Below are 144,179 nucleotides of genomic sequence, written 5' to 3'. Positions count from 1 at the left end.
CCTGCCAGTAGGCAGGGGAGAAGATGAGCACGGCGGCCAAGCCGACCACCTCCTGCCTGCCTGCTCGCTGCTGGAGGCCTCCAGGAGCGCCAGCGCGACGCCTGTGCCTTCTTATCCTCCTCCCCGCGGCTCTATCCTCTCCCCTAGGCCTCTCGATCCCCTTCGCCTCTCGGATCTCTCTCTCCCCGAAGCTCCGGTCGCCGTCGATCCGTCGTCTCCCGGTCCTCCCCGACCCTGCCGGCAGCCTCACAAGATCCATCGTGAGCTCCTCTTCATGTTCCCCCTCTTACCGAGGCCTCCCCCCTCCTTTAACCACGTTAGCCGCCGGAGCCCGAAGGACCTCCTCGCCGGCCATGTCATTGCCGTCGTTCTGGTACTCAGCTCGCGAGGCCGAGCTCAGGAATGAGCTCCTCGAGCTCTGTAGATGGCGTAGGGCCTCTCTCCCAGCTCGCTAGCCCCCTGCATCGGCACTTCCGTCGATTCCCGAGCCGCAGCCGCCACTGACTTCATCGCCGGCAAGGATTCCGGTGACCAACGGGTCCAGCTCCACCCCCTTTAGATGCGGCGTTTCACTAGCTGCCTGTAGCTCTATTCTGCGCCCAAAACCGACGGTCGTAGCGCTGTTTGGCTCTCTCCAGCGAGCCCTCCGCCGCGCTCGTCGTCGCCGCCGGCCATATTTCGGTGGGGGTCGACGTGGCCAACCTAATCCAGCAGTTTAGCTGCTTAATCTCTCGCTGACAGTGGGCCCAAGGCCAAGTCAACTCAGTTAAGGGGCTGGTCAGCGCGGGATTAACCCCAGAGAGGCTGACCAGTGGGTCCCCCCTGTCAGGTTTGACCTGAACAGGTCGGTTGACCTGCTGATGTCAGGCTGACGCAATAAAGGGATTTTCCAGTATAAGAATAATTCCAAAAATGTTTAAAACTTCAAAAATTCATAGAAATTAATCTGTAACTCCAATGAAAATAATTTATATATGAAAAAGTATCAGAAAAATTCAAGGAATCTAAATATGCTATTTTCAATCATGTTTGGAAAAGTTACAGAACCTAAACATGTAGATTAATGAATAAGTCAATTCTTATAAATACTTTATGAATGGAATATGGATAATATTTAAATTTCTTTATGAATGACATGATCAAACACTGTTCTAATTACAAACCAGCAACTTAACATGTCATACCATGAATGTTAACATCAAGTTGATCTGAGCATCAGGTCGAATCAATTAAAATGGTATCCGAGAATACCTCGTTTGAAGTGATATTTGAATTTGATTCAAATCAACTTCAAACCTAATATATGCTATCTATATTAGTTTGTCACCTTGCATTCTCATGCCATGCTCATGCATCATCTTGATTGCATATATTTGTTATTGATTGTTGTCATTCCTTTCGGTAGGCTCCGCTCCCCCGGATTCCACCGAATATCCGTCTGACGGATATTGTCACTCCTTTGAGCAACAAGGCAAGCAACCAGTTTGATCATCCCGATAAATCCCATGTTCTTGCTCCTGCACTTACTTATTGCATTAGGATCAAATGCTTCAACTGCTTTTGCCACGTCAGTTGAACCCACTTCCTTTGCATGACCTAACCTTGTCACAGTAAATAGCCGAACCTTGCAACCTAGCATACCTGGTAGTTGCTTGAGCCATGATGTGCCTTATCCTGCTATGCATGCTATGCTTAGAGTTGTGTATGGTCTGTCATCTGGGAGATGAACAGAATTGTGAGAATGTGTTCGGTAAGCAAAGGTTGTGTGTTGAACCTGATTTGGTAAAGGTACCGGTGAAAGGCTGTGTAGGAGTACATGGCGGGTTGTTTCATTGGATCCGTCCTTAGGAACTGAGTTCCGTGTATGTAATCCAAGACTAGATACTACCACACGTTGGGATACTTAATTGACCCTCTAGACTTATTAATCGCTTAGTACTCGGTCCAGGAGTTGCAAGTAGTTTCTGGTGTTTATAGTCATGCTGGAGGCCGTGCATAGTGCTGACCTGAGAGTTGGGCTATGATGCGGTAGGCAGTGGCACGGTGTACCAAGTGGCACCCGGATGGTGGGCTTGGGAACCCTGAGCACATCGTTTGAGGCCGTGGCGGAAACCTCGGCCGGACTTCCTGTCGGGACCCCGATCCTAAGTCATAGGAATCCAGCCTGTAACACATCGCATCTCTTTGCGGTCTCACGCACGGCTAACTCCACGGCTGCAGCTTTACATTAGCCAGGACCGTTTGCGTCTTTTGACTCACGTATGCAATAGTGTCGCTAGCATTCCAATGTCAAAGAACCCGGATCGACAAGTCTAGTCACAAACCAAAGTGGCAGTACCGCACAAGGACATGCATACATGACCCAACAAAGCAGGTGTCGGTCACCAATGAGTGTAGATGAGTCGTAGCAAGCTACAAGGACTCCATTACATCGCGTGACATTTCCCCAAAGGGGACAGACACAGTAGCTAAGAAGGACACATGCCGGTCAACCAATGTGTCCGGAGCAGTAGCGAACTACCAAGGCTCGTTGGATCACAAAGGGGCATTTCCTTGTAAGGAGTGCTACTAAAGTTCACGACTAGGTAATCGAACCCCATACATATCAAGTACGACACACGTACGCATGGCATACCAATATGTATAGATACATCGATGGCATCACAACATAACCATAAACATACAAGCTTTATTTAAGAGGCTCGGAAGAGCCACACACATAATATTACACATTAAGGGTCTCACGACCCATAATAGCAGTCATTCAGTTACAATCCAGCGGAAGAGTTTAAAAACTGTCTGAGTATAGACAGGTGCAACTAGAAGGCACATGGCCTGACTATACTACAGACCCAACGTAGGGCCAGATCGTAGCTGGGACACCAGCTACTCGTCGTCGTCGATGTCTATGAAGAACCCTCCGTTAGGGTCATTAGCAACCTCTGCAACATTTATTAAGCAAACATGAGTACGGAGGTACTCAGCAAGACTTTAGGATAACTAACTACTCATGCAATGTATCAATAAGGTATTGTAGGGTTTCATGCGGAAAGCCAGCATTTGACTCGTGGCTAGACAACTTGCATTTTTAAATAATTTTGACAACTTGATTTCTCGCACACGAGTCCACTAACACCACAACAATACACCATCGTGGAATCATTCTGTATCCATACGGAAATACCGTCCACGACACTCACGCTTATCTTGACAATTTTATGAGTAGCCATTGAAGTTATCTATGAACAACATATGTCTCCAAGTAGTCCACATCCGCGGACGCGGCTATTCGAATAGATCATAACCCTACAGGGGTGTACTTCGTCACACACGCTCTCGCCACTTATCGCCATGTGCACGTCATGCACCTTGGCAACCTTCAAGCGGAAGCCTAGCGAGGGAGTCGGCCACGACCGTTAACCACACTAGTACCTAGTCCAGGTTTATCGCCTATCTGAGGGTAACCCGCATGGAAGTCCGGCCGAGGTTTCCGCCACGGCCCCAAACGATGTGCGCAGGGTTCCCAAGCCCACCATCTGGGTGCCACTTGGTACACCGTGCCAGTGCCTACCGCATCATAGCCCACCACTCAGGTCAGCACTATGCACGGCCTCCAGCATGACTATAAACACCAGAAACTACTTGCAACTCCTGGACCGAGTACTAAGCGATTAATAAGTCTAGAGGGTCAATTAAGTATCCCAACGTGTGGTAGTATCTAGTCTTGGATTACATACACGGAACTCAGTTCCTAAGGACGGTTCCAATGAAACAACCCGCCATGTACTCCTACACAGCCTTTCACCGGTACCTTTACCAAATCAGGTTCAACACACAACCTTTGCTTACCGAACACATTCTCACAATTCTGTTCATCTCCCAGATGACAGACCATACACAACTCTTAGCATAGCATGCATAGCAGGATAAGGCACATCATGGCTGAAGAAACTACCAGGTATGCTAGGTTGCAAGGTTCGACTATTTACTGTGACAAGGTTAGGTCATGCAAAGGAAGTGGGTTCAACTAACGTGGCAAAAGCAGTTAAAGCATTTGATCCTAATGCAATAAGTAAGTGCAGGAGCAAGAACATGGGATTTATCGGGATGATCAAAATGGTTGCTTGCCTTGTTGCTCAGAGGAGTGACAATATCCGTCAGACGGATATTCGGTGGAATCCGGGGGAGCGGAGCCTACCGAAAGGAATGACAACAATCAATAACAAACATATGCAATCAAGATGATGCATGAGCATGGCATGAGAATGCAAGGTGATATACTATTATAACTAACATGTATTAGGTTTGAAGTTGATTTGAATCACATTCAAATATCACTTCAAACGAGGTATTCTCGGATACCGTTTTAATAGATTCGACCTGATGCTCAGATCAACTTGATGTTAACATTCATGGGATGACATCTTAAGTTGCTGGTTTGTAATTAGAACAGTGTTTGATCATGTCATTCATAAAGAAATTTAAATATTATCCATATTCCATTTATAAAGTATTTATAAGAATTGACTTATTCATTAATCTACATGTTTGGGTTCTGTAACTTTTTCAAACATGATTGAAAATAGCATATTCAGATTCCTTGAATTTTTCTGATACTTTTTCGTATATAAATTATTTTCATTGGAGTTACAGATTAATTTCTATGAATTTTTTAAGTTTTAAACATTTCTAGAATTATTCTTATACTGGAAAATCCCTTTATTGCGTCAGCCTGACATCAGCAGGTCAACCGACCTGTTCAGGTCAAACCAGACAGGGGGGACCCACTGGTCAGCCTCTCTAGGGTTAATCCCGCACTGACCAGCCCCTTAACTGAGTTGGCTTGGCCTTGGGCCCACTGTCAGCGAGAGATTAAGCAGCTAAACTGCTGGATTAGGTTGGCCACGTCGGCCCCCACCGGAATATGGCCGGTGGCGACCACGGGCGCGGCGGAGGGCTCGCCGGAGAGAGCCAAACAGCGCTACGGCTGTCGGTTTTGGGCGCAGAATAGAGCTACAAGCAGCTAGTGAAACGCTGCATCTAAAGGGGGTGGAGCTGGACCCGATGGTCACCGAAATCCTTGCCGGCGATGAGGTCAGCGGCGGCTGCGGCTTGGGCATCAACGGAAGTGCCGATGCAGGGGGCTAGCGAGCTGGGAGAGAGGCCCTACGCCATCTACAGAGCTCGAGGAGCTCATTCCTGAGCTCGGCCTCGCGAGCTGAGTACCACAACGACGGCAATGACATGGCCGGCGACGAGGTCCTTCGGGCTTCGGCGGCTAACGTGGTTAAAGGAGGGGGAAGGCCTCGGGAAGAGGGGGAACAGGAAGAGGAGCTCACGGCCGATCTTGTGAGGCTGCCGGCAGGGTCGGGGAGTACCGGGAGACGACGGATCGATGGCGACCGGAGCTTCGGGGAGAGAGAGATCCGAGAGGGGAAGGGGATCGAGAGGCCTAGGGGAGAGGATAGAGCCGCGGGGAGGAGGATAAGAAGGCACAGGCGTCGCGCTGGCGCTCCTGGAGGCCTCCAGCAGCGAGCAGGCAGGCAGGAGGTGGCCGGCTCGGCCGCCCTGCTCATCTTCTCCCCTGCCTACTCGCAGGAGGAGGAAGATGACCGGGGAGCCCCTGGTGGGCCGGGCCGGCGACAAATAAAGGTAAACCCTTCCTTTCTCTTATTTCTTTTCTATTTTGTTTCTGTTTTGCTAACTATTGTTTTGCTATTTATTTCAGCTCCAAAATAGTTTGTAAAAACTAATTTGAACACCCCAGAATATTTGTTGGAAAGTATCCAATCATTCCTAAAGTTTTCAACATTTTTGAAAACTTAAAGTTTCTTATTTCAAATTTAAAACTTGAGGACAGTAGTTTTTTGCATTGATTTGAAATGCTTAAAGTGTCAAGAAAAAGGTTTTCTTCATTGCTTACATACTTTCATGATTTATCAGAAAGATTGAACTTTTCTTGAGGCCATTTTGGGTTCATTGATTTCAACTAGTTTGAATTTTCCTTCATTTGAGAAGTGGCTAGGGTTTTAGCATTTTCCTTCATCACTTGCTTTATTCTTGTTGAAAATTTCCTAGATGCAATGCAAAGAAAACATGAGCACAAAGCTAACTTCCTTAAGATGTCAGGGATGTGACACTTTCGTACGGGTTACTCTCAGATAGGCGATAAACCTGGACTAGGTACTAGTGTGGTTAATAGTCGTGGCCGACTCCCTCGCCGGGCTTCCGCTTGAAGGTTGCCGAGGTGCATGACGTGCACATGGTGATAAGTGGCGAGAGCGTGTGTGATGAAGTACACCCCTGCAAGGTTATGATCTATTCGAATAGCCGCATTCGCGGATATGGACTACTTGGAGACATATGTTGTTCATAGATAACTTCAATGGCTACTCATAAAATTGTCAAGATAAGCGTGAGTGTCGTGGACGGCATTTCCATATGAAGACGGAATGATTCCACGATGGTGTATTGTTGTGGTGTTAGTGGACTCGTGTGCGAGAAATCAAGTTTTCAAAATTATTTTAAAATGCAAGTTAGCTAGCCAAGAGTCAAATGCTGGCTTTCCGCATGAAACCCCACAATACCTTATTGATACTTTGCATGAGTAGATAGTTATCCTAAAGTCTTGCTGAGTACCTTCGTACTCATGTTTGCTTAATAAATGTTGCAGAGGTTGCTAATGACCCTAATGGAGGGTTCTTCGTAGACATCGATGACGACGAGTAGCTGGTGTCCCAGCTACGATCTGGCCCTACGTTGGGTCTGCAGTATAGTCAGGCCATGTGCTTTCTAGTTGCACGTGTCTGTACTCAGACAGTTTTTAAACTCTTCCGCTGGCTTGTAACTGAATGACTGCTATTATGGGTCGTGAGACCCTTACTGTGTAATATTATGTGTGTGGCTCTTCCGAGCCTCTTAAATAAAGTTTGTATGTTTATGGTTATGTTGTGATGCCATCGATGTATCTATACATATCGGTATGCCATGCGTACGTGTGTCGTACTTGATATGTATGGGGTTCGATTACCTTGTCGTGAATTTTAGTAGCACTCCTTACAGGGAAATGCGCCTTTGTGATCCAACGAGCCATGGTAGCTCGCTACTGCTTCGGACACATTGGTTGACCGACATGTGTCCTTCTTAGCTGCTGTGTCTGTCCCCTTTGGGGAAATGTCACGCGATGTAATGGAGTTCTTGTAGCTTGCTACGACTCGTCTACACTCGTTGGTGACCGACACCTACTTTGTTGGGTCATGTATGCCTGTCCTTGTGCGGTACTTCCACTTTGGTTTATGACTAGACTTGTCGATCCGGTTCTTTGACATTGGAATGCTAGCAACACTATTGCATACGTGAGTGAAAAGACGCAAACGGTCCCGACTAAGGTAAGGCTGCAGCCGTGGAGATAACCGTGCGTGAGACCGCAAAGGGATGCGATGTGTTACAGGCTGGATTCCTATGGCTTAGGATCGGGGTCCCGACAAAACCCTCAATGAAACGCAGAATGCTGTGAAGCTTAACCATCATTATCTTCATGAGGTTTTTGATCTTACCTCGGCTACACTTGCTCATCTGAAGACTCCGGCAGAACTTGAAGAATTGGAATTTGAGCGAGACGTTGACTGGTCGTGGCCACCCAAGAAGAAATTCAGGCCAATTCCAGTTCCAGACCTTGAGGACAGTTCTTTTTCTTCATTCCGCACTGCTAAATCTGATGAAGAACAACAAAACACTGCCACTGGTCCAAGGAAGAAGACTGCTCCCAAGAATCCTCGCGCGTCTTCATCAACTGCCAAGGAGTGAAGTCTTCACGGGCGGTAGTCCTCAGTTTGTCCCTTTTTTCACTTGATGACAAAGGGGGAGAAACTTGAGAGTTAGTCTTCACGAGGGATATTTTGGGGCTTATGAACTATATTTAAGTTACAAACTCTTGGCTCTTCTGAAGTGTTTATGTAATGAGTTGTAACTTAAGCCCGATGGTACTCTGACGTTTTGAACGTTTTTCTTCGCATGCTTATTCCTCAAAATTTTAATGCACGCATGCTGGAATTCGTCAAATACCATTTGTCATCATGCATCCTCAATTTCTTCATACTATATGTAGTATGCATGCATGATTTACAAGACTCAGGGGGATATCTCCATGATATAAATCATCAACGTGCATTTGTTATGAAAAGCAAAATCCTCAAGATATGCACATCTTCAGGGGGAGTCTCTTTGAATCTTGATTTCAAATTCCTCAAATGAGTATTTACACTTCATACTTTTATCCCTCTTGAAGACTTAACCTAATTGTCATCAACCACCAAAAAGGGGGAGATTGTAAGTGCATCTAGTGCCCCTTAGTGATTTTGGTGATTTGAAGACTTATAGGTTAAGTATCTAATGTGTTCATAACTGTACACATGATCTATAAGTCGCTGAGGAGTTTGAAATATTCGATGAATATCGACCCCTAAAAATGTATATCTTCGGTTGAAGAAATTGGTCTGATGCTGAAGATTTGAATCGCGAAGAACCTGCGATGAAATTGATATTCCTCATGAAGATATTGAAATTGAGGAATTCGGTGTGTCGTGAAGAAAATCATTCTGAAGACTTTGAAGCATGAAGATTTACTCTTTCTGTTTTGTTTTCTTCACACTTGAGTAACAGGAACACCGTACTATTAAAGGGGGTCGAGGTAACGCATTGGAATGAATTTCCTCATGATGCTCAACCCAAGCCTAATCCTACCAAAAGCCTCAAGTGAGGAATATGAGTGACATGAGGACTCTCACAGTTGAGGGTCCCGACCGTTTTGATAGCCACGCCACATCATTGGTCTTATCCACACCAACGGTCATATTAGTTAAGGGCATTAATGTCAAATCATTTCAGGATGCTCCCAGGCTATAAATAGCCACCCCCACAACCATTAGCTGGTTGGCTGTTCCATTAGAAACTGACACTTGTCATAAGAGCAACCCAAATTGCTCAGTCTTCGAGAGTAATTCATCAGTGAGGAAATACCCCAAAAACCAAACCACAAACCGAGAACCAAGTGATTGAGCATCACTGAAGAAGTTGTTCCTGTGTGGGACTGAAGCCTTTTACCTTTGAGGACTGTGCATCCTCCATACGGTTATGCGTCATGGTCTAGAGCAATCCAGCAGTCAATTGTGGATCACCAGGTGACCAAGTTTGTGAGGGTTTGGAAGTCTGCCCTGAAGACTTACCACGAGTGTTGGGGGAGGACTGTGTGTTCTTAGCCTAAGGAGAATACGGTATGGACTGTGATTCTCGGGACTGTGTGTCTTTTGGTTTCAATACCAAGCCGCTCCAAACCAGATGCACAACTGTCACATCAGTTGGAACTGGGTCATCAACTACTGTCTTCGCTCTGAAACGGGTTCTAATTCCTCAACTCTTCATATTCATCAGATTATGTGTTGATGATTTTCACTGTCACAGTTTGAAGAATTTGCTGAAGACTTTCCCTGAAATTCCTCAACCCCAAATTCTTCGCGCAAGTTAATCCTCATCTGTTTTCTGCGTGCCTGCTTACTGTGCAATCAGTTTTTACATTCTTCATCTTGAAAAACTGCTGTAGTGAAACTTTGCATTCCCGATCCTTTACTGTTTCCACTGTAAGTTAGTCATCAGTGAGGAATTTCCTCAAAAGGAATTTCCTCAGTGATGAAATTCTAAAAATCTCCTATTCACCCCCCCTCTAGTCGATATAACGCACTTTCACTTTGGTACTTTGCATTGCCCGTTGTCACCTCAACATTTGGCGCATACTTTGCTGGTGTATCCAAACCCCATGATATGATACACTGTATCACACATAAGCCTCATTATATGTTCCTCAAAATAGTCACCATACTATCATGACATTTTTATAGCCATTTCCAGATATATTGCCATGCAACTTCCACCGTTGCAATTCATATGACTTGAGCATCCACAATCATTTTGGTTTGCATGAGCACATAGATGACATGCTATTCGTGGCAAATCCTCCGTTCATTATTGTATACATGTTATGCTAGCATTATTGCACATCCTGGTACACCGCAAGAGGCATTGATATGTAATCATATAGTTTCTCAGTTTTATCAAGCTGTAAGTAAAAAAAAAGTGTGTTAATCATCATTATCGTTATTAGAGTGATGCCTCTACCCATGAGTATAAAAGAAGAGATCAAAAAGTGCCCACAAAAAAGAGGCCAAAAAGAGCGAAAAAACAAAAAAAGGAGAAAAAGAGACAGGGGCAACATTACTATCCCTCTCCACACTTGTGCTTCAAAGTAGCACCATTTTATTCAAATAGAGAGTCCTCATGTTTAGCCACTTTCATATACTAGTTGGAATCAATATATAACTTGTCTTGCATATTCCATTGACGGGCTTCCTCAAATGCCCGCGTTCTTCATAAGCAAGAAAGTTAGATGCACACCCACTTAGTTTCACTAGATAGCTTTCATGCACTTATAGCTCTAGTGCATCAAAAAGTTGCATGGCAATCCTTACTCTTTGCACTGATATCGATTGAAAGCATCTCCATAGCCTAATGATCCGCCTAGTTGGTGTGAGACTCTCTCAAACTTTTGTCTTCCCTTATCAATCTCTACCACCATTCTATTCCACCCAAAGTGTTGAAAGTCCATGGCTCACGCTCGTGTATTGAGTAAATTTGTAAAAGCTAAAGTGTGTTAAAAGGCACGAGTAAAGTGCTTTGTTAGGCACTGGGGTGACCATGATTTATGTTTTTCTTTAGGGAGGTGGAGTTATGATATTGCTCATAGATTAAATGTGTAGGTGATAGCATTCTTTCGTGTTGTTATTTTGAAAGGCAATGATTATTTGATGGTATTCATCTATATTATTGTTTCAATATTTATTAAGTCATTGTTTCTCAACATTTATACATAAAATATTAGACGATTGACATGTTCGGTAGGATTCAACATCAAAAATTCTATTTTTATCATTCACCTACTCGAGGACGAGCGGAGAATTAAGCTTGGTAATGTTGATACGTCTCCAACGTATCTATAAATTTTCATTGTTTCATGCTATTATTTTATCAATCTTGTATGCTTTATATACCATTTTATATCATGTTTGGAAACTAACCTAGTAACCCAGTGCCTAGTACCACATGATGTTTTTTTTGCATGTTTTTGGCTTTTCAGAAAATATATACCAAACGGTGTCCAAATGCCATGAAACTTTTTGATGATTTTTTCCATACCAAAACAAGACGTGAAAGCTTTTTAGGGAGTCGAGACGTTGCACAAGGCAGTCAAAAGGGCAAGGGGTGTACCCTAGGGTAGGGCACGACCCCACCCTTATGGCCACATTGTTGGTGTGTTCCACCACCTCTATGGCTTATAAATTTTCTAATATTCCGAAAACCCTACGGGAGCTCCAAAAACATTTTTTTCGCAGCCCCAAGTCTCTGCTCCTCCGCGAAGCCATCTGGAGGCCTTTTCTGGTACTCTGTCGGGTGGGGAATACATCACGAAGTCCATCTTCATCGACCTTGCTTCTTCTCCAATGATGCGTGAGTAGTTTTAATAGGACCTACGGGTCCATAGCATGTAGCAAGTTGGCTCTCTCTCTCCCTCCCTCCATCCCTCTATCTCCATCCCTCCCTCTCCAACCCTCTCCCTCCCTCTCTCCCTCTCTCTCCCTCTCTCTCCCTCCCTCTTTCTCTCCCTCCATCTCTCTCCCTCTCTCTCTAACACACACACACACATTGGCGGAGAAACGAGCTATAGTCCCTGTTGGGAAAGTCATTTAGTCCCGGTTCACCAACTGGGACTAATAAATAGAGACTAAAGCCCCTAGTCCCAGTTGTCCACGACCAAGGACTAAAAGTCCCACCACGTGGCAGCTAGCGCGTGTCGGGGGCTGGGGACCTTTTCTACCGTTTGGTGACACCAACCGGGGCTAGGGGTTTAGGCTTTTCGGGTTTATGGTTTATTTTTTATTTTCATTTTGTGTTTTCCATTTAATTAATTTTCATTTCATACATATTTTACGCTACTACATATTGTACATGTTATGCATATATAATAGAATTTCTCGTACGATCAATCTTATATATATCATAGAATTTCTCGTACGATCAATCTTATATATATATATATACAATTTGGTATATACAATTTCTCCTACAATTTGGAGATCATTACATGCATGCACTAGGTGTAATGCTATTCTCTGTCGGGAGATACGACTTGCTCAACCAAAAATCACGCAATTTACTCTTGAAGTGTTTGTATGTGGTCCTTTGGTAGGAGCCTATCCCGAATCTCCATCATATTTAAAGAAGGAGACCAATATGAATATATTAGTTGTGTGTATATATATGAGATCATGATAAAAAAATTGTGAATAGTGTTTACGTACCCAAAGATGTCTATCATCTCTGCGTCAATCGGTCGTAAAACAAATGTTCTGGCAAATGTAGTATGCACATAAATTAGTCCCTTGTTCGTACTTCATGCACTTTATGAGAATAGAATTCAGTCAGATAATAATCAAGCATGATAATGGTATTGAAACTAGAATTAAAGAGATGCGCGGACGTAGCTAGTACTACTTAATTACCTTGGACCGTCGCCATTTGAGATGTGGTTTCCATGCACCAACAACCTCTTTGATGAACTTTTTCCAAACCCTACGCAGCAAAGAAAATGAATAAAGGAGTTATTAATTACTTGATATCAAGAAATGAACTAAAGAGGCCGACATAGTGCGATGATGATTGAGATTACCTATCGAGCATCAAAACCAGGCTGCTCTATTATGTAGGGTCTTTACCTGGCGAGTCCAGTGTTTCAACAGTTCCCTCGTCAACTCTAATGATTAGCAAGATCTAGTGGAAACTGCGTACACGTTTATATAAGCGGGCATGCATAACACATCAACTACACTTAACATTGAGTAAGCAAAATTGAATTTGTAGTACAAGACAGTAACACTCACTGGAAGTTGTAAGGAAATAGTATTTCAGTTCTGGTATTGAGATCCTTAAAAAATATTAGCAAGTTATGCTGTGAGTCTTTGGCGTGGTTTGTTAACATAACTTCATTAACATGATTTAGGTCAATGAACCAATGCCATACACTCCATCTCTTTTGCATTCAAAAATCTTTAGTCTACATAATATCACACAAAAGAAGATAGTGAGGATAATTTCAGGAAATGAACCAGCTGAGCTAGAGACTTAAATTACATAAAGAAATCACTTACACAGAATAGCAACTAAAGATAGTTTTTTGACAGCGTCTTGATTGAATAACTGAATAACTTCTAAAAACTAAATACATATCTCATTTGCATGGAAGAAATGCTCTTGCTGGACTTTCACCATGAGCCATTGTCGCCCCACCTTTACTTCTGTCACATACCTGTCATGCAATCTACGCATTTGTGTTGAATCAAGGGGGACCTGCTCAGGCCTGACCAAAGGGTTCCTGGGGACATATGTCCATGAAAATTTTGTAGCCATGGGGCCTTCCTTGATGCCTTGGAGTTTCTCAACACTAAGACCTAATTCTTTAGCAAGAGCGTCGGTTGTAGCCTTATCAGTACTCACCTTGAGCGAGGGGATTAATTGCACTGCTTGTTCTCCGAGCCGGGGAATAGTTTTCCCGCTTTTATTACTACTTGTAAGGCTCAATTGTTAATGTTTCTTTGCTTGATATGACTTGCTAATAGGCCATTCATAGTCATCTCGTCGCCTTGGCGGTGGGGCTCTCTCTAGCCAATGCATAAAGCATTGTGCGATTTTCTCAGGTATTTTCCCCTTTGGCATAGGGGGCGGTTTCGATCCAAAATGGGCCTTCACTTCAGAAGTCACTTGGGTGTTGATTTCCTCATCGGTCTTCTCGTAAGCCAACTTCTTTTTGGCAGGAGGCTCAAGTTTATTCTTTAGTGCTCGCTTGTGCTTTGGAGTCTGCGGACGTGGTAGAGATCAATAATATTGCAGACTCGCGCTGGGCTCCATCTCAGGGTGGGGTGGAGTCTGTTGACGCGGCGGAGATCGATATGCTGAACTTGCTCTGCGCTGTGTCTCGAGGTGGGGCGATGGAGTCAGATGACGCAGTGGACTTGGAGGAGGAGCTGATGGTCTTGGCACCGAGTTTGGAAAGACGATGCATTCCTTTCTCCATAAAATGACACAATGTGTGACCTCTCCCATACTCTCCTCCCCTTCACCTCCATGAATTTCAAGCTCTAGTGACTCATATCCTGGCAGAACATCATCCACCCCGACTTTAGCATAGCCAGCTAGAATCGGATTGCCATGATTGGTTGCTCCAGATGCACTCAGTAAAGCAAAGCCTCCCATTCCTTCATGGATATGTTCTTCATTTTCTGATGTTGCTCACAACTTGTCCTCTCTTTGATATCATCCACGGGGTAGCGAGGCAGGAGTGCATCATCGGCCAGGACCCCGCTGGAACCCACACTGCTTTTCCGCATACATGGGACGAGAGTATCATCCAATGATGGATCTGCTAATTCCTATCGTGGTGATGCCCTTTGCTGGCTAATTGTGTCTAGTTGCTCATGTTGCCGCTTTACTATGCAATATAACTCCTTGTTACTTATTTCTACCCTTTTAATCCGGTCTGCATCCTGCTTATTCTTTCTCGCACGGCTTCTGTAAGTGTTGTTCCACTCCGCAAACCCCTCAACTCACGGAACAACGCCTTTGCCTCGTGTTCGTCCTGGGTGTTCAGGATTCCCGAGGGTGCGTGTAAGCACGTCGTTCTCTCTATCGGGATGGAACGCCCCAGTTGCAGCCTCTTCTATTGCTTGAATTAAAGCGTCTGAGGCATCTTTAAGATTTTCATGTTCAATAATCTCCCGTGTCTCTGTGTCCAACTTTCCCCCATGCACATGAAACCAATTCCTGGACCTGTGGACCAACCCACTGTTTTTGGGAGTGACCGCTGCATCAATCATCTTGGCCTCAAATTCTTCCCACTTAGGCAGGGTAGTCTTGTAGCCAGCTGGCCCCAGAACATTGTGAAACTTTTTTTTATCATTTATCTTATTTTTTCTCGACCATTCCTTAGCTTCTTTCGATTCCTTGAACTCCACAAATAAGTCCCAGTGATCTTTTACCTTCTCTAGTGCTCTAGTGAATTCTGGAGTCTTCTTTCCTACATTGACGTACACGGCCCATAATCTTTTCTTCCACATCTGGAATTGTGTGGCCATCTTCTTAAGAGAAAACTGCTTGACTCTCGACCGTTCGCGATCTGTGAAACGCTCTGGTAGATTGAAATGTGACATGAGCGTATCCCAATTTTTTTTATATTTCATCGACAAAGCTAACTCCTCGATCTTACCTTGGATTATTCCACTCTTGAACGGTGATCAGGATGTTGTCCCTAACAACAACTCTGCATTGAGCTATAAATTTGCGCGCATTGTTTGCAGGAGCAATCAGTTTTCCATCTGCTCTACCTTGATCGATGTTGTACTTTATGCCATCGGGCAACTTTTTGGCGTGGCCTCGTACCCGTGAAGAAAATTTGCTCGATCCAGAGGGCTAAAAGAAGAAAGATTCATTAATATGTACATACAAATAAATTAATACACGTAATGATCACCAGAGGCCTTATATATATATATATATATATATATATGGTGTGTCTATTCTAATAACACCCCTTAAGACCTTATTCTAATGGAACCAAACCCCACAGCCCACATCCCTTCGTCATCCTCCCCACGCCCCCACAGCCCACATCCCTCCATCATCCTCCCTGACCGGGATGCATCCCGCGACCCATTCAACCCACCCCTGACCCGACTACCCTCCCTCCTACCACCTTCCTTGCCCCTCCCTGCCAGAACCACCCTGCTTCCAGCCTAGACAGAGCCACCCCACTGCGGGCCATCACGCCCAGCCTGCCTCGTGCTATCCCCGCCACCTCTTCACTCTCCCCTACGCCGGATCCAATGCAGCCATAGCTCTCCAACCAGCACCACCCTCTCCTAGAGTGGATCTGGGCACCCCTACCAGGCCACGAGGCCACGAATGGTGCCGAATCTAGCCTCCACCGCCACCCCGAGAATGGCCGGCAACGGATCTAGGTGCCACTTTCACCCGTCGTGCCGCCCCCTCGCCAGCGCCTTCCTTCTCGACCACTGGATCGACAGTGGCCGCCGCCCCACAAACTCCATCTCGTTCCCCGAAGCGGCCGTGGCTCCCATCGCCCCTCCTACTCGCCGGCGCATCCAATGGCTATGGGTTGTTCTCCATAACGCGTGTAGCAACCGGATCTGTGGATCCCCCTCCGTGTGTGTTCCCCCTTCTATCGCAACCAAGCACGACAAGGGGCTCCCCTCCACAACATGCATCTCGACAAATGGTGTCGGATCCTTCCACCTCGACGGTGTTTGATCCCCATGCATTGGTCGCCGTCGACTGGAGAGTCGCATGCGAGCACCAAGGGCTACACACCATCACCGGGATCCAGGGACTCGTCACCACAACAAAGCTCCCGTGTCGGTTGGTACGTCCATTTTGCATCATGCTTTTATATCGATATTTATTGCATTACGGGCTGTTAATACACATTATGGTACAATACTTATGCCTTTTCTCTCTTATTTTACAAGGTTTACATGAAGAGGGAGAATGCTGGCAGCTGGAATGCTGGACTGGAAAAGGAGCAAATTTGAGAGACCTATTCTGCACAGCTCCAAAAGTCCTAAAAAGTTACGAAGAATTGTTTCGGAATATATAACAAATATTGGGTGAAAGAAATACTAGAGGGGACCCACCAAGAGGTAACAAGCCACGGGGCGCGACCTACCCCCCTGGCTGCGTCCTATAGGCTTGTGGGCCCCCTAGCAGGCCGCCGATGCCCATCTTCTTCTATATGAAGGGTTTTGACCTGAAAAAAAATCATATCAGAGCTTTCTGGGCGAGGCGCCGCCATCTTGAGGCAGAACTTCGACATAACCCGGAGAAACTTCCCTCCCGAAGGGGGAAATCGAAGCCATCGCCATCACCAACGATCCTCTTATAAAGAGGGGGTCAATATCCATCAACATCTTCATCAACACCATCTCCTCTCCAAACCCTAGTTCATCTCTATTAGTGTTGGTTACTCCTTGTAGTTGATGCTAGTTGGTTTATTTTGTGGAATATTATATGTTCAGATCCTTAATGATTATTCATACTCCTCTGTTTATGAACATAAATATGCTTCGTGAGTAGTTATGATTATTCCTGAGGACATGGGATAAGTCTTGTTATAAGTAATCATGTGAATTTGGTATTCGTTCGATATTTTGATAAGATGTATGTTGTCTCTCCTCTAGTGGTGTCATGTGAACATCGACTACATGACACTTCACCACTATTTGGGCCTAGGGGAAGGCATTGGGAAGTAATAAGTAGATGATGGGTTGCTAGAGTGACACAAGCTTAAGCCCGAGTTTATGCGTTGCTTCGTAAGGGGCTGATTTGGATCCATATGTTTCATGCTATGGTTAGATTTATATTAATTCTTCTTTCGTAGTTGCGGATGCTTGCGAGAGAGGTTAATCTTAAGTGGGATGTTCATCCAAGTAAGGGCAGCACCCAAGCACCGATCCACCCACATACCAAATTATCAAAGTAATGAACGCGAATCATATGAGCATGATGAAAACTAGATTGACATAAATTCCCATGTGTCATCGGGAGCGCTTTTACTTATATAAGAGTTTGTCGAGGCTTGTCCTTTGCTAGAACAAGGATTGGGCCACCTTGCTGCACCATTGTTACATTTGTTACTTGCTACCCGTTACGAATTACCTTATCACAGACCTATCTATTACCAATAATTTCAGTGCTTGCAGAGAATACCTTACTGAAAACCTCTTGTCATTTCCTTCTGCTCCTCGTTGGGTTCGACACTCTGACTTATCGAAAGGACTACAATAGATCCCCTACACTTGTGGGTCAGCATCATTTGCAGGGAGAAGGATGAACTCCACCGCCGGACCCTGCAGTACGGCTCATGCGTCGGTGCAGTCCGGCGGGGTAGCACGTGCAATGCTCACATGCCACAGCAGCGTAGGACCACCCCGAGGGACATAAAAAAATTAGTGTCCAGTTTGTATTCGTGTGTGGATTTTTAGGATCTAGCTCATATAAGCCTCAGGGTGAGCCACATGGCGTGGTCGGAGATCAACAATAGCGTCACGGTGTGGATTTGAACGTGCAGCTCACTAGCTCATTGCACGCGGTTCTTTCCACCCGTGCAAGCATTACACGACCACTACTGCATTCAACTAGTGCAGCTCGGTTCTCGTTTCCTTGCATTTCACAGGTGTATTCGGCAATGAAGGTAACAAAAGCTCCATAGTTTCATCCTCGACGGTCGCCCCACAGCTAAGGACACGCGGTTACTGGCCGCCCACCCCTCCCCACACTCATGCAGTTTGTGTCATGCATGGGTGTAGCTGATCCACGGGTTGAGTGTTTTTTCTCAAAAAAATTGTGTGGTGATGGAGTTGTAATTGTGTGGATTACTCGGTATGTGCATTCTCGCCATGTTAATGTTTGGAGTTAAGTGTAGTGCCTAGTACACAGGAGTTTACTTTGTAAAAAAATTGCAGTACTGTGGGGAGTTCACTTTGTAAAATAATTGCACGAGGAATCATTTTTTAATTATTTTTGGAGGAAATCATTTTGCAAATTTGTATGGACACAATTTACAATTTGGTACTAAACGATGCAGTTCATTGAGAAACGTTTGGTGGTGCCTTTTACGAAATGATGTTGTTCTCTAGGTTGATTCTCGTTCATAAGTATAAGTTAGAGAAAGGACAAAAGAAATCATGCGTTTCACTTGATTGTTTGATCAAGTGCAGTTTTCAGTATGAAGTAGTGCGCTCGACCGTCTGATGTTGTTCAGCTCGTAACTGTACAGAATGACAAAAAATGAGGTTCACTTCTCTATAGCATCGTGGTTCACTTATGCTTGATGTTAAGTGCACTCCAGTTTCTCGTCTTGAAAAACTCACGTCTGACAAATGAAAATGATGCAGTTCTCTTGACTGTCGAATGCATTGTGATTTTTCGTGGGAAGCAGTGCAGCTATGTGTTTGCTGCGGTTCCCTCATCGATTTGGACGTCGCGAAAAACAGAGTGTCCACATTTTGGTAAAATCAAAACTACTCTTAAACCTTAAGGAAGTAGAGAGAGTGTTCTACATGAAAAAGTTGTGCATCATCGATATATTTCCAACGCTGTATCAATTGCATCATTCTGGCGAGCGTTTTGGAACAAATAACGAAAATACACTCGCTCCCACTCGTAGGTAGTGGCACCATTTTCAAAAATCTTTTAAAACCGTATGGCAGCTCAAAAAATGATCAACATATTAAACTCACACCTATTACACAACTTTTCAACACCATATCACACTCCTCATTCCGACGAACAATTATAAAACTACAGCAAAAGCCATACCAAAAAAATTGAAAATTTTAAAAAACAGAATTCCGTTTTGAGTAAATTTGAAACTACTCTTAAAACATAATTAATTAGAGAGAGTAATCTACATGAAAAAGATGTCTCTCAATGATATATTTTCAACGCCGTATCATTTTGTTCATTCCGACAAGCGGTTGAGAAAAATCACAAAATACGCTCGCTGCCACCCGTCACGCTTTGTTAATTGAAAAACAATTCCTTCGACATCATCGTTTGTGTGCCCTTCGTCTCTTGGTTCTTCCTCAAATATTCCCTCACCGGACACGTTCACATATTGTGAGTCATCATCTAGTTCATTCTCTAGGTTTTGGGAGGAGTGTATCATGTCGAAGATGACATCCTCTTGATCATTGTCGTCTCTGCCGCTGTCGACCACAACTTAACTAATCCAAAATAAATATAAAATAACTTACTATTCAAATTAGAATGCTTTCAACAAGCAAAAACTGAATCATAGTAGTCAACCCCGAATAGGTTCGATGTGAGGGGCGAGGGCTGGCGAGGTTGATTATTTTTTAGCAAGATCATCATATAATATCACTAATACATCTCGAATAATCCAGTTAATGCATCATCGAATATTATCACTCATCTCGAATATTATCATCTAATATCAATAATACAACTCGAATATTACCGAATAATCTAGTGGACTTGCGGTTCTTGATCAAAGTGGTCACTGATAACCCACAAGTATAGGGGATCACAATAGTTTTCGGGGGTAGAGTATTGAACCCAAATTTATTGATTCGACTCAAGGGGAAGCCAAAGAATATTCTCAAGTATTAGCAGTTGAGTTGTCAATTCAACCACACCTGAAAGATTTAGTATCTGCAGCAAAGTATCAGTAGCAAGGTAGTATGATAGCAACAGTAGCAACAGTAACCAGTAGCAGCAAAGTAACAGTAGCAAGAGTGACAACAGTAGCAGCAAAGTAACGTAGCAAGGACCAATAGTAAAAGACTCGTAGGCATTGGATCGGTGATGGATGATTATGCCAGATGTTATTCATCATGCAACAGTTATAACACGGAGAGATAAGTAACTAGCTCCAGTTCGTCACTCTAATGTAGGCATGTGTTCCGTATGTAGTCATACGTGCTTAGGGAAAAGAACTTGCATGACAGCTATTGTCCATCCCTCCCGTGGCAGCGGGGTCCTAATGGAAACTACGGGATATTAAGGTTCTCCTTTTAATAAAGAACCGGACCAACGCATTAAAACTTGGTGAATACATGAACTCCTCATACTATGGTCATCTCTGGGAGTGGCTCCAGCTATTGTCACTCCGGGGTTGCCTGGTCATAACACATAGTATAGGTGACTACAACTTGCAAGATAGGATCAAGAACACACATATATTGGCGACAACATAATAGGTTCAGATCTGAAATCATGGCACTCGGGCCCTAGTGACAAGCATTAAGCATGTCAAAGTAGTAGCAACATCAATCTCAGAACATAGTGGATACTAGGGATCAATCCTCGTCAAAACTAACTCGATTACATGATAGATCTCATCCAACCCATCACCGTCCAGCAAGTCTACGATGAGATTACTCACGAACGGTGAAGAGCATCATGGAATTGGCGATGAAGGAAGGTTGATGATGACGATGGCGACGATTTCCCCTCTCCGGAGCCCAAAACGGACTCCAGATTTGCCCTCCAGATGAAGAACAGGAGGTGGCGGTGCCTCCGTATCGTAAAACGCGATGAACTCTTCTCCTTGATTTTTTTCGGGCGAGACGGACTAAATAGAGCTGAGATTGGAGGCAATGGACTTTTGTGGGCCCCACAATCCTGCCAGGCGCGGCCAGGGGGGCCCCGTGCCTGGTGGGCTTGTGGGCTCCATGCTCCACATCCTCCACTGATTCTTGCGCAAGTATTTTTTATATATTCCACAAAAATTCTCCGTAAATTTTCAGGTCATTCTGAGAACTTATATTTCTGCGCAAAAATAACACCATAGCAATTCTGCTGAAAACAGTGTTAGTCCGGGTTAGTTCCATTCAAATCATGCAAATTAAAGTCCAAAACAAGGGCAAAAGAGTTCGGAAAAGTAGATACGACGAAGACGTATCAACTCCCCCAAGCTTAAAGCCTTGCTTGTCCTCAAGCAATTCAGTTGACAAACCGAAAGAGACAAAAGAAAAACTTTTACAAACTCTGCTTGATCTTGTTGTTCCAACTATGTCTAACTCATAACCAGAATTTCAACAAGATCACAAGCTAACCACATAAGCAAATGACATCTAGGTTTCACGATAAACTCATATCAATGGCATAATCAACTAGCGAGCAAATAATAATAAGTCTCAAATGTCAACACTTCAATCAAAACAATCATGAAGTAGTACGAACAGATGGTATCTCGGTAGCTCTTTCTAAGACCGCAAAACATAAATGCAGAGCACCTTCAAAGACCAAGGGTTGACTAAACATTGTAATTCATGGCAAAGAAGATCCAGTCATAGTCATACTCAATCACAGATAGAAGCAAAGCATAAAATGACAGAGGTGCTCTCTAATTGGTGCTTTTATAAGAGCAGGATGACTCAGCAGGATCATAAATAGACAGGCCCTTCGCAGAGGGAAGCATTGATTTGCAGAGGTGCCAGAGCTCAAGATTTGAAAACAGAGATAATAATTTTGGGTGGCATGCTTTCATTGTCAACGCAATGATTAAGAGTTCTCACCATCTTCCACGCTACACATGGTATAGGCGGTTCCCAAACAGAAAAGTAAAGGTTTGACTCCCCCACCACCGATCAATCACACTCCACGACTAGCCGAATCGTCGGGTGCCGTCTGATGACCCACAAGTACAGGGGATCAATCATAGTCCTTTCGATAAGTAAGAGTGTCGAACCCAACGAGGAGAAGAAGGCTCTGATAAACGGTTTTCAGCAAGGTAATAACTGCAAGCACTGAAAGTAGCGGTAACAAGTGATGGTGTCGTAAGGTGAAACGTAGCAAGCGAAAAGTAACAAGTGACAAGTAGTAGCAAAGGTGCAGCAAAGTGGCCCACTCCCTTTTGTAGCAAGGGACAAGCCTGAGCAAAGTCTTATAAGAGGAAAAACGCTCCTGTGGACACACGGGAATTTTTGTCATGCTAGTTTCATCAAGTTCATATGATTCACGTTCGTTACTTTGATAGTTTTATATGTGGGTGGACCGGCGCTTGGGTACTGCCCTTACTTGGACAAGCATCCCACTTATGATTAACCCCTCTCACAAGCATCCGAAACTACGAAAGAAGAATTAAGACAACGTCTAACCATAGCATTAAACTAGTGGATCCAAATCAGCACCTTACGAAGCAACGCATATACTGGGGTTTAAGCTTCTGTCACTCTAGCAACCCATCATCTACTTACTACTCCCCAATGCCTTCCTCTAGGCCCAAATATGGTGAAGTGTTATGTAGTCGACGTTCACATAACACCACTACAACATATCAAAATACCGAACGAATACCAAATTCACATGACTATTATTAGCATGACTTATCCCATGTCTTCAGGAACAAAAGTAACTACTCACAAAGCATAATCATAATCATGATCAGAGGTGTAATGAATAGCATCAATGATCTGAATATAAACCCTTCCACCAAGTAATCCAACTAGCATCAAATACAAAGAGTAATCAACACTACCAGCAACTTTCATATACCAATCGGAGTCGCGAGACGGAGATTGGTTACAAGAGATGAAGTAGGGTTTGGAGAAGAGATGGTGCTGATGAAGATGTTGATGGAGATGACTCCGCTCCGACAAGAGGAGTGTTGGTGATGACGAAGGCGGCGATTTCCCCCTCCGCGCGGGAAGTTTCCCCGGTAGGATCGTCCTGCCGGAGCCCTAGATTGGTTCTGCTCAAGTTCCGCCTCGTGGCGACGGCGAATCCATGAAAAAGCGCCACCTTGAATTTTTCTTGGACGAAACCCTTCATATAGCAAAAGAGGGGGGCCAGTGGGCCACCAGGGTGCCCACAAGCCCTGTTGCCGTGGCCAGGGGGGTAGGCCGCGGCAACCAGGCTTGTGGGCCCCTGGCTGCTCCCCTCTGACACTTCTTTCACCCAGTATTTTTTATATATTCCCAAAAAAATCCACGTTGATTTTCAGGGCATTTGGAGTTGTGCAGTATAGAGTACTCAGACTTGCTCCTTTTCCAGTCCAGAATTCCAGTTGCCGGTATACTCCCTCTTCAAATAAACCTTGCAAAAAAGAGGGAAAAGACATAAGTATGGTTCCACAAAGTATAATTATAGTCCATAAAGCGATAAATATCAATATGAAAGCATGATGCAAAATGGACGTATCAACTCCCCCAAGCTTAGACCTCGCTTGTCCTCAAGCGAAAACCAAGACCCAAAACATGTCCACATGTTTAGGGATGAAGGTGTCGATAAAACAAAATACGGACATGAGGGCATCATGATCACACATAGGACAACACTACATCATAGAGATTCTTTTGGGAAAGTAACAATTCCTTCACAAAGCAAAGTATGAAACAAAAACCTTACCGGGAAGTAGCCAACAACAGTCCATAGTCATTGAAGCAATTGCAATTTATCATATTATCACAAAGAGTCAAATAAGAGCTTGTAAGGCAAATCCACATACTCAATCATCTCTTTTGTTTTCCACAATTGTTACAACACACGTGGTACTCATGATATCAAAGTTTCAGTTGGACACAGAGAAAGATAGGGGCTTATAATTTTGCCTCCCAACCATTTACCTCAAGGGTAAAGTCAACAATAATAAAGCATAAGTACTCAGCTCCAAGTTGATAAATGAATATAGATCTTTCGCAAGCATATGACGTTCACCAAGAAAAAAGGCTAAATAAGGAATTGGTGAAGATCACCATGACTCTTACAAAGGCAAAAAGTAAAGGTACAAGATAGGCCCTTTCGCAGAGGGAAGCAGAGGTTTTCATGCGCTTTTGAGGTTTGGATGCGTGTCCTCTTAGTGCGGAGGAATGTCACTTTATATTGCCTCCTGTGATAAAAAACTTTATTATGCAGTCTGTTGCTTTTATGTCGTCCTCATCACATGTTCGTAGAAAGCTTATTTTCCACACACTAATAGTCATACATATTAGAGAGAAATTTTTATTGCTTGCACTGATGACAACTTACTTGAGGGTTCTTATTCAATCCATAGGCAGGTATGGTGGACACTCATGGCAAAACTAGGTTGAAGGTTTATGGATGCACAAGTAGCATCTCTACTTGGTGCGGGAGTTTTGGCTAATATGAGGTGGAAGCAATCGTCACATGCTAAGGGATCTCTAATCATATAACATTGTTTGGAACCAAGCAAACACAATTCATTATGTTGTCTTCCTTGTCCAACATCTACTTCTAGGCACGTAATAGTTTGGTGAGTGCTCACAATTATAGAAGGTGTCTAAGATGATATATTTATATGTGAACCTCTCTTTCCTTATTACTTCTCATTAATTGCAACAATGACTAAGGTCTATGTTGGTCTACTCTCAACAAGTTTCAATCATCATACTTATTATATGTGAAGCTATCAATTTCCATAAGATCATCTCCTGATCTTTCATGCTATCGTTCTTTTCAAACTTTTGATCATGGCACAAAACAAAGCCCTTGACTAAGATACTCTTTATTATATAGCTCGGAAGCTCGAATACAACGGGGGAGACACAAGGAAAAAGACTCAAACTAAAACACTAAAGACTTATTCCACTAAGAGAAGAAATAAAAACTGAAAAGGAAAGAACTAAAACAAAGGTAAAAGCAAAAGATATAAAGGTGATATGATACCAGGGCAACTCCCCCAAGCTTGGCATAAGCTAAGGGAGTTTCCCATACCAATGCTTAGTTGTCTTCCTTTGGTGGTGATGGTGGTGGAGTTGTAACATGAGTTTGATCCTCCATCTTTGATTCCAAGAGAGCTATCAATCTTTGATTTATACCTTTGAGATCTGCGACATGGTTTTCCAGCAAAACAACTTCACGAGAAAGGGAAATATTGCGAGCACGAGTTGTTTCAGAAAACCTCAAGAGTTCAATCAAGGATGGAGAGAACACGTGGAGGAAGGGTTGGAGAAAATCTACTCCTTCAACGTCTTCAATGTTGAACATAGGTTGAACTTCCTCCCTAGCTTGGGTTTTCTCCTTAGCTTTGTCCCTGGCTTCCGTGACTTCTACTCTTTTCAGATCAGCACCTACTTATTCATGGACTTGAGGGAGATTATTCTCCCCAACAGATTCCCGAGACATCTTTGCTCTAAATCTGAGGCAGACAACAGGCTCGAAACGAAAACACAGGAAAACCGCATGATACGGAGATCAAAACCCTCGGGCGTATATATAATGATTTTTTCTGGACCAGAAGGAGTGCTCCGCAAGAAAACGGAGTCCGGGAGGCACACGAGGTGCCCACAAGCCCTGTTGCCGCGGCCAGGGGGGAGGCCGCGGCAACCAAGCTTGTGGCCGCCTCGTGCGCTCTCCGAGCTGCTTTTTATTTTTCTAATTTTCTATAAATTCCAAAACAGAGAAAAATTCCTATTGGAAAAGTTTCGAAGTCCAATTACTTACCGAAACACATACCTCTTCGTTTTCAGGGTCTGAAACAGGCTGATAAACATCCCTTATGTACTCCTCTGGAGTTATGATATTGATGATATTGGTCTCAACATTTATGGGAGTACCAGAGATGAAATGCTTGATTCTTTGCCCATTTACCACTCTAGGAAAATTACCTTCCGTGCTATTGATTTTGATGGCACCTGAACGATATACTTCCTCGACAACGTCGGGACCTTCCCATTTAGAGAGAAGCTTGCACGGGAAGAATCTTAAACGAGAATTGTAGAGCAGGACATAGTCACCTACATTGAACTCTCGTTTTTGTATTCTTTTATCGTCCGATCTCTTAACCTTTTCCTTGAACAACTTGGCATTCTCATATGCCTGGGCCCTCCATTCATCTAATGAGCTGATATCAAACAACCGCTTCTCACCGGCAAGTTTGAAATCGAAGTTGAGCTCTTTGATTGCGCAATAAGCTTTGTGTTCCAGCTCAAGAGGTAAATGACAGGCCTTACTGTAAACCATTTTATATGGCAACATGCCCATGGGATTCTTATAAGCAGTCCTATAAGCCCATAGTGCATCGTCAAGTTTGCTAGACCAATTCTTTCGAGATCTATTGACGGTCTTTTGTAAGATCAATTTGATCTCCCTATTACTCAACTCCACTTGACCACTAGACTGAGGATGATAGGGAGATGCAACTCTATGGTTGACATCATACTTAGCGAGCATCTTGCGGAAAACACCATGAATGAAGTGTGAACCGCCATCAGTCATCAGATATCTAGGGACTCCAAATCTTGGGAAAATGACTTCTTTAAGCATCTTAATAGAGGTGTGGGGTTATCAGCATTTCTAGTGGGGATAGCTTCTACCCACTTAGTGACATAATCCACTGCAACTAAGATGTGAGTATACCCATTGGAACTCGGGAAAGGTCCCATATAATCAAAGCCCCAGACATCAAATGGTTCAATGACAAGTGAATAGTTCATAGGCATTTCCTGACGCTTACTGATATTCCCTATTCTTTGGCATTCGTCACAAGAAAAGACAAACTTACGGGCATCCATGAAGAGAGTGGGCCAATAGAAATCTGATTGCAATACCTTATGAGCAGTTCTGTCTCCAGCATGGTGTCCTCCATAGGCTTCAGAATGACACTTCTGCAGGATCTATCCCTGTTCATGTTCAGGCACACAACATCTAATACCACCATCCACTCCTTCCTTATAAAGGTGAGGATAAATAGTGTCTCAAATCAAAGAAGAATTTCTTCTTTTGCCGGTAGCTTAAACTGGGTGGTATGTATTTGGCCACGATATAGTTTGCGTAATCAGCATACCACGGTGCACTATGTGAAGTGCGGATGACATTCAACTGCTCATCAGGAAAGCTGTCATCAATAGGTCTTGGGTCATCAAGGATATTCTCTAGCCTAGACAAGTTATCTGCTACAGGGTTATCAGCACCCTTTCGGTCATCAACGTGCAAATCAAATTCCTGTAGCAGGAGAACCCATTTGATTAGCCTAGGCTTAGCGTCCTTCTTCTCCATAAGGTACTTAATAGCAGCATGATCAGAGTGAATAGTGACTTTGGAGTCAACTATATAAGATCTGAACTTTTCACATGCAAACACGACTGCTAAAAACTCCTTCTCCGTAGTGGCATAGTTTCTTTGGGCAATGTCTAGAGTTTTACTAGCGTAGTGAATGCCATTCAACTTCTTGTCAACTCTTTGTCCTAGAACAGCACCAACATCATAATCACTAGCATCACACATGATTTCAAAGGGCAAGTTCCAATCAGGTGGTTGAACAATAGGTGCGGTTATCAAGGCCTTCTTAAGTATTTCGAAAGCTTCCTTACAATCCTCAACGAAAACAAAAGGAACATCCTTCTGCAAGAGGTTGGTAAGAGGCCTAGAAATCTTAGAGAAGTCTTAAATGAACCTTCTATAGAAACCAACATGACCTAGGAAACTTCGTATACCTCTGATATCTATGGGGCAAGGCATTTTCTCAATTGCATCTACCTTAGCCTTATCAACTTCAATGCCTTTCTCAGAGATTTTGTGTCCTAAGACGATGCCTTCATTAACCATGAAGTGGCACTTCTCCTAGTTCAAGATGAGGTTGGTATCTTTGCATCTCTATAAGACTCGATCAAGGTTGTTGAGGAAATCGTCAAAGGAAGAATCGTAAACGGAGAAATCATCCATGAAAACCTCAACAATCTTTTCACAAAAGTCAGAGAATATAGCCATCATACATCTTTGAAAGGTGGCAGGTGCATTGCACAAGCCAAAAGGAATACGTCTATAAGCAAAGGTACCAAAGGGGCAGGTGAAAGTGGTTTTCTCCTGATCAGATTGTGCAACAGGTATCTGCGAGAAACCTGAATAACCGTCTAGAAAGCAGAAGTGTGTGTGTTTAGATAGCCTTTCTAGCATCTAGTCGATAAATGGCAAAGGGTAATGGTCTTTCCTGGTTGCCTTGTTCAGTTTCAGGAAGTCTATCACCATCCTATAGCCAGTAATAATCCTCCGTGGGATTAGTTCATTCTTATCATTAGGAACGGCGGTGATGCCTCCCTTCTTAGGTACGCAATGTACTGGACTTACCCAATCACTATGAGAATGATTCCTGCTTCCAGAAGCTTTAATATTTCTTTTCTCACGACCTCTTTCATCCTCGGATTTAATCTCCGTTGATGATCAGCAACTGGCTTAGAATCAGGATCGGTGTTAATCTTGTGCTGACATAGAGTGGGACTAATACCCTTAAGATCATCAAGAGTATATCCAATAGCAGCACGGTGCTTCCTCAAAGTTTTTAATAACTTCTTCTCTTCGTGATTCGAGAGGTGAGCACTAATAATAACAGGATATATCTCCTTCTCATCAAGGTAGGCATACTTAAGAGTATCAGGTAGCTGTTTTAGCTGGAACACAGGATCACCCTTCAGTGGGGGAGGATCCCCAAGCAGTTCAATAGGCAGATTATTCTTGAGAATAGGATATTGTTCTAAAACAATTTTATCTATCTCATCTCTTTCATCTATATGCATATCATTTTCATGCTCAAGCAGATATTGCTCTAAAGGATCCGTAGGAGGTACGACAATAGAGGCAAGAGCAATGATTTCATCCCTACGAGACGACTCTTTTTCATGGGGTTGTCTTCCAAACTTGGAGAAGTTAAATTCATGAGACACACCCTCAAAACTAACAGTGACAAACTGTTTAATGCAATCAATGTGAGCATTGACGGTGTTGAGAAAGGGTCTACCAAATATGATGGGACAAAAGCTATCTTGTGAAGTAGCAAGGATGAGGAAATCAGTAGGATACTTCGTCTTACCACACAGGACTTCTACGTCTCTCACAATTCCCAGAGGGCAGATAGTGTCTCTATTAGCTAGCGTAATAGTGACATCAATGGGTTCTAACTCAGCAGGTGCAATCTCATCTTTGATTTCATCATATAGGGACCGGGGTATTGCACTAACACTAGCACCCATATCACATAAACCATGATAACGGTGATATCCTATCTTGACAGAAACAACGGACAGTCCAACTACAGGTCCGCATTTGTCTTTCGCGTGAGATTTTGCAATTCTAGCGGAGTCCTCACAGAATTTGATAACATGCCCGTCTATGTCTTCGGCTAAGAGATCTTTGATAATAGCAACACTAGGTTCAACTCTAATTTCCTCACGGGGTGCAGTGGTCTAATGTAACCCCTACGTATCACAGTTGGAGCTTTAGAATAATCCTTTTTCCTAGCAGGGTAAGGTGGTTTCTCAGCGTAGGCACAAGGAACAATAGAATCACTAAAGGCAATGACTTTATCTTGAACTTGATTGGGTTTAACTATGTTGACTTCTACAGGAGGATGATACTTAAACCACTTCTCTTTGGGAATATCAACATGAGCAGCAAAAGATTCACATAGAGAAGCTACTATCTCAGAGTCAAGTCCATACTTAGCGCTAAAATCTATAGAAGTGTTTGTTTCAACAAAAGATTTGACACAATTAAACTGGAAATTCATACCTGACTCCTTACCTTCTTCAAGCTCCCAATCTTCAGAGTTACGTTTGATTCTTTCCAATAAATTCTACTTGTGGTCAATATCCTTCTTCATAAAAGAACCGGTGCAAAAAGTGTCAAGCATGGTACGATCTTCATGAGCCTGCGCCTGGTGGGCTTGTGGGCTCCACGCTCCACATCCTCCGCTGATTCTTGCGCCAGTATTTTTTATATATTCCACAAAAATTCTCCGTAAATTTTCAGGTCATTCCGAGAACTTTTATTTCTGCGCAAAAACAACACCATGGCAATTCTGCTGAAAACAGCGTTAGTCCAGGTTAGTTCCATTCAAATCATGCAAATTAGAGTCCAAAACAAGGGCAAAAGAGTTCGGAATAGTAGATACGACGGAGACGTATCAATCACCCAAAGAGTTGTTGATGTACTCAGCCACGAGCGATGGATACCCAAAGAGAAGGAACAATCATAGGATCATAACTCGTGTGAGATCCGCGAAGAACCTGACAAGTATTGGAGAACCTGGCATCCAACACAACCATGTAGCAACGGACGTGCTCGTCCTCCTCCCTAACATGGCGACATACCACCTCCTCCGGGGTCGGCTGCCTCCTCATCGATAGTGGCCCACGTGACCGCCACAAAAGAAGCTCCAAGTCGATGATGAGACCCGGATTCCTCACCAAGTTGCATGCCCGGAAGGTAGCACCTCCCTGTTCTAGCCCGACGGAGCCCAGTCCTGTACATGGCGCCTCTTAAACCAGTTATCGCCTCCGAGTCGACGACGAGGATGCGGGCCAGGCATCATCCACGTCAAGCAAAATTGTTATGAAAACAAAACTCCTATGCAATAATTATCATTTTATTATGCTACTCATGATTAATAAGCTTTTACAATCCTAAAAATACTTAGATTAAACCTACTGATAAAACAATATAATACAAAACAATAGCAAAAAGGTTCACTAAAAATCTATTTTAAACTAAAGTTATTGACAAAATAGTGATTCAAACAAATTTCATTGATTTCAAATTGAAACTACTCAAATTTGAAAACTACGGAAACTAACAGAAACTTTATAAAACTTGTGACCTTATGCAAAAAGAATTGCCTAAAAAATATTCTAGGGGACGACGGCGAGGTCAACGACGATGGTAGCTCAGGCTCGAGGCTAGGGACTAAGGGAGTCCGGGATTAAGGGGTCCTCGGACGGTCGGCCCATTTTTTACAAACCACCCTAACGGGTCACATTATTGAAGACTGGACTGCACGACGACCTCGTGGACAATGAGGAAAGTTCCCAAGAATGGTGTGTCGTCCAAATTGAGTAGGCTAGATCGGCGCATCTATCCCCGACTGGAGGTCAGTTGTATGTTACCCTAGGGACCCCTGGTATCTATAAAAACGAGAGGGTTTCATCTGCATAGGAAGATTGACTTATCTAGGGTTTTAGCTCATACGATCTCGAGGTAGATCAACTCTATAATCCCCATACACCATCAATATAATCAAACACGACGTAGGGTTTGACCTCCTCAAGAGGGCCCGAACCTGGGTAAACACCATCTCCTTCATCCCCTCCAACCCATTAACCCAAGGTCCTCAGTTCAGGAACCCCTGTCCGAGATCCGCTGGTTTTGACTCCGACATTGGTGCTTTCATTGAGAGTTCCACTGTAGGATCGCTGAAAGGATTGATGGCCCATTTAATCATAAGCGACCGAATGAGCAACGGGGACATCTTCTCCCCCTGGTAGGTTCTCATGTTCGGCAGCTTCACGCTGTGCGACGACCCGACCGGCCGCCTCGGCCAGATCGGAGGCTTCGTCCCCGATCAGTGGATAAGGTTCGGGAACCTTGAGTTCTCCGCCGACTTCGGGGGTGATCTTTTCCCCACTAAGATAACGATTTCGTCCTGTGAGCTCCAAAATATCGAAGCCTTGACTTCAGTTCTCTTGCTCGGCCAAGACCTTGGTCCCTTCTTTGTCAGAGAACTAGCTTTGAGCCCGGATCCGACCTCAGCGCCCGGGAAATAGCAAACGGTTATTGCCGAAGAAGTGTCCCTCGTGGAAGCTACCGAGGTCAACTCCAAAAACCATCAAGATATCGATCAGGACAACCTCTTGATGTTAAATGAGACGCTCGACCAGATCCAGTCATTGAAAATCATAGACAGCCTGAACCCGACCTATAGTCAGACCGGTCCAAATGCGGATTATGAGGACTCTTATGGCCCATCCACCACTCACTTGGTAGCGACCGTCGAAGACTTAACAAACATGTAGGATTACACCTACGAGGAGGTTGAAGACATGGATTATGATGCCGATGACCCCGCCCTTGTAAATACCGGGTTATGGACTGCCACCTCCACCTACGATGTCTATATGGTGGACACACCCAACAACAATGGCAATCATACCCTCGTACCACAAAATGGTGACAAGTCCAGGGAGAAACCATCAAAATGTTGAAGACATCGTAATAGTGCCAAGGAAAACAAGGGAAGGGGGACCATACAGGGCACCGAGGAGAACACAACCCCGGAGGATCCCAGTAACCTCGATGCTCCCGAGCAGCCATCGAAGGATCCAAAGAAGCCCGAGGCCAGTACGATCCCGACGATTCAGACGATGACAACTACCTCCCTCCTGACAACGCGGAGGTTAGCTTGGAGGCCGAAGACTTCACAGTTCCCGAGGATTGTGCGGGCCAGGAATGGTTCAGGCATGAGCTCATAGCTATCTTCAACAACCTTCATGCGAAGCAACAGCGGCTCCAAAGACATCATCAAAAATAGATGGACAAAAGTATTGCTAGCCGAAGAAGGATATGGGAATGAGTGTCCGACTCAAAACAAAAGCTACCCAGGCTGGCGCATGCTGCCTTAGCTCGATGATGAGACCCTAGAGCGCGTCTCCCCCAGGCGCACATAGCACGACCAGCCCAATTGACCACCTCAAGGGCGCGACAAGACGACCGGAGAAGCCGCGTATAGACCCCGAGCCTCCTCGTAGGAAATCAAATGAACATGTGCAGCCTAGGGGTAGACATGACCTACGACACGACTTGGACAATAGAACAGGTCGCAACACATCCATCTATGGATCCAGAAGGTACTCTCCCACTTGATGGGATGGAGACCGATCTCGGTTTACCCACAACAACAAAGATTGGGAATCATACCGGACACAACCAATAACCGATCTCTGGCACAATATAGCCTGGGTCAGAGGCGCCGCCCACCCACTCTGCTATACATATGAGGTCACCCATCACCAATTCTTGGAAACGTTTAAACCCGTGAAGATAGAACAATACGAGGGGACTACGAATCCCGCCGTGTGGATAGAAGATTTCCTTCTCCACCTCCATATGGCTAGAGGATATGACCTCGATGCCATCAAGTACCTGCCCCTAAAGCTGAAAGGACTAGCAAGGCACTAGCTAAACAACTTACCGAAAATGCTATCGAAAGTTGGGAAGAGCTTGAAGAATCCTTCCCATCTAATTTTCAAGAACCTACGTTCGACCACCGGACTCCTCCGACCTGAGCAACATCATACAAAAGGCGGGAGAATCGGCCAGAGAATTCTGGAATAGGTTTCTAACCAAGAAGAACCACATCATGGACTGTCCAGGTGCTGAGGCAATAGCCTCCTTCACGCATAATATCCGGGACGAATAGCTGGCTCACCAGCTCGGCCAGGATAGGCCGAGAACAATGTCCTCTCTTACTTCTCTCATGATCCGCTTTTGTGCGGGAGAGGACAATTGGCTAGATCGGCGCGACCACAATGCGGATGATCCCGGTACCTCCGAAGTTCGGGATGGGAACGACAAGCCAAGGCGAAGCAAGACCGAACGCCGCCATCGTGATGGTGACAGTGATGACACAACCATAAATGCCAGCTTCCGCAGCTCCATACTTGGACAGCGGAAGAAGCCCTTCAAGGGGAATAGGGATGGACCAACTCCATTAGATAAAAATTATGTAAAGGCCTTACCAGATCCATGGCACCCAAGACAAGCCCGCCACCCACACCAACTGTAACTGTTGGGGTGTTTAAATAGGCTGGCAAACTAGCATCCGAGGTAAAAGGCAAGGGCCCACAAAGCAAGGACGATGAACAACCACGCGGTACGAATACAACGAGCCAAAAACAGTTCCCCTCTAGAGGTGAAAACTATGAATATAATATATGTTACTCACATACCAAAGAAGGAAAGCAAGTGAGTCCTTCGGGAGGTATTCACCATAGAGCCCATAGCACCGAACCCATGGTCGGCTTGCCCGATCACCTTTGATCGTAGGGATCATCCAACCGATATCCGTCATGGAGGGTCGACCGCCCTTGTCCTTGTAGGGACCCCGACTTATGAGTCGAGATTGCCGAATGAGCATGCTCACTAAACCCAGATATCAATGCTCACTGAACACACATATACTGAATAATAAGAGTCTTACATCCAAGTACCGAATTATTACATTACGGGACCGAATGGTCAAGTTCACAAGGTAGGGCCTATAAGGCCAAATCACACTGATACAGCTAGTAGCAGAAATCATAGGGCTAAGCGGGTGCCATCAGCCTGCACCAACAGGCATTTTGACTGGGAAGCGCCCTAGTTCGCAGGGGCGTCTCTGAAGACGTACTCATCTCCAAACTCCGGTCCTTCCATGTCCGGTCAATAATATAACCAGTGGCAAGCCAATGAGTACTTTTGAATGTACTCGCAAACAACCCATGATATGAACAATGCAAGTGAAGGATAACAATAACATGCTTCTTTGGTGGATATATCTTGGTGGTAAGTAGACATTATCACGGGTATGCATCATAAGTTAAGAACTACTTTTGAAGAACATGTTATAGATATCAATATATCTGTCGAGGGCTGAACCATCCGGGTTCACCCTATATGCCAAGTCACCGAACTTGGTCATATCATTACTTTCATAATAACACCATATAACACATACGCGCACACACTTGGTTTATGCGGAAACAACTAGACGTAGTTTAAGCAGGATTACCTAATTGTCCTTGACCATGGACATGGCTACTCGAATAGTTTTACACTCTGCAGAGGTAGTACGCTGGACCCAGGAGATCCGGGAAACTTCTGTGTCATCCATGACTCGCGGTATATAACATACCCGAGGTAAGTACCCGATCAATGCCTTTCCCATGACGATACTGGCCAAAGAGGTCCACTCGATTGGTACCCATGCCACATGTTGTACGTCTTACGAGCATCAACTCTGAATAGTATCGACCATGCGGGGACCAACGGTGTGCCTGGAACACGTAAAAATGGCATAGTCTCCCTACCTGGCACGACCCCATCACGAGAGTGACCACACATCACTCCCGGCACTAGTAATGTGGCTCTTTGCGAGCACCGACCAGAGTAATCAACACAACCCCATCCCATAAGGGGTAACGTTGTCGTACATGTAAGGTTGGGACGTTCGACACATCATAAATCTAATCCCATTTCTGAAACCATACTCACACAAATACCTGATGCATAGGGGTTGTCGGGGAAGAAGTTGGACACCTCAGGGGAGGCTGGAAATGTCCGAGGGCGTCGCCTCCACCTTGGAGTTCTCTGTAGCGCGCCCAGAGCACAGTTTTGGCATGCCACGGCATGCTGGCGCGCTCTGAGGTGCTTTGGATGTGTCTAGCATGTCCTGGGCATTGGCTAGGATGAGGCTAGCTGTTGAAGTCCCATGGGAGCTTCAGCTGGTCAAGGGAGACAAGAGAAACAAGTGCTGTCAGCTTTGAGCTGAAGCTTAGAATGGATATTTTGGCATTTCTACTTTGAACCAGAGAGGGGCCAGTTGACTGGGGACGGGCATTAATACTGGCCACCTAATCTGAGAGTTTGGGGCAAAGGGGTTGGGTTTAGCTATGGTTAGAGGGGCTTTTACCCATCTGTCAGAAGGTGCGCGACAGTGGTTTGGGGTGGTTGCACCCGACCACTTGTTCTGCAACTTACCCATCTGTCAGAAGGTGCGCGACAGTGGTCTGGTGCTAAAACATGGGGTTTCACCAAGTTTGAGCTCCATCGGACAATTTTAGCTTTGTAAACTTGAAAACTTCACCATTTGACCAGATTTGTTCCTTCCAAAGAGAGTGTGGTCAAACTAAGTCCCACAAATCCCATTTTTGGTGTGGAACCCTCATTTGAGGTATTAGGCACACTGCAAAGTTTCAACATCATTGGACAAACTTTGCTATGGAGAGTTGCTCTAACTTCAATCTGGACAGATGGGGTTTTGCAGTTTTTTGGGGTCCTTAATAACCTTGGATCAAGGTGAAACTTTATGTGGACACCAAATATGGCTTGGGGATACCAGTGGAATTTTCTAGGAATTTATTGAGAATATTTCCTTTGGAAATATTTCGAAAGGTCAAAACGGACAGAAATGGTTTTCAGGGTTTTACTCAAATATTAATAATGTAAATAGGGGTTAAAAATCTTATGTATGGAAAATATATGTCCTTCTGATCATCTCCAAATTTGATCAGATTTTTCTAAGGCAGAAAATTATTTTTCCATATAGGAATACCATTTCTGGCCTCAGAAATGGACATGCAATTAAATTATAAAAATGATTCACAAAATAATTATTTTGTGGTTTTGGTGTACCAAAATAGTACTAGAATCAAATCACCCACTCTGGGTAAGAACAGTCCTTGCCATCAAGGGCATGTAGTGCAACTCAAAGTAGGGTTTTACCTTGATCAGAAATCGGAAAAGGGTTTTGGAAACAATTCAATATTGTGAAATGTGTTTTTTATCATCACATGATCAAGCACACAAGCATACAATGAAAATCATGGCACTCACAACAATAATTTTGAAAAAGTTTTAATAAGCTCAGATTTTTGCATACAGAGAAACATGGAAGTGAAAACAGGGTGTCACAGACCTATCCCCCTTACAAGAATCTCGTCCCCGAGATTCCTAAGCTAGGTGCTAAAAAGGTTCGGAAAACTTAGATCGGAGATAGTCTTCACGCTCCCATGTTGCTTCTGCTTCGATGTGGTTGCTCCACTAAACCTTGAAATACTTGATGCTGCGGCTTCTGGTGCAACGCTCTGCTTCATCCAGGATGCGGATCGGCTTCTCTCGGTAGGTGAGCTCTGGCTGAAGGTCGATGGCCTGATGGTCAATGTCCTTGTAAAGATCGGGACGGTTTGGTGCTTGAATACACTTCCAAAGTTGCGACACGTGGAAGACGTTGTACACATCCGAAAGTTCCGGAGGTAGCTCCAACTGGTAAGCAAGCTCTCCACGCCTTGCCGTGATCTTAAAAGGTCCAATGAACCTTCGAGCAAGTTTCCCTTTAACATGGAAACGCTTGGTTCCCTTAAGAGGGGTGACACAGAGGTACACCTGGTCTCCGGGAATGAACTCCTCATCTCTGCGGTGAGAATCCACATAGCTCTTTTGTCGTGACTTGGCTTCTTTTAGGTTTTCTCGGACAAGCTGCACCTTCTCTTCTGCCTTGTGCAAAACTTGTGGCCCGAGAATCAACCCTTCACCGGTTTCGGACGAATTGAGCGGGGTGCGGCACTTTTGTCCGTAGAACACTTCAAATGGGGCCATCTGGAGATTGGACTGGTAGCTGTTGTTGTATGAGAACTCAACGAACGACATACAATCTTCCCATTTGGCACCATGGGCCAAAACACAAGCGCGGAGCATATCTTTGAGTATCTAGTTTACTCTCTCCGTTTGTCCGCCCGTTTTCGGGTGGAAAGTGGTGCTGAAGGAGAGCTTGGTTCTGAGGGATTCTTGGAACTTATTCCAAAATCTTGAGGTGAACTGCGTGCCTCGGTCAGATACAATCTCTTTGGGAACTCCGTGAAGGCTCACAATACGCTCAATATAGAGACTAGCCAACTTATTTCCATTATAAGTGGTGTTGACTGGAATGAAATGGGCCACCTTGGTCAGATGGTCGACAATGACCCATATGGAGTCATGGCCTCTGCTAGACCTTGGTAAGCCGAAAACGAAGTCCACGCCTACCTTGTCCCACTTCCATTCTAGCACTTGGAGAGGTTGTAGCTATCCAGCAGGTCGCTGATGCTCAGCCTTGACTCGCTGGCACACGTCGCACTTGTCAACGTAAGACGCTATTTCCCTCTTCATGCCATGCCACCAGAATCTTTCTCGGAGATCTTGATACATATTGGTACCACCGGGGTGAATAGAGTAGGGTGTATCATGTGCTTCCTGCAGGATCAAATCCTTGAGTTCAGCCTTGTTGGGAACTCATAATCGTTTCCCAAAACACACTACTCATTGTTCATCCAGTGAGAATTCTGGGGCCTTGCCTTCTTGAATCTTCTTCTTGATTCCTTCAATGCTCTTGTGCCCCTTCTGGGCCTCCTTGATATCATCAACTAGTGTTGGTTTGACTTGGAGGTTAGCTAGGAATCCTGATTCCACTAGCTCCAATCCGAAGTTCTCCATTTCTTCATATAAGGCGGGTTGCCTTTCCTTGAGCATGATGTTCAAGGTGCTGGTCTTCCTGCTTAAGGCATCAACCACTACATTGGCCTTACCCAGGTGATATTGAATGCTGAGGTCGTAATCTTTGATTAACTCCAACCATCTTCGTTGCCTCATATTCAATTCCCTTTGGGTGAAGATATACTTTAGACTTTCGTGGTTGGTGTATATTTCACATTGCTTCCCCAGAAGGTAATGTCGCCATGTCTTTAGGGCATGCACTACTGCGGCCAACTCGAGATCATGGGTGGCATAATTCTCCTTATGGGGGCGCAGTTATTGTGACAGATATGCCACAACTCTGCAGTCTTGCATTAGAACTCCATCGAGCCCGGTTCTTGAGGCATCACAATATATCACAAACTCCTTGTTGATATCTGGAGTGGCCAATACCAAGGCGGTAGTTAATCTCTTCTTCAACTCCTAGAAGCTTGCTTCACACTCCGGCGTCCATTCGAACTTGTTGCCCTTTTTCAGGAGCTGAGTCATGGGTCGAGCGGTGCGGGAGAATCCTTCTACAAACTTGCGTAATATCCCGCGAGTCCGAGGAATCTCCTGACTTCCTTCACATCAATTGGCAACTCCCAATTGGTTATCGTAGTAATCTTGGAGGGATCAACTTCCAATCCACTTGCTATCATGGTATGACCCAAGAATCCAACTTCATTCAGCCAGAATTGGCACTTGCTGAATTTGGTATAAAGTTGGTGTTCTCGAAGTTTTTCCAACACTAACCTCGAGTGTTTCTCATGCTCTTCTTCATACTTGGAAAAGATTAATATGTCATCAATAAATACGACGACCTACTTGTCCAAGTATTCCATGAAGACCTTGTTCATGAGGTACATGAAGTAAGCTGGGGCATTAGTCAACCCGAAAGACATGACAGTGCTTTCGTAAAGACCGTACCAGGTCACGAACGTAGTCTTGGGTATGTCTTCAGTTCGGATCTTCAGTTGGTAATATCCAGATCGGAGATCGATCTTGGAGAATACCTTAGGTCCATTTAACTAATCAAACAAGTCTTCAATCTTGGGGAGTGGATACTTGTTCTTGATCGTGACCTCATTGAGAGAACGGTAATCGACACAGAGTCTGATAGTCCCATGCTTCTTCGACACGAACAGAACAAGTGATCCCCAAGGTGACACACTCGGACGAATGAACCCTTTCCTGAGTTGCTCATCCAGCTGCTTCTTCAGCTCCGCTAGCTCTTTGGATCCCATCCTGTAAGGCTTCTTATAGATAGGCCTTGACTCGGGCATGAGATCAATGATAAACTCAATGTCTCGGTTAGGAGGCATCCCTGGTAGCTCATCAGGAAAGACGTGCGGGTACTCACAGACTATTGGCACTCGATAGAGCTCTACCTCTGACAAGATGTTAACCTGCGGTACTCGAGTGGTTACTGGCTCAAAGACATACTTGACTTTGACACCTTGGTCGCTTGTCATGGTAATAGCCCTGTTGCCACAATCCAAGATGCTCTCATGTTTGGCCAACCAATCCATGCCGAGAATTACTTCTAGGCCTTGTGACTTAATAACAATGAGATCCGCTGAGAAGCTTATCCCATTGATAACAATCCCGACCTTCCTACATCCTAGGTTGGTCCTTAACACTACTCCCGGGGTTTGAATTGCCATTTGCCTGTTAAGCAGAGTAGGCTTTAAACCACACTTTTCCGCAAATCTTTGTGTACCAAAAGAATGCGAAGCACCACAATCAAACAATACTGTTCCTGGGGTGGAGTTGACGAGGAACGTACCCAGAATGCAGTCCTGTTCTTCCTGTGCCTCTTCTGCAGAGATATGATTGACCCGCCCCTGCTGTGGTACTGCTGATTGCGGGGAGCTTGGTTCTTGCCTGGTGCTCCTTGGCCTTGGTTTGGCGCAATGGGGCACGGTGCGTCGGGCTTCTTGTTGGTACACTGCTTGGAATAGTGCACCGTCTGTCCACATCCAAAACAGCTAACTTGTGCTGGAAGATTGGTCTTGACTCCGCTGTTGTTCGGTGGGTTGAATGTTGGCTTGGTGTTGGCTTGCTGCTGAGGCTGGTAGTTCTGGCGAAATGTTGGAGACCTGTACTGCTGTTGTTGATAGTTGGGTCTTGCTGGAGCTGACTGCCATGGACGTGGCTTCGGGTTACTAGGTCCTCCACTACCCACTAGCTTGCGCTTACAGGTGTCGTCCATAGAACGACACTTATCCTCTAACATAAGGGCCTTATTAACCAGATTGCTGAAGGTCCGGCATTCACAAACAACCAACTGATACTGGAGTGACTGTTGTAGTCCTTCCATAAAAAATTCCACTTTAGCGGCCTCAGTCTTGACATCTTCTGGTGCATATCTTTACAGGAGGTTGAACTTCTGCAAAAACTCCTTGATGGATCCACTGCCTTGCCTTAAGGCTCGGAATGCCCGCTTCTTAATGGTCATCATTCCAGGAGGAATGTGAGTAGCGCAAAACCCTTCTTTGAACATAGCCCATGTGATGACTTTCCCTGCTCGCATGATCTGAAATCCATCCCACCAAGCTCTGGCTGTGCCTCTGCGATAGTGAGAAGCATAGAGGACTTTCTCATGATCATTAGTGCATTTGACCAGCGCGAGGAGGTCTTCGATAGTACGGATCCAATCATCGACATCCAATGGTTCAGTCGTCTCCGTGAATATGGGTGGCGTAGTTCACATGAACTCAGAGAGACTAGAGCGACCATTGCCATTCCCGTTCTGCGGCAGGTTGTTCACCAAGACTTGAGCCAGCTGCTGGATAGCGGCATTGTTGGCTTGACGTTACATGCAGGCATTAGGTGTAATTCTATTCTCTGTCGGGAGATACGACTTGCTCAACCAAAAATCACGCAATTTCCTCTTGAAGTGCTTGTATGTGGTCCTTTGGGAGGAGCCTATCCCGAATCTCCGTCATATTTAAAGAATGAGACCAATATAAATATATTAGTTGTGTGTATATATATATGAGATCATGATAAAAAAAATTGTGAATAATGTTTACGTACCCAAAGATGTCTATCATGTCTGCGTCATTCGGTCGTAAAACAAATGTTCTCGCAAATGTAGTATGCACATAAATTAGTCCCTTGTTTCTACTTCATGCACTTTATGAGAATAGAATTCAATCAGATAATAATCAAGCATGATAATAGTATTGAAACTAGAATTAAAGAGATGCGCAGACGTAGCTAGTACTACTTAATTACCTTGGACCGTTGCCATTTGAGATGTGGTTTCCATGCACCAACAACCTCTTTGATGAACTTTTTCCAAACCCTACCCAACAAAGAAAATGAATAAAGGAGTTCTGAATTACTTGATATCAGGAAATGAACTAAAGAGGCCGACATAGTGCGATGATGATTTAAATTACCTATCGAGCATCAAAACCAGGCTGCTCTATTCTGCAGGGTCTTTACCTTGCGAGTCCAGTGTTTCAACAGTTCCCTCGTGAACTCCAATGATTAGCAAGATCCAGTGGAAACTGCGCACACGTTTATATAAGCGGGCATGCATAACTCATCAACTACACTTAACATTGAGTAAGCAAAATCGAGTTTGTAGTACAAGACAGTAACACTCATTGGAAGTTGTAAGGCAATAGTATTTCAGTTCTGGTATTGAGATCCTTCAAAAACATTAGCAAGTTATGCTCTGTGTCTTTGGCATGGTTTGTTAACATAACTTCATTAACATGATTTGGGTCATTGAACCCAATGCCATACACTCCATCTCTTTTGCATTCAAAAATCTTCAGTCTACATAATATCACAGAAAAGAAGATAGTGAGAATAATTTCAGGAAATGAACCAGCTGAGCTAGAGACTTAAATTACATAAAGAAATCACTTACACACAATGGCAACTAACGATAGTTTTTTGACAACATATTGATTGAATAAGTGAATAACTTCTAAAAACTAAATACATATCTCATTTGCATGGAAGAAATGCTCTTGCTCGACTTTCACCATGAGCCATTGTCGCCCCACCATTACTTCTCTCACATACCTGTCATGCAATCTACGCATTTGTTGATTCAGGGGGGACCTGCTCAGGCCTGACGAGAGGGTTCCTGGGGACATATGTCCATGCAAATTTTGTAGCCATGGGGGATTCCTCGATGCCTTGGAGTTTCTCAACACTGAGACCTAATTCTTTAGCAAGAGCGTCGGTTGCCGCCTTATCAGTACTCACCTTGAGCGAGGGTATTAATTGCACTGCTTGTTCCCCGAGTTGCGGAATAGTTTTCTCGCTTTTATTACTACTTGTAAGGCTCAACTGCTAATGTTTCTTTGCTTGATATGACTTGCTAATAGAGCGTTCATAGTCATCTCTTCGCCTTGGCGGCGGGGCTCGCTCTAGATGATGCATAAAGCACTGTACGATTTTCTCAGGTATTTTCTCCTTTGACAGAGGGGGCGGTTTCGATTCAAAATGGGCCTTCACTTCTGAAGTCACTTGGGTGTTGATTTCCTCATCGGTCTTCTCATAAGCCAACTTCTTTTTGGCAGGAGGCTCAAGTTTATTCTTTGGTGCTCGCTTGTGCTTTGGAGTCTGCGGATGCGGTAGAGATCAATAATATTGCAGACTCGTGCTGGGCTCCAACTCAGGGTGGGGTGGAGTCTGCTGACGCGGCGTAGATCGATATGGTGGACTCGCTCTGTGCTGTGTCTCGAGGAGCGGCGATGGAGTCAGATGACGCAGTGGACTTGGAGGAGGAGTGATACGTCTCCATCGTATCTATGTTTCCAAACTCTTTTGCCCTTGTTTTGGACTCTAATTTTGATGATTTGAATGGAACTAACCCGGACTAATGTTGTTTTCAGCAGAATTCCCATGGTGTTGTTTTTGCGCAGAAATAACAGTTCTCAGAATGACCTGGAAACTTACGAGGATTTTTTGTGGAATATATAAAAAATATTGGCGCAAGAATCAACCGGGGACGTGGAGCGAGGAGTGATACGTCCATTTTGCATCATGTTTTCATGTTGATATTCATCGCTTCTTTGGCTGTTATTTCACTTCACGGTACTATTCTTATGCCTTTTCTCTCTTATTTTGCAAGGTTTACATGAAGAGGGAGAATGCCGGCAACTGGAATTCTGGCCTGAAAGTGGAGCAAACTTGAGATACCTATTCTGCGCAACTCCAAACGCCATAAAAATCAACGAGGAATTTTTTCCCGATTTATCAAAAATACTGGGTCGAAGAAGTGCCAGACGGGCACCAGGGGGTGCCCACAAGCCTGCACGGCGCGGCCACCCCCCAGGTCGCGTCATGAGGGCTTGTGGGCAGCCCACTGGCCCACTGGCCCCCTCTTTTGCTATATGAAGGGTTTCGTCCAGAAAAAAATGAGGGAGGAGCTTACTCGTGGTTTCGCCGCCGCCATGAGGCGGAACTTGAGCAGAACCAATCTAGAGCTCCGGCAGGACGATCCTGCCGGGGAAACTTCCCTCCTGGAGGGGGAAATCGTCGCCATCGTCATCACCAACACTCCTCTCATCGGAGGGGTCTCGTCACCATCAACATCTTCATCAGCACCATCTCATCTCCAAACCCTAGTTCATCTCTTGTAACCAATCTCCGTCTCGCGACTCCGATTGGTACTTGTAAGGTTGCTAGTAGTGTTGATTACTCTTTGTAGTTGATGCTAGTTGGATTATTTGGTGGAAGAGTTTATGTTCAGATCCTTGATGCTACTCATTACCTCTCTGATCATGATTATGATTATGCTTTGTGAGTAGTTACTTTTGTTCCTGAGGACATGGGATAAGACATGCTTATAGTAGTCATGTGAATTTGGTATTCGTTCGGTAATTTGATGTGTTGTATGTTGTTTCTCCTCTAGTGGTGTTATGTGAACGTCGACTAAATAACACTTCACCATTATTTGGGCCTAGAGGAAGGCATTGGGAAGTAGTAAGTAGATGATGGGTTGCTAGAGTGACAGAAGCTTAAACCCTAATTTATGCGTTACTTCGTAAGGGGCTGATTTGGATCCACTAGTTTAATGCTATGGTTAGACTTTGTCTTAATTCTTCTTTCGTAGTTGCAGATGCTTGCGAGAGGGGTTAATCATAAGTGGGATACTTATCCAAGTAAGGGCAGTACCCAAGCGCCGGTCCACCCACATACCAAACTATCAAAGTAACGAACGTGAATCATATGAACAAGATGAAACTAGCATGACAGAAATTCCTGTGTGTCCTCGGGAGTGTTTTTCCTTCTATAAGACTTTGTCCAGGCTTGTCCCTTGCTACAAAAGGGATTGGGCCACTTTGCTGCACCGTTTCTACTTTTTTTACTTGTTGCTCGCTACGAATCATCTCACCACACAATCACTTGTTACCGACAAATTTAGTGACTGCAGATTTTACCTTGCTGAAAACCACTTGTCAGATCCTTCTTCTCCTCGTTGGGTTCGACACTCTTACTTATCGAAAGGACTATGATTGATCCCCTATACTTGTGGGTCATCAAGAATCTTATTTGGCGCCGTTGCCGGGGAGTGAAGCGCCTTTGGTAAGTGGAACTTGGTAAGGAAACATTCATATAGTGGGCTGAAATTTGTTGTCACTTGTCACTATGGATACTAATCCTTTGAGGGGCTTGTTCGGGGTGTCTTCACCTCGAACGGAAGCACAAATAGTTGCTCCTCAACCAGCTGCACCTACTGAAAATATTTGCTTTGAATTTCCTTCGGATATGCTTGAGAAACTGCTGCCTAATCCTTTTACAGGAGATGGAACATCACATCCAGACTTGCATCTGATCTATGTAGATGAAGTTTGTGGTTTATTTAGGCTTGCAAGTGTGCCCGAGGATGAGGTCAAGAAGAAGGTCTTTCCTTTATCTTTGAAAGATAAGGCGTTGACATGGTATAGGCTATGTGATGATACTGGATCATGGGAGTACAATCGGTTGAAATTGGAATTTCATCAAAAGTTTTATCCTATGCATTTAGTACATCGTGATCGGAATTATATTTATAATTTTTTGCCTCGTGACAGAGAAAGCACCGCTCAAGCTTGGGTGAGGCTTAAATAAATGAGGCATTTCATGCCCCAATCATGAGCTCTCGAGAGAAATTATCATGCAGAACTTCTATGCTCTGCTTTCTCATGATGATCGCACCATGCTTGACACTTCTTGTAACGGTTCTTTTATGAAGAGAGATATTGACTTCAAATGGAATTTATTGGAGAGAATTAAACGCAACTCTGAATATTGGGAGCTTGAAGAAGGTAAGGAGTCAGGTATGAATTTCACGTTTCATTGTGTTAAATCCTTTGTTGAGACAAATACTTTTTGTGACTTTAGCGCTAAGTATGGACTTGACTCTGAGATAGTAGGTTCATTGTGTGAATCCTTTGCTGCCCATATTAATCTCCCCAAAGAGAAGTGGTTTAAATATCATCCTCCTTTAGAAGTCAATGTAGTTAATCCCACTCCATTTGAAGAGAAAGTCATTGCCTATAATGATCCTGTGGTTCCCAGTGCTTACATTGAGAAACCACCTTTCCCTGTTAGGATAAAGGATCATTCTAAAGCTTCAACTGTGATACGTAGAGGCTATATTAGAACACCTACACCCCCTGACAAAATTAGAGTTGAACCTAGCATTGCTATAATCAAAGATCTTCTGTGTGAAGAAGTTGAGGGACATAATACTCACTTCTGTGAAGATGCTGCTAGAATTGCTAAACCTCACGCTAATGACAAAAATAGGCCTGTTGTTGGCATGCCTGTGGTTTTTGTTAAGATAGGAGATCATTGTTATGATGGTTTATGTGACGTGGGTGCTAGTGTTAGTGCAATACCTCAATCCTTATACGATGAAATCAAAGATGAGATTGCACCTGTTGAGATAGAGCCTATTGATGTCACTATTCAGCTTGCCAATAGAGATACTATCTACCCTGTGGGAATTGTTAGGGATGTTGATGTCTTGTGTGGTAAAACGAAGTATCCTGCTGATTTCCTCGTTCTTGGTACCGCACAAGATAGCTTTTGTCCCATCATATTTGGTAGACCTTTTCTCAATACTGTCAATGCTCATATTGACTATGAGAAGCAAATTGTCACTGTTAGCTTTGAAGGTGTGTCACATGAGTTCAATTTCTCTAAGTTTGGCAGACAACCTCATGAAAAGGAGTTGCCTAGTAGGGATGAAACTATTGCCTTAGCTTCTATTGCCATTCCTCCTACTGATCCCTTAGAGCAATACTTCCTTGACCATGAAAATAATATGCATATGGATGTAAGGGATGGAATAGATAGAGTTGTCTTAGAACAATATCATATCCTTAAGAATAACTTGCCTGTTGAACTGCTTGGGGATCCACCCCCACCAAAGGGTCATCCTGTGTTCGAGCTTAAATAGTTGCCTGATACTCTTAAGTATGCCTATCTTGATGAAAAGGAGATATATCCTGTTATTATTAGTGCTAGCCTCTCGGAGCAAGAAGAAAAGAAGTTACTAAAATCTTTAAGGAAGCATCGTGCTGCTATCGGATATACTCTTGATGATCTCAAGGGCATTAGTCCCACAGCACAAGATCAAAACTGATCCTGATTTCAAACTAGTTGTTGATCATGAAAGGATATTAAATCCTAGGATGAAAGAGGTAGTAAGAAAAGAAATAGTAAAGCTCCTGGAAGCAGGTATCATCTATCCTGTTGCTCATAGCGATTGGGTGAGTCCGGTGCATTCTGTCCCTAAGAAGGGAGGCATTACCGTTGTCCCTAATGATAAGGATGAATTGATCCCACAGAGGATTATTACTGGCTATAGGATGGTGGTCAATTTTAGGAAACTGAATAAAGCCACTAGGAAAGATCATTACCCTCTGCCTTTTATCGACCAAATGCTAGAAAGGCTATCTAAACACACACACTTCTTCTTTCTAGACAGTTATTCTAGTTTCTCCCAAATACCAGTTGCACAATCCGATCACGAGAAAACCACTTTCACCTATCCTTTTGGTACCTTTGCCTATAGACGTATGCCTTTTGGCTTATGTAATGCACCTGCCACCTTTCAAAGATGTATGATGGCTATATTCTCTGACTTTTGTGAAAAGATTGTTCAGGTTTTCATGGATGACTTTTCCGTTTACGAGTCTTCCTTCGATGATTGCCTCAGAAACCTTGATTGAGTCTTACAGAGATGTAAAGACACCAATCTTGTCTTGAATTGGGAGAAGTGCCACTTTATGGTTAATGAAGGCATCGTCTTAGGTCATAAAATTTCTGAAAGAGGTATTGAAGTCGATAAGGCTAAGGTTGATGCAATCGAGAAAATGCCATACCCCACAGATATTAAAGGTATAAGAAGTTACCTTGGTCATGCTGGTTTCTATAGAAGGTTCATTAAAGACTTCTCTAAGATTTCTAGGCCTCTTACCAATCTCTTGCAATATGATATTCCTTTTTTATTTGACGATGATTGTGAAGAAGCCTTCGAAATACTTAAGAGGGCTTTGATAACTGCACCTATTGTTCAACCACCTGATTGGAACTTACCTTTTGAAATCATGTGTGATGCTAGTGATTATGCTGTTGGTGCTGTTCTAGGGCAAAGAGTTGATAAGAAGCTGAATGTTATTTACTACGCTAGTAAAACTCTAGACAGTGCCCAGAGAAACTATGCTACTATGGAGAAGGAATTTTTAGCAGTCGTGTTTGCAAGTGAAAAGTTCAGGTCTTACATAGTTGATTCCAAAGTCACCATTCACACTGATCATGCTGATATCAAGTACCTCATGGAGACGAAGGAGACTAAACCTAGACTTATCAGATGGGTTCTCTTGCTACAGGAATTTGATTTGCACGTTGTCGACAGAAAGGGTGCTGATAACCCCGTAGTAGATAACTTGTCCAGGTTGGAGAACGTTCTTGATGACCTACAACCTATTGATGATAGCTTTCCCGATGAGCAACTGAATGTCATCAATGCTTCACGTAGTGCACCGTGGTATGCTGATTATGCAAACTATATCGTTGCCAAATATATACCACCTAGTTTCACGTACCAGCAAAATAAGAAATTCTTCTTTGACTTGAGACATTACTTTTGGGATGATCCTCACCTTTATAAGGAAGGAGTAGATGGTGTTATTACACGTTGTGTACCTGAACATGAACAGGGACATATCCTACAGAAGAGTCACTCCGAGGCCTAAGGAGGACACCATGCGGGAGATAGAACTGCATCTAAGGTATTGCGATCAGGTTTCTATTGGCCCACTCTCTTCAAGGATGCCCGTAAGTTTGTCTTGTCTTGTGACGAATGTCAAAGAATAGGTAATATTAGCAAACATCAGAAAATGCCTATGAACTATTCACTTGTCATTGAACCATTTGATGTCTGGGGCTTTGATTATATGGGACCTTTTCCAAAATCCAATGAGTATACTCACATCTTAGTTGTTGTTGATTACGTCACTAAGTGGGTAGAAGCTATCTCCACTAGTAGTGCTGATCACAACACCTCCGTCAAGATGCTGAAAGAAGTTATCTTCCCTAGATTTGGAGTCCCTAGATATCTAATGACCGACGGTGGTTCACACTTCATTCATGGTGCTTTCCGTAAAACGCTTGCTAAGTACGATGTCAACCATAGAATTGCGTCTCCCTATCACCCTCAGTCCAGTGGTCAAGTAGAGCTAAGTAATAGAGAGATTAAACTGATTCTGCAAAAGACTGTCAACAGGTCTAGAAAGAATTGGTCTAAGAAGCTCGATGATGCATTGTGGGCTTATAGAACTACCTATAAGAATCACATGGGCATGTCTCTGTACAAAATGGTGTATGGGAAAGAATGTCACTTACCTCTTGAGTTAGAGCATAAAGCTTATTGGGCAATCAAAGAGCTCAATTTTGATTTCAAACTTGCCGGTGAGAAGAGGTTATTTGATATTAGCTCGCTTGATGAGTGGAGAACTCAGGCATATGAGAATGCTAAGCTGTTCCAAGAGAAGGTTAAGAGGTGGCATGATAAGAGGATACAAAAGCGTGACTTCAATGTAGGTGATTATGTCTTGCTATATAACTCTCGTTTAAGATTCTTTTGCAGACAAGATTCTCTCTAAATGGGAAGGTCCCTATGTTGTTGAGGAAGCATATCATTCAGGTGCTCTCAAGATCAACAACATGGAAGGTAATTGTCCGAGAATTGTAAATGGGCAGAGAATCAAGCATTATATCTCAGGTACTCCCATAAATGTTGAAAGCAATATCATCAATACCATAAGTCCGGAGGAATACCTAAGGGACATTTATCAGCCTGTTTCAGACTCCCAAAACGAAGAGGTATGTGATTCGGTAAGAAAACAGAGTCCAAAACTTTTCCAGTAGGAAATTTTCTCCGTTTTAGAATATTTGAAAAATTACAAAAATTGGAAGTAGTCCGGAAAAGTGCGCGAGGAGGCGACAAGCCTGCACGGCGCGGGCCCTCCCCCTGGCTGCGCCGTGAGGGCTTGTGGCCACCTCATGCGCCTCCCGGACTCCATTTTCGTGCAGGCTACTCCTTCTGGTCTAGAAAAAATCATTATATATACTTCCGTTTGGTCTGACCCCTGCATCACGCAGATTTCCTGTGTTTCTCGTTTCGAGCTTGTTTCTGTTGCAGATCTAGATCGCCATGACTTCCCCAAAAGCTCCGAAGGACAAGATCTTCGAGAAGATCATCGATCCCTACCTCACGGGAGTGCTGCAACACCCTCAATCTATCGAGATGCGTGAGGGGATGTTGCACATCCGTGATGTTGAGGGGCCTAAGAAGACCGGAAGCATGGAGACGAGGCTCGAAGCAATGGAGCAACAAGTCTTCAATTGCCAAGGGATGGTGGAGCGTGGACTCAACGCCAACCACATGATGATCACGGAGTTCACCAACAAGCACAAGATTGATGCCAATGACATTGGGAAGTACCTCCCCAGGCTCTATGATAGGGTTGATCAACTCCAGGGCCAGATCTATGACATGCAGAACCAAAACTGTGAGTATGAGTATAGATTTAAATCAATACGGTTGGCTGCAGATTTGAGGATTCCGGAGACTCGTTCATCTTTCCATGATGGAGCACCTATGCCTTGGAAGACAGAGGATCAAACTCATGTTGCAACAACTCCACCGTCATCACCAAAGGAAGACAACTGAGCATTGGTATGGGCAATCCCCTTGGCTTGTGCCAAGCTTGGGGGAGTTGCCCCGGTATCGTATCACCATCACATCTTTTGCCCTTACCTTTGTTTTAGTTTTCCTTTTCAGTTTTCTCTTTCTCTAGTAGATTAAAAGTCTTAGTGTTTTAGTTTTGAGTTTTGCTTTGTGTCACCCCCGATGTATTCGAGCTCGTGAGCCATATAATAAAGAGTGTCTTAGTTGAAGGGCTTTGCCTCTTGCCATGATCAAAAGAGTGAGAATAGAACAAAATAATGAAAGATCATGTAATGATCTTATGGGAAGTGATGGCTTCACATATAAAAAGAATGAGGATTGAAACTTGTTGAGGGTAGGCAAACGTAGACCTTGTTCATGGTTGCAATTAATTGGAACTGATAAAGAAGGAGAGGTTCACATATAAATATATCATCTCTGACACCATCTATGATTGTGAACACTCACTAAACTATTACATGCCTAGAAGTAGATGTTGGACAAGGAAGACAACATAATGAATTGTGTTTGCTTGGCTCTGAACAATGTTATATGATTAGAGATCCCTTAGCATGTGACGATTGCTTCCACCTCATATTAGCCAAAACCTCCCGCACCAAGTAGAGATACTACTTGTGCATCCATAAACCTTCAAACCAGTTTTGCCATGAGTGTCCATCATACCTACCTATGGATTGAATAAGATCCCTCAAGTAAGTTGTCATCGGTGCAAGCAATAAAAAATGTTCTCTAATATGTATGATCGATTAGTGTGTGGAAAATAAGCTTTATACGAACCTGTGATGAGGAAGACATAAAAGAGACAAACTGCATAATAAAGTTCTTTATCACAGGGGGCAATACAAAGTGACGTTTCTCCGCACTAAGAGGACACGCATCCAAACCTTAAAAGGGCATGGCAACCTCTGCTTCCCTCTGCGAAGGCCTATCTTGTACCTTTACTTTTTACCCTTGAAAGAGTCCTGGTGATCTTCACCAATTCCTTATTTCGCCTTTATCTTGGCTAACGTAATATGCATGGGAAAGATATATATTCATATGTCAACTTGGAGGCAAGTATTCATGAATTATTATTGTTGACAATACCCTTGAGGTAAGCAGTTGGGAGGCAAAACTATAAGCACCTATCTTTTTCTGTGTCCAGGTGAAACTCCGATCTCATGAGTACCACGTGAGTTGTAGCAATTGTAGAGAACGAAAGAATGATTGAGTATGTGGATTTGCTTTACAAGCTCTTATTTGACTCTTTTTGATGTTGTGATAAATTGCAATTGCTTCAATGACTAAAGGCTATCGGTTGTTACTTCTCGGTAAGGTTCTTGATCCATGCTTTACTTTGTGAAGGAATTCTCACTTTAGCATGAGAGATTATATGTTGGTATTGCTGTTCTCATCATGATCATGATGCATGCATGCTCGTATCTTGTTTTGTCGACACCTCTCTCCCTAAACATGTGCACATATTTATTGAGCTAGGCTCTCGCTTGAGGACAAGCGAGGTCTAAGCTTGGGGGAGTTGATACGTCCATTTTGCATCATGTTTTCGTGTTGATATTTATCGCTTCTTTGGCTGTTATTTCACTTCATGGTACTATTCTTATGCCTTTTCTCTCTTATTTTGCAAGGTTTACATGAAGAGGGAGAATGCCGGCAACTGGAATTATGGCCTGAAAGTGGAGGAAAGTTGAGATACCTATTCTGCGCAACTCCAAACGCCGTAAAAATCAACGAGGAATTTTTTCCCGATTTATCAAAAATACGGGGCCGAAGAAGTGCCAGAGGGGCACCAGGGGGTGCCCACAAGCCTGCACGGCGCGGCCACTGGCCCACTGGCCCCCCTCTTTTGCTATATGAAGGGTTTCGTCCAGAAAAAAATGAGGGAGGAGCTTTTTCGTGGTTTCGCCGCCGCCACGAGGCGGAACTTGAGCAGAACCAATCTAGAGCTCCGGCATGACGATCCTCCCAGGGAAACTTCCCTCCCGGAGGGGGAAATCGTCGCCATCGTCATCACCAACACTCCTCTCATCGGAGGGGACTCGTCACCATCAACATCTTCATCAGCACCATCTCATCTGCAAACCCTAGTTCATCTCTTGTAACCAATCTCCGTCTCGCAACTCCGATTGGTACTTGTAAGGTTGCTAGCAGTGTTGATTACTCTTTGTAGTTGATGCTAGTTGGATTATTTGGTGGAAGAGTTTATGTTCAGATCCTTGATGCTACTCATTACCTCTCTGATCATGATTATGATTATGCTTTGTGAGTAGTTACTTTTGTTTCTAAGGATATGGGATAAGTCATACTAATAGTAGTCATGTGAATTTGGTATTCGTTCGGTAATTTGATGTGTTGTATGTTGTTTTTCCTCTAGTGGTGTTATGTGAACGTCCACTACATAAGACTTCACCATTATTTGGGCCTAGAAGAAGGCATTGGGAAGTAGTAAGTAGATGATGGGTTAACCCTAGTTTATGCATTACTTCGTAAGGGGCTGATTTGGATCCACTAGTTCAATGCTATGGCTAGACTTTGTCTTAATTCTTCTTTCGTAGTTGCGGATGCTTGCGAGAGGGGTTAATCATAAGTGGGATGCTTGTCCAAGTAAGGGCAGTACCCAAGCGCCGGTCCACCCACATATCAAACTATCAAAGTAACGAACGCGAGTCATATGAACATGATGAAACTAGCATGACAGAAACTCCCGTGTGTCCTAGGGAGCATTTTTCCTCCTATAAGACTTTATCCAGGCTTGTCCCTTGCTACGAAAGGGATTGGGCCACTTTGCTGCACCGTTGCTACTTTTGTTACTTGTTGCTCGCTACGAATCATCTCACCACACAATCACTTGTTACCGACAATTTCAGTGCGTGCATATTTTACCTTGCTGAAAACCACTTGTCAGATCCTTCTGCTCCTCGTTGGGTTCGACACTCTTACTTATCGAAAGGACTACGATTGATCCCCTATAATTGTGGGTCATCAAGGAGCCCACAAGCCCAAGAGGTGCGGGCCCCCCTGGCCACGCCTTGCAGGCTTGTGGGACCGTTGGTGCTCCGCCGCCTCTAACTCCATCTCTATTTAGCCCCTTTCGCCTAGAAAAAAATCGAGGAGAAGAGTTCATCGCATTTTACGATACGGAGGCGCCGCCACCACCCGTTCTTCCTCTGGAGGGCAGATCTGGAGTCCGTTCTGGGCTCCGGAGAGGGGAGATCGTCGCCATCGTCATCACCAACATTCCTTCATCGCCAATTCCATGATGCTCTTCACCGTTCGTGAGTAATTTCATCGTAGGCTTGCTGGACGGTGATGGGTTGGATGAGATCTATCATGTAATCGAGTTAGTTTTGATGGGGATTGATCCCTAGTATCCACTATGTTCTGAGACTGATGTTGCTACTACTTTGCCATGCTTAATGCTTGTCACTAGGGCCCGAGTACCATGATTTCAGATCTGAACCTATTTTATGTTCTCGTCAATATATGTGTGTTCTTGATCCTATCTTGCAAGTTGTAGTCACCTACCATGTGTTATGACCCGGCAACCCCGGAGTGACAATAGCCGGAACCACTCCCAGAGATGACCATAGTATGAGGAGTTCATGTTTTCACTAAGTGCTAATGCTTTGTTCCGGTTATCTATTGAAAGGAGAACCTTAATACCCCGTAGTTTCCATTAGGACCCCGCTGCCACGGGAGGGATGGACAATAGATGTCATGCAAGTTCTTTTCATAAGCACGTATGACTATATACGGAATGCATGCCTACATTACATTGACGAACTAGAGCTAGTTACATATCTCCCCATGTTATAACTGTTGCATGATGGATGTCATCCGTCATAATTATCCATCACCGATCCAATGCCTACGAGTCTTTTCCTACTAGTCCTTGCTATGTTACTTTGCCGCTACTGTTGTCACTGCTGCTACTGTTACCGTTGCTACTGTTGCTATCACACTACTCTGTTACTAAAACTTTGCTGCAGATACTTAGTCTTTCAGGTGTGGTTGATTGACAACTCAACTGCTAATACTCGAGAATATTCTTTTGCTTCCCCTTGTGTCGAATCAACAAATTTGGGTTGAATACTCTACCCTCAAAAACTGATGTGATCCCCTATACTTGTGGGTTATCAAGACTATTTTCTGGCGCCGTTGCCGGGGAGGCACAACTCTATTCTCTGAGTCACTTGGGATTTATGTCTGTTGATCACTATGGGGAATCCGAGGGATCCAAAAACTAAAGTATTGCCCTCAACTACGAGGATAGTTAAGGAACTGCCATCTAGCTCGGCACTTGATTCACCTTCAGTTATGAGTAAGTTTGCGACACCACCACCTGCTCGAAATTCTGATATGTCGCATGTGCTTGATGATGCTACTTCTGCTATCCATGATGCTTGTGATGATGCTTTTCTTGATACTGCTTTGCCACTAGGGGCATTCCTTGATGCACAAAGTGCTAGAGTTGCTGCTGAATGCGATGATACTTCTGAAACTACTGAGATTATTGAAGTAGAACCTGCTATTTCACCTAGTAGAACTAGATATCCTAGATATGAATTGCCTGATATACCTGAGGGTTATGTTATGGAGGGAGAGATAAGTGAGGACTTTCTTGCTTGTAAGGACAGCTATGATCTTGAGAAATTACTGTGCAAGTGGAAAGAAAAATCTCTGAATGCTAGGATGAAATACGACCCGCAGTTTGCTACTTCGACTATCTTTGTGACCGATAAGGATTATGAATTCTCTGTCGATCCTGAGTTAATAACTGTGGTCGAATCTGATCCTTTTCATGGTTATGAGTCTGAAACGGTTCTAGCACATCTTACTAAGCTGCAATATATAGCCACCCTATTCACGAGTGAGGAAAAGATCCGCCACTACTATATCCTTAAGTTGTTTCCTTTCTCACTAAAGGGTGATGCTAAGACTTGCTTCACTTCTCTTGCTCCTAGTTGTGTGCGTAGTCCCCAGGATATGATCTACTACTTCTATGAGAAATATTTTCCTGCCCATAAGAAACAAGCTGCCTTGCAGGATATAAATAACTTTGTGCAAGTTGAAGAAGAGAGTCTCCCACAAGCTTGGGGGAGGCTTGTCCATCTACTGAATGCTTTGCCTTATCACCCTCTCGAGAATAATGAAATTCTTGATATCTTCTATAATGGACTAACCGATGCTTCTAGGGACCACCTAGATAGTTGTGCTGGTTGTGTTTTCAGGGAACGAACTGTGGAACAAGCTGAGATTTTATTGAATAATATCTTGTGCAATGAGAATGCTTGGACTATTCCCGAACCACCTCCGAAGCCAACTCCAAAGAAAAGAGGTATTCTATTCCTCAGTCCTGAATATATTCAAGAAGCTAAGAAATCTATGAAAGAGAAAGACATTAAATCTGAAGATGTCAAAAATCTACCACCTATCGAAGAGATCCATGGTCTTGATAACCCGACACAGGTAGTAGAGGTAAACTCTCTTCGTAGATTCAATGAGAATGATATTCCTTTTGATAAACATGCTAGCTTATGCCTAGATGAATTTAATAACTTTGTTGCCAAACAACAAAGTTTCAATGATTATGTTAGCAGGTGCTACTTCTCAATCAACAGCGCCAGAAATTGGCACGTTGACGGAGACTTGGCTTGCGTTGGTTTTTCCCTTGAAGAGGAAAGGGTGATGCAGCACACGAGAAGTAAGTATTTCCCTCAATTTGAGAACCAAGGTATCAATCAAGTAGGAGAATCTCATCAAGCCAAGAGTACCTGCACAAACACAAAAGAGCTTGCACCCAACGATATAAAGGGGTTGTCAATCCCTTCAAGATTGATTGCAAAGTGAGATCTGAAGGCGGAAAGTGCGACGAAGTAAAAGAGTAAGGCTGAAAATATGGTGTGAAGTAGACCCGGGGGCCATAGTGTTCACCAGAGGCTTCTCTCAAAATAGCAAATATTACGGTGGGTGAACAAATTACTGTCGAGCAATTGATAGAACCGCGCAAAGTCATGACGATATCTAAGGGAATGATCATACATATAGGCATCACGTCCGAGACAAGTAGACTGATACTTTCTGCATCTACTACTATTACTCCACACATCAACCGCTATCCATCATGCATCTAGTGTATTTAGTTCATGACGAATAGAGTAACGCCTTAAGCCAGATGACATGATGTAGAGGGATAAACTCAAACCAATGATGAAAACCCCATCTTTTTACCCTTGATGGCAACAACATGATGCGTGCCTCGCTACCCCTTCTGTCACTGGGTGAGGTCACCGCACGGTATGAACCGAAAACCAAGCACTTCTCCCATTGCAAGAATTATAGATCAATTTGGCCAAACAAAACCCACAACTCGAAGAGAATTACAAGGATATGAAATCATGCATAAGAGAGATCAGAAGAAACTCAAATAAGATTCATAGATAATCAGATCATAAATTAACAATTCATCGGATCTCGACAAACACACCACAAAAGAAGATTACATCGGATAGATCTCCGTGAAGATCATGGAGAACTTTGTATTGAAGATCCAAGAGAGAGAAGAAGCCATCTAGCTACTAGCTATGGACCCGTAGGTCATGGTGTTGATGAATAAGCCCTCCATATCCGAATCTCCCCTCCGGCAGGGCACCAGAACGTGCCCCTGATGGGATCTTGCGGAGAAAGAAGCTTGCAGTGGCGGAAAAGTATTTTCGTTGATCTCTTGATTTCTTTTTGGATTTTAAGGAATTTATAGGCGAAGGATCTAGGGCACGGGAGGCCGAGGGAGCCCACAATCCTGGGAGGCGCGGGCCCCCCTGGCCGCGCCATGGGGGCTTGTGGCCTCCCACAGGACTCCCTGCCTTGGTTCCCAAGCTTTCTACATATCTTCTGTTTCCGAAAAAATCTTTTCGGAAGTTTTATTCCGTTTGGACTCCATTTAAAATCCTCCTCTGAAAAGGGTCAAAAACACGGAAAAAACAGGAACTGGAACTTGGCACTCAGTTAATAAGTTAGTCCCAAAAAAGATATAAAAGGCATACAAAACATCCAAAGTTTGACAAGATAATAGCATGAAACCATCGAAAACTATAGATACGTTGGAGACATATCAAGCATCCCCAAGCTTAACTCCTGCTCATCCTCGAGTAGGGAAGTGATAAAGACTGAATTTTTGATGTGGAATGCTACCTAGCATAGTTGTCCTTTGCAACTTCTTTCATGTGACATGAATGTTCTGATCCATAATATTAAAAAAAATAGTTTGCTATTGACATGAAAACAATAATACTTCAAGCAAACTAGCATGGTAATCATGAACTTTCGAAATAACAAGGCCAAACAAAGTTATCCCTACAAAATCATACAGTCTGGCTATGCTCCATCATCCTCACACAACTAATTTAAATCATGCACAACCCCGGTATTGGCCAAGTAATTGTTTTCTCAATCTTACTTTCTCAAATCTTTTACAACTATCACGCAATACATGAGCGTGAGCCATGGATATAGCACTATAGGTGGAATAGAGTGTGGTGGTGGTTGTGAGACAAAAAAGGAGGAGATGGTCACATTGACTCGGCGTATCAAAGGGTTATGGAGATGCCCATTTATATATATCAATGTGAATGAGTAGGGATTTCCATACAAAGGATGCACTAGAGCTAAAGTATGTGAAAGCTCAAAAGGAGAACTAGTGGGTGTGCATCCAACTTGCTTGCTCACGAAGACCTAGGGCAATTTGAGGAAGCCCATCATTGGAATATACAAGCCAAGTTATATAATGAAGATTCCCACTAGCATATGGTGGTGACAAATCAAGAGACTCTCAATCATGAAGAACATGGTGCTATTATGAAGCACAAGTGTGGAAAAAGATAGTAATATTGTCCCTTCTCTCTTTTTCTCTTTTTTTATTTGGGCTCTTTGGCCTTTTTTTATTTGGGCTCTTTGGCCTCTTTTATTTATTTGGGCTCTTTGTCCTTTTTTTATTTACTCATATGGGACAATGCTCTAATAATGATGATCATCACAATTTTATTTACTCACAGCTCAAAGCTCAGAACGATGACGACTCTATAGGAAATGCCTCCGGCAGTGTACCGGGATATGATCATGCAAAGGAAATATGAGAGTGTCGGCACAAGTCATGAGACGAAACGGTGGGAGTTGCATGGCAATATACCTCGGAATGGCTATGAAAATACCATAGTAGGTAGGTATGGTGCCTGTTTTGAGGAAGGCATATGGAGGGTTTGTGCACCGGCGAAAGTTGCGCGGCACTAGAGAGGCTAGCAATGGTGGAAGGTGAAAGTGCATTTATACCATGGACTCACATTAGTCATCAAGAACTCACATACTTATTGCGAAAGTTTTTATTAGTAATCTAAACAAAGTGCTAAACACATATTCCTAGGGGAAGGTTTGGTAGGTGTTAACCATCGCGCGATCCCGACCGCAACACAAAGGATGACAATCAATAGATCAATTATGCTCCGACTTCCTAACATAGCGGTTCACCATACGTGCATGTTACGAGAATCACTAACCTCAACACAAGTATTTCTAGATTCACAACACACTACTAACATAACTCTTAATATTACCGAATCCACGTCTCAGAACTAATTGAGAGGAATCAAACTTCTCTTTCTACTCAATGCACATGAAGATGGAAGTTTTTGTATCCTCTTTGGGTACCTATCACCTTTGGGACTACTTTCATAGCACAAACCAACTACCAAGTCACGCACCGCCGTGCTCTAAAAGATCTAAGTGAAGCACACAGAGCAAAATTATCTAGCTCAAAAGATATAAGTGAAGCACAATGAGCATTCTAGCAAATCCACGATTAGTGAATGTCTCTATCAAAAGGTATGCAGCAAGGATGATTGTGACACAACAAAAAGAAAAGACTCCTACGATACAAGACGCTCCAAGAAAAACACATATCATGTGGTGAATAAAAATATATCTCCAACTAATGTTACCGATGGATTGAAGACGAAAGAGGGGATGCCTTCCCGGGGCATTCCAAAGCTTAGGATTTTTGGTGTCCTTTAATTTGGCTTGGAATGTCTTGGGCATCCCCAATCTTGAGCTCTTTCCACTCTTTTATCCCTTTGTCCATGAGAACATCACCCAAAACTTGAAAACTTCACAACAAAAACTTAAACATAACTCGTGATATCGTAAGCACAAGAAAACAAACTACCACCTCTTTAGGTACTGTATCAATCTTGATTTCTATTTATATTGGTGTTAGATTACTGTATTCTCACTTTTCCATGGCTAGTACCCCCCGATACTATCCATAGTTTCATCAAAACAAGCAACCAATTCAACAAAAACAGAATCTGTCAAAAACAAACCAGTGTGTAGCAATTTGTATACTTCGTATACTTCTGGTACCTCAAAAATTCTGAAAACTTCCGACTGCGTGGAAAAAGGCATATGAACCAGCAGCAAAAAGAATCAACTAAAAAGATCTTTCTGAATAAAAATGAAAAATAATCTCGTTAGCGAAAAGTTTCTGTCTTTTTCCAGCATGATCAAACAACCATCATCAAGACTAGTCATAAAGGTTTTGCCTGGCTCAAACACAAAAATAAACACAAAATACACTATCATAACAGAATTATGATGGTATGGATGCAACAAGACAGAAAGAAAAAAGATAAATTCATTGGGTTGCCTCCCAACATGCGCTATTGTTTAACGCCCTTAGCTAGGCATAAAGCGATAGAATCACGTATCGTCGTCTTTGGTGCTCAAACCATAAGTAGCGTGATCACTCATCATCTTAAGGTCTTCATATTTCTTACTAGATGATTCACCGCTATTTTTAGGAACAAAAATAGATTTGGTGGCTTTATTGTGGGCAAAGTTTGGAGTATTCTGCACAGTGGCAAAAGCGGAACCCAAGTTGGTTATAACATCTTCTAGTTTGCCAATCCTAGCGGAATCATGACCTAGTTTTTCGTTAACTGTGGGTTCCTTCTCCTTTTATTTTCAATGATGTCCAGCCTACGCATCACATGTTCCAGAGTTAAGGTAGTTCCATTAACCATGAGTGGGGGTGAGCCTACCAAATTTATTACAGCTCCGTAAGAATCAACGGTATGGCTACCCAAGAAATTTCTGCCTACGATGGTGTCAAGAATATACCTATTGCAAGGAGAAATACCCACATAAAAACTACGAAGCAGGACGGTAGTTGATTGCTTACGAGTAGATCTACTCTGAGCATTGCAAATCCTATATCAAACGTCCTTTAAGTTTTCTTCGTCATTTTTCTTGAAATTGAGAACTTCGTTCTCGGGAGTATCGTTCGGAGCGGTGGGTCTAGACATGAGGACAGCTAGACTATCCCACACAAGCGAACAGGAAGCAAGCGAGAAAAAAGGGCGAAAGAAAAAGGCAAATATTTTTGTAAATTTTTGTTTTTCAGAAGTGGAGGAGAGGAAATCGAGAGCCAAAAAAGTAAATGCAAGAGATGAGTTTGCGACACTTACTTGGATGAGTTCTTGACTTGATGCTCCCCGGCAACGGCGCCAGAAATCCTTCTACTACTTCTCAAACAACAGCACCAGAAATTGGCATGTTGACACAGACTTGGCTTGCATTGGTTTTCCCCATGAAGAGGAAAGGGTGATGCATCACAGGAGCAGTAAGTATTTCCCTCAGTTTGAGAACCAAGGTATCAATCCAGTAGGAGAATCTCCTCAAGTCCAGAGTACCTGTGCAAACACAAAAGAGCTTGCACCCAATGCTATAAAGGGGTTGTCAATCCCTTCAAGATTGATTGCAAAGTGAGACCTGAAGGCGGAAAGTGCAACGAAGTACAAGAGTAAGGCTGAGAATATGGTGTGAAGTAGACCCGGGGGCCATAGTGTTCACTAGAGGCTTCTCTCAAAATAGCAAATATTACGGTGGGTGAACAAATTACTTTCGAGCAATTGATAGAACCGCGCAACGTCATGACAATATCTAAGGCAATGATCATACATATAGGCATCACGTCCGAGACAAGTAGACCGATACTTTCTGCATCTACTACTATTACTCCACACATCGACCGCTATCCAGCATGCATCTAGTGTATTGAGTTCATGACGAACAGAGTAACGCCTTAAGCAAGATGACATGATGTAGAGGGATAAACTCAAACCAATGATGAAAACCCCATCTTTTTACGATTGATGGCAACAACACGATGCGTGCCTCGCTACCCCTTCTGTCACTGGGTGAGCTCACCACACGGTATGAACCCAAAACCAAGCACTTCTCCCATTGCAAGAATTATAGATCAAGTTGGCCAAACAAAACCCACAACTCGAAGAGAATTACAAGGATATGAAATCATGCATAAGAGAGACCAGAAGAAACTCAAATAAGATTCATAGATAATCTGATCATAAATCCACAACTCATTGTATCTTGACAAACACACTGCAAAAGAAGATTACATCGGATAGATCTCCATGAATATCATGGAGAACTTTGTATTGAAGATCCAAGAGAGAGAAGAAGTCATCTAGCTACTAGCTATGGACCCGTAGGTCTATGGTGAACTACTCACGCATCATCGGAGAGGTCATGGTGTTGATGAAGAAGCCCTCCGTATCTGAATCTCCCCTCTGGCAAGGCACCAGAACGTGCCCCAGATGGGATCTTGCGGAGACAGAAGCTTGCGGCGGCGGAAAAGTATTTTCGTTGATCTCCTGATTTTTTCTGGGATTTTAGGGAATTTATAGGCGAAGGAGCTAGGATAGGGGAGGCCTAGGGAGACCACAAGACTGGGAGGCGCGGCCCCCTAGGCCGCGCCATGGGGGCTTGTGGCCTAGCCCGGGACTCCCTGCCTTGGTTCCCAAGCTTTCTGCGTATCTTCTGTTCCGGAAAAAAATATTTTCGGAAGTTTTATTCCGTTTGGACTCCGTTTAAAATCCTCCTGTGAAAAGGGTCAAAAACACGGAAAAAACAGGAACTGGCACTTGGCACTGAGTTAATAAGTTAGTCCCAAAAAAGATATAAAAGGCATACAAAACATCCAAAGTTTGACAAGATAATATCATGAAACCATAAAAAATGATAGATACGTTGGAGATGTATCAGCAAACAATTGGAACAGAATGCTCGTATGCTTGGTCATTTAAGTGCTTGTGTGGATAGAAATGTGAATGATCTTAAGCTTTTGAGTAAACATGCCTCTATGGTTACTACGCAAGTAGAACAAGTACTTAAGGCTCAAAATGACTTGCTCAATGAGTTGAATGACAATTCTGTTAGAGTCGTCACTAGAGGTGGTAGAATGACCCAGGAACCTTCGTATCCTGATGGTCATCCTAAGAGAATTGAACAAGATTCTCAAGGAGTTAGCACTGAGGCACCTAGTCATCCTATTAATAGGAAGAAAAAGAAAGATGATAGGAACTTGCATGCTAATAAACCTGCTGCTGTTACACCCGAGAATCCAAACGATGTCTCTGTTTCTGATGCCGAAACACATTCTGGTGATGAACATGAGCCTAATGATAATATCGATAGTGGTGTTCACCATGATGCTCAACCTAGCAATGATAAGGATGTGGAGATTGAACCTGTTGATCTTGATAACCCATAACCTAAGAATATGAGATATGATAAGAATGACTTCATTGCTAGGAAGCATGGTAAAGAAAGGGAACCATGGGTTCTGAAACCCATGCCCTTCCCCCCCAAACTATCCAAGAAAAAGGATGATGAGGATTTTGAGCGATTTGTTGAAATGATTAGACATGTCTTTCTGCAAATGCGTTTGACAGATATGCTCAAAATGTCTCCTTATGCTAAGTACATGAAGGATATTGTGACTAATAAGAGGAGGATACTTGAGGTTGAGATTTCCACCATGCTCGCTAATTACACCTTCAAGGGTGGAACTCCTAAGAAACTAGGTGATCCCGGAGTGGCCACTATAGCTTGCTCCATTAAAGGAAACTATGTTAGAACTGCTTTATGCGACCTTGGAGCCGGTGTTAGTGTTATGCCTCTATCTCTTTATCGTAGACTTGAATTGGATAAGTTGACACCCACTGAAGTCTCCTTGCAAATGGCCGACAAATCGACTGCTTTCCCTATCAGCATTTGCGAGGATGTGCCTGTTGTGGTTGCTAACGTTACTATCTGAACAGACTTTGTTATTCTGGATATTCCCGAGGATGATGCCATGGCGGTCATCCTTGGAAGACCCTTTTTAAACACTGCAGGGGCTGTTATTGATTGCAACAAAGGCAATGTCACTTTCCATGTCAATGGTAATGAGCATACGATGCACTTTTCGAAGAAACAATATCGAGTACATTGCATCAATGATATTTGGAAAAACTTCATTGATTCTTATTGGGAGCTTTGAATGCCCTATACCTACTATTAAGATGAAGTATGATTTGCTTGTTGGGGATATGCACATCCCCATTGAGGTAACCTAGTGACTATTTGAAACTTCTCCGGGTTTATGCGATTCAAAAAAAGTTTCTCAAGGAGACTTGATCAACCTCATTGACAGATTTCTTTTGATGACCATGAGATGGATGAATCTGAGAGTCACAACCTTCTGCCCCCAATGTTTACTTTCGTTGCTTCGAAGAAAAATGATAGTTTTAGCTTTAGTTTTTCCTATTTTCTGCTTTTTGCGTCCCTTAGAAAAGTGTCCCAAAAATAAAAGTTCTTCAAATGCCGTGAAAATCAAGTATGATTTTTTCTGCAATTTTTGAAAAATTCTGAAATCGAGAGCTAGTCAGGGGGATGCACCAGTGGGCCACAAGCCCATGAAGCGCGGGCACCCCCCTCGCCGCGCCTACCAGGCTTGTGGGGCCCATGTGGCCCCTCTCCACTTATTCCAGCTCCCATCTCCTTCTCCTACCTCTAGAAAAATTCATTCTATAGCTCAAACCCGTGTTCTTACTCTTCTTGCTGTGTTTTTTGATCTCCTTGTGCAAAGCCCCATTCACCAAACTGTTTTGGGGGAATTGTTCCTTGGTATGTGACTCCTCCATTGGTCCAATTAGTTTTTGCTCTAGTGCCTTGTTCGTTGCGTATTTTTGCTGCCTTGGTGACCCTTTTCTTGAGCTTTGCATGCGAATTTTAGCTGGTCCCAAGTAGTTTTGATGCATGATATGGCCTCTAGGAACTTGAAGGAGTAGTTGCTATGAGTTTCGTTGAGCCTTCTTCACTTTTCCTTTGAGTCACTAAATTTTTTAGAAAAGGAAGATGTTAAGGAGAAACTATCATGGTGGTTCTTCAAGCAAGAGGGGTCCCCGTCTCGCGATTCGGGATCCCGATCCTTACCAACCAAGGAACGCATAGGTACAACCATGTGAATGACCTTTTGATGAATTCATGATTGATGCAGGTTTCAAAGACGAGTTTGATACATTTGTTCACAACGCCGGGCTCGAAGAATTCATCTCCGATAAATGTGAACAATATACTACTCTCACTGCCTCTTTTGTTCGTAGATTTAAATTTTCAGTTGGCCGTGACACATCCATACTGTTTGATCTGTATGACAAATCATATACAATGGATTTAGAGGATTTCAATAGAATTTGCAAGATACCTAATTGGGGTAGTCTCAATGATCCTGCTAAGTCTTCGGTTAGAGATTTTATCTCTAGTATAACTATTGGAGAAACTAGAGATATTACGCAGGCTACCATGGGGAGCATTCATTTTCCTGCCTTGCATTACTTTGCCCTCTTCATAGGTAGATGCATTAACAGCAAGATTGAGCATTGTCACCTCTACGCACCTGACCTTAGTATTCTTAAGAGCGTAGTAACGGGTGATAGAAGTTTCAACATGGGAGCTATAATCGCGAGGAGGCTAAATAATAATGCTAATGAAGGGGATTTCTTTTGTGGGATCTATGCCACTCGCATAGCAAATTTTCTTGGAGTACCCATCAGCGAAGGAGATACCCCGCTCCATACAGCTTTCCTTGATCACGCCGCTATGACATGTTATCAGTTCCTTGAGAGGCATAATGAATCCCTCCAATACCGGTTAATATTTAACCGACAACGTGTTTTCCATATTACCTTCCTGCTCCTGCCTTCTTTGACTTTCAGGTAAAATGGATATATTACATAACCAGAGGAGAGGCAGAGGAGTATGAGAGGGAGGCAAAGGCTGCTCGCCTCCGTGAGGCAGCTATTCAGGCGGTAGCTGCCGCGCTCCCGTACAACTCCCATTATGATTTTGGATATCGCCCGGACCAGCCTTGGGAGTAGACCAACTTAGGCCAAAATCCTAAGCTTGGGGGAGTACGTGTTTCTCACCGACTTTATATTCATGCTCACGCTTTCACTTTGTTAGTCGGTGTTCACACCTTGCCACTGTATCATCCGTGCTAGTTTATTTCTTTTTCTCGCTTTCTTCTCGTGTATTTGTTTAGATTGAGAAAATCCAAAAAGATTTCTCGTTCTTATTTTACTTGTTGGGAGCTTTCCCGTGTAAATAGTTTTCTTTTTCTTTGGGTCAAGGTACAAGACCATGGTTAAAGTGTTTAGTGGCTCTCGCATGCATATTTGTTTATCTGTCAAAGAGTCATATTACTTTGTCTTCTCCTTTGTGTTTGCTTGTAGACTCCAGCTTAGTCCAATGCACGAACACTCTTATTATTGTTCACATCATTCAGTCGTGCAAGTGAAAGGCAATAATGACGATATATGATGAAGTGACTGAGCCTGGAAAAGTTGGTATGAACTTGATCTATTTTGTTTTTGTAAATACGACTAGCTCATTCTTCCTAATTCATCTTTGTTGTGAGAGAAACATGTTTGCAATGACAACTTAGAGATCATAGTTTCTGATGCCATGCTTAATTAGCTAGGAGCTTATAATGGTTTGTCTTGGATGCCAACATGAATTTTGAATGATTATGATGTAGTATGATAGGATGGTATCCTCCTTTGAATGATTCAAGTGGCTTGACTTGGCGCATGTTTATGCATGTAGTTGAAACAAAATCAACATAGCCTCTATGATGTTCATGTTTATGGTGACTTGTATCCTACTCATGCTTGCACTCAATGTTGGTTAATCTCAATGCATATTGATGACTTTTGTCGCTCTCTAGTTGGTCGCTTCCCAGTCTTTTGCCAGCCTTCACTTGTACTAAGCGGGAATACTGCTTGTGCATGCACTTCCATAAACCCAAAGTTGTTCCATATGAGTCCACCATACCTACCTATATGCGGTATCTACCAGCCGTTCCAAGTAAATTTGCATGTGCCACTCTCTAAACCTTCAAGAAATAATATGTATTGCATGCCCGAACCGCTCATGTGGTAACAAGGGGTGGTTAGTATCTTCCATGCTAGGCGTGTTATCCTCAATACGTGTTTATTCACTATCATTCACGAGAAAGGGGTCAGTAATTGGAATGCCCAGTTCCATGCTCAAATCGAAATGATAATTGCAAACAAAACTCCCCCTGGATTGTTGTTGGTTTGGACGACACCCGAGTATTCGGCTAGTTATGGATTGTGATTGATCGGTGGTGGGGGAGTCAAAACTTTACTTCTCGGTTTGGGAACCGCCTATAGCATGTGTAGAATGGAAGATGGTGAAAACTCTTAGTCATTGCGTTGACAATGAAAGCATGCCACCCAAAATTATTTATCTCTCTCTTCAAAGCTTGAGCTCTGGCACCTCTGCAAATCAATGCTTCCCTTTGTGAAGGGCCTATCTATTTATATTTCTGTTGAGTCATCCCCTTCTTTCAAAAAGCACTAATTAGAGAGCACCTACGTCATTTTTATGCTTTGCTTTTCATTGATATTGAGTATAACTGTGACTGGATCTTCTTTGCCATGAATTACAATGTTCAGTCAGCCCTTGGTCTTTGAAGGTGCTCTGCATTTATGTTTTGCGGTCTCGAAAAGAGCTAGCGAGATATCCTCTGTTCATATTGCTTCATGATTGTTTTGATTGAAGTGTTGAAGTTTGAAACTTATTATTATTGCTCGCTAGTTGATTATGCCATTGATATGAGTACATCTTGAGACCTAAATGTCATTGCTTATGTGGTTAGCTTATGATCTTGCTGAAAATCTGAATATGAGTTAGACATAATTACAACAACAAGATCAAATAGAGTTCGTAAAAGTTTTTCTTTTGTCTCTTTAAGTTTGTCAACTGAATTTCTTGAGGGCAAGCAAGGCTTTAAGCTTGGGGGAGTTGATATGTCTCCATCGTATCTACTTTTCCAAACTCTTTTGCCCTTGTTTTGGACTCTAATTTGCATGATTTGAATGGAACTAACCCGGACTAATGATGTTTTTAGCAGAATTGCCATGCTGTTGTTTTTGCGCAGAAATAAAAGTTCTCGGAATGACCTTGAAATTTACAAGGATTTTTTGTGGAATATATAAAAAATAATGGGGCAAGAATCAACCGGAGACGTGGAGCGAGGAGCCCACAAGCCCAGGAGGCGTGGGCCCCCTGGCCCCGCCTAGCAGGCTTGTGGGGTCCTCGGGGCTCCGCCGCCTCCAACTCCAGCTCTATTTAGCCCCTTTCGCCCAGAAAAAAATCGAGGACAAGAGTTCATCACGTTTTACGATACGGAGGCGCCACCACCACCTGTTCTTCCTCTAGAGGGCAGATCTGGAGTCCGTTCTAGGCTCCAGAGAGGGGAGATCTTCACCGTCGTCATCACCAACCTTCCTTCATTGCCAATTCCATGATGCTCTTCACCGTTCGTGAGTAATCTCATGGTAGGCTTGCTGGACGGTGATGGGTTGGATGAGATCTATCATGTAAACGAGTTAGTTTTGATGGGGATTGATCCCTAGTATCCACTATGTTCTGAGATTGATGTTGCTACTACTTTGCCATGCTTAATGCTTGTCACTAGGGCCCGAGTGCCATCATTTCAGATCTGAACGTATTATGTTCTCGTCAATATATGTGTGTTCTTGATCCTATCTTGCAAGTTGTAGTCACCTACTATGTGTTATGACCCGGCAACCCCGGAGTGACAATAGCCGGAACCACTCCCGGAGATGACCATAGTATGAGGAGTTCATGTATTCACTAAGTGCTAATGCTTTGTTCCGGTTCTCTATTAAAAGGAGAAGCTTAATATCCCGTAGTTTCCATTAGGACCTGCTACTTCAACAAAAGACCTTCCAATGGCGCTAGAAACAAGCGTGCTGACGGGAGACTATTCTTGTCTTGATACTCCTCAGCAACGGCACCAGGAATCGTTCTGCTACGGCTACGCCTTTAGGGACTTCCTTGGCAAATATGAAAAGGATTCCCCCGTGGCCTTGGAGCCTTGCGTTGGTGTTCCCTCGAAGTGGAAGGGCTAATGTAGCATAGCGGCGGTAAGTATTTCCCTCAGTTTTGAGAACCAAGGTATCGATCCAGTTAAGGAATATCACAAGTACCTGCACAAAGACAAAGAGCTTGCACCCAACGCTATGAAGGGGTTGTCAATCCCTTATAGATTGTTTGCCAAGTGAGAACTGGAAGCAGCAAAGAAACAATGCAAAGTAAAAGCGAAAGTGGAAACGATAGGTGTGAATAGACCCGGGGGCCGTAGTGTTCACTAGTGGCTTCTCTCATGAAAGCAAGTAGACGGTGGGTGAACGAATTACTGTCGAGCAATTGATAGAACCGCGCAAAGTCGTGATGTTATCTATGGAAATGATTATATCTATAGGAATCACGTCCAAAACAAGTACACCGATACTTTCTGCATCTACTACTACTACTCCACACGTCGACCGCTATCCAGCATGCATCTAGTGTATTAAGTCCAGAAGAACAGAGTAACGCCTTTAGCAAGATGATATGATGTAGATGGACAATCTCCTATCTACGATAAAAGCCCATCTTGTTACCCTTGATGACAACAACAGGATGCGTGCCTTGCTGCCCCTTCTGTCACTAGGAAAGGTCACCACACGGTATGAACCCAAAACTAAGCACTTCTCCCATTGCAAGAATCATAGATCTAGTTGGCCAAACAAAACCCAAGACTCGAAGAGACTTACAAGGATATCAAATCATGCATATAAGAAATTAGCAAAGACTCAAATATATATAATAGATAATCTGATCACAAATCCACAATTCATCGGATCTCGACAAACACACCGCCAAAGAGGATTACATCGGATAGATTTCCATGAAGATCATGGAGAACTTTGCATTGAAGATCCAAGAAATAGAAGGAGCCATCTAGCTACAAACTACGGACCCGTAGGTCTGAAGTGAACTACTCACGAGTCATTGGAGGGGCGATGATGTTGATGAAGAAGCCCTCCAACTCCAAAGTCCCCTCTGGCAAGGCACCGGGAAGGGTCTCCAGATGAGATCTCGCGGAAACGGAAGCTTGCGGCGGCGGAAAAGTGTTTTCGTGGATGCCCTGATTTTTTCTGGATTTTTAGGGAATTTATAGGCCAAAGACCTAGGGCAGGGGAGCGCTAGGGGGGGCACAATCTTGGTTGTCGCGGCCTCCCCCCTGGCCGCGGCAACATGGCTTGTGGGCCCCCTGTGGGCCCACTTGCTTGGCCCTCAAGCCTCCCGATCTTGTTCCGTTCTGGAAAAATTCATTTCGGCGATTTTATTCCGTTTGGACTCCGTTCCAAAATCAGATCTGAAAAGAGTCGAAATCACAGAAAAAACTGGAACTGGCACTTGGCACTGAGTTAATAAGTTAGTCCCAAAAAAGATATAAAAGGTAAACAAAACATCCAAAGTTGACAAGATAACAACGTGAAACCATCAAAAATTATAGATACGTTTGAGACGTATCAAGCATCCCCAAGCTTAGCTCCTGCTCGTCCTCGAGTAGGGAAGTGATAAAGAATGAATTTTTAATGCTTTCATGCTACCTAGCATAGATGTCCATTGTAACTCCTCTTATGTGACATGAATTTTTAGATCCATTAGATTCAAAACAATAGTTTGCTATTGACGTGGAGACAATAATAATTCAAGCAAACTAGCAAGGTAATCATGAACTTTCAAAATAACAAGGACAAAAGAGAGTTATCCCTACAAAATCATATAGTCTGGCTATGCTCTATCATCATTGCACAACGAATTTAAATCATGCACAACCCCGGTATTGGCCAAGTAATTGTTTTCACACCTTTACTTTCTCAACATTTTTCAACTCTCATGCAATACATGAACGTGAGCCATGGTTTTAGCACTATAAGTGGTGTGGAGTGTGGTGGAGGTTGCAAGAAAAACAAGGAGAAGATGGTCACATTAACTAGGCATATCAATGAGTTGTTGAGATGCTCATCAATAGATATCAATGTGAATGAGTAGGGATTGCCATACAAATGATGCACTAGAGCTAAGAGTATGTGAAAGCTCTTAAAGAAAACTAGTGGGTGTGCATCCAACTTGCTTGCTCACGAAGACCTAAGGCAAATTTGAGGAAGCCTATCATTGGAATATACAAGCCAAGTTATATAATGAAAATTTCCCACTAGCTATATGGTGCTGAAAAAACGAGAGACTCTCAATCATGAAGATCATGGTGCTTAATAAGCACAAGTGTGGAAGTATAGTAGCATTGTCCCTTCTCTCTTTTTCACTTATTTTTTTATGGTGGGCTCTTTGGCCTCTCTTTTTTTGGTGGGCATCTTTGGCCTCTTTTATTTACTCACATGGGACAATGCTCCATCAATGATGATCATCAGACTTACAACTCAAAACTTAGAACAACGATGACTCTATATGGAATGCCTTCGGTAGTGTACCGTGACAATGATCTAGCATGGCATGGACATTAATGGAAACATCATGCTAGCTATCTTACGATCATGCGATGGCAATGTAGACGTGGTGGCACATGTCATGGTGGTAGTTGCATGGCAATATATCTCGGAATGACTTTGAAAAAGCCATAGTAGGTAGGTATGGTGGCTGTTTTGAGGGAGGCTAATGGTGGGTTTTGTGCACCGGCGAAAGTTGCACGACACTAAAGAAGATAGTGATGGTGGAAGGTGAAAGTGCATCTAAACCATGGACTCAACATTAGTCATGAAGAACTCATATACTTGTTGCAAAAGTTTTAGTAGTAATCGAAACAAAGCATTCAACGCATACTCCTAGGGGAAGAGTTGGTAGGTATAAACCATCGCGCGATCCCGACCGCCACACAAAGGATGACAATCAATAGACTAATTATGCTCAGACTTCATCACATAGCAGTTCACCATACGTGCATGCTACCGGAATCACTAACTTCAACACAAGTATTTCTAGATCCAGAACACCTTACTAATATAACTTCAATATTACCATGACCACAACTCAAAACTAGTTGAGATGAATCAAACTCCTCTAACTATTCAATGCACATGAAGGTGGAAGTTTTTATATCCCTTTGGATAACTACCCCTTTTGAGACTACTTTCATAGCATAGATCAACTACCAAGCCACGCACCGCCGTGCTCTAAAAGATTTAAGTGAAGCACATAGAGAAAAAGCAACTAGCTCAAAAGATATAAGTGAAGCACATGTGAGCTGAATTGTCTACCAAAGGATATAAGTGAAGCTCGACAAAATCACGGTGAGTGCATGTCTCTCTCTCTAGGTGTGCAGCAAGGATGATTGTGACACAACGAAAATGAAATACTCCTACTATACAAGACGCTCCAAGCAAAACACATAACATGTGGTGAATAAAAATATAGCCCCAAGTAACGTTACCGATGGATTGAAGACGAAAGAGGGGATGCCTTCCTGGGGCATCCCCAAGCTTAGGCTTTTACGGCATCCTTGAATCATCTTGGGGTGCCTTGGGCATCCCCAAGCTTGAGCTCTTTCCACTCTTTATCTTTTTGTCCATAAGAACTTCATCCAAAACTTGAAAACTTCACAACACGAAACTTAAACAGAAACTTGTGATAACATTAGTATAAGAAAGCAAACCACCACTTCCTTAGGTATTGTAGAAAACTTAAATTCTACTTATGTTGATGTTGGGTTACTGTATTTTCAATCTTCCATGGCTAATACCCCCCGATACTATTCACAGTTTCATCAAAATAAGCAACCAACACAACAAAAACAGAATCTGTTAACAGCAGACCAGTCTGTAGCAATCTGTGTACTTCATATACTTCTGGTACTTCAAAAATTCTGAAAAATTATGACAGTCTGAAGAATTTGCGTAGAAACAGCTGAAAAAATAAACAACTCAAAAGCGCTTACAGAAAAAAAATGAAAATTCTTTTCATGAGCAGAAAGTTTCTGTCTTTTCCAGCATGACCAAACGATCATCCCCAAGACTAATCTTAACGGTTTTGCTTGGCCCAAACGCAAAAGGAAACACACAAAAAACAATCATGACAGAATTATGAAAGTTTGGAAAAGATAAAACAGAAAGAAAAAGGATGGATTCGTAGGGTTGCCTCCCAACAAGCGCTATTGTTTAACGCCCTTAGCTAGGCATAAGGTGATGGAATCACGTATAGTCATCCTTGGTGCTCAAACCATAAGTAGTGTGATTATTTATCATCTTAAGATCTTCATCTTTATTGGATGACTCACCACTAGCTTTAGGAACAAAAGCAGACTTGACGGTCTGTTTGAGAGTGAGATATGGAGTATTTTGCACAGCGGCAAAAGCGGAACCCAAGTTGGTTATGACATCCTCTAGTTTGCCAATTCTAGAGAAATCATTAACTATAGGTTCCTTCTCACTTAAATTTTTCAAAACATTTCCGACTTTGGATCCGTACTGAGTAATTTGATAGTGGATCTTTCTATCCAAACCCTCAATAAGTTCAACTGTGGCAATTTTGTTTTCAATAGCGTCAAGCCTTTGCATCACGTGTTCCAAGGTTAAGGTAGTTCGATTAACCATGAGCGGGCGTGAGCCTACCAAATTCATGATAGATCCATAGGAGTCAACAGTATGGCTCCCCAAAAAATTCCCGCCTATGATGGTATCAAGAATATACCTATTCCAAGGAGAGATTCCGACATAAAAACTGCGAAGAAGGACGGTAGTGGATTGCTTACGAGTGGATCTACTTTGAGCATTGCAAATCCTGTACCAAGCGTCCTTTAAATTTTCTTCCTCATTCTGCCTGAAATTGAGAACTTCGTTCTCAGGGGTATCGTTTGGAGTAGTGGGTCTAGCCATTGATGGACTATCCCACACAAGAACGAGCAGGAAGAAAGCGAGTAAAGAGCGAAAAGAGAATGACAAAAAGGCAAAAGAAAACGGCAAATGTGAAGTGGGGGAGAGGAAAACGAGAGGCAACTGGCAAAAAAGTAAATGCAAGAGATGAGTTTGTGAGACCTACTTGGATAGATCTCTCCTCCCCGGCAATGGCGCCAGAAATACTTCTTCTACTGCAACAAAAGACCTTCCAACGGCGGCAGAAACAAGCGTGCTGACGGGAGACTATTCTTGTCTTGATACTCCTCAGCAACGGCACCGGGAATCCTTCTGCTACGTCTACGCCTTTAGGGACTTCCTTGGAAAATATGCAAAGGATTCCCCCGTGGCCTTGGAGCCTTGCGTTGGTGTTCCCTCGAAGCGGAAAGGGTGATGTAGCACAGCGGCAGTAAGTATTTCCCTCAGTTTTGAGAACCAAGGTATCGATCTAGTGAAGGAATATCACAAGTACCTGCACAAACACAAAGAGCTTGCACCCAACGCTATGAAGGGGCTGTCAATCCCTTATAGATTGTTTGCCAAGTGAGAACTGAAAGCGACAAAGAAACAAAGCAAAGTAAAAGCAAAAGTGGAAACGATAGGTGTGAATAGACCCGGGGGCCGTAGTGTTCACTAGTGGCTTCTCTCATGAAAGCAAGTAGACGATGGGTGAACGAATTACTGTCGAGCAATTGATAGAACCGCGCAAAGTTGTGACGTTATCTATGGCAATGATTATATCTATATGCATCACGTCAAAAACAAGTAGACCGATACTTTCTACATCTACTACTATTACTCCACACGTCGACCGCTATCCAGCATGCATCTAGTGTATTCAGTCCTAAAGAACAGAGTAACGCCTTAAGCAAGATGACATGATGTAGATGGACAATATCATATGTACGATAAAAGCTCATCTTGTTACCCTTGATGGCAACAACACGATGCGTCCCTTGCTTCCCCTTCTGTCACTGGGAAAGGTCAACACACAGTATGAACCCAAAACCAAGCATTCTCCCATTGCAAGAATCATAGATCTAGTTGGCCAAACAAAACCCAAGACTCGGGGAGACTTACAAGGATATCAAATCATGCATATAAGAAATCAGCAAAGACTCAAATATATATCATAGATAATGTCATCACAAATCCACAATTCATCGGATCTCGAGAAACACACCGCCAAAGAGGATTACATCGGATAGATCTCCATGAAGATCATGGAGAACTTTGTATTGATGATCCAAGAGATAGAAGAAGCCATCTAGCTACTAACTATGGACCCGTAGGTCTGAAGTGAACTACTCACGAGTCATTGGAGGGGCGATGATGTTGATGAAGAAGCCGTCCAACTCCAAAGTCCCCTTCGGCAGGGCACCGGGAAGGGTCTCCAGATGAGATCTCGCGGAAACGGATGCTTGCAGCGGCGGAAAAGTGTTTTCGTGGATGCCCTGATTTTTTCTGGATTTTTAGGGAATTTATAAGCCAAATACCTAGGGCAGGGGAGTGCCAGGGGGGCCACAAGCTTGGTTGCCGCGGCCTCCCCCCTGGCCGCGGCAACAGGGCTTGTGGGGCCCCTGTGGGCTGATATTTGCTGTGTATCCCTGGCAATGGCGCTAGAAATACTTCTGCTACTGCAAAAAAAGACCGTCCAATGGCGCCAAGAATAGTCGTGTCGACGGCACCAGGAATCCTTCAGCTGCGGCTACGCCTTAAGGGACTTCCTAGGAAAATATGCAAAGGATTTCCCCCGTGGCCTTGGAGCCTTGCGTTGGTGTTCCCTCGAAGCGGAAAGGGTGATGTAGCGTGGCGGTGGGAAGTATTTCCCTCAGTTTGAGAACCATGGTATCAATCCAGCGGAGGAGTATCTCAAGATCCTGCACAAACACAAAACTTGCTCCCAACGCTATGAAGGGGTTGTCAATCCCTTCTAGATTGTTTGCCAAGTTAGAACTGAAAGCAACAAAGTAACAAAGCAAAGTAAAAGCGGAGGTGTAAAGGATGGATGTGAATAGACCCGGGGGCCGTAGTGTTTACTAGTGGCTTCTCTCATGAAAGCAAGTAGACGGTGGGTGAACAAATTACTGTCGAGAAAGAACCGCGCAAAGTCGTGACGATATCTATGCAATGATTATTTCTATAGGCATCACGTCCGAAACAAGTAGACCGATAATTTCTGCATCTACTACTATTACTCCACACTTTGACCGCTATCCATCATGCATCTAGTGTACTAAGTCCATAAGAACAGAGTAACGCCTTAAGCAAGATGACATGATGTAGAGGGATAATCTCAAACCAATGATAAAAACCCCATCTTTTTACCCTTGATGGCAACTACTTGATGTGTGCCTTGCTGCCCCTACTGTCACTGGGAAAGGTCACCACATGGTAGAACACAAAACCAAGCACTTCTCCCATTGCAAGAATCAAAGATCTAGTTGTCCAAAGAAACCCCAAGACTCGGGGAGACTTACAAGGATATCAAATCATGCATATAAGAAATCAGCAAATACTCAAATATATATCACAGATAATCTGATCACAAATCCACAATTCATCGGATCTCGACAAACACACCGCCAAAGAAGATTACATCAGATAGATCTCCGTGAAGATCATGGAGAACTTTGTATTGAAGATCCAAGAGAGAGAAGAAGCCATCTAGCTACTAACTACGGACCCGTAGGTCTGAAGTAAACTACTCACGAGTCATTGGAGGGGCGATGATGATGATGAAGAAGCCCTCAAACTCCAAAGTCCCACTGAAAAAAACAGGAACTGACACTTGGCACTGAATTAATAAGTTAGTCCCAAAAAAATATAAAAGGTACATAAAACAACCAAAGAAGACAAGATAACAGCGTGAAACCATAAAAAATTATAGATACGTTTGAGACATATCATGGGCCCACTTGCTTGGCTCTCAAGCCTCCTGATCTTCTTCCATTCTGGAAAAATTCATTTCGGGGATTTCATTTCGTTTGGACTTTGTTCCAAAACCAGATCTGAAAAGAGTCAAAAACACGAAAAAAACAGGAACTGACACTTGGCACTGAATTAATAAGTTAGTCCCAAAAAAATATAAAAGGTACATAAAACAACCAAAGAAGACAAGATAACAGCGTGAAACCATAAAAAATTATAGATACGTTTGAGACATATCATGGGCCCACTTGCTTGGCTCTCAAGCCTCCTGATCTTCTTCCGTTCTGGAAAAATTCATTTCGGGGATTTCATTTCGTTTGGACTTTGTTCCAAAACCAGATCTGAAAAGAGTCAAAAACACACAAAAAACAGGAACTGGCACTTGGCACTGAGTTAATAAGTTCGTCCCAAAAAGATATAAAAGGTAAACAAAACATCCAAAGTTGACAAGATAACAGCGTGAAACCATCAAAAATTATAGATACGTTTGAGACGTATCAAGACCCCGCTGCCACAGGAGGGATGGCAATAGATGTCATGCAAGTTCTTTTCATAAGCACGTATGACTATATACGGAATGCATGCCTACATTACATTGATGAACTGGAGCTAGTTACATATCTCCCCTTGTTATAACTGTTGCATGATGAATGTCATCCAGCATAATTACCTATCACCGATCCAATGCCTACAAGTCTTTTCCTACTGGTCCTTGCTACGTTATTTTGCCACTACTGCTATCACTGTTGCTACTGTTGCTATCACACTACTTTGTTACTAAAACTTTGTTGCAGATACTACATCTTTCAGGTGTGGTTGAATTGACAACTCAACTGCTAATACTCGAGAATATTCTTTTGCTTCCCCTTGTGTCGAATCAACAAATTTGTGTTGAATACTCTACCCTCGAAAACTGTTGCAACCCCCTATAATTGTGGGTTATCAAGGAGCCGATGGTCTTGGCGCCGAGTTTGGAAAGACGATGCATTCCTTTCTCCATAAAATGACACAATGTGTGACCTCTCCCATACTCTCCTCCCCTTCATCTCCAGGAATTTCAAGCTCTAGTGACTCATATCCCGGCAGAACAGCATCCACCCCGACTTTAGCATAGCCAGCTAGAATCGGATTGCCATGACTGGTTGCTCCAGATGCACTCGGTAAAGCAAAGCCGCCTGTGCCTTCATGGATATGTTCTTCATTTTCTGATGTTGCTCACAACTTGTCCTCTCTTTGATATCATCCACAGGGTAGCGAGGCACGAGTGCATCATCGTCCAGGACCCCCGTGGAACCCACACTGCTTTTCCGCATAGACGGGAGAGAGTATCATCCAATGATGGATCTGTTAGATCCTATCGTGGGGATGCCCTTTGCTCGCTAATTGTGTCTAGTTGCTCATGTTGTCGCTTTACTATGAAGTATAACTCCTGGTTACTTATTTCTACCCTTTTAATCCGGTCTGCATCCTCCTTATTCTTTCTCGCACGGCTTCTGTAAGTGTTGTTCCACTGTGCAAACCCCTCAACTCACGGAACAACGCCTTTGCCTCGTGTTCGTCGCGGGTGTTCAAGATTCCCGAGGGTGCGTGTAAGCACGTCATTCTCTCTATTGGGGTGGAACACCACAGTTGCAGCCTCTTCTATTGCTTGAATTAAAGCGTCTGAGGCATCTTTAAGATTTTCCTATACAATAATCTCCCCTGTCTTTGTGTCCAACTTTCCCCCACGCACATAAAACCAAGTCTTGGACCTGTGGACCAACCCACTGTTTTTTGGAGTGACCGCTGCATCAATCATCTTGGCCTCAAATTCTTCCCACTTAGGCAGGGCAGTCTTGTAGCCAGTTGGCCCCAGAACATTGTGAAACTTTTTTTCATCATTTATCTTATTTATTCTCGACCGTTCCTTAGCTGCTTTCGATTCCTTGAACTCCACAATTAAGTCCCAGTGATCTTTTACCTTCTCTAGTGCTCTAGTGAATTCTGGAGTCTTCTTTCCTACATTGACGTACACGGCCCATAATCTTTTCTTCCACGTCTGGAATAGTGTGGCCATCTTCTTAAGAGAAAACTATATGACCCTCGACCGTTCGCGATCTATGAAACCCTCTGGTAGATTGAAATGTGACATGAGCATATCCCAAAGATTTTTTATATATTTCATCGACAAAGCTAACTCCTCGAACTTACCTTGGCTTATTCCACTCTTGAATGGTGATCAGGATGTTGTCCCAAACAATAACTCTGCATTGAGCTATAAATTTGCGCGCATTGTTTGTAGGAGCAATCAGTTTTCCATCTATTCTAACTTAATCGATGTTGTAGTTTATGCCATCGGGCAACTTTTTGGCCTGGCCTCATACCCGTGAAGAAAATTTGCTCGATCCGGAGGGCTAAAAGAAGAAAGATTCATTAATATGTATATACAAATAAATGAATACACGTAATGATCACCAGAGGCATTATATATATATATATATATATATGGTGTGTCTATTCTAATAACACCCCTTAAGACCTTATTCTAATGGAACCAAAACCACAGCCCACATCCCTGCGTCATCCTCCCCACGCGCCCACAGCCCACATCCCTCCATCATCCTCCCTGACCGGGATTTAACCCGTGACCTGTTCAACCCACCCCTGACCCGACTACCCTCCCTCCTACCACCTTCCTTTTCCCTCCCTGCCAGAACCATCCTGCTTCCAGCCTAGACAGAGCCACCCCACTGCCGGCCATCACGCCCAGCCTGCCTTGCGCTATCCCCGCCACCTCTTCACTCTCCCCTACGCCAGATCCAATGTAGCCACAACTATCCAACTAGTACCACCCTCTCCTAGAGTGGATCTGGGCACCACTACGAGGCCACGAGGCCACGGACGGTGCCGAATCTTGCCTCCACCGCCACCCCGAGAATGGCCGACAACGAATCTAGGTGCCACTTTCACCCGTCGCGCCGCCCCCTCTCAGCGTCTTCCTTCTCGGCCACTGGATCGACGGCGGCCCGCCGCCCCACAAACTCCATGTTGTTCCCCGGAGCGGCCGTGGTTCCCCTCGCCCCTCCTACTCGCTTGCGCATCCAGCGGCTATGGTTCGTTCTCCATAACGCGTGTAGCAACCGGATCGGTGGATCCCCCTCCGTGTGTGTTCCCCCTTCTATCGCAACCAAGCACAACAAGGGGCTCCCCTCCACTTCATGCATCTCGACAAATGGTGTCGGATCCTTCCACCTCCAAGATGTTTGATCCCGACACGTTGGTCGTCTTCGACTGGAGAGTCGCATGCGAGCACCAAGGGCTTCACGCCATCAAAGAGATCCAGGGACCCGTCACCACAACAAAAGCACCCGTGTCGGTTGGTACGTCCATTTTGCATCATGCTTTTATATCGATATTTATTGGATTATGGGCTGTTAATACACATTATGGTACAATACTTATGCCTTTTCTCTCTTATTTTACAAGGTTTACATGAAGAGGGAGAATCCGGCAGCTGGAATTCTGGACTGGAAAAGGAGAAAATCTGAGAGACCTATTCTACAAAGTTCCAAAAGTCCTAAAAAGTTACGGAGGATTGTTTCGGAATATATAACAAGTATTGGGTGAAAGAAATACTAGAGGGGACCCACCAGGAGGTCACAAGCCAGGGGGCGCGACCTACCCCCCTGGCCGCGTCATATAGGCTTGTGGGCCCCCTGGCAGGCCTCTGATGCCCATCTTCTAGTATATGAAGGGTTTTGACCTGGAAAAAATCATATTATTGCTTTCTGGGCGACGCGCCGCCATCTTGAGGCAGAACTTCGACAGAACCTAGAGAAACTTCCCTCCTGGAGGGGGAAATCGAAGCCATCGCCATCACCAACGATCCTCTTATCGAGAGGGGGTCAATATCCATCAACATCTTCATCAAAACCATCTCCTCTCCAAACCCTAGTTCATCTCTTGTATCTGATATTTGTCTCAAAACCTCAGATTGGTACGTGTGCGTTGCTAGTAGTGTTGATTACTCCTTGTAGTTGATGTAGTTGGTTTATTTGGTGGAATATTATATGTTTAGATCCTTAATGATTATAAATACTCCTTTGTTTATGAACATGAATATGCTTCGTGAGTAGTTATGATTGTTCCTGAGGACATGGGATAAGTCTTGTTATAAGTAATCATGTGAATTTGGTATTCGTTCGATATTTCAATAAGATGTATGTTGTCTCTCCTTTAGTGGTGTCATGTGAACGTCGACTACATGACACTTCACCACTATTTGGGCCTAGGGAAGGCATTGGGAAGTAATGAGTAGATGATGGGTTGCTAGAGTGACACAAGTTTAAACCCAAGTTTATGCGTTGCTTCGTAAGGGGCTGATTTGGATCCATATGTTTCATGCTATGGTTAGAATTATATTAATTCTTCTTTCGTAGTTGCGGATGCTTGCGAGAGAGGTTAATCATAAGTGGGATATTCATCCAAGTAAGGGCATCACCCAAGCACCGGTCCACCCACATACCAAATTATCAAAGTTACGAACGCGAATCTTATGAGCATGATGAAAACTAGATTCACATAAATTCCCATGTGTCCTCGGGAGCGCTTTCACTTATATAAGAGTTTGTCGAGGCTTGTACTTTGCTAGAAAAAGGATTGGGCCACCTTGCTGCACCATTCTTAAATTTGTTACTTGCTACCCTTTACGAATTACCTTATCACAAACCTATCTATTACCGATAATTTCAGTGCTTGCAGAGAATACCTTACTAAAAACCGCTTGTCATTTCCTTCTGCTCCTCGTTGGGTTCAACACTCTTACTTATCGAAAGGACTACAATAGATCCCCTACACTTGTGGGTCATCATCATTTGCAGGGAGAAGGATGCTGCAGTCCGGCGGGGTAGCACGTGCAGTGCTCACATCCCACGGCAGCGTAGGACCACCCCGAGGGACATAAAAAATTAGTGTCCAGTTTGTATTCATGTGTGGATTTTTAGCATCTAGCTCATATAAGCCTCAGCATGAGCCATATGGCGTGGTCGGAGCTCAACAATAGCGTCACAGTGTGGATTTGAATGTGCAGCTCGCTAGCTCATTGCACGCGGTTCTTTCCACGCGTGCAAGCATTACACGACCACTATCGCATTCAACTAGTGCAGCTCGGTTCTTGTTTCCTTGCATTTCACAGGTGTATTCGGCAACGAAGGTAACAATAGATCCATAGTTTCATCCTCGACAGTCGCCCCACAGCTGAGGACAGGCGGTTACTGGCCGCCCACCCCTCCCCACAGTCATGCGTTGGACAACAACAACACAACATCTCTAGCAACTATGTAGTTTGTGTCATGCATGGGTTTAGCTGATCCACGGGTTGAGTGTTTTTTTTCTCAAAAAATTGTGTGGTGATGGAGTTGTAATTGTGTGGATTACTCGGTATTTGCATTCTCGCTATGTTAATGTTTGAAGTTCAGTGTAGTGCCTAGTACACACGAGTTTACTTTGTAAAAAAATTGCAGTACGGTGGGGAGTTCACTTTGTAAAAAAATTGTACGAGGAATCATTTTTTATTATTTTTGGAGGAAATCATTTTGCAAATATGTATGGACACAATTTACAATTTGCTAATAAATGATGCAGTTCATTGAGAAACATTTGGTGGTGCCTTTTTTGAAATGATGTGGTTCACTAGGTTGATTCTCGTTCTTAAGTATAAGTTAGAGAAAGGACAAAAAAAATCATGCGTTTCACTTGATTGTTTGATGAAGTGCAGTTTTCAGTATGAAGTAGTGCGCTCAACCGTCTGATGTTGTTCATCTCGTAAGTGTACAGAATGACAAAAAATGAGGTTCACTTCTCTATAGCATTGTGGTTCCCTTATGCTTGATGTTAAGTGCACTCCACTTTCTCGTCTTGAAAAACTCACGTCTGACAAAAAAAATGATGCAGTTCTCTTGACTGTCGAATGCATTGTGATTTTTCGTGGGAAGCAGTGCAGCTATGTGTTTGCTACGGTTCCCTCATCGATTTGGACGTCGCGAAAACCAGAGTGTCCACATTTTGGTAAAATCAAAACTACTCTTAAACCTTAAGGAAATAAAGAGAGTGTTCTACATGAAAAAGTTGTGCATCATCGATATATTTCCAATGCTGCATCAATTGCATCATTCTAGCGAGCGGTTTGGAACAAATAACAAAAATACACTCGCTGCCACTTGTAGGCAGCCGCACCATTTTCAAAAATCATTTAAAACCGTAAGGAATCTCAAAAAATGATCAACATATTAAACTCGCACCTATTACACAACTTTCCAACACCATATCACACTCCTCATTCTGACGAACGATTACAAAACTACAACCAAAACCATACCAAAAAGATTGAAAATTTTAAAAAACAGAATTCCGTTTTGAGTAAATTTGAAACTGCTCTTAAAACGTAAGTAATTAGAGAGAGTAATCTGCATGAAAAAGATGTCTCTCAATAATATATTTTCAACGCCGTATCATTTTCTTCATTCCGACAAGCGATTGAGAAAAATCACAAAAATACGCTCGCTGCCACCCGTCACGCTTTGTTAATTGAAGAACAATTCTTTCGACATCATCGTTTGTGTGCTCTTCGTCTCTTGGTTCTTCCTCAAATATTCCCTCACCGGACACGTTCACATATTGTGAGTCATCATCTAGAAAATTCCGTAGGTTTTGGGAGGAGCATATCATGTCGAAGATGACATCCTCTTGATCATTGTCGTCTCTGCCGCTGTCGACCACAACTTAACTAATCCAAAAGAAAGATAAAATAACTTACTATTCAAATTAGAATGCTTTCAATAAGCAAAAAACTGAATCATAGTAGTCAAACCCGATGAGGTTCGATTTGAGGGGCAAGGGCTGACGAGGTTCATTATTTTTTAGCAAGATCATCATATAATATCACTAATACATCTCGAATAATCCAGTTAATGCATCATTGAATATTATCACTCATCTCGAATATTATCATCTAATACAATAATACAACTCGAATATTATTGAATAATCCCAAAGAGTTGTGGATGTACTCAGCCACGAGCGATGGACACCCAAAGAGAAGGAACAATCAAAGGATCATAACTCGTGTGAAATCTGCGAAGAACCTGTCAAGTATTGGAGAACCTGGCATCCAACACAACCATGTAGCAATGGACGTGCTCGTCCTCCTCCCTAACACGGTGACATATCACCTCCTTGGGGGTCGGATGCCTCCTCATCGACAGTGGCCCACGTGACCGCCACAAAAGAAGCTCCAAGTCGATGATGAGACCCGGATTCCTCACCAGGTTGCATGCCCGGAAGGTAGCACCTCCGAGTTCCAGCCCGACGGAGCCCAGTCCTGTACATGGCGCCTCTTAAACCAGTTATCGCATCCGAGTCGACGACTAGGATGCAGGCCGGGCATCATGCACGTCGAGAAAAATTCTTATGAAAACAAAACTGCTATGCAATAATTATCATTTTATTATGCTACTCATGATTAATAAACTTTTAAAATCCTAAAAATACTTAGATTAAACCTACTGATAAAACAATATAATACAAAACAATAGCAAAAAGATTCACTAAAAATCTATTTTAAACTAAAGTTATTGACAAAATAGTGATTCAAACAAATTTCATTGATTTCAAATTGAAACTTCTCAAATTTGGAAACTACGGAAACTAACAGAAACTTTATAAAACTTGTGACCTAATGCAAAAAGAATTGCCTAAAAAATATTCTAGGGGACGGCGGCGAGGTCGACAACGATGGTAGCTCAGGCTCGAGGCTGGGGACTATGGGAGTCCGGGATTAAGGGGTCGTCGGACGGTCGGCCCATTTTTTACAAACCACCCTAATGGGTCGCATTATTGAAGACTGGACCACATGACGACCTCGTGGACAATGAGGAAAGCTCCAAAGAATGGCGTGTCGTCCAAGTTGAGTTGGATAGATTGGCCCATCTATCCCCGACTGGAGGTCTGTTGTATGTAACCCCAGGGACCTTTGGTATCTATAAAAACGAGAGGGTTTCATCCGCATAGGCAGATTGACTTATCTAGGGTTTTAGCTCATACGATCTCGAGGTAGATCAACTCTGTAATCCCCATACACCATCAATATAATCAAGCACGACGCAGGGTTTGAACTCCTCAAGAGGGCCCGAACCTGGGTAAACACCATCTCCTTCATCCCCTCCAAGCCATCAACCCAAGGTCCTCAGTTCGGGAACCACTGGCCGAGATCCGCCGATTTTGACTCCAACATTGGTGCTTTCATTGAGAGTTCCGCTTTAGGATCGCTGAAAGGATTGATGGCCCGTTTAATCGTAAGCGACCGAATGAGCAACGGTGACATCTTCTCCCCCGGGCAGGTTCTCATGTTCGGCAGCTTCACGCTGGGCGACGACCCGACCAGCCGCCTCGGCCAGATCGGAGGCTTCGTCCCCGATCAGGGGATAAGGTTCGGGAACCTTGAGTTCTCCGCCGACTCCGAGGGTGATCTTTCCCCACTAAGATCACGATTTCGTCCGATGAGCTCCAAAATCTCAAAGCCTTGACTTCAATTCTCTTGACCGGCCAAGACCTTGGTACCTTCTTTGTCAGAGAACTAGCTTTGAGCCCGGATCCAAGCTCAGCGCCCGGGCAATAGCAAATGGTTATTACCGAACACGTGTCCCTCATGTAAGCTACGGAGGACAACTCCAAAAACCATCAAGATATCGATCAGGACAACCTCTTGATGTTAAACGAGACGCTCGACCAGATCCAGTCATTGAAAATCACAGACGGCCCGAACCCGACCTTATGGCCCACCCACCACTCACTTCGTAGCCACCGTCAAAGACTTAACAAACATGTAGGATTACACCTACGAGCAGGTTGAAGACATGGATTATGACACCGATGACCCCGCCCTTGTAAATATCGGGCTGTGGACTGCCACCTCCACCTACGATGTCTAGATGGTGGACACACCCAACAACAATGGCAATCATACCCACGTACCACAAAATGGTGACAAGTCTAGGGAGAAACCATGAAAACGCCGAAGACATCGTAAACAAGCCAAGGCAAACAAGGGAAGTGGGACCATACATGGCACCAGGGAGAACACAACCCCGGAGGATCCCGGTACCCTCGGTCCTCCCGAGCAGCCATCAAAGGATCCAAACAAGCCCGAGGGCCAGTACGATCCCGACGATTCAGACGATGACAACTACCTCCCTCCTGACAACGCGGATGTTAGCTTGGAGGCCGAAGATTTCATAGTTCCCGAGGATTGTGAGGGCCAGGAATGGTTCAGGCATGGCTCATAGCTCCCTTCAACAACCTTCATGTGAAGCAACAGCGGCTCCAAACCGAAGAAGACATCATCAACAATAGATGACCAAAAGTATTGCTAGCCGAAGAAGGATATGGCACCGAGTGGCCGACTCAAAACAAAGCTACCCAGGCTGGCGCCTGCTACCTTAGTTCGATGATGAGACCCTAGAGTGCGTCTCCCCCGGGCGCACATAGCACGACCAGCCCAATCGACCACCTCAAGGGCGCGAGAAGACGACCGGAGAAGCCGAGTATAGACCCCGAGCCTCCCCGCAGGAAATGAAATGAACATGTGGAGCCCAGGGCAAACATGACCTACGACATGACTTGGACAATAGAACAGATCGCAACAGATCCATGTATGGATCCATAAGGTACTCTTCCACTTGATGGGATGGAGACCGACCTCAGTTTACCCACAACAACAAAGATTGGGAATCATACCGAACACAACCAATAACCGATCTCCGGCACAGTATAGCCTGGGTCAGAGGCGTCGCCCACCCACTCTGCTTTACATATGAGGTCACCCATTACCAATTCTCGGAAGGGTTTAAACCCGTGAAGACAGAACAATACGAGGGGACTACGAATCCCGCCGTGTGGATAGAAGATTTCCTTCTCCACCTCCATATGGCTAGAGGAGATGACCTCCATGAAATCAAGTACCTGCCCCTAAAGCTGAAAGGACCAGCAAGGCACTGGCTAAACAGTTTATCGAAAATGCCATCGAAAGTTGGGAAGAGCTTGAAGAACCCTTCCTATCTCATTTTCCTCCGACCTGAGGAACATCATACAAAAGGCGAGACAATCGGCCAAAGAATTCAGTAATAGGTTCCTAACCAAGAAGAACCACATCATGGACTATCCGGATGCTGAGGCGATAGCCTCCTGCACACATAATATCCAGGACGAATGGCTGGCTCACCAGCTCGGCCATGATAGGCCGAGAACAATGTCCGCTCTCACTTCCCTCATGATCTGCTTTTGCACGGGCGAGGACAATTGGCTAGCTCGGCGCGGCCACAATGCGGATGATCTCGGTACCTTCGAAGTTCGGGATGGGAACGACAAGCCAAGACGAAGCAAGACCGAACGCCGCCATCGTAATGGTGAAGGTGATGACACAACCATAAATGTCGGCTTCTGCAGCTCCATACTTGCACAACGGAAGAAGCCCTTTAAGGGGAATAGGGATGGACCAATTCCATTAGATAAAAATTATGGAAAGGCCTTACTAGATCCATGGCACCCAAGACAATCCCGCCACCCACACCAACTGTAACTGTTGGGTGTTTAAATAGGCTGGCAAACTAGCAGCCGAGGTAAAAGGCAAGGGCACACAAAGCAAGGACGATGAACAACCCCGCGGTACGAACACAGGGAGCCAAAAACAGTTCCCCCCTAGAGGTGAAAACTATGAATATGATATATGTTACTCACATACCAAAGAAGGAAAGCAAGTGAGCCCTTCGGGAGGTATACGCCGTAAAGCCCATAGCACCGAACCCATGGTCGGCTTGCCCGATCACCTTGGATCGTAGGGATCATCCGACCGATATCCCTCATGGAGGGTCGGTCGCCCTTGTCCTTGTGGGGATCCCGACTTACGAGTCGAGATTGCCGAATAAGCATGCTCACTGATCCCAGAGATCAATGCTCAACGAACACACATATACTGAATAATAAGAGTCTTACATCCAAGTACCGAATTATTACATTACGTGACCAAATGGTTAAGTTCACAAGGAAGGGCCTATAAGGCCAAATCACACTGATACAACTAGTAGCGGAAATCATAGGCTAAGCGGGTGCCCTTGCCATGAGCCTACACCAACAGGCATTCTGACTGGGAAGCGTCCTAGTTCGCAGGGGCGTCTTCGAAGACGTACTCATCTCCAAACTCCCGTCCTTCCATATCTGGTCAATAATATAACCAGTGGCAAGCCAATGAGTACTTTTGAATGTACTCACAAACAGCCCATGATATGAACAATGCAAGTGAAGGATAACAATAACATGCTTCTTTGGTGGATATCTCTTTGTGGTAAGTAAACATGATCACAGGTATCCACCATAAGTTAAGAACTACTTTTGAAGAACAAGTTACAGATATCAATATATCTGTCGAGGGATGAACCATCCGGGTTCACCCTATATGCCAAGTCACTGAACTTGGTCATATCATTACTTTCATAATAATACCATATAACACATACGCTCACACACTTGGTTTATGCGGAAACAACTAGACGTAGTTTAAGCAGGATTATATAACTGTCCTTGACCGTGGACATGGCTATTCGAATAGTTTTACATTCTGCAGAGGTAGTACGCTGGACCCACAAGATCCGGGAAACTTCTGTGTCATCCACGACTCGCGGTATGTAACATAACCAAGTTAAGTACCCGATCAATGCCTTTCCCCTGACGATACTAGCCAAAGAGGTCCACTCGATTGGTACCCATCCCAAATGTTGTATGTCTTACGAGCACCGACTCTGGACAGTATCAACCATGCAGGGACCAACGGTGTGCCTAGAACACGTAAAAACGGCATAGTCGCCCTACCTGGCACAACCCCATCACGAGAGTGACCACACATCACTCACGCGACTAGTAATGTGGCTCTTTGCTAGCACCGGCCAGAGTAATCAACACAACCCCGTCCCATAAAGGGTAACATGGTCGTATATGTAAGGTTGGGACGGTCGACACATTATAAATCTAATCCCCTTTACGAAACCATACTCACACAAATACCCGGTGCACCACTTCACCAAAAGTGGCCACCTAACTCATCATCACCCTCGGGCATTAGTGGCACCCGATGGGGTTTTCATAATTCTTTGATTTAAACCAACAACATGCTCACGCTAATAATACTCTAACTTTACTTGTCAACATGATATTAGCATGACCCTCATAGATGGTATGATCAAGCTCAAGTCATGTGCTCCGAAGGAGCCACTGGTAACATCACATGAATGATTTATCGGCACTTATGATCATATGCAACAGAAATATTTGCTACACTAGCATGCAATATAACATGTGCCCAGTCATTGTCAAAGGGCTTCTTGCCTTGGTAAACTAGGTATCCGGGGTCTTCGAGGTCTTCTGCTCTGATTCCCTCGTCAGACGGATTTTCTATCGTCGTCAAAAAATAAAATAAGAAATAGCTCACTCCAAAACAGATCACGAAGTCATTTTCAAAATGTTGGCTATTTCTGATAAATCTAGGTTGTTATTTTAAAAATATTTGCCTCTGAATCCAATGAAGGTATATATTTAAAATCAACTAAAGAGAAGCAAAACTATTACAATTTAATCATTTTTATTATTATAAAACAGAATAGTTGCTGCAAAAATTCAACCAATGGTTCTATTAAATAGTACATATTTTTAGAAGAATAACAGTGGAAAAATTATATTTTTACACTGGTTAAATAGTTTTATAAAAATCTTTGAAAGTCCAGTTTTTAAAATAAAGAAAAAGGGCTACAACCCCTGGCCTGGCTTGGCCTAGGACTGGGCCGGCCCAAAGGCCAGCCAGCTAGCCTGCCGAGGCGCGCGCGCCGTCAGGTTTGAACCTGACGTGCGGGCCCCTGCGGTCAGCGGCTGCGGGCAGCGAGGGAGAGAGAGATGGGTCGCCGATAGGTGGGCACACCTGTCGGGGTCGTCTCCTACCTCTGGCTAGAGAGGAGGAGGAGCACGTCGGCGTGGCTACCGACGTCCTCGGTCCCCAACGGAGATGGAAATGGGTCCGGCTCGTCGTCGCCTACCTACTGGTGGTTGGAACAACGATGGAGAGCCTCAGGTTCACCGGCGACGAGGAGGCCGCGGTGGAGGAGTTTCGGGCGACAGTCGAGGGGGTAGCTAGGGGCACGGATTAGCTTGGGAAAGTTGGGGGAAATCTCCCTCAGGTCAAGGGGAGTGGTTTGGAGGGTAGAGGGACGCAGGAGCTATCGTGTAGCCGGAGATCGACCGGACCTCCGAGGTGGAGGGGCCTCGGTCGATCTCAAGCACCGGGGATCTGCTGGCTTGCTGCGATGGCTAGGGATGTGCTAGAGGTTGCTGCGATGTTGTCTGAGGGGTGCTGGAGCGAGGGGGGCTATTTGTAGGCCCGCGATGGTGAGCCGACTCGGGAGCACCGGTGACTCACCGTGGCGTGCATGGGGGTGCAGAGAGGAGCTGGGGTCGAAACCACGGTCTCAGGACGTGGTTTTGGACTTCCAGAACCTACTGCGAGGAAGGGAGAGAGAGGGGAGTCGTGCATCAGTGGCGTGGGCATGTATCGCACAAGCTCTAGCGCAGGAGAGGAGGGGCCCTGATGGTCGCCTGATGCAGAGGGGTTGTCGGGGAAGAAGTTGGACACCTCGGGGGAGGCTGGAACTGGCCGAGGGCGTTGCCCCCACCTTGGAGTTCTCTGTAGCTCGCCTAGAGCGCAGTTTTGGCATGCCACGGCATGCTGGCGCGCTCTGACATGCTTTGGAGATGTCTAGCATGTCTTGGGCATTGGCTGGGATGGGCTAGCCGTTGAAGTCCCGTTGGAGCTTCGGCTGGTCAAGGGAGACAAGAGAAACATGTGCTGTCAGCTTTGAGCTGAAGCTTAGGATGGATTTTTTGGCATTTCTACTTTGAACCAGAGAGGAGCCAGTTGACTGGGGCTGGGCATTAATACTGGCCACCTAATCAGAGAGTTTGGGGCCAAGGGGTTGGGTTTAGCTATGGTTAGAGGAGCTTTTACCCATCCGTCAGAAGGTGCTCAACAGTGGTTTGGGGTGGTTGCACCCCACCACTTGTTCTGCAACTTAACATGATTGGGTTTGGTGCTACAACATGGGGTTTCACCAAGTTTGAGCTCCATTGGACAAGTTTAGCTTTGTAAACTTGAAAACTTCACCATTTGACCAGATATGTTCCTTCCAAAGAGAGTGTCGGCAAACAAAGTCCCACAAATCCCATTTTTGGTGTGGAACCCTCATTTGAGGTATTAGGCACTCCTGCAAAGTTGCAACATCATTGGACAAACTTTGCTATGTAGAGTTGCTCTAACTTCAATCTGGACACATAGGGTTTTGCATTTATTTGGGGTCCTTAATCACCTTGGATCAAGGTGAAACTTTATGTGGACACCAAATATGGCTTGGGGATAAGACTGGAATTTTCTAGGAATTTATTGAGAATATTTCCTTTGGAAATATTTCAAAAGGATAAAACGGACAGAAATGGTTTCCAGGGTTTTACTCAAATATTAATAATGTAAATAGGGGTTAAAAACATATGTATCGAAAATATATGTCCTTCTCATCATCTCCAAATTTAATCAGATTTTTCTAAGGGAGAGAAGTATTTTTCCATATAGGAATACCATTTCTGGCCTTAGAAATGGACATGCAATTAAATTAGAAAAATAATTCTGGTGTACCAAAATAGTACTAGAATCAAATCACCAACTTTGGGTAAGAACACATCTTGCCGTCAAGGGCATGTAGTGCAACTCAAAGTAGGGTTTTACCTTGATCAGAAATCAGAAAAGGGTTTTGGAAACAATTCAATATTGTGAAATGTGATTTTTATCATCACATGATCAAGCACACAAGCATACAATGAAAATCATGGCACTAATACGTCCATTTTGCATCATGCTTTCATGTTGATATTTATCGCTATATGGACTGTTATTATACTTTCTGGAACCTTACTTACGCCTTTTCTCTCTTATTTTGCAAGGTTTATTTGAAGAGGGAGAATACCGGCAGCTGGAATTCTGGACTGGAAAAGGAGCAAGTCTGAGTGCTCTATTCTGCGCAACTCCAAATGTCCTGAAAATCAACGTGGAATTTTTTTGGATTTTATAAAAATACTTGGCGAAAGAAGTGTCACAGGGGAGCAACCAGGGGCCCACAAGCCAGGTTGCCGCGGCCTACCCCCCTGGCCGTGGCAACAGGGCTTGTGGGCACCCTCGTGGCCCATTGGGCCCCCTATTTTGCTATATGAAGGGTTTCGTTCTAGAAAAAATCATTTAGGAGCTTTTTCGTGGTTTCGCCCTCGCCACGAGGCGGCACTTGAGCAGATCCAATATAGAGCTCCAGCAGGACGATCCTGCCGGGGAAACTTCGCTCTCGGAGGGGGAAATCGTCGCCTTCGTCATCACCAACACTCCTCTCGTCGGTGGGGAGGCATCTTCATCAACATCTTCATCAGCACCATCTCCTCTCCAATCCCTAGTTCATCTCTTGTAACCAATCTCCGTCTCGCGACTCCGATTGGTACTTGTAAGGTTGCTAGTAGTGTTGATTACTATTTGTAGTTGATGCTAGTTGGATTACTTGGTGGAAGAGTTTATGTTTAGATCCTTGATGCTATTCATTACACCTCTGATCATGATTATGATTATGCTTTGTGAGTAGTTACTTTTGTTCTTGAGGACATGGGATAAGTCATGCTAATAATAGTCATGTGAGTTTGGTATTCGTTCGGTATTTTGATATGTTGTATGTTGTCTTTTCCTCTAGTGGTGTTATGTGAACATCGACTACATAACACTTCACCATGTTTGGTCCTAGAGGAAGGCATTGGGGAGTAGTAAGTAGATGACGGGTTGCTGGAGTGACAGAAGCTTAAACCCCAGTGTATCCGTTGCTTTGTAAGGGGCTGATTTGGATCCACTAGTTTAATGTTATGGTTAGACATTGTCTTAATTCTTCTTTCATAGTTGCGGATGCTTGCGAGAGGGGTTAATCATAAGTGGGATGCTTGTCCAAGTAAGGGCAGTACCCAAGCGCCGGTCCACCCACATATCAAACTATCAAAGTAACGAAAGCGAATCATATGAACATGATGAAACTAGCATGACAGAAATTCCCGTCTGTCCTCGGGAGCGCTTTTCCTCTTATAAGATTTTGTTCAGGCTTGTCCCTTGCTACAAAAGGGATTGGTCCACTTTCTGCACCGTTGCTACTATTTGTTACTTGTTACTTTTTGCTTGCTACGTTTCACCTCACTACACCATCACTTGTTACCGCTACTTTCAGTGCTTGCAGTTATTACCTTGTTGAAAACCTTTTATCAGAGCCTTCTCCTCCTCATTGGGTTCGACACTCTTACTTATCGAAAGGACTACGATTCATCCCCTATACTTGTGGGTCATCAAGACCTTTTTCTGGCGCCGTTGCCGGGGAGGAAGCGCCTTTGGTAAATGGAATTTGGTAAGGAAACATTTATATATTATGCTGAAATTCATTGTCACTTGTCACTATGGAAACTGTTCCTTTCAGGAGTTTGTTCGGGGTATCTTCACCACGAATGGAAGCACGAGGAGTTGTTCCTCAACCTGAGGTACCTACTGAAAATATCTCTTATGAAATTCCTTCGGGTATGCTTGAGAAACTGCTGGCTAATCCTTTTACAGGAGATGGATCATCACATCCAGACTTGCATCTGATCTATGTAGATGAAGTTTGTGGTTTATTTAAGCTTGGAGGTTTGCCCGAGGATGAGGTAAAGAAGAAAGTCTTTCCTTTATCTTTGAAGGATAAGGCGTTGACATGGTATAGGCTATGTGATGATACTGGATCATGGGACTACAATCGGTTGAATTTGGAATTTCATCAAAAGTTTTATCCTATGCATTTAGTACATCGTGATCGGAATTATATTTATAACTTTTGGACTATGATAGGGAAAGCATAGCTCAAGCTTGGGGGAGGCTTAAATCAATGCTATATACATGCCCCAATCATGAGCTCTCGAGAGAAATTGTCACTCAAAACTTTTATGCTCGGCTTTCCCATGAAGATCGTACCATGCTTGACACTTCTTGTACCGGTTCTTTTACGAAGAAGGATATTGACCACAAGTGGAATTTATTGGAAAGAATCAAACGTAACTCTGAAGATTGGGAGCTGGAAGAAGGTAAGGAGTCAGGTATGAATTTCCAGTTTGATTGTGTTAAATCTTTTGTTGAAACAAACACTTCTAGAGATTTTAGCGCTAAGTATGGACTTGACTCTGAGATAGTAGCTTCTCTATGTGAATCTTTTCCTGCTCATGTTAATCTTCCCAAAGAGAAGTGGTTTAAATATCATCCTCGTGTAGAAAGTAACATAGGCAAAACCAATCTAGTTGAGGAGAAAGTCATTGCTTTTAGTGATCCTGTTGTTCCTTGTGCCTATGCTGAGAAACCACCTTACCCTGCTAGAATAAAGGATTATTCTAAAGCTCCAACTATGATACGTAGGGGTTACATTAGACCACTTGCACCCCCTGAGGAAATTAGAGTTGAACCTAGTGTTGCTATTATCAAAGATCTCTTAGCCGAAGACATAGACGGGCATGTTATCAAATTCTGTGAGGACTCCGCTAGAATTGCTAAACCTCACGCGAAAGACAAATACGGACCTGTAGTTGGCCTGCCCGTTGTTTCTGTCAAGATAGGAGATCACTGTTACCATGGTTTATGTGATATGGGAGCTAGTGTTAGTGCAATACCCCGTTCCGTATATGATGAAACCAAAGATGAGATTGCACCTACCGAGTTAGAACCCATTGATGTCACTATTACGCTAGCTAATAGAGACACTATCTGCCCTGTGGGAATTGTAAGAGACGTAGAAGTCCTAGAGATCCTGGTTCTAAGCCAGTTGCTGATCATCAAAGGAGATTAAATCCTAGGATGTAAGAGGTCGTGAGAAAAGAAATATTAAAGCTTCTGGTAGCAGGAATCATTTATCCTGTTGCTCATAGTGATTGGGTAAGTCTAGTACATTGCGTACTTAAGCAGGGAGGTATTACCGTTGTTCCTAATGATTGTCGGGACCCCGATCCTAAGCCATAGGAATCCAGCCTGTAACACATCGCATCCCTTTGTGGTCTCACGCACGGTTAACTCCACGGCTGCAGCCTTACCTTAGCCGGGACCGTTTGCGTCTTTTGACTCACGTATGCGATAGTGTCGCTAGCATTCCAATGTCAAAGAACCCGGATCGACATGTCTAGTCATAAACCAAAGTGGCAGTTCCGCACAAGGACAGGCATACATGACCCAACAAAGCAGGTGTCGGTCATCAACGAACGTAGACGAGTCGTAGCAAGCTACAAGGACTCCATTACGTCGCGTGACATTTCCCCAAAGGGGACAGACACAACAGCTAAGAAGGACACATGCCGGTCAACCAATGTGTCCGGAGCAGTAGCGAACCACCGAGGCTCGTTGGACCACAAAGGGGCATTTCCTTGTAAGGAGTGCTACTAAAGTTCACGACTAGGTATTCGAACCCCATACATATCAAGTAAGACACACGTACGCATGGCATACCGATATGTATAGATACATCGATGGCATCACAACATAACCATAAACATACAAGCTTTATTTAAGAGGCTCGGAAGAGCCACACACATAATATTACACATCAAGGGTCTCACGACCCATAATAGCAGTCATACAATACAAGCCAATGGAAGAGTTATAAACTATCTGAGTACACACAGTGCAACTAGAAGGCACATGGCCTGACTATACTACAGAGCCGACGTAGGGCCAGATCGTAGCTGGGACACCAACTACTCGTCATCGTCGATGTCTACGAAGAACCCTCCATTAGGGTCATTAGTAACCTCTGCAACATTTATTAAGCAAACATGAGTACGAAGGTACTCAGCAAGACTTTAGGATGACTAACTACTCATGCAAGGTATCAAGAAGGTATTGTGGGGTTTCATGCGGAAAGCCAACATTTGACTCGTGGCTGGACAACTTGCTTTTTGCAATTAGTTTTGACAACTTGATTTCTCGCACACGAGTCCACTAACACCACAACAATACACTATCGTGGAATCATTCCGTCTCCATACGGAAAATGCCGTCCACGACACTCACGCTTATCTTGACAATTTTATGAGTAGCCATTGAAGTTATCTATGAACAACATATGTCTCCAAGTAGTCCATATCCGCGGACGCGGCTATTCGAATAGATCATAACCCTGCAGGGGTGTACTTCATCACACACGCTCCCGCCACTTATCGCTATGTGCACGTCATGCACCTCGGCAACCTTCAAATGGAAGCCCAGCGAGGGAGTCGGCCACGACCGTTAACCACACTAGTACCCAGTCCAGGTTTATCGCCTATTTGAGAGTAACCCGTACGGAAGTCCGGCTGAGGTTTCCGCCACGGCCTCAAATGATGTGCGCAGGGTTCCCAAGCCCACCATCCGGGTGCCACTTGGTACACCGTGCCACTGCCTACCGCATCACGGTCCACCTCTCAGGTCAGCACCATGCACGGCCTCCAGCATTACTATAAACACCAGAAACTACTTGCAACTCCTGGACCGAGTACTACACGATTAATAAGCCGAGCGGGGTCATATTTCAGGGCCCAGCATGTGGTAGTACCTAGTCTTGGATTACATACACGGAACTCAGTTCCTAAGGACGGTTCCAGTGAAACAACCCGCCATGTACTCCTACACAGCCTTTCACCGGTACCTTTACCAAATCAAGTTCAACACACGACCTTTGCTCACCGAACACATTCCACATTTCTGTTCATCTCCCAGATGACAGACCATACACAACTCTAAGCATAGCATGCATAGCAGGATAAGGCACATCATAGCTCAAGCAACTACCAGGTATGCTAGGTTGCAAGGTTCGGCTATTTACTGTGACAAGGTTAAGTCATGCAAAGGAAGTGGGTCCAACTATCGTGGCAAATGCAGTTGAAGCATTTGATCCTAATGCAATAAATAGGTGCAGGAGCAAGAACATAGGAGTTATCGTGATGATCAAAAGGGTTGCTTGCCTTGTTGCTCAGAGGAGGAACGATATCCGTCGGACGGATATTCGGTGGAATCCGGGGGTGCGGAGCCTACCGAAATGAACGGCAACATTCAATAACAATCATATGCAATCAAAATGATGCATGAGCATGGCATGAGAATGCAAGTGATAAGTTATTATAATCAAGATGTTTTAGGTTTAGAGTTGATTTGAATCACATTCGAATAACAATTCAAACGGGTATTCTCGGATACCGGTTTAATTGATTCGACCTGATGCTCAGATCAACCTAATGTTAACATGCATGAAATGTCATGTTATGGTACTGATTTATATCTAGGGCAGTGTGTGATCATTGTGTTTATAATGAAATTTGGATATTTTTGCAAATTCCATTTATAAAGTGATAAATAATTGAATTATTCCTTATTTCACAAATTAGGGTCCTGTAACTTTTTCAAACATAGTTGAAAATAGCGTAATCAGAATCCTTGAATTTTTCTGATACTTTTTCATATATAAATTATTTTCATTGGAGTTACAGATTAATTTCTATGATTTTTGCAATTTTTAGCAATTTCCTGAATTATTTTTATACTGGAAATTCCATTTATTGCATCAGGCTGACGTCAGCAGGTCAGCCGACCTGTGCAGGTCAAACCTGACAGGGGGGCCCCACTGGTCAGCCTCTCTCGGACTAATCCCGCGCTGACCAGCCCCTAATTGGGGTTTGACCAGGCGTGGGGCCCTCCGTCAGCGACTGAGGGGAGGGCGATTACGCCCTAATGGTCGGCCACGTCGACGGCCACCGGAGGTTGGTTGCCGGCGACCAAACCCGCGGCGGAGGGCTCGCCGGAGGGGACCTAGACAGCGCTGCACAGCACGAAAACGCACGCGGTTGGCAGCTATAGCAAGCTCGCGAAGTGGCCGATCTAGCAGGACCAACTGGGAGGCTAGGGTTGCCGGAAGAGGCGTCGGCGACGAGCCGGAGCGGCGGCCGAAGCTCGGGCGTCGTCGGGGGCTTTGAATCAGAGGGATCCACGCTTAGTTCTTAGCTGCTACGGCATCTACGCGTCGTCCTGGAGCTGCTGGTGCTCTCGGGAGGATGAGCTGGACATCGGAGGGCTACCGGCGACGAGCGGCAGCGGCGGTGCTCGTCGGGCTCCGGTGAAACTAGGGCTAGAGGAGGGGATCGACGGGGAAAACTTAGGGAAAACCATCGCATGCTCACAGGGAGTGCAGAGAAGAGCTCAGACGGCTCGAGGAAGGCCTGGGGGCGACGAATCGACGGGAGAGGTCCGGCGGCCGAAGGAGGAAGACGACGGCGTTGCGGGCGCTGCAGGGCTCGAGGAGGCTTCGGCTTCTGCAGAGACGACCAGGGCGACGAGGCGGAGCTAATGGCGTGCTTGGGGAGGGGATCCTATGGCCAGGGGCACGGCCAGCTCGAGCTCGAGCTCGGCTCTAATGGCGGCAGCAGGGAGAAGGAGGGGATCCGGGAGGAGGGGAAGAACCGAGGCGGGGAATGGATAGGGGAAGCTCTGGGGAGCTTATCCCCGTCGTCGCTAGCGCGAACCGGCGGCCAGGCAGGCACGCAGGTGCGTGGCCGCGCCGGAGGAGGCGGCGGCCACCTCCTGCTGCCTACTGGCGCGAGGGAGGGGACGAGCGGCGAGATGGGCCGGGCCTGGCTTGGGCGACAGGTAAGACTTTTTCCATTTTCTCTTTTTTTGTTTTTCTGTTTTGCTATTTATTGCTTTGCTAATTATTTCAGCTCCAAAACAAAAAGTAAAAACTATTTTAGACCTCCTGAAATATTTGTTATAATATCCCCACACATTTCCAAGACTTTCAACATTTTTGGAAAAATTATAGTTTCTGATTTCAAATTTTAAATTTGAAACCAGTGGCTTTTGCATTTATTTAAAATGCTTAAAGTGTCAAGAAAATAGTTTTCTCCAATGCTCATTTACTTTCATGATTTATCAGAAAGTTTGAACATTTCTTGAGGCCATTTTGGGTTCATTGATTTTGAACTAGTTGAAATTTCCTTTAATTGAAATGGTGGCTAGGGTTTGAGTTTTTCCTTTGCCACTTTGTTGTTTTTGTTGAAACTTCTTGGATGCAAATGCAAAGAAGACATGAGCACAATGCTATCTTGGTTAAGGGTTAGGGATGTGACAACTCACCCCCACTCAAAAGAATCTCGTCCCGAGATTTAGAAGTCGTCGGGAATAACGCAGGATATTCGAGTCGGAGACGATCCTCTCTTTCCCAAGTTGCCTCCTTTTCTGAATGATTTGACCATTGAACTTTAAGAAACTTGAGGTTTCGACGTCGAGTGGTACGCTCAGCTTGATCGAGAATACGCACGGGGTATTCTCGGTAAGAAAGGTTATCTTGTAGATCAAGCGTTTCGTGGTCTACTTCACGGATAGGATCCGAAAAGCAACGCCTGAGTTGCGAGACGTGGAAAACATCATGAACCTTGGAAAGATGCGGAGGAAGTTCCAACTGGTAGGCAACTTCTCCTCGTTTGGCAAGAATGCGAAAAGGTCCAATGTAACGAGGAGCCAATTTGCCCTTGATACCGAATCGATGGGTACCCTTCAAAGGTGTAACGCGAAGGTAAGCCTTCTCGTCAACTTCAAAGGTCACAGCCTTATGATGACGATCATATTGGCTCTTTTGACGAGACTGGGCTGTTTTCAACTTTTCACGAATAATGCGAACCTGCTCTTCTGCGTCCTGGATCATGTCCGGGCCAAAGAGTTGCCTCTCTCCGGTTTCTGACCAATTAAGAGGTGTTCGACATCTTCGTCCATAGAGAACTTCAAAAGGGGCTTTGCCCAAGCTTGATTGATAACTATTGTTATAAGCGAATTCAGCGAACGGAAGGCACTTTTCCCAATTCATACCGAACGAAATAACACAAGCTCGGAGCATATCTTCTAGGATTTGATTCACTCTTTCTACTTGACCACTTGATTGGGGATGGAAAGCAGTGCTAAAAGATAAGTGAGTCCCCATGGCATTCTGAAAACTTTCCCAGAAGCGAGAAGTAAAGATACTCCCACGGTCCGAGTTAATTTCTAGGGGAACACCATGAAGAGACACTATTCGAGAGATATATAACTCTGCTAGCTGGCTAGCTGTTATACTCTCACGAACAGGAAGAAAATGAGCCACTTTGGAAAGACGGTCAATGACCACAAAGATAGCATTATTTCCATTCTTGGTCTTGGGAAATCCGGTAATGAAATCCATGCTAACTTTATCCCATTTCCATTCAGGAATAGCTAAAGGTTGAAGGGTGCCAGCAGGCCTTTGATGTTCTGCCTTAACTTGACGACAAACGTCGCAGTGAGCAACGAACTCAGCAATGTCTCTCTTCATCCTAGTCCACCAGAACCTCTGGCATAGGTCTTGATACATCTTAGTACTACCGGGATGAATGGTGAGAGGGGAATCATGAGCCTCCTTAAGGATTAACTGCCTTAGATGTGGGTTCTTAGGAACCACTAAGCGATTCTGGAAGAACACCACACCTTGATCATTCATGGAAAATTCTTTAGCATTTCCGCTAAAAATATTCTCCTTGATCCGTGATATACCCTTGTTACGCTTTTGGCCAGCTACAATTTGATCCTTAAGAGTAGGCTTCGCCACCAGGGTAGAAAGGAATCCTTGAGGAACAATATGAAGATTCAACTTCCGAAAGTCCTCATGGAGAAGTGGTTGACCTTGTTGTAGCATCAAATTGTTACAATAAGATTTACGACTTAGTGCATCGGCCATAACATTGGCCTTCCCCGGGGTGTAAGTTATCCCTAAGTCGTAATCCGAGATCAACTCAACCCACCGTCTTTGCCTGAGATTCAAATCCGGCTGGGTGAAGATATATTTCAGACTTTGGTGATCAGTGAATATTTCGCAATGATTACCCAAAAGGTAATGTCGCCAGGTTTTTAGTGCATGGACCACAGCTGCAAGCTCAAGGTCATGTGTGGGATAATTATCCTCATGTGGACGCAACTGTCGAGATGCGTATGCGATCACATGATGATCTTGCATGAGAATGCAGCCTAATCCTTGTCGCGAGGCGTCGCAATAGATAACAAAGTCCTTAGAAAAATCTGGTGGTAGCAACACAGGTGCGGAAGTCAGGCGTCTTTTCAGTTCCTGAAAATTATGCTCACACTGTGGTGTCCACTCGAACTTTTTATCCTTCTTGAGGAGTTCAGTCAGAGGCTTTGCAACCTTGGAGAAATTCTCGACGAAGCGGCGACAATAGCTCGCTAGACCAAGAAAACTCCTAACTTGCTTAACCGATTCAGGTTGAGTCCAATCAAGGACAGCTTGAACTCTCTCGGGATTGACAGCAATACCCTTACCAGAGATTACGTGGCCTAGATAGGTCACTTTTGGTAACCAGAATTCACATTTTGAAAATTTGGCATAAAGGCGATGCTCTCGAAGTTTCATCAATACCAGCCTTAGATGCTCGGCATGTTCTTGTTCATTCTTGGAGTAGATGAGAATATCATCGAGGTATACTATGACGAATTTATCCAAATACTCCATAAAGATTGAATTCATCAGCCGAGAGAAGGTGGCTGGGGCATTGGTTAAACCGAAGGACATAACGGTGTACTCATATTGGCCATAACGAGTAACAAAGGCCGTTTTTGGAATGTCCCCATTCTTAATCTTGATTTGATGGTATCCCAACCTCAAATCCATTTTGGAGAAGACTGAGGATCCAGCGAGCTGATCGTACAGATCGTTGATCCTGGGGAGCGGATACTTGTTCTTTATGGTGACCAGATTAACTGGTCGGTAATCTACAACCATCAGATCCGTTCCATCTTTCTTCTTGACGAAGAGGACGGGACAAGCCCAAGGAGAAGAGCTAGGACGAATGAAACCCTTGTTCAAGGCCTCATCTAATTGCTTCTTAAGTTCGGCTAGCTCCAGGGGTGCCATCTTATAAGGTCTTCTGGCTATTGGGACAGTTCCCGGAACAAGATCTATCACAAACTCTACATCTCTGTCAGGTGGAATTCCTGGCAGTTCCTTTGGAAAAACATCCGGGAAGTCACGGACTACCGGAATGTCTTCAAGTTCCGGAAGAGGGTTGGCATTTAGGGAATAGAGCTGGCATTTGGCAACTCGAGTAGAGACATTTACTATCTCACCCGAGGGATGGGTAAGCTGGACATTTCTAGAGTGAGTATCAATCTTGGCATAGTGAGCTGACATCCAGTCCATGCCCAAGATGATATTAATATCCGAAGATTTCAACGCTATCAATGAGGCTAGAAAAACTAGCGTGTCTACTAGAATTTCATTGTCATAGGTTATCCTAGAGGTTTGCCATTTACTACCAGGGGTTTGGACAACCAATGGGATTGGCATATCACAAAATGACATGTTATGCAACTGTGCATAACTTTCTGAAATGAAGGAATGAGAAGACCCAGTGTCAAAGAGAACGGACGCTGGGTGATGATTAACAAGAAGCGTACCCAGCATGACGTCGGGATCCTCTGCAGCTTCTTCTGCTGACACATAGTTCACACGGCCATGTGCAGGAGTTGGCTTCACATAAAACGCTTTGCCCGACTTGGCCTGCCCGACGGACTTTCCGGGTTGCTTGGCACCCACATTCTGAGGACACTCACGGGAATAATGCCCTGGTTCTCCACACTTGTAGCATATCACCTGGTTGGCACGTGGTGCAGCATTGCTAGCTGGACCACTATAAGCTTTTGCTGGAGGGTTGGCCTGATTCGTCTGAGGCACCACGTAGGATGGCCTCGGAGTGTATCTTGGCGGCAGAGAACTGTTTGGAACCCACGGCCTGCGTTTTGGAAACGCGGAACCAGAAGATGAGCCAAAGTCACGGGAGTGCTTCCTTGTGGCTTCGAAGTCAGTATGACCAGTCTCCGCACTGATCGCTTTGTTGACCAGGGCTTGAAAGCTTGCACACTCATGGAGGCGCAGATCACGACGGAGCTCAGGGCTCAGACCCTTACGGAATCTTGCTTGCTTCTTGGCGTCAGTAGACACCTCCTCTGTTGCATAGCGGGCGAGGTTACCGAACTCACGGCTATAGGCATCCACGGACAACTTGCCCTGAGTGAAGGCACAGAACTCCTCTCTCTTTCTGTCCACCAGGCCCTCTGGAATATGGTGCAGACGAAAAGCTGCACTGAAGTCTGCCCATGTGGCCACTGGTTCAGCGGGACGCATACCTTCAAAATTCTCCCACCACAGATTGGCGGGTCCCTCCAGGAAATACGCCGCAAAGGTCACCTTGTCGGCCTCAGACACATTCGCAGAGCGAATCTTGCGTGAAATGCTGCACAGCCAGTCATCAGCGTCGAGGGGATCGACGGAATGATGAAACTTTGGAGGATTCAGCTTCACAAAGTCATTGAGGGACACTGCAGCATTCCTAGGCTGTCGAGCCGTATTCTGCTCAATACGCTCTAGCAGTCGGTTGGTCTCCCTTTTGTTTCTTTCTGCCTCAAGCATCACTTCTACCAGAGAAGGTGGGTGAGGCAGGTCTTCCTGCGAAGCTTGACTACCCTCACCTTGCTCATGAGCAGGGGCACGGTTCAACCTGGTGAACACCATCCTGACAAACAAACTCATAGCTTAGACCAATATCATATCAATACTAACTATGGATTAAGAATGTACTGAACACACGGAATGCGGAAATGAATATCCGAACAACATGGTAACAAGCAACTGCTATATATACACCATGGTTCATACACACCCTTACATAGTTCAGTACAAACTTACTCGAAGAGCAAACTACTGAAATGGTGGAACTACTCATCAGAGGCTTACAAGCTTCCTATACATTATTTATCTACGCCTCCGGAATTCGTTTCACATTACTACCATACTCCACAAGTCACGCAGGACTGTGAACATACGGCTACTACCATACTATCCTTCCGCTCATAGCTCAGGCATCCGCATAGAACATCTCATAGAGGTTACCTCCATGACCTGGAAGCTCAACCTGCGGATCAGGAAACACTCTAGCCTGAGATCCCTGGGATCCGTAAGGACACGGATGTGGCCTTGGTCCCCTGACTGGTGGTAAGAGGGGTCCCCGAAGAGGTGTGACTCCTCCTATAGCTGGCCAGTCAACGTGGGCCGGAAGATGGGTCCTAACAGGGTTCAGCATCTCCATCTCTCCATACCCTGTCTGGACTACCGGTGCCAGCTGCGTCAAAACTGTCCACAGACGGGCACGGGTAGCATAAAGCTCCATGCGGAGAGCACGAGCATCCTTGTCTCTGTTCTCTGGCATCTCAACAGTGGACTGCAGAAGTGGATCCTCCATAGAAGAATCAAAATAGACTCCACTGAGGTATCCCTCTTCGCCGGACTGAGAGGCCGGAACATAGCAGAACTCTGAATTCTGCAACAGTGCATGTCTCGCTCTCATAATGGTCAGCATTGAATAGGCAGCATCCTGTACTGCCATGTCAACGGTGACCCCCAACCCATAGGACCAATGGATTGGCTTCTCCGCTCCAGGGTAGTCTGGAAATACCCTAACAGTGCAGATGTACTGGCTCTGGTTGAAGTCTCGGTACTGTTCCTCTACCGTGTACTCGGGGTACCAGCGGTAACCGCACACCAACATCACCCTGACCAGCATGGCCGTATGACCCGGCACATCAATGCACCTGGTCAAACGTACCACCTGACGAGAAGGACGGCCAGACATCTGTAATTAGAGAGTAATGCAAAAGCATTAGGGCTCTGAATGCAAAATTGGGCAGCATAACGGCTGTAAATGCTCAAAACAAATTTGAGACAACCCAAAGTGGAATAACGTAACCACTCAACTATCAAGTTCAACTCTCTGATCATCAAAACTTACTTCCTGCTTCCTAGGAATAAAAGAAACCCAATTTCTCTCGACCCGTAGTCCTATAATCTACCGATCGGAAACACGAGCCTAGGAGAAGATGAGAAATCTAGTCCTTAATTCCCGCAGAAAAAGACGAGGATGACCAGAATAGAATATCTTGAGAAGAGAACAAGAGTGTTACGTTCCCCTCCACAAACAATTCCCTTATATATAACTAAGAAATTCTAGACTCAACTTCGACCAGTTTGGCTTAGTAATCCTACAGTTAGTCAGGCTCTGATACCAACGCTGTCGGGACCCCGATCCTAAGCCATAGGAATCCAGCCTGTAACACATCGCATCCCTTTGTGGTCTCACGCACGGTTAACTCCACGGCTGCAGCCTTACCTTAGCCGGGACCGTTTGCGTCTTTTGACTCACGTATGCGATAGTGTCGCTAGCATTCCAATGTCAAAGAACCCGGATCGACATGTCTAGTCATAAACCAAAGTGGCAGTTCCGCACAAGGACAGGCATACATGACCCAACAAAGCAGGTGTCGGTCATCAACGAACGTAGACGAGTCGTAGCAAGCTACAAGGACTCCATTACGTCGCGTGACATTTCCCCAAAGGGGACAGACACAGCAGCTAAGAAGGACACATGCCGGTCAACCAATGTGTCCGGAGCAGTAGCGAACTACCGAGGCTCGTTGGACCACAAAGGGGCATTTCCTTGTAAGGAGTGCTACTAAAGTTCACGACTAGGTATTCGAACCCCATACAGATCAAGTAAGACACACGTACGCATGGCATACCGATATGTATAGATACATCGATGGCATCACAACATAACCATAAACATACAAGCTTTATTTAAGAGGCTCGGAAGAGCCACACACATAATATTACACATCAAGGGTCTCACGACCCATAATCGCAGTCATACAATACAAGCCAGCGGAAGAGTTATAAACTGTCTGAGTACAGACAGTGCAACTAGAAGGCACATGCCCTCACTATACTACAGAGCCGACGTAGTGCCAGATCATAGCTGGGACACCAGCTACTCGTCGTCGTCGATGTCTACGAAGAACCCTCCATTAGGGTCATTAGTAACCTCTGCAACATTTATTAAGCAAACATGAGTACGAAGGTACTCAGCAAGACTTTAGGATGACTAAATACTCATGCAAGGTATCAAGAAGGTATTGTGGGGTTTCATGCGGGAAGCCAGCATTTGACTCGTGGCTAGACAACTTGCTTTTTGAAATTAGTTTTGACAACTTGATTTCTCGCACACGAGTCCACTAACACCACAACAATACACTATCGTGGAATCATTCCGTCTCCATACGGAAAATGCCGTCCACGACACTCACGCTTATCTTGACAATTTTATGAGTAGCCATTGAAGTTATCTATGAACAACATATGTCTCCAAGTAGTCCATATCCGCGGACGCGGCTATTCGAATAGATCATAACCCTGCAGGGGTGTACTTCATCACACACGCTCCCGCCACTTATCGCTATGTGCACGTCATGCACCTCGGCAACCTTCAAACGGAAGCCCAGCGAGGGAGTCGGCCACGACCGTTAACCACACTAGTACCTAGTCCAGGTTTATCGCCTATTTGAGAGTAACCCGTACGGAAGTCCGGCTGAGGTTTCCGCCACGGCCTCAAACGATGTGCGCAGGGTTCCCAAGCCCACCATCCGGGTGCCACTTGGTACACCGTGCCACTGCCTACCGCATCACGGTCCACCTCTCAGGTCAGCACCATGCACGGCCTCCAGCATTACTATAAACACCAGAAACTACTTGCAACTCCTGGACCGAGTACTACGCGATTAATAAGCCGAGCGGGGTCATATTTCAGGGCCCAGCATGTGGTAGTACCTAGTCTTGGATTACATACACGGAACTCAGTTCCTAAGGACGGTTCCAGTGAAACAACCCGCCATGTACTCCTACACAGCCTTTCACCGGTACCTTTACCAAATCAAGTTCAACACACGACCTTTGCTCACCGAACACATTCCACATTTCTGTTCATCTCCCAGATGACAGACTATACACAACTCTAAGCATAGCATGCATAGCAGGATAAGGCACATCATAGCTCAAGCAACTACCAGGTATGCTAGGTTGCAAGGTTCGGCTATTTACTGTGACAAGGTTAAGTCATGCAAAGGAAGTGGGTCCAACTATCGTGGCAAAAGCAGTTGAAGCATTTGATCCTAATGCAATAAATAGGTGCAGGAGCAAGAACATAGGAGTTATCGTGATGATCAAAAGGGTTGCTTGCCTTGTTGCTCAGAGGAGGAACGATATCCGTCGGACGGATATTCGGTGGAATCCGGGGGTGCGGAGCCTACCGAAATGAACGGCAACATTCAATAACAATCATATGCAATCAAAATGATGCATGAGCATGGCATGAGAATGCAAGTGATAAGTTATTATAATCAAGATGTTTTAGGTTTAGAGTTGATTTGAATCACATTCGAATAGCAATTCAAACGGGTATTCTCGGATACCGGTTTAATTGATTCGACCTGATGCTCAGATCAACCTAATGTTAACATGCGTGAAATGTCATGTTATGGTACTGATTTATATCTAGGGCAGTGTGTGATCCTTGTGTTTATAATGAAATTTGGATATTTTTGCAAATTCCATTTATAAAGTGATTAAAGAATTGAATTATTCCTTATTTCACAAATTAGGGTCCTGTAACTTTTTCAAACATAGTTGAAAAGAGCATAATCAGAATCCTTGAATTTTTTTGATACTTTTTCATATATAAATTATTTTCATTGGAGTTACAGATTAATTTCTATGATTTTTGCAATTTTTAGCAATTTCCTGAATTATTTTTATACTGGAAATTCCATTTATTGCATCAGGCTGACGTCAGCAGGTCAGCCGACCTGTTCAGGTCAAACCTGACAGGGGGGCCCCACTGGTCAGCCTCTCTCGGACTAATCCCGCGCTGACCAGCCCCTAATTGGGGTTTGACCAGGCGTGGGGCCCTCTGTCAGCGACTGAGGGGAGGGCGATTACGCCCTAATGGTCGGCCACGTCGACGGCCACCGGAGGGTGGTCGCCGGCGACCAAACCCGCGGCGGAGGGCTCGCCACGGCGACCTAGACGGCGCTGCACAGCACGAAAACGCACGCGGTTGGCAGCTATAGCAAGCTCGCGAAGTGGCCGATCTAGCAGGACCAACTAGGGAGGCTAGGGTTGCCGAAAGAGGCGTCGGCGACGAGCCGGAGCGGCGGCCGAAGCTCGGGCGTCGTCGGGGGCTTTGAATCAGAGGGATCCACGCTTAGTTCTTAGCTGCTACGGCATCTACGCGTCGTCCTGGAGCTGCTGGTGCTCTCGGGAGGACGAGCTGGACATCGGAGGGCTACCGGCGACGAGCGGCAGCGGCGGTGCTCGTCGGGCTCCGGTGAAACTAGGGCTAGAGGAGGGGATCGACGGGGAAAACTTAGGGAAAACCACCGCATGCTCACAGGGAGTGCAGAGAAGAGCTCAGACGGCTCGGGGAAGGCCTGGGGGTGACGAATCGACGGGAGAGGTCCGGCGGCCGAAGGAGGAAGACGACGGCGTTGCGGGCGCTGCAGGGCTCGAGGAGGCTTCGGCTTCTACAGAGACGACCAGGGCGACGAGGCGGAGCTAATGGCGTGCTTGGGGAGGGGATCCTATGGCCAGGGGCACGGCCAGCTCGAGCTCGAGCTCGGCTCTAATGGCGGCAGCAGGGAGAAGGAGGGGATCCGGGAGGAGGGGAAGAACCGAGGCGGGGAATGGATAGGGGAAGCTCTGGGGAGCTTATCCCCGTCGTCGCCAGCGCGAACCGGCGGCCAGGCAGGCACGCAGGTGCGTGGCCGCGCCGGAGGAGGCGGCGGCCACCTCCTGCTGCCTACTTGCACGAGGGAGGGGACGAGCGGCGAGATGGGCCGGGCCTGGCTTGGGCGACAGGTAAGACTTTTTCCATTTTCTCTTTTTTTGTTTTTCTGTTTTGCTATTTATTGCTTTGCTAATTATTTCAGCCGCAAAACAAAAAGTAAAAACTATTTTAGACCTCCTGAAATATTTGTTATAATATCCCCACACATTTCCAAGACTTTCAACATTTTTGGAAAAATTATAGTTTCTGATTTCAAATTTTAAATTTGAAACCAGTGGCTTTTGCATTTATTTAAAATGCTTAAAGTGTCAAGAAAATAGTTTTCTCCAATACTCATTTACTTTCATGATTTATCAGAAAGATTGAACATTTCTTGAGGCCATTTTGGGTTCATTGATTTTGAACTAGTTGAAATTTCCTTTAATTGAAATGGTGGCTAGGGTTTGAGTTTTTCCTTTGCCACTTTGTTGTTTTTGTTGAAACTTCTTGGATGCAAATGCAAAGAAGACATGAGCACAATGCTATCTTGGTTAAGGGTTAGGGATGTGACAATGATAAGAATGAATTAATCCCACAAAGGATTATTACTGGCTATAGGATGGTGATAGACTTCCGGAAACTGAACAAGGCAACTAGGAAAGACCATTATCCTTTGCCGTTTATCGACCATATGCTAGAAAGGCTATCTAAACACACACACACACTTCTGCTTTCTAGACGGTTATTCAGGTTTCTCGCAAATACCTGTTGCACAATCTGATCAAGAGAAAACCACTTTCACATGCCCCTTCAGTACCTTCGCTTATAGACGCATGCCTTTTGGCTTGTGCAATGCACCAGCCACCTTTCAAAGATGTATGGTGGCTATATTCTCTGACTTTTGTGAAAAGATTGTTGAGGTTTTGATGGATGATTTCTCTGTCAACGGTTCTTCCTTTGACGATTGCCTCAGCAACCTTGATCGCGTCTTACAGAGATGCAAAGATACCAACCTCGTCTAGAACTGGGAGAAGTGCCACTTCATGGTTAATGAAGGCATCGTCTTAGGACAGAAAATCTCTGAGAGAGGCATTGAAGTTGATAAGGCTAAGGTTGATGCAATTGAGAAAATGCCTTGCCCCGCAGATATCAGAGGTATACAAAGTTTCCTAGGTCATTCTGGTTTCTATAGAAGGTTCATTAAAGACTTCTCTAAGATTTCTAGGCCTCTTACCAACCGCTTGTAGAAGGATGTTCCTTTTGTTTTTGATGAGGATTGTGAGGAAGCTTTCGTACTTAAGAACGCCTTGATAACCGCACCTATTGTTCAACCACCAGACTGGAACTTGCCCTTTGAAATCATGTGCGATGCTGGTGATTATGCTGTTGGTGTTGTTCTAGGACAAAGAGTTGACAAGAAGTTGAATGTCATTCACTACGCTAGTAAAACTCTAGACAGTGCCCAAAGAAACTATGCCACTACAGAGAAGGAGCTTTTAGCAGTCGTATTTGCATGTGAGAAGTTCAGATCTTATATAGTTGACTCCAAAGTCACTATTCACACTGATCATGCTGCTATTAAGTACCTCATGGAGAAGAAGGACGCTAAGCCTAGGCTAATCAGATGGGTTCTTCTGCTACAGGAATTTTATTTGCATGTTGTTGACCGAAAGGGTGCTGATAACCCTGTAGCAGATAACTTGTCTAGGCTAGAGAATGTCCTTGATGACCCACGACCTATTGATGACAACTTTCCTGATGAGCAATTGAATGTCATCCGCACTTCACATAGTGCACCGTGGTATGCTGATTATGCAAACTATATGGTAGCCAAATACATACCACCCAGTTTCACCTACCAGCAAAAGAAGAAATTATTCTTTGATTTGAGACACTACTTTTGGGATGATCCTCACCTCTGTAAGGAAGGAGTAGATGGTGTTATTAGACATTGTGTGCCTGAACATGAACAGGGACAGATCCTGCAGAAGTGTAATTCCGAGGCTTACGGAGGACACCATGCTGGAGACAGAACTGCTCATAAGGTATTTCAATCAGGTTTCTATTGGCCCACGCTCTTCAAGGATGCCCGTAAGTTTGTCCTGTCTTGTGACGAATATAAAAGAATAGGGAACATCAGTAAGCATTAGGAAATGCCTATGAACTATTCACTGGTCATTGAACCATTTGATGTATGGGGCTTTGATTATATGGGACCTTTCCCGAGTTCCAATGGGTACACTCACATCTTAGTTGCTGTGGATTATGTCACTAAGTGGGTAGATGCTATCCCCACTAAGAATGCTGATCACCACACCTCTATTAAGATGCTTAAAGAAGTCATTTTCCCAAGATTTGGAGTCCCTAGATATCTGATGACTGATGGCGGTTCACACTTCATTCATGGTGTTTTCCGCAAGATGCTCGCTAAGTATGATGTCAACCATAGGGTTGCATCTCCTTATCATCCTCAGTCTAGTGGTCAAGTGGAGTTGAGTAATAGGGAGACCAAATTGATCTTACAAAAGACCGTCAATAGATCTCGAAAGAATTGGTCTAGCAAACTTGACGATGCACTATGGGCTTATAGGACTGCTTATAAGAATCCCATGGGCATGTCATCGTATAAAATGGTTTATGGTAATGCCTGTCATTTACCTCTTGAGCTGGAACACAAAGCTTATTGGGCAATCAAAGAGCTGAACTTTGATTTCAAACTTGCCGGTGAGAAGCGGTTGTTTGATATCAGCTCACTAGATGAATGGAGGGCCCAGGCATATGAGAATGCCAAGTTGTTCAAGGAAAAGGTTAAGAGATGGCACGATAAAAGAATACAAAAACGAGAGTTCAATGTAGGTGACTATGTCCTACTATACAATTCTCGTTTGAGATTCTTCGCAGGCAAGCTCCTCTCTAAATGGGAAGGTCCATACATTGTCGAGGAAGTATATTGTTCCTGTGCCATCAAAATCAATAACACGGAAGGCAATTTTCCTAGAGTGGTAAACGGGCAAAGAATCAAGCATTATATCTCTGGTACTCCCATAAATGTTGAGACCAGTATCTTAACTCCACAGGAGTACATAAGGGATGTTTATCAGCCTGTTTCAGACCCTGAAAAGCAAGAGGTATCTGTTTCGTAAGTAATTGGACTCCGAAACTTTTCCAATAGGAAATTTTCTCTGTTTTGGAATTTATGGAAAATTAGAAAAATAAAAAGCAGTCCGGAGAACGCACGAGGCGGCCACAAGCTTGGTTGTCGCGGCCTCCCCCTGGCCGCGACAACAGGGCTTGTGGGTAGCTCGTGTTCCTCCCGGACTCCGTTTTCTTGCGGAGCACTCCTTCTGGTCCAGAAAAAATCATTATATATATGCCCGAGAGTTTTCCTCTATTTTTGTTTTGAGCCTGTTGTTTGCCGCAGATTTAGGTCAAGATGTCTTCTCAAGATTCAGAAGAAGAGATCTATGTGGCCAATGATCGTGCTAACCCCAGGATTACTGGGGACTTGGAACCTTATGGCTGGACAACCGTCGAGGAAGAGGATTATGCGCCCAAGGGGAAGGATCAAACGAGTTCCGATGAAGAGGAGGCTCCTCTACCCCAACCTGGACACACTCACGTGGAGTTCAAGAAGTCAAGCCTCCCTCACCAAAGGAAGAAGCCTAAGACCTTGTTCATCCCTTCTCGTTTCTTGCAGGAGAGTAAGAAGGAACTTTGTCATAGAGTGTTGAAGCTTGACGAGGAAAATGACGATCTGAGGGAGCAGAACTTTTTTCTCAAGTGGAAATTGGACAAGCTCAAGACTACTTCAACAACACCACCACCATCACCACCAACGGTAGACAACTAAGCATTGCTATGGGCAATCCCCTTGGCTTTTGCCAAGCTTGGGGGAGTTGCCCTGGTATCGTATCACCTTTATATCTTTTGCTTTTACCTTTGTTTTAGTTCTTTCCTTTTAAGTTTTTATTTCTTCTCTTAGTAGAATAAGTCTTTAGTGTTTTAGTTTGAGTCTTTTGCCTTGTGTCTCCACCGATGTATTCAAGCTTGCGAGCTATATGATAAAGAGTATCTTAGTCAAGGGTTTGTTTTGTGCCATGATCAAAAGTATGAAAAGAACGATAGCATGAAAGATCATGAGATGATCTTATGGAAAGTGATAGCTTCACATATAACAAGTATGATGATTGAAACTTCTTGAGAGTAGACCAACATAGACCTTAGTCATTGTTGCAATTAATGAGAAGTAATAAGGAAAGAGAGGTTCACATATAAATATAACATCTTAGACACTTTCTATAATTGTGAGCACTCACCAAACTATTACATGCCTAGAAGTAGATGTTGGACAAGGAAGACAACATAATGAATTGTTTTTGCTTGGTTCCAAACAATGTTATATGATTAGATATCCCTTAGCATGTGACCATTGCTTCCACCTCATATTAGCCAAAACTCCTGCACCAAGTAGAGATACTACTTGTGCATCCATAAACCTTCAACCCAGTTTTGCCATGAGTGTCCACCATACCTACCTATGGATTGAATAAGATCTCTCAAGTAAGTTGTCATCGGTGCAAGCAATAAAAGTTGCTCTCTAATATGTATGATCTATTAGTGTGTGGAAAATAAGCTTTGTACGAACCTGTGAAGAGGAAGACATAAAAGCTTTTGGGGAACGTCGCATGGGAAACAAAAATTTTCCTACGCGCACGAAGACCTATCATGGTGATGTCCATATACGAGAGGGGATGTGTGATCTACGTACCCTTGTAGACCGTACAGCAGAAGCGTTAGTGAACGCGGTTGATGTAGTGGAACGTCCTCACGTCCCTCGATCCGCCCCGCAAACCGTCCCGCGATCAGTCCCACGATCTAGTGCCGAACGGACGGCACCTCCGCGTTCAGCACACGTACAGCTCGACGATGATCTCGGCCTTCTTGATCCAGAAAGAGAGGCGGAGAGGTAGAAGAGTTCCCCGGCAGCGTGACGGCGCTCCGGAGGTTGGTGATGATCTTGTCTTAGCAGGGCTCCGCCCGAGCTCCGCAGAAACGCGATATAGAGGAAAAACCGTGGAGGTATGTGGTCGGGCTGTCGTGGAAAAGTCGTCTCAAATCAGCCCTAAAACCTCTGTATATATAGGGGGAAGAGGGGGAGCCTTGACTTGGGGCTCAAGGAGCCCCAAGGGGGACGGCCGAGCCAAGGGGAGAAGGTCTGCCCCCCCAAACCGAGTCCAACTTGGTTTGGTGGGTGGAGTCCTTCTTCCCTTTCCCACCTCCTCCTTTTTTTTCTTTTCTCTTTGATTTTCTTCCTATGGGGCATAGGGCCTTCTTGGGCTGTCCCATCAGCCCACTAAGGGCTGGTGTGCCACCCCCAAGGCCTATGGGCTTCCCCGGGGTGGGTTGCCCCCCTCGGTGAACTCCCGGAACCCATTCGTCATTCCCGGTACATTCCCGGTAACTCCGAAAACCTTCCGGTAATCAAATGAGGTCATCCTATATATCAATCTTCATTTTCGGACCATTCCATAAACCCTCGTGACGTCCGTGATCTCATCCGGGACTCCGAACAACATTCGGTAACAAACCATATAACTCAAATACGCATAAAACAACGTCGAACCTTAAGTGTGCAGACCCTGCGGGTTCGAGAACTATATAGACATGACCCGAGAGACTCCTCGGTCAATATCCAATAGCGATACCTGGATGCCCATATTGGATCCTACATATTCTACGAAGATCTTATCATTTGAACCTCAGTGCCAAGGATTCATATAATCCCGTATGTCATTCCCTTTGTCCTTCGGTATGTTACTTGCCGGAGATTCGATCGTCAGTATCCGCATACCTATTTCAATCTCGTTTACCAGCAAGTCTCTTTTTACTCGTTCCGTAATACAAGATCCCGCAACTTACACTAAGTCACATTGCTTGCAAGGCTTGTGTGTGATGTTGTATTACCGAGTGGGCCCCGAGATACCTCTCCGTCACACGGAGTGACAAATCCCAGTCTCGATCCATACTAACTCAACTAACACCTTCGGAGATACCTATAGAGCATCTTTATTGTCACCCAGTTACGTTGCGACGTTTGATACACACAAAGCATTCCTCCGGTGTCAGTGAGTTATATGATCTCATGGTCATAGGAACAAATACTTGACACGCAGAAAACAGTAGCAACAAAATGACACAATCAACATGCTATGTCTACTAGTTTGGGTCTAGTCCATCACATGATTCTCCTAATGATGTGATCCCGTTATCAAGTAACAACACTTGCCTATGGCCAGGAAACCTTGGCCATCTTTGATCAATGAGCTAGTCAACTAGAGGCTTACTAGGGATAGTGTTTTGACTATGTATCCACACAAGTATTGTGTTTCCAATCAATACAATTATAGCATGGATAATAAACGATTATCATGAACAAAGAAATATAATAATAACTAATTTATTATTGCCTCTAGGGAATATTTCCAACAAAAGCGACAGACTGCATAATAAAGTTCTTTATCACATGAGGCAATATAAAGTGGCGTTCCTCCGCACTAAGAGGACACGCATCCAAACCTCAAAAACGCATGACAACCTCTGATTCCCTCTGCGAAGGGCATATCTTGTACCTTTACTTTTTCCCCTTGTAAGAGTCATGGTGATCTTCACCAATTCCTTATTTAGCCCTTTTTCTTGGTGAACGTCATATGCTTGGGAAAGATCTATATTCATATATCAACTTGGAGCTGAGTACTTATGCTTTATTATTGTTGACTTTACCCTTGAGGTAAATGGTTGGGAGGCAAACTATAAGCCCCTATCTTTCTCTGTGTCCAACTGAAACTTCGATACCATGAGTACCACGTGAGTTGTAACAATTGTGGAAAACAAAAGAGATGATTGAGTATGTGGATTTGCCTTACAAGCTCTCATTTGACTCTTTCTAATAATATGATAAATTGCAATTGCTTCAATGACTATGGACTGTTGTTGGCCACTTCTCGTAAGGTTTTTGTTTCATACTTTGCTTTGTGAAGGAATTGTTACTCTCCCATAACAATCTCTAAACATGTGGACATGTTTTGGGTCTTGGTTTTCGCTTGAGGACAAGCGAGGTCTAAGCTTAGGGGAGTTGATACGTCCATTTTGCATCATGCTTTCATGTTGATATTTATCGCTTTATGGACTGTTATTATACTTTGTGGAACCTTAATTATGCCTTTTCTCTCTTATTTTGCAAGGTTTATTTGAAGAGGGAGAATACCGGCAGCTGGAATTCTGGACTAGAAAACGAGCAAGTCTGAGTGCTCTATTCTGCGCAACTCCAAATGTCCTGAAAATCAACGTGGATTTTTTTTGGATTTTATAAAAAAATACTGGGCGAAAGAAGTGTCACAGGGGAGCAACCAGGGGCCCACAAGCCTGGTTGCCGTGGCCTACCCCCCTGGACGCGGCAACAGGGCTTGTGGGCACCCTGGCGGCCCACTAGCCCTCCTCTTTTGCTATATGAAGGGTTCATTCCAGAAAAATCATCTAGGAGCTTTTTCGTGGTTTCACCGCCGCCACGAGGCGGAACTTGAGAAGATCCAATCTAGAGCTCCGGCAGGACGATCCTGCCGAGGAAACTTCCCTCCCGGAGGGGGAAATCGTCGCCTTCGTCATCACAACACTCCTCTCGTCGGAGGGGAGGCATCTTAATCAACATCTTCATCAGCACCATCTCCTCTCCAATCCCTAGTTCATCTCTTGTAACCAATCTCCGTCTCGCGACTCCAATTGGTACTTGTAAGGTTGCTAGTAGTGTTGACTACTATTTGTAGTTGATGCTAGTTGGATTACTTGGTGGAAGAGTTTATGTTCAGATCCTTGATGCTATTCATTACACCTCTGATCATGATTATGATTATGCTTTGTGAGTAGTTACTTTTGTTCCTGAGGACATGGGATAAGTCATGCTAATAATAGTCATGTGAGTTTGGTATTCGTTCGGTATTTTGATATGTTGTATGTTGTCTTTTCCTCTAGTGGTGTTATGTGAACGTCGACTACATAACACTTCACCATATTTGGGCCTAGAGGAAGGCATTGGGGAGTAGTGAGTAGATGATGGGTTGTTGGAGTGACAGAAGCTTAAACCCAAGTCTATGCGTTGCTTCGTAAGGGGCTGATTTGGATCCACTAGTTTAATGCTATGGTTAGACGTTGTCTTAATTCTTCTTTCGTAGTTGCGGATGCTTGCGAGAGGGGTTAATCAGAAGTGGGATGCTTGTCCAAGTAAGGGCAGTACCCAAGCGCCGGTCCACCCACATATCAAACTATCAAAGTAACGAACGTGAATCATATGAACATGATGAAACTAGCATGACAGAAATTCCCGTGTGTCCTTGGGAGTGCATTTCCTCTTATAAGACTTTGTTCAGGCTTGTCCCTTGCTACAAAAGGGATTGGGCGACTTGCTGCACCATTGCTACAACTTGTTACTTGTTAATTTTCGCTTGCTACGTTTCACCTCACTACACCATCACTTTTTACCGCTACTTTCAGTGCTTGCAGTTATTACCTTGCTGAAAACCTTTTATCAGAGCCTTCTATCCTCGTTGGGTTCGACACTCTTACTTATCGAAAGGACTATGATTGATCCCCTATACTTGTGGGTCATCAGGCACTCACAACATTAGTTTGTTAAAGTTTTAATAAGCTCAGATTTTTGCATTATAGAGAAAGATGGAAGTGAAAACAGGGTGTGACAGACCTATCCCCCTTGGGTATGTCTTCAGGTCGGATCTTCAGTTGGTAATATCCAGATCGAAGATCGATCTTGGAGAATACCTTAGCTCCATTTAACTGATCAAACAAGTCTTCAATCTTGGGGAGTGGATACTTGTTCTTGATCGTGACCTCATTGAGAGAATGGTAATCGACAGGGAGTCTGATAGTCCCATCCTTCTTGGACACGAACAGAACAAGTGATCCCCAAGTTGGCGCACTCGGATGAATGAACCCTTTCCTTAGTTGCTCATCGAGCTGCTTCTTCAGCTCCGCTAGCTCTTCGGATCCCATCCTGTAAGACTTCTTATAGATAGGCCTTGACCCGGGCATGAGATCAATGATGAACTCGATGTCTCGGTTGGGAGGCATCCCTAGTAGCTCATCAGGAAAGATGTCCGGGTACTCACAGACTATTGGCAATCGATCGAGCTCTACCTCTGACAGGTTGTTAACCTGCGGTACTTGAGTGGTTACTCGCTCAGAGACATACTTGACTTTGACCCCTTGGTCGCTTGTCATGGTAATAGCCCTGTTGCCACAATCCAAGATGCTCTCATGTTTGGCCAATCAATCCATGCCGAGAATTACTTCTAGGCCTTGTGACTTAATTACAATGAGATCCGCTGAGAAGCTTATCCCATTGATAACAATCCCGACCTTCCTACATCCTAGGTTGGTCCTTAACACTGCTCCCGGGGTTTGAATTGCCATTTTCCCGTTAAGCAGAGTAGGCTTTAAACCACACTTTTCCTCAAATATTTGTGTAACAAAACAATGTGAAGCACCACAATCAAACAATACTGTTGCTGGGGTGGAGTTGACGAGGAACGTACCCAGAATGCAGTCCGGGTCTTCCTCTGCCTCTTCTGCGGAGATATGATTGATCTGCCCCGTGCTGTGATACTGCTGATTGCGGGGAGCTTGGTTCCTGCCTAGTGCTCCTTGGCCTTGGTTTGGAGCATCGGGGCACGGTGCGTCGGGCTTCTTGTTGGGACACTGCATGGAATAGTGCCATGTCTGTCCACATCCAAAACAGCTAACTTGTGCTGGAAGATTGGTCTTGACTCTGCTGTTGTTCGGTGCGCTGAATGTTGGCTTGGCATTGGCTTGCTGCTGAGGCTGGTAGTTCTGGCAAAATGTTGGAGACTTGTACTGCTGCTGTTGATAGTTGGGTCTTGCTAGAGCTGACTGCCATGGGCGTGGCTTCGGGTTACTAGGTCCTCCACTACCCATTAGCTTGCGCTTACGGGTGTCGTCCATAGCACGACGCTTATCCTCCAACATAAGGGCCTTATTAACTAGATCGCTGAAGGTCCGACATTCACAAACAACAAGCTGATACTGGAGTGACTGTGGTAGTCCGTCCATAAAACGTTCTACTTTGGCGGCCTCAGTGTTGACATCTTCTGGTGCATATCCTGAGAGGAGGTTGAACTTCTGCAAATACTCTTTGATGGATCCACTGCCTTGCCTTAAGTCTCGGAATTCCCGCTTCTTGATGGTCATCATTCCGGGAGGAATGTGAGCAGCGCGAAATCCTTCTTTGAACATAGCCCATGTGATGACTTGCCCTGCTCGCATGATCTGAAATCCATCCCACCAAGCTCTAGTTGTGCCTCCGAGACAGTGAGAAGCATAGAGGACTTTCTCACGATCATTAGTGCATTTGACCAGCGCGAGGAGGTCTTCGATAGTACGGATCCAATCATCGGCATCCAATGGTTCAGTCTTCTCCGTGAATATGGGTGGCCTAGTTCGCATGAACTCAGAGATAGTAGAGCGACCATTGCCATTCTTGTTCTGCGGCGGGTGGTTCACCAAGACTTGAGCCAGCTGCTGGATAGCGGGATTGTTGGCTTGACGTTCCTCTCGGAGAGCTTGAAGGAACTGAGCCATAGTCAAGCTTTCAGGAGGAGGTGGTGGTGGTGGAACATCGTCTTGCTGCTCGTGGTGACCTCCAGCCTGAGCTTCCCCTCTGGTTCCCTGCTGCTGACCTGAAGAGGCAGCGTCGGGGTTGCCGAAGGAGCTGGTGCGAGTTGCAATCACCATCCTGTCAGGGGAGTAGACAGGTCAATTTGCCGAACTGGCCGAAATCCTAAGGGATGATAATCTAGTAAAGAGGGGTCTAGTGCTATGCTAGTGTGAATTTTTTAAGCTAGAGGGTTTTTTGAAAAAAAAACTAATGCATTAGATTAAAACAAGCGATGTAGTCGCTCACAAGATGCATTAGATTAATCCAACATGCTTACACAACACTCATGGTTCACACGAACCGATACATGAACTCCTACGCTCGGGGAGAAGCTCATGATTGCCTATGTCATAATACTAAGCGGCAGACTACGCGGTCTCATAGGAGGGTTCTGCAGGATCTTCGTCTTCATCTTCATCTTCATCAGTACTTCCCTCCTTCAAAGGGGTAGGAGAAGGAAGCGGTCCATCACGGTGTCTCTTGGTTGGCAAGGCAGCGAAGAGTTCGGTGTACTCTTCCGCGGTTAGGCGGCGACTCTGAATAGGAGTGGCCTGAAGCGGTGGTACTCCTCCTCGAAAAGCAATGCATCATCGTCCTTCGGGTGCTCCTTCCTTCTTCACCTTGTGGTTCTTCATCTTCCCCATGCGGAGTAGATCCTTGACTTGGTGCAGCTCTTGGCGAATCTTTGTTGACTCCTTGATCAAAAGGTGCATAAAACTGTCGGAGGAGAGGCTGAAGTAGGTCTAAAACCTTAGTGGCGTCCCGTCCTCAGAAGATGGGTTGAGTGTCCAACTCCCGTCTATCCCATCCATAACAAAAGGTAGGTGACGAGTAGCTGGCTCGTTAGCCATCTCGAGAAGGATGTCGCGGAGACGCACGAGCGCCTCTCGTGCAGCTGTCTCCACTGCCAACATCAGATCCTCCATCTGTGGTCCTTCAAAGAACTAGCTAGTCGGGGAGTCATTAACCTTCACTATCACATCCACGTGAGACTCCTTAGTGTCGGCGTTGACCCAGTGCTCGTGGTAGAGGAAGATGGGTGTGCGGCGTACTTGGCACTTCTCGAGGCTATCACCCAAAAGTAGGGGAAAGCCCGTCTTCGGAAGCATCTCAGGTACGGCGGCCATCTACAAGATGTAGGGAAGAAAGTTAGAAAGTTTTTAGTGGGTGCAGAATCTCAAGTTATGTTCTAAGTGCACTAGTTGTCTGACTATCGTCCATGCTACCTAAGGCTTCCTATAGTCAGGATGGCTCTGATACTAGCTCTGTGGGGACCCCGACTTACAAGTCGAGATCGCCGAATGAACGTGCTCAGTGATCCCCGAGATCAATGCTCACCGAACACACAGATACTTAATAATAAGAGTCTTACATCCAAGTACCGAATTATTACATCATGTGACCGAATGGTCAAGTTCACAAGGTAGGGCCTATAAGGCCAAATCACACTGATACAACTAGTAGAGGAAATCATAGGGCTAAGCGGGTGCCCATGCCATCAGCCTACACCAACATGCATTTTGACACGGAAGCGTCCTAGTTCACAGGGGCGTCTCCGAAGACGTACTCATCTCCAAAATTTGGTCCTTCCATGTCTGGTCAATAATATAACCAGTGGCAAGCCAATGAGTACTTTTGAATGTATTCGCAAACAGCCCATGATATGAACAATGCAAGTGAAGGATAACAATAACATGCTTCTTTGGTGGATATCTCTTGGTTGTAAGTAAACATGATCATGGGTATGCATCATAAGTTAAGAACTACTTTTGAAGAACAGGTTACAGATATCAATATATCAGCCGAGGGCTGAACCATCCGGGTTCACCCTATAAGCCAAGTTACCGAACTTGGTCATATAATTACTTCCATAATAACACCATATAACACATACACACACACACTTGGTTTATGCAGAAACAACTAGACGTAGTTTAAGCAGGATTACCCAACTGTCTTTGACCGTGGACACGGCTATTCGAATAGTTTTACACTCTGCAGAGGTACTACGCTGGACCCACGAGATCCAGGAACCTTCCGTGTCATCCACGAGTCGTGGTATATAACATACCGAGGTAAGTACCCGATCAATGCCTTTCCCCTGACGATACTAGCCAAAGAGGTCCACTCGATTAGTACCCAGCCCACATGTTGTACGTCTTACGAGCACCGACTCTGGACATTATCAACCATGTAGGGACCAATGGTGTGCCTGGAAAACGTAAAAACGGCATAGTCGCCTGGCACGACCCCATCACGAGAGTGACCACACATCACTCCCGCCACTAGTAATGTGGCTCTTTGCTAGCACCAACCAGAGTAATCAACACAACCCGGTCCCATAAGGGGTAATGTGGTCGTACATGTAAGGTTGGGACGGTCGACACATCATAAATCTAATCCCATTTCCGAAACCATACTCACACAAATACCTGGTGCACCACTTCACCAAAAGTGGCCACCTAACTCATCATCACCCTCGGGCATTAGTGGCACCCGATGGGGTTTTCATAAATCTTTGATTTAAACCAACAACATGCTAATGCTAATATTACTCTAACCTTACTTGTCCACATGATATTAGCATGACCCTCATAGGTGGTAGGATCAAGCTCAATGCATGTGCTCCGAAGGAGCCATCGGTAACATCACATCAATGATTTACCGGCACTTATGATCATATGCAATGGAAATATTTGCTACACTAGCATGCAATATAACATGTGCTCAGTCATGGTCAAAGGGCCGCTTGCCTTGGTCAGCTAGGTATCCAGGGTCTTCGAGGTCTTCCGCTCCGATTCCCTCATGACACGGATTTTCTATCGTCGTCAAAAGATAAAATAAGAAATAACTCACTCCAAACAGATCACAAAGTCATTTTCAAAATGTTGGTTATTTCTGATAAATCTAAGTTGTTATTTTAAAAATATTTGCCTTTGATTCCAATGAAGGAATATTTTTAAAATAAACTAAACAGAAGCAAAACTATTCCAATTTAATCCTTTTTATTATTATAAAACAGAATAGTTGCTGCAAAAATTCAACCAATGGTTCTATTAAATACTATATACTTTTAGAATAATAACAGTGGAAAAAATATATTTTTACACTGCTTAAATCTTTTTATAAAAATCTTTGAAAATCCAGTTTTTAAAATAAAGAAAAAGCGCTACAACCCCTGGCCTGGCTTGTCTTGGGACTGGGACGGCCCAAAGGCGAGCCAGCTAGCATGTCCACGCGCGTGCGCCGTCAGGTTTGAACCTGATCTGCGGGCAGCAAGGGAGAGAGAGATGGGCCACCGACAGGTGGGGCACACCTGTCGGGGTCGTCTCCGACCTCTGGCCAGAGAGGAGGAGGAGCACGCCGGCGTGGCTACCGACATCCTCGGGCCCCAACGAAGACGGAAATGGGTCCGTCTCATCGTTGCCTACCTGCTGGTGGTCGGAACAATGACAGAGAGGCTCAGGTCCACCGGCCATGAGGAGGCCGCGGCGGAGGAGTTTCGGGTGAAGGTGGAGGGGGTAGCTAGGGGCACGGATTAGCTTGGGTTAGTTGGGGGAAAGCTCCTTGAGGTCAAGGGGAGCGGTTTGGTGGGCAGAGGGACACAGGAGCTGTCGTGTAGTCGGAGATCGACCGGAGTTCCGAGGCGGAGGGGCCTCGGTCGACCTCGAGAACCGGGGCTCTGCTCGCTTGGTAAGGTGGCTAGGGAGGTGCTAGAGGTTGCTGCGATGCTGTCTGAGGGGTGCTAGAGCGAGGGAGGGCTATATATAGGCCCACGACGGTGAGCCGACTCGGGAGCGCCGGTGACTCACCGTGGCACGCATGGTGGTGCAGAGAGGAGCTGGGGACGAAACCACGGTCTTAGGACGTGGTTTTGGACTGCCAGAACCTACTGCGAGGAAGGGAGAGAGAGGGGAGTCGAGCATCAGTGGCCGCACAACTCTGGCCGGTACTAGTGCGCGCGGGCACGCGTCGCACAAGCTCTAGCGCGGGAGAGGAGGGGCCCTGATGGACGCCTGATGCAGATGAGTTGTCGGAGAAGAAGTTGGACACCTCGGGGAGGCTAGATCTGGCCGAGGGTGTCACCCCCACCTTGGAGTTCTCTGTAGCGCGCTCAGAGCAAAGTTTTGGCATGCCACGGCATGCTGGCACGCTCTGAGGTGCTTTGGACGTGTCTAGCATGTCCTGGGCACTGTCTGGGATGAGGCTAGCCGTTGAAGTCCCGTGGTAGCTTCGGCTGGTCAAGGGAGACAAGAGAAACAGGTGCTGTCCGCTTAGAGCTGAAGCTTAGAAAGGAGGTTTTGGCATTTCTACTTTGAACCAGAGAGGGGCCAGTTCACTGGGGTTGGGCATTGATACTGGCCACCTAATCTGAGAGTTTGGGGCAAAGGGGGTGGGTTTAGCTATGGTTAGAGGGGCTTTTACCCATCTGTCAGAAGGCCCTCGACAGTGGTTTGGGGTGGTTGCACCCCACCACTTATTCTGCAACTTAACAAGATTGGGTTTGGTGCTAAAACATGGGGTTTCACCAAGTTTGAGCTCCATTGGACAAGTTTAGCTTTGTAAACTTGAAAATTTCACCATTTGACCAGATGTGTTCCTTCCAAAGAGAGTGTGGGCAAACTAAGTCCCACAAATCCCATTTTTGGTGTGGAACCCTCATTTGAGGTATTAGGCACTCCTGCAAAGTTTCAACATCATTGGACAAACTTTGCTATGTAGAGTTGCTCTAACTTCAATCTGGACAGATGGGGTTTTGAAGTTATTTGGGGTCCTTAACCACCTTGGATCAAGGTGAAACTTTATGTGGACACCAAATATGGCTTGGGGATACCACTAGAATTTTCTATGAACTTAATGAGAATATTTCCTTTGGAAATATTTCAAAAGGTCAAAACAGAAAGAAATGGTTTTCAGGGTTTTACTCAAATATTAATAATGTAAATAGGGGTTAAAAATCTTATGTACGGAAAATATATGTCCTTCTGATCATCTCCAAATTGAATTAGATTTTTCTAAGGCAGAAAAGTATTTTTCCATATAGGAATACCATTTCTGGCCTCAGAAATGGACATGCAGTTAAATTAGAAAAATAATTCACAAAAAAATTGTTTTGTGGTTTTGGTGTACCCAAATAGTACTAGAATCGAATCACCAACTTTGGGTTAGAACACTCCTTGCCATCAAGGGCATGTAGTGCAACTCAAAGTCGGGTTTTACCTTGATCAGAAATCAGAAAAGGGTTTTGGAAACAATTCAATATTGTGAAATGTGGTTTTTATCATCACATGATCAAGCACACAAGCCTACAACGACAATCATGGCACTAACAACATTAGTTTTGAAAAAAAATAAGCTCAGGTTTTTGCATTACACAGAAAGATGGAAGTGAAAACAGGGTGTGACAGTCCTAGACCCCATCATAGATGGGTATCACCTCACTAGAGTCCTTATGGATGGACAAAGTAGCCTTAACCCGATCTACTCAAATACAGTGAAAAATATGGGCATAGACCCATCAAGAATTAAACCCAACAACACTACCTTTAAATTAGTGATCCTAGGCGTTGAAGCCCGCTGCCTAGGCACGGTAATGCTGGAGGTTGTGTTTGGCTCACCCGGGGACTTTTGGAGCAAAGACTTAATCTTCGACATCGTCCCCATGTGCAGCAGGTATCGCGCACTACTCGACCGCACAAAATTCGTCCGCTTCAACGTTGTGCCTCATTACGCCTACCTCAATCTCAAGATGCTCGACCTAGAGGAGTTATCACCGTCAACAGAAATACAAAACGCTCCCTCCGGACTGAGGAGGACACAACGGCCTTGGTAGTTGAATGCCAATACAACAACGAAGCATCAAGCAACAAGCTAGACACTAAGACTCGGGAGGCTGATAAGCGAGCCCGAGCTCAATTGGATCCCTCGGAGACAGCTCCAACTCAAAGAAAATAGGGATATGCCCCCACGACATGACCCGGTCACCCGTAAGGTATGTCCCTAGTAGACACAATTTCATTCTTAAAATACCATGGGCAGTTGTGGGGATCCTCCACCAAGGACCATATGTTCGACTCGATCAAACTACGGCCCAGTCATGTTTCCGGACAAAAAGACATACCGTTAAGGATCTCCCAAGCATCAACCTCACCCATACCACGATAGCTTCTCAAGACCATTTATTCAAGGTTCGTCTGCCGACAACAACAACCTTTAAAGGATACTACCCCTCCCTTCTAAGAAGCATAGGAGATATTGCGCAGCTGAAAGGAGGGCGGACGTCAAGTCACCAATGGATTATAGCCATGGAGGAAAAGTTGCTTTGAAATATGTTGTTCAAAACAATAGCTACCTGTAACAGCTACCTTGGCGCCATGACTTATAGCGAATATTATTCATATACTCTTCTACAGTATTTTTACATATATATATATATATATATGTATGTATATATATATATATATATATGTTTCCTGCTTATTAGCATCGAAGGGTAAATTTGTTCAAAACACAACGAGTGCGATCAGCTAATAGACCGGGGGCTTGGGTGAAAATGCCACCCCGAGCACTACACCGTCACTACTTTTTAAATGTTCGGTTTCTTGGATATTGATTTATATGCATCGGTTCTGAATTATGTCCTTGGTCAATAGTTGGTTTGCCCCTTTCATGTGCTTACCCCCTTACGTTCCACTAGTCCAGCTAAAGGGGTAAAGGGAGAACCTTTGCGATTGTATTCCCAGCTGGCCTGACTAAAAATACCTCAGTAGAGAAAGCTTAAAACTAACTGTCATAATAAGCGAGAGCTGGTCTGCAATCCGAGCTTAATTACTAAATATTGATGGACGTTTTATTCCATGTGATGGAGGTTTTATTCCATGTCATACGGAGGGGTTTACCTTTGAAAACCTTGTGGTAACTATTTCAAAATTCGGTTTATCCGACTACCACAAAAAACTGGGGGCTAGCCCCCGAATTCAAGCTCATAAGGCTAAGCGAAAGCACTAAAGCCGAATAGTCCGATTGCCTCATTTCCTTCACACACTATCGCCTCCGAGCACTGACATATCGGCTAAGGGTCACAGTGCGGATGTAGAAGCACCCTTTGTAGTCTCTACATGGGGGCTGAAGTTGACAACTGGAAACTTATAAATTAAACGGCCGAGTAGGAGTCAAAAATAATACAAATTGCATTACATTGGGACCAGCTTGATAATAATAAATTGTTCCAAAGCACACTACAATGTCCCTACTCATAAATTACATCTTTGGAACACCGGGCTTTGATCGCTCGAGCACCCTCCGTCGCAGCAGAGAAACAAAGCTCTGGACGTCGGTGCTCCTTTCCAGGAGGCGGAGGTGCGGTTTCCATAGTAAGGGGCTTCGCCCCTGGCCAGTACATGATGGTCCTCGCAAAAGCCATCTGAGCTCCCTCTATGTAGAAGGAGCGCTTTAGGACATCGAGTTGAGGCACAACATCGTACAACTTACGCACTAAGCCGAAGTAGCTGCTCGGAAGTGGCTCTGGGGGCCACAGCCGGATACAAAGGTCCTTCATGGTTGGCTCCACCATCCTATGCAACTCCATGAGCTCCTTCATTTGATTGACAAGAAGGGGGTTGGGCTTGGTGTCGGGGTCAAAACCGGAAGATCTCGGGTAGGGGGTCCCGAACTATGGACCTTAGATCAATGGGTTGTAGGAAAGAGGGGGAGACGATGTTTACCCAGGTTCAGACCATCTTGAAGAGGTGAACCCCTACGTCTTGCTTGATTATATTGATGGGGAATGATGATTGCAGAGTTGATCTACCTCGAGATCGTACGAGCTAAACCCTACATGAAATAACCTCTTTGTACGCATAAGAACCTCTGGTTTATATAGACACCAGGGCCCCTAGGGTTACATGTTACCGACTTTAATCGGGGGCAGATGGGCTGAACTGGTCCTCCTACCTTGCAATGCATGCCTAGTCTTCGGAGCTTTCCATCTTGATTACACAGTTGTCAGATAATCCGGTCTTCAATGATGCAACCCATATGATCGGCCCATAAGGGACCACCCGACCGCCACAGGACCCCTTAATCCGGAACACCTTTAGTATCCCTTGAACTGGCCTTCAATGTCGATGTGTATGGTCTTCGACAGCCGAACACACACACAAATCGGCTTGCATGGTGAGTTTCCCTCCATATTCGGCTAGTATCGATTTAGTCGCTTCAATGGCGTCATATTCTCAAAAATGGACATCATTAAATCTAAAGGCTTTGAAAGGACCGCAGGTGAATAGTCATCCATCTGACAATTCTTCTGACGAAAAGTCGTCATAACAAATAATGAGAAAAACTCGAATCGCGGCTTCAAGTCACTTTCCTCGGGGCATGCTCCATCAAGAAAAGAGATTGTGTCCCGCATTCAAGGGGATTCGAATTAATGACCCGGGCCAACCTACACATGTTTCAATCACAAAGTTGGTTCAGGAAGTGGAGGAGCTGGTGGCACAGTAAGCGGAAACCCTTGGCTTCTCGGCCTCGCTTAAAAGGGGAAAAATGATCCAAAACCCACCACACACATTCCAAACCCTTGCTCCTTCTCCTTACAAGCTCGAGCGCCCAGATCCATTCCATCTCCCACCCTTTCCAGTCGTCCTCCGTTCTAAGCTCTTCAATGGCCGGCTCGGGCTCTCACGCCAAATGGGAGATCTCCCGTGTCTCCAAAGGGGACATCGAGGAGCTTAAGCGTGTGGCTCTATTGCAGCCGGAATCACCCACCGAGCACCGTAAAAGGGCCAGGTGGTACCTATGCCAAGGCCCGGGGAGCGGGTGGTGTTCGTCCCCCACTTCCTCCAGTGATTGGGCTTCCTGCTTCACCCCTTCGCCGGGGGTATGATGTTTTGTTATGGTTAGATTTCCATGACCGTAGCCCGAATTCCATTATTCACATCTCCATATTCATCACCATTTGCGAGGCATTCCTGCGGGTTCACCCGCACTTTGGTCTTTGCCTCAATATTTTCAACGTCAAGGCAAAGTCGGTCAGCAGCCAGCATGCCGACTATGGTGGGTTCGTGATAAGAAAGATCTTCCATGAGCCATGGCCGGAGGGCACAATCATCGACACCATCAAGAGCTGGCAGAAGGAGTGGATCTATATCACAGAACCCCGAGAAGCAAACTGGGTGATGCCTGCCTAGTTTAGGTCTGGTCCCTGGTGAAGCTCACCTCATGGGTCAAGAAAGGTCTGGACCGCGGCTCGAATTCGGATGTGAAGCTACTGCAAAAACGCATCAAGTAGATGGTGGCGTCCAACATCTAGCTCACCGACGTAGTCCAGGTCCCGCTCCATCGCCACATCCTTCCCTGCCAGCACCGGGACATCCCTATGTGGTCTCACAAGGCCGACCAGCCCTGGACGGTGCTCGAGTTATAAAGCACCACTCAAGAAAACCTGTGGTTGATACTGCTCAAACCGCAGCATGAGTGGCCGGTCGAGGACGAAGACACCGACTTGGACTACAATACTCCCCCCTTGGAGGTACATCCCAGCTCTTATAATCACTCGAAGTCCTTGTTTTATTGAAGGTCTTACTATCCCTCCTTCTTTGCAGGATTGGCTGGAACTGGCCAAGAACATAGACGACCCAGCTCCCGTGCCTGAGGAACCCCGGACTCCTCTGCTAGATCTGATGCTGGTAGAGGCGTCGTACGTGCCGCCGGACAATAAGAAGAAGGAGACCCGCGGGGGTCACTGTTCGAGGGGTGCGCCAGCTACCAAGTCTGGGGACACTCATGCCTCCTCCACCCATGAGGGGGAGGATGTAGATGAGGAGGAAGAGAAAGATTCTCTTCAGGCGAAGAAGGGGAAGGCTTCGGAGGGGGCGAGGAGGGACTACCTCCTAGGGCTCCGGAGAAACCTTACAAGAGCAAGGTCGCCCTTCTCGGTGCTGGCCCGGACTCCAATGCTGAGGTCGGCGCCTTTGGGGCGATTCCTCACCGAACCCCTAGGGTCAAGCCCCCTGCCCAAAGGTACGGAATCCACTCCTTCAATTAACATAGTTATACCAATTTTTTATCAGTAATGAGAACTGACTTGTTTCCTATGACATCTCGGTCGAGATCTTGCGATAGATCGGGTGTCGGAGGAGGGTTCGTTGCCCACCTAGCTAGCAAAGAGTGGCAACGCGTCCCACAATACCCCTCCCTGGGCCTCGGATGAGCTGGCAAAGGTGACATCCCATCAGGCCCCGCTGACAACTACCGAGGTGGCCATGGTCGAGGCAAATAGAGCGAACTCCAAGGTTCAGGAGGTCCCGGTCGAAGTCGATACACCAGCCTTCGAGGACCGAGTGGTTCCGACTGGTGTTGATACACCGCTCACCGAAGACCGGGAGATTTTGTCCGAGGTCCATATCTTGGTCATTGGGACCCAGGGGATTGGTTACTTCTCCGCAAATGGCGGAAAGAACCAAATTCCTTCTGAGCCTTGACCAGAGAAAGATTTTGGGGGACCTGATGCTCCGACGTCTTCAGTGACGCCCGAGTGCCGCCCACACCAGAACAAGCTATGGCTAGGTGGACGACCATAATGGAGGACGCCTTGGCCGTCTCCTCTATTGCCAACCAACATCGCACCCTTATGGGTGTGGTCTTAAAAAGTATCCAGTCCGTTAACAGCAAACTAAATGAAGCCTTCAATGGCTTGGTGATGGGTTTTAAGGTAAGCCGTGTAATATTTTAAATTTCATTTATAATTTATATATGACTTTATGGGTATAACAGCCCCCGAGCGAGTGGGAGATATTCTGAGCCAGAATAACTCCCATGTAGGGGATAAGCTTATACATGGAGTGTGGAAGAAGTGTGGAAGGCATGGCATAACCCCCATACCCATATTTCTTATGCGGATATGTCATTCCTCGGGCACCTTCACGGACCTCCCAAGGAGTGTGGAAGAAGCAAACAAGCACTACTCGGCCCATGACGGGGATGTTGAGTGGAGGCTCTTGTGGGCTCAGTTTCAGATTCCCGAGCCCAACCCTAGTCTGAGTTATAAGATGAAACAGCCCATGGAGCTGCATAGGATGGCGAAGCCGGTCATGAAGGATATCTGTATCTAGCTATGGCCTACCGAGCCTTTGCCAAGCAGTTACTTCGGCTTAGTGCAAAAGTTGGTTGATGTTGTGCCCCGGATTGAGGTCATGAAGCATTCCGTCTCCATAAATGGAGCTCGGATGGCTTTGTGAGGAACCTCGTGCACTATCCGGGGATGAAGCCCCTGACAATGGCCACCGCAACTCCACCAGCTGAGAAGGAGCACAGACGCCCCGAGCTATACTTTCCCTTCACGACGGAGGGTGCTCGGATTATAGAGGCCCACTGCTCAAAAAATGTACTCTTCGAGTAATTGTATTGCCATGTGCCTCCGAACAACTTATATTTATAATGTTTAGTACTTGTGCTTTGTGTATTATTTTGACTCCTATCATTTGGCCGCTTTAATCTCAAAGTTACCAATCGTCGGCTTCAGCCCCCGGGTAGATACTACTCTGGGTGTTTCATCGTCCGTACTATTATGCTTAGCCGATGAGTTGGTGCCCAAAGGTGGTAGTGTGCGATGGAAACGAGGCAATCAGATATGTTGTTATATCGCTTTCACTTAGCCTTAGGAGTTGAAATTAGGGGGCTGATCGGAAGCCCCCATGTTTTTTGATGGTAGGCGGGTAAGACTAATTTCGAAATAGCTACCATAGGGTCCGTAAAGGCGTAAACCCTCAGTGTAACATGGAATAACCTCCAACGGGTTTTTGTTTTTGAGTTCGGGTTGCAGACTAGTTCTCGCTTATTATGATGGTTAGTTTTTGGCTTTCTCCACTAAGGTATTTTTAGTCAGACTAGCCGGGAATACAATCACATTCGTTCTCCCTTTACCCCTTAGTTGAACTAGTGGAACGTAAGGACGTAAGCACAGGAGAAGAGCAACCCAACTGTAGACCCAGGACATAATGCAGAGCCGATGCATATAACACAGGACCCGAGAGGCCACACACTTAAGAAGCAGTTACGGCATAGTAATCAAGGTGGTGTTACCATCCAAGTCCCTGGTCTATGATTGATAGCAGTTTATCGTGTGCAAAAAGTAATTTTTACTTATCAGCGCTGATAAGCATGAAATATGTGTATACAAAAGTACTTGAAATAATGTGTGCGATGTATTTTTAAAACTCATAGCACCAAGGCAGTTGTTACAGGTAACTATCGGTACATGTTTTTAAAGCAACTTTTCCAAGCGATCTTCCATGGGCAACTTGACGTCCACCCTTTTTTGGTCGTACTGTATGTATTACCCTTGCTGGGCATGGAGGTACTATCGTTTACACGAGGTTGCTATCCGCATGCGGACCTTGAGTAGAGGGCCTTGAGAAGCTACTGATGAAACGGGGGAGCTTGACGCTTGTGGCTCTTCATGATGCCCTGCCTTTGGTCCGTACGGCTGTGTTGGACCATAACTCGGTTGACCTGATCACATAATCCATGGCGGGTTGCTCTCACTCCTGCCCAAGGAATTTTCAGAATGAAATTGTGTTTATGAGCGACATACCTTTAAGGTGTTCGGGCCATGCCATGGGAGCCGTATCCCTATGTACTCTGAGTTGAAGAAGTATCCGGCTGGTCTAATTGAGCTTGGGCTCGCTTGCCTTCCCTCCGCGCCTTTATTGCCGGCCCGTGGCTTAAAGTTTTGCAATCATGTTGCCACTCAGAAGCCAGTGCATCTGTATGCTCCTCAGTCCGGAGAGAACACTCTGTATTGTCTTTGACAGTGATGACTCCCTTGGGTCCGAGCATTTTGAGCTTCATGTAGGCATAGTGGGGTACTATGATAGCTCGGGACCGATGCTCCAGCTCTCCTTTTATTATGTTGCCGCCGTGCGATTATATTGTCTGTTGCATTCATCATCGCATCATGCGCATCATTCGCATTGCATCGACACTCCATTACCGCCAGTTTTTAAAACTTGCATCCGCTATTAGTTGTCAGTTCTCTCCGTTTTCGTCGTTGTACGTTTTGAGACAAACCACACATGCACGCGCCCGCCGCATCATTAAAATATTGTTTTAAAAGTGTGTATAAATATTCTCAAATTGGGTTGAAACTTGGTGTGCGGTCTTAATATAATGTAGGTAGGCCGCCTGTCAATTTTCGTCGCAATCGGAGTCCGTTTGATACCCGAACGGTCGAGCATAGCGGCACCATCATCGATTTATCCTCGGACGTTTCTCGGTGTTTTTAAAAATCTCGTTGCCGGGCTGCAAACTTCCCTCTCTTCCCCACCTAGCCTCTCTAACACATCCACCTAGCTCTAGGGTGCAACCGAGACCGTCCGATTGCGATCCTACGGTCAAAATCGGAGCCAAAAACACTAACCCTAAGCCCATGTCTATAAGTAGACAGCCATATCCGGCCTCTCCTCGTTCCTGTTCTAACCCTAGACCTACCCGCGCAGCCACCAGCCTCCCACCTCCAGCACCGCTGGGCCATAAAGCCCATTTGGGGCCCGCCCGGGCCCGAATCAGCCAGCTGCCGCCCGAGCGAGGAGCTAAGCTCCGCCATGGTCGCCCTGACTATCGTGGTTTTGTCACGACAGATGTCCTCGTGAAAGGACTTAAAGATGGAGCCATCGCACCTTGGTGGCGACTCAAAGGGGGTGAGCAAAAGCGAGACTCAGATTTACCCAGGTTCAGCCCCTCGTGAGGAGGTAAAAGCCTACGTCATGCTTTGTGTGGATTAATAGTGGTTTCGATTACAAGGAGGGCGTAACTCGGCTGACCTAGCTCTCGATTCTCTCTAACTCGCCTTACCTCTCCCTGGGACTCGCCTTTATATACAGGTCGAGGATCTAGGGTTTACAAAGTCCTGCCGTTCTACGCTTGGTAGCTTTCCTTATCTCTAAGTTGCTGTGTTCCCCACGATGAGGAGCTTCCTTGATATTCCATCATCCGCACGATCCTTTGAACCGCCCTTCAGCTCCTGGGCCGTGGAACGCGTAGCTAATGCTGAGTCGCCCCTTTGGTGACCCGGCCCATTAAGGGCGGATTACCCACAGGTAATATACCCAACATTAGGCCCCAGATTGTCGTGAATTCATTCATGTCAATAAACTCCCATCAACTTGGCGCGACTCTCCTCATTTCTAACCTTCGGCGAATGTTAAGTCGCCATCCATTATACTTAAACTGAGTCGCCATGTAGTATCAAATGGCGTCACCTCATCCCCTTAGTTCCAGGGCTCCTAACAGTGTAACTGTCAACGTATCTTTTGCTCATAATTGCCTATCCCGAAAATCTAGGCGCCATCATCGCGAACTCTGACTTGTCGCCTCGGTCTCCGTCTCAACAGTCTCGTTTTCCGTTCCTTCCCTTTAAATAACAAGAGAAATGGGGGGGGGGAGAATACCCCATCACCAACCTCCGTTTCATCCTCGACTTCCACACGCACTTCGTCTCCGAGCACCAGCGCCTTGGCATCGTCTCCGAGCACCAGCGCCTCGGCGTCGTCTCCGGTTCCTGGAGCTTCTTCATCGACCGCGACCTTCCAGGCGTCAAGGAACACAAAGCATCGAGCATTCATCCCCGACATCGATCTCCCGTTCTCAGTTACGTACCTTCCCACCATTTAGGGTTAGGCCGAGAATGCCATCACTGTAGCCTCTTGCGAGCTAATTTCCACAATGCGATGAACACCCTCAATTGCTTTAGATCCGTTCCATGTTCCTGTGATAGACCTTAGGTAGTAGCAGGCTTCGGCTATTTAATCACGTCCCTTCGCCAGCTTAAATCTGCATACTGCTGACCAACACTGTCGCTGTGTTATATGCATAGTTCATCACCATTACTCCAAGCAATATCCTTCTATTTTGACCTATTCGTAGATCCATAATTTATTGCCCATCTGTAGAAACATGTTTGTTCACTGGCTGAGGATATCTCTAAGGAAGAAAATACCTTTGAGAGTTGCCGCTTACCTTCAGTCTTCATAGTGACTTAGTTTCATTACTATAGCCATGATGCCCTCTCTTCCAGTCTGAAGGGCGTGTTAGAATTCCTTTGAAGATATACCCGTAGATCGCCCAAATAGCGGGCTATGATGTACGTCAACATTTTGGCGGGTTACCAAATCTTCTACGAACACCTTAGGCCCATACCGACGAGTTAGAACATTTCCTAGTCTTTTACTGAGTCGCCTCGTTCCCCTCTCTTTTGTAGTCATGGCCATTACAAGGTGTGACTGATTAGCAACCAAAGTCGACGATGCCACGCTTGAGAAGTTCGTCAAGGAGGGTGTCCTTGACAGCAAGGAAACCATTGGTTGGAGAACCGCCCCGGGCGAGTTGACTCCCAAACCCGCTCCAGGAGAAGTGGTAATCTTTACCGATTACCTCGAGCGTGGTTTTAAACCGCCCGGGTCAAAGTTTTTCTGGGACGTCCTACATTTCCTCAACGTCCATCCTCAAGATCTGGGACCCAATTCCATCAGCAACCTATGCCAGTTCTAGGTCTTCTGCGAAGTATATTTGCAGAGAGAACCCGTGGTCCCCTTATTCTGGAACTTTTTCCATCTAAACCGCCAGACCGAGTTTCCCAACGGTCCCAACCATGAACTTGGAGGAGTCAACATCCAAAGACACCGCGAGCGTGGATTCCCGACAGTTCTTTTGCCCAGCCATCCCAAAGGCTGGGCCGAGTTATGGTTTTACTGCCGAGACACTTCTCCACCAGGCGAGAACCCTCTCCCGGGCTTCAGAGCAGACCGCCTGCCCATGGATTTCAAATTTCCCGACAAGCTCATAGAAGAGGAAGAGTCGGAGTTTATCCCAGTCTTCTCCGAGTTGAAATCTCTGAACAACAATGGGCTCATCGGGATCGACCTATTCCGCTGCTGGATAAAATGGAACATCCTTCCCCTGAGTCGCCGTGACGGGCTGATGTACGACTACTACGGCACAGTAGACCATCCACAGTGCGCCAGCCGCCACCGGCTCTCAGAAAGCAAAGTTGTCGGAGTCATCTAGAAACTAACCGGCGAGACTTTGGAAGAATGCGCCAAGATCGGTCTTAAAGCTTTATGTCGCGCCAACCCGGTGCCACCAGTAAAAATCCAAGCCGCCCTTTGTCTTATTTATAGTTAACAATGTTCGTGGCTTAAGATTTGTCTCCATCCATGAGAAAACCGATGTGTTTTGGCGAAGGGGCCCCAAAGCGGCCGCTCCGAAGTCCGCCAAGGTGCCGCCAAAAAAGAAGAAGACGGTGAGCAAAAAGAAAGCCGCCACAAAAGATTCATATTTTGTTGGCGACTCACATGCAGATGAGGCACACTCAGAGGTAAGGTTTTCCCCTCGCTCCTCATCTATGTGTTTCGACTTAAGTTTACACCATACATCCTTATGTGTAGGGTGACGACGATCAGAGCAAAAATGATGCAGTCGAGATAATTTCCATTTCTTCTGACTCAACTTCTCCTTCCCCTAGACCAGCCAGGCGGATTTGTAGAAAAGTACCCATCTCTCACCCACATGCTTATATGGACCCTGATTTCCTTTTGAAGAAAGCAAGATTTACCCCCTCGCGCAAGACCCATAGTCGCTCTGGCGACTTGATCACCGGACTGCCAGAGAAGACAACCAATCGAAAACGCACCAGCGAGGTACATTCTTGTTGTATTATACCCTTTGTCGTGTGAAATATGACTCGCCACTTTGTAATCTTTAAGCCTTTCTTATGTCAGACTTCTGCCCCTACTTCTGGCGACTCGGCAATATCTGCTCTCCCGTTGATGATTCGTGTGCAAGGGTGTGTCTTCTTTGCTAATCCAATTTTTGCTAAACAATGGTATGTGCTTTTAATCTTGGTGACTTTGTCGCAGGGCACAAGCAAAGAGAAGGAAAACCGACGACTCTCCTTCTATTCTCTGAACATCAGATGCTTTAGGCACGAGCACCTCTGTTCCTGAGACTAATGAGGAGCAAATATCGGCTTGTGATATTCCTGCGGGCGATATTCCCGAAACTCTGGATAACTCGCCCGTCATTTTGAAGGAGACCACTGGTCAGAGTAACCCGCCAAGCCCTCTAAAGGTGACTGACGATCCAGACATCGTGGTCACTGGCATTGGCTACTCCACTCCTCCAACTGTCGTGCTTTCCAAACATACCTCCAAGGCAACTCGCCTTTCCCCTGATGCAGACACAGAACCCCTCAAGCTCCCCCAATATGAAAAGCTAGAGTTCGACCAGCTTTGCTCCGGCTTCACAAGTCATCTGGAGAGGTATTTCGAACTGAACAAGAGCTTGCTCTGTCTTATGAGGACTAAGCATGAGTTATGTTGATGTATTTTCCTGCACCCATTAGCCTTCCAAGGGCCGGCTCATCTTTTGAAAGGTGAGCTGGGTTTTGTATTAGAAAAAATCTCCAAACTGTAGCCCCCAAGGGCCGGGTCATCTTTTGGAAGATGAGGAGAGTCTTTGTACTTAGAGAAAAAAAACTTCAACCTATAGCCCCCAAGGGCCGGGTCATCTTTTTGGAAGATGAGCCGGGTCTTTGTAGTAGGGAAAAAGCTCTAACCTGTAGCCCCCAAGGGCCGGGTCATATTTTTTGAAATATGAGCCGGGTCTTTGTAGTAGGGAAAAAGCTTCAACCTGTAGCCCCCAAGGGCCGGGTCATATTTTGGAAGATGAACCGGGTCATTTAAAAAAGCTTCAACCTGTAGCCCCCAAAGGCCGGGTCATCTTTTTGGAAGATGAGTCGGGTCTTGCATACGGTATGATTTTGATAAAAATCATACATTAGCCCCCAAGTATCAGGAGTATTGCTTCCAATAATGCTGAAAGTTGTCTCCCCAAATTTGATGTGCAGGAGTCTGTGGCACAAACTGAGTCGGCGGTGGCCGACTTTAAGAAAAATCTGGTTGAACAACAGGATGCCCACTCCGAGTTGGAGACGAAATTCCGCTTACTGCAGGCTCAGCTAGAGAAGGTGACGGTTGACCAGAAGAAATTTTAGAAGAAAGCCAAGGCCGATCAAGCTGCCATTCTGAAGCGTGCTGAGCAGGCTGAGGAGAAATTGGAAGCCGCCCAGCAAGAGCTAACCCGCTTAAAAAAGCATGTGTCCAAGATGACAGTCGCCATGTTTGGTAAGCGTTATCCTTTGGTTGTTTGATTAACTAATCTAGTATCAAAAACTATCAAACACTGATGTACCCTTTGCAGGTGCACGAGCCGCCAATCTTCCGGATGACTATCTACTTAATTTAAAAGCCATGTATACCTTTGTTGAGCAACTATACACCGGGGGCGTGCTGTCAATCAAGGCGGTGATGGGCAACAAGGGACCAATGATGACCATCAAGAAGATGCTTGGCTTCTTGTCTACATTGCCTCCTCACATAGAGGAGTTAAAAAGATCAGCATCCTGAAAGGGAGTGTTGAATGTCGTGAGTCGGTGCTTAGCTTACGCCCGTGAGCTCAAAACCGAAGAAATAGTCGCCGGCTACACCAAGCTGAAAGACGACGGGTCAGCCATTGTAGAATCTCGCTATGCGGCGACTCAACTGGCAGCCAGTTTAGATCTGAGCAAATACCAAGCCGCCTATGACGAGAGCAAAAAGAAGGTGACGCCTCCTTCATTTGAAATTGCTAGCCTGGTTCCTAGTTGTCCCGAGAATCCTTTTGATCTTGACATGGATCTATCTCTCTTCCTTGATGATGAAGATGAGTTCATTGCCTTGTCCAAGTGTAACTAGAAACTGGGCGACTTACAAATCGAAGGCGAGGAGAGCTCAAAGCAAGGTGACTCGGCGGTGGCCTGATGCAACCATGGATCCTTCCTTTACTGGGGGATAACACCCATTCTGGCCATGCGAGCCATGTAATAGCCTTGGTAGTATGTGTGGAACACCAAGTATGTCGTATTGTTTTTTGATGGAACCACTGGTAGTCCTTGAATCTTATGTATGACTCGCCTGCAATATGTTGACAAACTAACCCCCTGGATCATGGCAGGAAATAAATTAGCCCCCGGGATATGGCGAGAAATAAATCAGCCCCCGATTTACGGCGAGAAATATGAGCCGGGGCGAGTTATAATCAAAACCGACTCAAAGTAAAAAAAATTATCGACTCAATGAGTTTCGATACGATAAGACGAGTTTGCAAAACTCTAGTGTTAGCCTTAGGAAACTTTTACAAAAAAAGCCTTGTTGTTTTAGACCGGCTGATCAGGCGCGAGTCAAGCTTCTGTGAAGCAGGTTCAATGAACCAATGGTTTCTCTATTTTCCATGTGTGACTCTGGCCGGTACCTTTTATGCTTTAACCAAGGCGAGTTCAGGGTCCAAATAACGGATTGACTCGCCTTGAGCACATAGGTCCATGTGGCAACTTGTTCAACACATAGTCCAATATAACCATTTGTAATGTGGTAATTTTTCGCTAGCCAAGAGGGTATTCAGGCTGAACTCAATGAGTGGAAGCCCCCAAGTGACGAGTGGCTTAGGAAGAAACCAGGCATAGGATTACAGAAGCGTATACGCTCTTACTGCAAAATGACTTGGGGATTAGTAGGCCCCAAGTAACTCGGTTTAATTCTCAAAACCATATAAGGCGCCTATGTTCGGACTGTGAGACATGGCAACGTTGGTCCTCTTTGGCGTTTATCAAAGCCCGGTTTTGAAGCAAGTGCAACATGGAGACTTACGCTCTTTCACTTTGATAGCGTCCATGTTTGGGCGACTTATAGAACAATAAAGACTCATGATTTCAAAAGCTGAAACGACAAAGGACCCCGAAATTCGTGGGTGCCGGCTTTATTGCTTTCATAATTCATGGATTACAATTTGCTAAAAACCGATAAAGAGAAAGGAGGGAGCTCATGGCTCTAAGTGTAGTAAGGTCGTAGATGGGCTATGTTCCAGGGGCGAGTTGCCTCAACCTTCGTAGTTGGCCGATCTGGGCGAAGATCCATCAAATAGTATGAGCCGTTCTGAAGATTCTTGCTGACGACAAACGGTCCTTCCCATGGAGGTGATAGCTTGTGCATACCAGTATGATCTTGAATCAAACGAAGCACTAACTCACCTTCTTGGAAAGCACGCCTCTTGACCCGGCGACTATGGTAACGTCGCAAGTCATGTTGGTAAATCACCGACTGTGACGCGGCCAAGTCACGTTCCTCCTCCAAAGCATCCAGCGAGTCTTGTCGCACTTACTCCTTATCCTGCTCCACGTAGGCGGCGACTCGTGGGGAATCATGTTTGATGTCACTTGGTAACACCGCCTCTGCCCCGTAGACCGGAAAGAAAGGAGTAAAACCCGTGGAGCGGTTTGGAGTCGTCCTGATACTCCATAGTACCGATGGCAACTCCTCGACCCAACATCCTGGTGTGCGTTCCAAAGGTACCATGAGCCGAGGCTTAATCCCCCCCAATATTTCCTGATTCGCCCTCTCTGCATGTCCATTGGACTGGGGATGTGCAACCGCGAAAACATCAAGCCGGATATGCTCCCGTGAACAGAACTCTTGCATTGCGCCTTTGGATAGGTTAGTACCATTTTTAGTAATGATACTATGTGGATATCCGAACCTGAAAATCAGCTTCTTCAAGAATATGACGGCCGTATCAGCGTCACAACTGCTAACAGGTTCTGCCTCCACCCACTTGGTAAATTTGTCAACCGCCACCAACAGATGAGTTTTTTTGGTGGAAGACATTTTGAAGGGACCGACCATATCAAGCCACCAGACTGCAAATGACCAAGTGATTGGTATCGTCCGCAATTCCTGAGTCGGTACATGCATGTGGCATCCAGACTTTTGGCAGCCATCACATTGACGAATGATCTCCTCTGCGTCTGCGTGAGTCGTCAACTAATAAAACTTATGTCTGGATGCTTTAGAAACAAAGGATCGGGACCCAGCATGATGACCATAGTCGCCCGCATGAATCTCATTGAGAATCATACATCCTTCTTCAGAAGAAACACATCTTTGAAATACCCCTGAGGTGCTCTGTTTGTGTAACTCGCCATTGTGTATGACCATGGATTTGCACCGACGGACAATTTGGCGAGCTAGCAACTCGTCAGCAGGTAACTCGCCTCTGGTGAGGTACGCCATGTAGGGAATCGCCAAGTCTGGAGTAGCGTGGAGAGCCGCCACGAGTTGAGATTCGGGGTCTGGTACCGCTAGATCTTCCTCCGAAGGCAGTTTCACTGAAGTGTTATGTAATATATCCAAAAAGACATTGGGAGGAACCGGCTTACGCTGCGAACCAAGGCGGGAAAGAGCGTCCGCTGCTTCGTTAAGCCGTCACTCGATGTGATCCACTTGATAGCCATTGAAATGACTCGCCACATCTGACACAGCTCGTCTGCAAGCCGCCATCAGAGGGTCTCGTGAATCCTAGGTGCCAGAAACGTGTTATGCCACCAGATCTGAATCGCCCAAACATCTCACTCGCGTGAGGTTCGTCTCCTTGCCAAGTCGCAAACCATGGAGCAAAGCTTCGTATTCTGCTGCATTATTGGTACATGGGAACATGAGCCGGAGGACATAGCAAAACTTGTCACCTTGAGGCGAAGTTATCACCACACCAGCCCCCGAGCCTTCCAACTGTCTGGATCCATCGAAATAGATGGTCCAATATGTAAGATCTGATTTTTCCTCAGGGATTTGTAACTTGGTCCAATCATTGATGAAGTCCATGAGCGCTTGAGATTTGATGGTTGTCCAAAGCGTATATCGTACCTGATGGGTCCCAAGCTCGTTGGCCCACTTGGCAATCCGTCCAGTAGCCTCTCGGTTTTGTATGATGTCGCTGAGGGGGGCGGAGCTGACGATCGTGATCGGGTGTTCCTGGAAGTAATGTTTTAGCTTTCGACTCGCCATGAACACCCCAAAAACCAACTTTTGCCAATGTGGGTAGCGTTGCTTGGAAAGGGTGAGGACCTCGCTGATGAAATACACCGGTCGCTAGACGGGGTATTCCTTTCCTTCTTCCTTTCGCTGGACAACTACTGCCACGATAACTGCTTTGGAATTGGTTGCAATGTACAGGAGCATAGGTTCCTTGTCTACCGGAGCCGCCAACACTGGCGGGTTAGCTAATTGCCGCTTCAAGGCTTCGAAGGCTTTGTTGGCCTCGTCTGTCCATACGAAACGATCGGTTTTCTTGAGCAACTTGTAGAGAGGGATGACCTTCTCCCCAAGGCGACTTATGAAACGGCTCAAGGCCGCGATTCGATCCGCCATAAGCTGCACCTGGTTAACGTTGGTTGGTTTCCCAAATGAAGTAATTGCCTCAATCTTGTCCGGGTTGGCCTCGATGCCACGTTCTGATACCAAGAAACCCAATAACTTCCCCACAGGGACACCAAAAACACACTTGGTGGGGTTGAGCCTCATCTGGTAAACACGCAGGTTGTCGAAGGTTTCTTTGAGATCCTCCAAGAGCGACTCCTTGCGGTGAGATCTGACCACGATGTCGTCCACATAAGCGTGGACGTTACAGCCTATCTGGTTGTGTAAGCAGTTTTGGATGCAGTGATGGTAAGTCGCCCCCGCACTCTTGAGCCCAAACGGCATAGACACATAACAGAAAGCTCTGAATGGGGTTATGAAGGATGTCTTCTCCTGATCCGCCACCGCCATCTTTATCTGGTGGTATCCCGAATAAGCATCCAAGAAACACAAACGTTCGCAACACACCGTCGAATCAATAATTTGATCAATGCGGGGAAGGGCGAACGGATCCTTCAGGCAGGCTCTGTTAACGTCAGTGTAATCAATGCACATGCGGAAACTGCCGTTCTTCTTGAGCACCAGGACCGGGTTAGCCATCCATTCTGGATGGAAAGCCTCGATGATGAACCCAGCGGCATGGAGCCGGGCTACTTCTTCTCCAATCGCCTTACGGCATTCTTCATTAAACCTGCGAAGGTACTGCCGCACTGGCTTAACTTTAGGGTCAGTATTAAGATGGTGCTCAGCGAATTCTCTCGGTACACCCGGCATGTCAGAAGGTTTCCATGCAAAGATGTCCCAATTCTCATGGATGAATTCGATGAGCACGCTTTCCTATTTGGGTTCGAGACCCGCCCCAATAGTGAACTGCTTGGTGGAGTCGCCTGGCGTAAAGTCGATAACCTTGGTGTCGTCCATTGGTTTAAAATTGAGAGGCGGCTCAGAATCGATAGTCGGCCTTTTGAGCGGCGTCATGTCCACCGGGTCGACATTGGATTGCTGAAATTTGAGCTCCTCGGCCGCGCAAGCCGACTCGGCATAAGCCGCATCTCCTTCTTCACACTCTTGGGCTATCTTCCTGTCACCGTGGATGGTAATGGGACCCTTGGGTCCACGCATTTTGAGCTTGAGATAAACATAGCATGGGCAGGCCATGAACTTGGCGTACGCCGGCCGTCCAAACATCGCATGATAGGGGCTCTTGATTTTGACCACCTCAAACAGGAGGGACATGCTCCTGTAGTTCGATTCTGTGCCAAAAGCCACATTAAGCTTAACCCGCCCAATCGGGTACGCCGACTTACCGGGGACACTGCCGTGGAAGACCGTGGAAGATGGCATCAGGTCCTTCTCTAAGAGGTTCATCCGCCGGAAAGTGTCGAAATACAGGATGTTGATGTTGCTCCCCCCGTCCATGAGGACCTTGGAGAGGGTGTATCCCCTGACTTGGGGAGCCATGACCAGGGCTAAGTCGCCAGGGTTGTCGACTCGGGGTGGGTGGTCTTCCCGGCTCCATGTTATGGGTTGCTCTGACCAGTGAGAGTATCGGGGGAGCGCCGGCTCAGCTACGAAAGTTCTGTGCTTCACCTTATGATCCCGTTTATAGGTGTTGGTGGTGAACATGTGGTACTGCCTGCTGTTCATCTGTTTGGGGTTATTTTGGAACCCGCCCCGATCCTCCTGCCGCTGGGGGTCTCCTTGCGGGGGAGGTTGTTGGAACATTCACGGTGGGTGGTACTGCTGGTTATGAACTTGGTATTGGCCAGCATTGTGCTACAACCCGCCCTGTGGTCCTTGGTTAGGGAAACCCCCAAACGTGACTTGGCATGACCCAGATGCGCCGGGTTGCTCCTGACGCTGGCCCTGCTCGGCGCCTTGACTTCTCTTGAGCGCCTCAGCCCGAAATTCTTGAATCACGTAGAAATCTTCCCACGAGTGAGTCACCGGTCCTTCGTCCATGGCGTGCTGCGGGCACAGGCCTTTAAGCATTTCATGGTAGTTACGTGGTTTCTTCCCACTAAAGCCCCGCTTCTTCTGACGTGGGTTTGCGTTGTCGGTATTAGTAATAGCAACAAATTCCGTAGGACCCTCCTGTTGCTGCATCTTGCCACGACCGCCGTGGTGGTTATTGCCTCGGTTCTGAAACTGGGATTGGCCATTATGTAACTCGCCCTTCCTCGCGGCACCAGTTTTGTCGTCGCCCTCTCCAGGATCCTTGGTGTCGTCCGACTCAGCGTACCTGGTAAGGGCGTCCATTAGCT

The sequence above is a fragment of the Hordeum vulgare genome, chromosome 7H (genome assembly GCF_904849725.1).
Source record: "Hordeum vulgare subsp. vulgare chromosome 7H, MorexV3_pseudomolecules_assembly, whole genome shotgun sequence".
NCBI classification, from domain to species: domain Eukaryota; kingdom Viridiplantae; phylum Streptophyta; class Magnoliopsida; order Poales; family Poaceae; genus Hordeum; species Hordeum vulgare.
This window is presented reverse-complemented; position numbering follows the sequence as displayed.